The sequence below is a fragment of the Bombina bombina genome, chromosome 7, assembly GCF_027579735.1.
Source record: "Bombina bombina isolate aBomBom1 chromosome 7, aBomBom1.pri, whole genome shotgun sequence".
Classification (NCBI taxonomy): domain Eukaryota; kingdom Metazoa; phylum Chordata; class Amphibia; order Anura; family Bombinatoridae; genus Bombina; species Bombina bombina.
In genome coordinates, this window is record NC_069505.1 from 417,272,994 (window position 1) to 417,417,172 (window position 144,179).

The 144,179-nt window shown below is 43.0% G+C and overlaps 4 protein-coding genes across 6 annotated transcripts in view; 1 reads left to right on the forward strand and 3 right to left on the reverse strand.

Annotated features, from left to right (window-relative positions):
* Window positions 1-15,916, reverse strand: part of TOM1 (target of myb1 membrane trafficking protein) — a 202,007-nt gene extending 186,091 nt beyond the window's left edge. For both annotated transcript variants that reach the window (XM_053721237.1, XM_053721236.1), the window contains exon 1: window positions 15,783-15,916. In XM_053721237.1, the coding sequence (XP_053577212.1) occupies window positions 15,783-15,834 (52 nt within the window). In that variant the 5' untranslated portion in view covers window positions 15,835-15,916. The remainder of the gene's footprint in view (window positions 1-15,782) is intronic.
* A 42,798-nt stretch (window positions 15,917-58,714) lies between these two features.
* On the reverse strand, window positions 58,715-95,936 carry HMGXB4 (HMG-box containing 4). 2 transcript variants are annotated; one of them, XM_053721238.1, is made up of 10 exons: window positions 95,681-95,936; window positions 89,838-89,986; window positions 89,165-89,243; window positions 86,116-86,945; window positions 85,947-86,028; window positions 84,764-84,828; window positions 83,320-83,425; window positions 81,097-81,266; window positions 61,253-61,375; window positions 58,715-60,006 (listed from the first exon to the last, which is right to left on the reverse strand). In XM_053721238.1, exons 1-10 carry the CDS (start codon window positions 95,700-95,702, stop codon window positions 59,962-59,964), a joined length of 1,671 nt encoding a protein of 556 aa, XP_053577213.1. In that variant the 5' UTR covers window positions 95,703-95,936; the 3' UTR covers window positions 58,715-59,961. The 2 variants fall into 2 exon arrangements, with proteins under 2 accessions (XP_053577213.1, XP_053577214.1); XM_053721239.1 differs by lacking the exon at window positions 95,681-95,936 and adding an exon at window positions 94,913-95,630.
* A 6,353-nt stretch (window positions 95,937-102,289) lies between these two features.
* Window positions 102,290-117,957, reverse strand: ANKRD54 (ankyrin repeat domain 54). Its single transcript, XM_053721240.1, has 8 exons — window positions 117,674-117,957; window positions 115,320-115,367; window positions 111,582-111,680; window positions 111,400-111,471; window positions 111,267-111,314; window positions 111,050-111,174; window positions 108,356-108,463; window positions 102,290-105,918 (listed from the first exon to the last, which is right to left on the reverse strand). The coding sequence occupies exons 1-8, from the start codon at window positions 117,867-117,869 to the stop codon at window positions 105,844-105,846; spliced, it is 771 nt and encodes a 256-aa protein (XP_053577215.1). The 5' UTR covers window positions 117,870-117,957; the 3' UTR covers window positions 102,290-105,843.
* A 3,694-nt stretch (window positions 117,958-121,651) lies between these two features.
* The window catches only part of EIF3L (eukaryotic translation initiation factor 3 subunit L), a 35,464-nt gene continuing 12,936 nt past the window's right edge, over window positions 121,652-144,179 (forward strand). Inside the window, exons 1-14 of the mRNA XM_053721241.1 lie at window positions 121,652-121,771; window positions 130,269-130,311; window positions 131,213-131,423; window positions 131,545-131,624; window positions 132,719-132,780; window positions 133,144-133,213; window positions 133,495-133,568; window positions 133,680-133,851; window positions 134,075-134,229; window positions 134,325-134,495; window positions 139,541-139,674; window positions 139,797-139,970; window positions 140,054-140,243; window positions 140,695-140,775. Of these exons, the coding sequence (XP_053577216.1) occupies window positions 121,751-121,771; window positions 130,269-130,311; window positions 131,213-131,423; window positions 131,545-131,624; window positions 132,719-132,780; window positions 133,144-133,213; window positions 133,495-133,568; window positions 133,680-133,851; window positions 134,075-134,229; window positions 134,325-134,495; window positions 139,541-139,674; window positions 139,797-139,970; window positions 140,054-140,243; window positions 140,695-140,775 (1,638 nt within the window). The 5' untranslated portion in view covers window positions 121,652-121,750. The remainder of the gene's footprint in view (window positions 121,772-130,268; window positions 130,312-131,212; window positions 131,424-131,544; window positions 131,625-132,718; window positions 132,781-133,143; window positions 133,214-133,494; window positions 133,569-133,679; window positions 133,852-134,074; window positions 134,230-134,324; window positions 134,496-139,540; window positions 139,675-139,796; window positions 139,971-140,053; window positions 140,244-140,694; window positions 140,776-144,179) is intronic.

Below are 144,179 nucleotides of genomic sequence, written 5' to 3' on the forward strand. Positions count from 1 at the left end.
GTTCTGGCGAGACGCCATGAGATCCAGTTCTGGTTTGCCCCAACGATGGACCAGTTGAGCAAACACCTCCAGATGGAGTTCCCACTCCCCCGGATGAAAAGTCTGAAGACTTAGAAAATCCGCCTCCCAGTTCTCTACGCCTGGGATGTGGATCGCTGACAGGTGGCAAGAGTGAGACTCTGCCCAGCGCATTATCTTTGAGACTTCTAACATCGCTAGGGAACTCCTGGTTCCCCCTTGATGGTTGATGTAAGCCACAGTCGTGATGTTGTCCGACTGAAATCTGATGAACCTCAGTGTTGCTAACTGAGGCCAATCTAGAAGAGCATTGAATATTGCTCTTAACTCCAGAATATTTATTGGGAGGAGTTTCTCCTCCTGAGTCCACGATCCCTGAGCCTTCAGGGAGTTCCAGACTGCGCCCCAACCTAGAAGGCTGGCATCTGTTACAATCGTCCAATCTGGCCTGCGAAAGGTCATACCCTTGGACAGATGGACCCGAGAAAGCCACCAGAGAAGAGAATCTCTGGTCTCTTGATCCAGATTTAGTAGAGGGGACAAATCTGAGTAATCCCCATTCCACTGACTTAGCATGCATAATTGCAGCGGTCTGAGATGCAGGCGCGCAAATGGCACTATGTCCATTGCCGCTACCATTAAGCCGATTACTTCCATGCACTGAGCCACTGACGGGCGTGGAATGGAATGAAGGACACGGCAAGCATTTAGAAGTTTTGATATCCTGGACTCCGTCAGGTAAATTTTCATCTCTACAGAATCTATAAGAGTCCCTAGGAAGGAGACTCTTGTGAGTGGTGATAGAGAACTCTTTTCCACGTTCACTTTCCACCCATGCGACCTCAGAAATGCCAGAACTATCTCTGTATGAGACTTGGCAATTTGAAAGCTTGACGCCTGTATCAGGATGTCGTCTAGATACGGAGCCACCGCTATGCCTCGCGGTCTTAGAACCGCCAGAAGTGAGCCCAGAACCTTTGTAAAAATTCTCGGGGTAGTGGCCAACCCGAAGGGAAGAGCTACAAATTGGTAATGCCTGTCTAGAAAGGCAAACCTTAGGAACCGATGATGATCTTTGTGAATCGGTATGTGAAGGTAGGCATCCTTTAAGTCCACTGTGGTCATGTACTGACCCTCTTGCATCATGGGTAGGATGGTCCGAATAGTTTCCATTTTGAATGACGGAACTCTGAGGAATTTGTTTAAGATCTTTAGATCCAAGATTGGTCTGAAGGTTCCCTCTTTCTTGGGAACTACAAACAGATTTGAATAAAATCCCTGTCCCTGTTCCGTCCGCGGAACTGGATGGATCACTCCCATTACTAGGAGGTCTTGCACACAGCTTAGGAATGCCTGTTTCTTTATCTGGTTTGCTGATAACCTTGAAAGATGAAATCTCCCTTGTGGAGGAGAAGCTTTGAAGTCCAGAAGATATCCCTGAGATATGATCTCCAACGCCCAGGGATCCTGAACATCTCTTGCCCACGCCTGGGTGAAGAGAGAAAGTCTGCCCCCCACTAGATCCGTTTCCGGATAGGGGGCCGTTCCTTCATGCTGTCTTGGGGGCAGCAGCAGGCTTTCTGGCCTGCTTGCCCTTGTTCCAGGACTGGTTAGGTTTCCAGGCCTGTCTGGAATGAGCAACAGTTCCCTCTTGTTTTGAAGCGGAGGAAGTTGATGCTGCTCCTGCCTTGAAATTTCGAAAAGCATGAAAATTAGACTGTTTGGCCTTTGATTTGGCCCTGTCCTGAGGAAGGGTATGACCCTTGCCTCCAGTAATGTCAGCAATAATTTCCTTCAAGCCAGGCCCGAATAAGGTCTGCCCCTTGAAAGGAATGTTGAGTAATTTAGATTTTGAAGTCACGTCAGCTGACCAGGATTTAAGCCATAGCGCCCTACGCCTCAAACCAGAATGCCGCCGCAGCAGTGACAGGCGCAATGCATGCAAGGGGCTGTAAAATAAAACCTTGTTGAATAAACATTTTCTTAAGGTAACCCTCTAATTTTTTATCCATTGGATCTGAAAAAGCACAACTTTCCTCAACCGGGATAGTGGTACGCTTTGCTAAAGTAGAAACTGCTCCCTCCACCTTAGGGACCGTCTGCCATAAGTCCCGTGTAGTGGCGTCTATTGGAAACATTTTTCTAAATATAGGAGGTGGGGAAAAGGGCACACCGGGTCTATCCCACTCCTTGCTAATAATTTCTGTAAGCCTTTTAGGTATAGGAAAAACGTCAGTACACACCGGCACTGCATAGTATCTATCCAGCCTACACAATTTCTCTGGAATTGCAACTGTGTTACAGTCATTCAGAGCAGCTAATACCTCCCCAAGAAATACACAGAGGTTCTCAAGCTTAAATTTAAAATTAGAAATCTCTGAATCAGGTTTCCCTGAGTCAGAGATGTCACCCACAGACTGAAGCTCTCCGTCCTCATGTTCTGCATACTGTGACGCAGTATCAGACATGGCTCTAACAGCATTTGCGCGCTCTGTATCTCTCCTAACCCCAGAGCTATCGCGCTTGCCTCTTAATTCAGGCAATCTAGATAATACCTCTGACAGGGTATTATTCATGATTGCAGCCATGTCCTGCAAGGTAATCGCTATGGGCGTCCCTGATGTAATTGGCGCCATATTAGCGTGCGTCCCCTGAGTGGGAGGCGAAGGGTCTGACACGTGGGGAGAGTTAGTCGGCATAACTTCCCCCTCGACAGAACCCTCTGGTGATCATTCTTTTATAGATAAAGACTGATCTTTACTGTTTAAGGTGAAATCAATACATTTAGTACACATTCTCCTATGGGGCTCCACCATGGCTTTCAAACATAATGAACAAGTAGGTTTCTCTGTGTCAGACATGTTTAAACAGACTAGCAATGAGACTAGCAAGCTTGGAAAACACTTTAAAGCAAGTTAACAAGCAATATAAAAAAACGTTACTGCGCCTTTAAGAAACACAAATTTTCCCAAATTTTGAAATAACAGTGAAAAAATGCAGTTACACTAACTAACTTTTTACAGTGTATGTAATAAGTTAGCAGAGCATTGCACCCACTTGCAAATGGATGATTAACCCCTTAATACCAAAAACGGAATAACAAATGACAAAAACGTTTTTTAAACAGTCACAACAACTGCCACAGCTCTACTGTGGCTTTTTACCTCCCTCAATACGACTTTTGAAGCCGTTTGAGCCCTTCAGAGAAGTCCTGGATCATGCAGGAAGAAGCTGGATGTCTGTGTCTGTAATTTTTGCTGTACAAAAAAAACACTAAAATAGGCCCCTCCCACTCATATTACAACAGTTGGAAGCCTCAGGGAACTGTTTCTAGGCAAAATTCAAGCCAGCCATGTGGAAAAAACTAGACCCCAATAAGTTTTATCACCAAACATATGTAAAAAACGATTAAACATGCCAGCAAATGTTTTAAAATACACTTTTATAAGAGTTCGTATCTCTATCAATAAGCCTGATACCAGTCGCTAAAACTGCATTTAAGGCTTTACTTACATTACTTCGGTATCAGCAGCATTTTCTAGCAAATTCCATCCCTAGAAAAATATTTTAACTGCACATACCTTATTACAGGAAAACCTGCACGCTATTCCCCCTCTGAAGTTACCTCACTCCTCAGAATGTGAGAACAGCAAAGGATCTTAGTTACTTCTGCTAAGATCATAGAAAACGCAGGCAGATTCTTCTTCTAAATACTGCCTGAGATAAACAGTACACTCCGGTACCATTTAAAAATAACAAACTTTTAATTGATGAAATAAACTAAGTATAAAACACCACAGTCGACCTCCATCTTAGTTGAGAGTTGCAAGAGAATGACTGGATATGGCAGTGGGGGGAGGAGTTATATAGCAGCTCTGCTGTGGGTGATCCTCTTGCAACTTCCTGTTGGGAAGGAGAATATCCCACAAGTAATGGATGATCCGTGGACTGGATACACTTCACAAGAGAAAAGTTCTCCAAATATTAAAAAGCAATATGAAAAACTCACATTTTTTTCTTCACGATTCATATAGAGCATGTGATTTTAAAACACCTTTCCAATTTACGTCTTACCTAATTTATTTTGTTCTCTTGGTATCCTTTGTTGAAAAGAATACATAGGTAGGCCCAAGAGCTGCTAATTGGTGGCTGCACATATATGCTTTAAATTATTGGCTCATCCAATTCGTTCAGCTAGCTCCCAGTAGTGCATTGCTGTTTCTTCACCAAAGGATACCAAGAGAATGATGCAAATTAGATAATAGAAGTACATTTAAAAGTTGGTTAAAACTGTATTCTGTATCTGAATAATATAAGGGGGAAAAAAAATGGATTTTATGTCCCTTTAATGATTAACTTATTAAACTGGAGAGTTCAACTCGCAATCATTTTCTAATGATCTATTTCTAATGGCACAAAACCAAATCAGTCATTTTCTCATACAACTGTAAAACTAACCTACTAAAAACAAAACCTTCATCTGATTCTATAAGAACCAGCACAATGAGTCTTTAAATCAAGTCTTACTGACAAGTCATTTACATGTGTGATTTCACCTTTAGTTCAGGCTAAACCCAAACACTTGCGCTGTAAACTGCACAGCAAACACACTATGGGGCCGTATAACCCCGTTTCCGCACAAACCTTCATGTTCGCCGGAAACAGGAGTTAAGAAGCAGCAGTCTTAAGACCACTGCTCCTTAATTCGTCTGCTGTATCTGAGGCTGCGGACATTAATCCCCCCGATCTCATACGATCGGGTTGATTGACACCCCCCCCCCAATTGGCTGCAAATCTGCAGTTCACCAGAGCTGCTTGTGCAATGATAAATGCCGACAGCGTATGCTGTCGGCATTTATCTAGGCCTGGTGGAAATGATCGCTACAGTGGATCATGTCCGCCAGACATTTGATAAATCAACCCATGAATGCAAGTAAGTAAGTAAGTATGTATGTATGTATGTATGTAAGTAAGTAAGTATGGGGTACTTGTAAAGCACGGCTAATCACCCATAAGGGTCTCAAGGCGCTGCTCATTTTATCTACCTCAGAAGGATGAAAGGCTGAGTGGACCTCGCCGGGGATCGAACCTGAAACCCTTGGGTTGCTACAGAGCTTAGCCACAGTGCCTGAGCTATCTGTATAACAGCACAGATATTCACACTCAATCTTTCTCACACACACCCCCTCAAACACATTCTCTCTCTCGCTCACACAGACACTAAAGTGGACAGACACACACACATTCTCTCTCTTACATACAGACACTAAAGGCTGTGACATACTGCAAGTGATGCGGCGCAAGGCGAAGTAGTTGCTTCGCGCCACGTCGCATCACTTCTGAAGTTGAAATATTTCAACTCTGAGCGCTCAGCTACGCAACCTGATGTGGCGGAGCGCACAGAGATGAAAGGGCAGGACGGAGCGCACAGAGATGAAAGGGCAGGACACACTGAGTGCGCACAGCTGCACTATCATGTTGTGCGCCGTGCCGCCCTCAGTTCCTGCAAGTGATGTGAGGCGAAGTAGCTGCTTCGCGCCACATTGCATCGCTTCTGAAGTTCAAATATTTCAACTCTGAGTACTCAGCTACGCAACCTGACGCGGCTGAGAGCGCAGAGATGAAAAGGCAGTACACACGGTGCGCACAAAGCCGCATTATCACACTGCGCGCCGCTCTCAGTGTGTCACAGCCTTAAAGCTCTCACACACACACACACACACACAAAGAGCCACTGACAAACACAAAGACACACACACACAAAGACATTTATACATACAGACTTGAGGGAGCACACACACATTTCCACATAATGACACAAATACGCAAGAGAGAAATAGCTGTAGCCATGTGCAGTATCTTGAAAATGCACAAGGTCGCCTTTTTGGCTGTGGCTGTTTCCTACTAAACACCCGCACATTTACATATCCCGGCTTGACTTGGCTTCAAACCCCAACAAACTATTTGAAACCAGAACTGTGTGGGTCATTCCCGGACAGGTGGCAACCCTAAATCAAACCCACCCTAAAAAAGTTTTCGGTTTGCAGTACACTGCACTAGGTACTGGCCCATCTGGGGATTCACATATTTTATATATATTCCAGGAAAGAAAAGCCAGAACTTAGTCTCTCTTATCAGAAAACAACAATGCCAACTTAAATAATGTCTATGATTGCGTAATCCCTCCTAGGCTTCTGTGTACAAGAGAGGTGTCACATAGCTAATCATGCCCAGCTCGGCTAAAGGTTTTGCTAATATGTCATTCAGCATCACATTAGTACAGTCAGTGCTACCTGCCAAACCAAATACTGTCTGACTACTGACTAGTGGCTACAAGAAAGAAAGCTCAAATTTAACTCAATGTCAATGAAAGCCAGAAGAACATGAATGCAGATTAGATATAGTAGGAAAACTATTTATTCAAACTGTTTGGGACCGGAAAAGGTTTGGGTTTTGGAATATTTGCATCTGTAAAATTGGACAGTTTGGAGAGGGGATGGGACCAAGTGTAAACAACACTATCTTATGTCATTTATGCAATATTTACATGTTACAGTTTATACATGTACCCTAAAGATAGTTTTATATAATGTTTAATACTTTTGTATACATAGTACCGTCAGAAAGATAGTAACATAGCAGATGAGGTTGAAAAACAAACAGAAGTCGATCAAGCTCAACCTATACAGATCTTAATAGACTTACAATAAAAGCTCCAATTTAGCTTAGTCACATTACAAAGGTGACCCATTTAACACCAGCAATCATATCTCTGTATTCTGTTTCTAGCCAGAAATGTATCTAAACTATTTTTAAATGTATCTAAGGTATTGGCATTTACTACCTCCTTAGGTAATAAGTTCCACAATTTTATTGCTTTTACAGTGAAAAAACGTTTCCGTTGATGGAGATTAAAAGTACAGTACTGTAATAAGAAAGGTAATACTTGTTATTTTGAATCAATATAGACTATTTGAATTTCTAATCACAAAAAAAAACAAAAACAAAGACAGAGGCAGAGAAGATTGTGACTTACAGGCAGGGAAAAAAAGTAATTTTTGATCATTTATTATTTTTTAAATATTAATTAAATTTTGGATTTCAGAATGTTTGAATTTTGGAATTCCTGCTTTGGGGAATTGTACCTGCACCACATATATGGCAACTCCCATTTATAAGCACTCAATCAAATTCTTTGCTTATCATAGGCAATTGTGGAATCTTTCCCCCTCACCCCTAATTATGTGATACATTTAATGCAACACCCATGGTACCCAAAAATCCTGGTGCAGATTCCAACTCATAAGGATGAGAAACGAGGGGGGGTGTATACTGTATATAAAATGTATAGTTACAGATTTATTTATATTGTTGTCTTTTTTTCCTACAAAACAAAAAAATGTTAAAACTGTGCCAATATGCATGGCAAAAGCTAGATGGAGGGTTACATGTCCCTGCACAGAGGGTACACGCCGGTGAGTTACATGTCACTGCACAGAGGGTACACGCCGGTGAGTTACATGTCACTGCACAGAGGGTACACGCCGGTGTGTTACATGCCGGTGAGTTACATGCCACTGCACAGAGGCTACACGCCGGTGAGTTACATGCCACTGCACAGAGGCTACACGCCGGTGAGTTACATGCCACTGCACAGAGGCTACACACTGGTGAGTTACATGCCACTGCACAGAGGCTACACACTGGTGAGTTACATGTCACTGCACAGAGGGTACAAGCTGGTGTGTTACATGCCACTGCACAGAGGCTACACACTGGTGAGTTACATGCCACTGCACAGAGGGTACAAACTGGTGAGTTACATGCCACTGCACAGAGGGTACAAACTGGTGAGTTACATGTCAAACTTTCAGTATAAATGGAGATACCACAGTCATAATCATCTATTTTAAATGCTGATATAAAAGGTAAAGAAGCTCTATGTTAACAATTGAATACACTCCAGCAGGTAGATTTGGAACACAAAGGGTAAACTGTTGTTTTAAAATATCACAAATCAAACAGCAGTGCAGGTATTAAAGGGACAGTAAACACCAAAAATGTTTTTGTTTAAAAAGATTATTTACCATTCGTCAGTTTTGCATAACAAACACAGTTATATTAATACACTTTTTAACCTCAGTAATTACCTTGTATCTAAGCTTCTGCTGACTGCCTCCTTATTTCAGTTCTTCTGACAGACTTAAATTTCAGGCAATTAATGCTGACTCTTAAATGACTTCACGTGCATAAGCATAATGTTATCTATATGAAACACATGAACTAACACCCTCTAGCTGTGAAAAACTGTCAAATGTATTCAAATAAGAGGCGGCCTTCAATGGCTTAGAAATTAGCATATGAGCCTACAGGTTTAGCTTTCAACTAAGAATACCAAGAGAACAAAGAAAATTTGATGATAAAAGTAAATTAGAAAGTTGTTTAAAATTACATTCTCTATCTGAATCATGACATTTTAATTTGGACTTTATTATCCCTTTAAGTATCCAAGTACAGGAGTAAACTGCAGCCTGACACAGACTGTTCTCTCCAGGCAGCGTAACTAACACACACACTTCCTCCTCCAGCACACAAAGAACAAATCTGTAACGGATAAAATTACCCAAAAATAACTGACTGTGTGAGGCACCCACAGCAGCCGCTATATATGGCACAAGTTGGTTTTACTTCTTTAGAAGCCTTTAATTAACCCTCCTGGTCAGGATTTTTTAAACCAATCAGAAATGTAAGAAATATCCACAGCCACTTATTTTTGCAGCAACAATCTTTGGTTATTCAGAAACACCAAACAGATAAATTATAGCAACAATTTACTTTTTTAGCTAAAATTTTCCCAAAACCCTATAAATGTGATTAAGGGGGACCATTGTACTCCAAAGCTCGATAACCAAAGTTAGAAAACATCTTGAAAAACTACAAAGGGAAACCTCTCAAGGGACACACGTGGCCATATTCTCTAAAGCTTATTGAAGAAGTGTGGTCAGTACTGGATGGTGCCAAAAATAATTTCAGAAAGGCAAATTTTAGCTTGAGAGTCATGTCATTAAAAAGGACATAAAACTCCAATTTGTTTTCAGTCATCACAACATACAATTTTAAACAACTTTCCAAGTTACTTTAAAGGGACACTAAACCCCAAAAAATTATTTCATGATTCAAGTAGAGAATACAATTTTAAACAACATTCCAATTTACTTCTATTATCTAATTTGCTTCATTCTTTAGATATCCTTTATTGAAGAAATAGCAACGCACATGGGTGAGCCAATCACACAAGGCATCTATGTGCAGCAACCAATCAGCAGCTGAGTTCCTAGTAGTACATTGCTGGCCCTGAGACCACCTATATACCCTGAGGCAGAACTTTTTTCCACTTTCTGCAATGAGATTTTTATTTGTGTTTTTTTTTAGTGAAAACATTTCTGCAGATCATTTTGAAATTAAATTAAAATTAGGCAGCTCCACTGCAATGTGTTAATTAACAGTAGAATAATACAATTTTAAAAGGTTTATACTATATTGCAGCATTTAAAATTACTTTGCAAATTAGCTGCACAGGAAAAAAAAGGAAAATTTTGCTAAAATTTGAAAAATGTCCTGAAAAAAAGGGTTTCCTTTCTAGGGTCTGCATCAAACTGTTCTCTTCAAAAAGAGCTTTGCTCTGGCTGCACTTTGGGAAGGAAACCATACAGTGCAGCCAGAGCACATTGCTGTTTAAAGAGAACCATCTGATGTGGACTCTCACTGCAAAGCAAAATCACTAACAGTTCCTGCATGTGACCTGTTCTTTCAGCGATGACATCTCACATCACAGCAAATTCTTCCTTGGGGCCTATGTATGCTTTTCAAAAGATTCTAAGAGAAGAGAAATGTCCCCACATATTGCCTTATATATTATATATTAAGTCTATAGTCTCTATATATGACGAACACACTTACTACATTACCTATGAGAGTGACCTGGACTACAGCCCCTACAAACTGCTATTATATATCACAAAGGGATTTATATTACAATACTGTTGCTAAACACAGCAGATCAAACCCTCAAAACTGAAATACTGCAGTATGTCAAATACCAGCTCTGAAATGATGCCAGTCTAAATAGCGCACGGGTCCATGAAATGCTAAATAAGGGCTGCAACATTATTGCTTCGCAACCAGCCAAGCCACTATTTAGATTGTCACCATTTTAGTGCTAAAATCTTTTGGCTTTTTTGTAGTCATGCAATAAAATTAGCATAAGTGAAAACAACTATCTGAACACTGCGTTTGTCAAACTGCCCCCGACCACTAGGCTTATTTGAAGGAACCAATTTGGACTTACTGGAGCAGACAAGCCACTACTACTTTTGCATTGTTTTATTGTACCTTATCACTTGCTGAGGGCAATTAGGGGCAGATATGTAGCACGGTTAGGCTTGTGAAGTCTGCAGTTTGGACCAACAGCTATCAAAAATGGAAAACCAACAAATTTACGAGTTAAACTACAGGAAAAGCAGAAAAAAATAAAATCATGACACTACATTACAAAGTTGTTTTACTATGCATAATTAAACATTTTATATTTTAATCTGACTGTATTTCCCATTCATCTAAAGAAAATATAAAACACTGCAAGATACATTCATTATTTGCCTCTGAAATGTGTGCTTGTTTTAATACTTCCAGTAAGGCTTGTGCGCCTCCATATTGACCCTGCAACATTCTACAAGAATAAACCACTTGAGTTGTCTATGTGCACCCCTTCTAGTAAACATTAAAAACTTTCACAATTCAGAAATAGCATACAATTTTAAACAACATTCCAATTTACTTTCACCATCAAATTAGTTTTGTTCTCTTGGTATATGCTAATTTCTAAGCCCTTTAAGGCCTCTTATTTCAGTCTATTTTGACAGTTTTTCAAAGCTAGATAGTGCTAGTTCGTGTGTTTCAAAAAGATAACATAGGATCACTCTGGTGGAGTTAATTATGAGTCAGCACTGATTGACTAAAATGCAAGTCTGTTGCACTTTAAAGGGGTATGGAAGCCACACGTTTTCTTTCACAATTCAGATAGATCAAACAGTTTTAAACAACGTTCCTATTTACTTCTATCATCAAATTTGCTTTCTGCTCTAGGTATCTTTTGTTGAAAAGCATATCCAGCTATTCACTACTGGGAGCTAGCTGCTGATCGTTGGACTGCACATAGCCTCAACCAATGTGTTCCGCTTACAACCAGTAGTGCATTGTTATTCCTTCAATAAAGGATACCAAGAGAAAGAAAGCAATGTTATAATAGAAGTAAAATTGGCAAGTTGCTTAAAATTGTAGGTTATGTCTGAATCAATAAAGAACAAATTTGGGTTTCATGTCCCTTTAAGTATTGTGCTTCTGTAAGACAAGTTTTACAGAAGTAAAAATAGAACAGAAGTTGTCGCAAGACAGAGAAGCCACAGGTGCTAAACACTTGTAAAATAACTGAACGCAAGGCTTCCCTGTTTGTATTTCTGATGGGTCTGGTGTGACTGGCATTATGATTTTATCATGTGACTCATTAAAGGGCAGAAGAACTTGGAGAGAAGATATAGCAGAGATTCTGGGGGTGGAAAAGGATACATTGGAGAGAAAGAGAGAAAATATTGTGATGAGAGGGGGAGAGAAAGGGGGAAGAACGAGAAGAGAGGAGCAAGTCTGACTATACATTCTTCTCGCCTTATTCGCCAGGGCGCACTGGTGCGCTTAAAAAAAGGGTTACATTTCCCAGAGTCTGCCTTAAAGGGACACTGTACCCAAAAATTTTCTTTCGTGATTCAAATTGAGCATGAAATTTTAAGCAACTTTCTAATTTACTCCTATTATCAAATTTTCTTCATTCTCTTATATCTTTATTTGAAATGCAAGAATGTAAGTTTAGATGCCGGCCCATTTTTGGTGAACAACCTGGGTTGTCCTTGCTGATTGGTGGATAAATTCATCCACCAATAAAAAAGTGCTGTCCAGAGTACTGAAACCAAAAAAAAGCTTAGATGCCTTCTTTTTCAAATAATGATAGCAAGAGAACGAAGAAAAATTGTTAATATGAGTAAATTAGAAAGTTGCTTAAAATTGCATGCTCTATCTGAATTACAAAAGAAAAAAATTGGGTTCAGTGTCTCTTTAACATTGTGCCCCGTTACCAATTTATAATTTCTTTGCGCCTTTGGAGAACCCTAGCGATCATTTTGTGCATCATGTTGTGTAGACTGTCAGCACTTAAAGGGACAGTCAAGTCCAAAAAAACCTTTCATTATTCAAATAGGGCGGATGTAATTTTAAACAAGTTTGCTTTGTTCTCTTGGTATTCTTAGTTGAAAGCTAAACCTAGGAGGTTCATATGCCAATTTCTTAGACCTTGAAGGCCGCCTCTAATCTGAATGCATTTTGACAGTTTTTCACAAGTAGAGGGCGTTAGTTCATGTGTGTCATACAGATAACATTGAGCTCAAGCACGTGAAGTTACCCTGGAGTGAGCACTGATTGGCTAAAATGCAAGTATGTCAAAAGAACGGAGATAAGGGCCAGTCTGCAGAGGCTTAGATACAAGGTAATCACAGAGGTAGAAAGTATATTAATATAACTGAGATAAGGGGCAGTCTGCAGAGGCTTAGATACCGGGTAATCACAGAGGTAAAAAGTATATTAATATAAATGAGATAAGGAGCAGTCTGCAGAGGCTTAGATACAGAGTAATCACAGAGGTAAAAAGTATATTGATATAACTGAGATAAGGAGCAGTCTGCAGAGGCTTAGATACAGAGTAGCCTCTGCAGACTGCTCCTTATCTCAGTTATATCAATATACTTTTTACCTCTGTGATTACCCTGTATCTAAGCCTCTGCAGACTGCCCCTTATCTCAGTTCTTTGACATACTTGCAGTCTGCAGAGGCTTACATACAGGGTAATCACAGAGGTAAAAAGTATATTAATATAACTGAGATAAGGAGCAGTCTGCAGAGGCTTAGATACAGAGTAATCACAGAGGTAAAAAATATATTAATATAACTGAGATAAGGAGCAGTCTGCAGAGGCTTAGATACAAGGTAATCACAGAGGTAAAAAGTATATTAATATAACTGAGATAAGGAGCAGTCTGCAGAGGCTTAGATACAAGGTAATCACAGAGGTAAAAAGTATATTAATATAACTGAGATAAGGGGCAGTCTGCAGAGGCTTAGATACAAAGTAATCACAGAGGTAAAAAGTATATTAATATAACTAAGATAAGGGAGCAGTCTGCAGATGGTTAGCTACAGGGTAATCACAGAAGTAAAAGTATATTAATATAACTTAATATAACTGTGTTGGTTATGCAAAACTGGGGAATGGGTAATAAAGGGATTATCTATCTTTTAAAACAACAAAAAATTCTGGTATTGACTGTCCCTTTAAAGGGACACTGAACCCAATTTTTTTATTTTGTGCTTCAGATAGAGCAGCAATTTTAAGTAACTTTCTAATTTACTCCTATTATTAAATTTTCTTTGTGCTCTTGCTTTCTTTATTTGAAAAAGAAGGCATCTAAGCTATTTTTTGGTTCAGAACCATGGAAAGAACTTGTTTATTGGTGGGTGCATTTATCCACCAATCAGCAAGAACAACCCAGTTTGTTCACCAAAAATGGGCCGGCATCTAAACTTACATTCTTGAATTTCAAATAAAGATACCAAGAGAATAAAGACAGTTTGATAATAGGAGTAAATTAGAAAGTTGCTTAAAATTGCATGCTCTATCTGAATCACAAAATAAAAAATGTGGGTTCAGTGTCCCTTTAAGGATTTAGTAAGTATCATGGGAGAATCCTAGACAAACATAAAATTCTGAATTTAAAGCACACAGAGGTTATTTGCACACAAGTACAGTACTGAGAGTCAGACTGTCAGTAAATAAATATAGACAAAGTCCAAAGGGCTTCTCTGGCTCAGGATCAACAGGAATATGAGCTGGGAGACACGGCCTGTCTGGTATGTGACTGTTAAATCAATAAACACCAGGGTATCCGTGCCACCAGTATACCCTGCTCCTGTACAAGACAAAGCTGCCACCAATTTACCCAGCTCCTATGCACGACAGTACCACCACCAGTATATAGAATATGACCAGGATCAGGCAGGAGCTGGGTTCTAGAGATTAGACTATGATCGGGCAGGAGCTGGGTTCAAGAGATTAGACTATGATCGGGCAGGAGCTGGGTTCTAGAGATTAGACTATGATCGGGCAGGAGCTGGGTTCTAGAGATTAGACTATGATCGGGCAGGAGCTGGGTTCTAGAGATTAGACTATGATCGGGCAGGAGCTGGGTTCTAGAGATTAGACTATGATCGGGCAGGAGCTGGGTTCTAGAGATTAGACTATGATCGGGCAGGAGCTGGGTTCTAGAGATTAGACTATGATCGGGCAGGAGCTGGGTTCTAGAGATTAGACTATGATCGGGCAGGAGCTGGGTTCTAGAGATTAGACTATGATCGGGCAGGAGCTGGGTTCTAGAGATTAGACTATGATCGGGCAGGAGCTGGGTTCTAGAGATTAGACTATGATCGGGCAGGAGCTGGGTTCTAGAGATTAGACTATGATCGGGCAGGAGCTGGGTTCTAGAGATTAGACTATGATCGGGCAGGAGCTGGGTTCTAGAGATTAGACTATGATCGGGCAGGAGCTGGGTTCTAGAGATTAGACTATGATCGGGCAGGAGCTGGGTTCAAGAGATTAGACTATGATCGGGCAGGAGCTGGGTTCAAGAGATTAGACTATGATCGGGCAGGAGCTGGGTTCTAGAGATTAGACTATGATCGGGCAGGAGCTGGGTTCTAGAGATTAGACTATGATCGGGCAGGAGCTGGGTTCTAGAGATTAGACTATGATCGGGCAGGAGCTGGGTTCTAGAGATTAGACTATGATCGGGCAGGAGCTGGGTTCTAGAGATTAGACTATGATCGGGCAGGAGCTGGGTTCTAGAGATTAGACTATGATCGGGCAGGATCTGGGTTCTAGAGATTAGACTATGATCGGGCAGGAGCTGGGTTCAAGAGATTAGACTATGATAAGACAGGAGTTGGGTTCTAGAGATTAGACTATGATAAGACAGGAGTTGGGGTCTAGAGTTGGGACATGATCAGGCAGGAGTTGGGTTCTAGAGCTGGGACATGATCAGGCGTTGGGTTCTAGAGCTGGGACATGATCAGGCGTTGGGTTCTAGAGCTGGGACATGATCAGGCGTTGGGTTCTAGAGCTGGGACATGATCAGGCGTTGGGTTCTAGAGCTGGGACATGATCAGGCGTTGGGTTCTAGAGCTGGGACATGATCAGGCAGGAGTTGGGTTCTAGAGCTGGGACATGATCAGGCAGGAGTTGGGTTCTGGAGCTGGTATCATGTAGGATTCAGGAAGATCTAGATCTATAGCAGCAGTCAGGTTGATTTACAAATGCTACTATACTGCTGAAAGGGTTAAATTGGCTCTTATGAAAGGTGCTGCAGCCCTATAAGTAGTTAAAAAATAGCCAATCACAAAATCAGCCACGCCCCTCCCGGGGGTCTGCGCAACACTGATTGGCCAACCTCCTGCTTGTCATTTGATTGGTGTCAACGAGCCGATTGGCTCATTCCCGGAATCAGTCCGCTGCCAATTGGCTAAAATGAAGCCGTACAGGGTGGTCGCTTAGGATGGGGTTTGTAGCCCCTCAATGCCCGTTGCTAACTTGCGGTTGCACAAGTACTCACCGATCCGCTGACCCACCGGAGTACCGAACGGGTTACCCAGTAGGAAATCCATTGCGCCCGCCAGCCGCTCTTCCTCACAACCCAAACCGACAGTGATCACGTGAGCAGGCTACGGTCCCGCCCACGTACGTCAAGATGACTCCGCCTCTCAGTCTGAGCACGCCCACTTTTCCTGTCTAGTAATGTCTTCCGTATACACGCCTCCCTGACCACGCCCTCAACGAGAGACGACGCCCCCACCTTGTGACTGTCCTAGTGTGTCACGTGCCCTTATTTATACTTCTGAGTCGTTTTTCTTTAAGGATTGTGCAAGAATTATCTATAGAACCCCTATTAGAGTGTGATCGTTATTAATCATGACAAGTTTATATTACATTCAGGTGTCCACTATGCCCTAAGAGTAACCATATTTTACAAGTACAGTACTTAATAGCACTATATTTTTTTATGGTGTGTGTATGATCTACTAATGATCAAATTGTCTCTTTAAAGGGACACTCAAGTCAAAAAACTAAACTTTCATGACACTTTCCAATTTATTTCCATTTACAAAATGTGCACAGGTTTTATACATTTACATTTGAGGCACCAGCTCCAACTGAGCATGTGCAACAATTCACAAAATAAGCGATTATGCATTTATGATTGGCTGATGGTTTTCACCTGATACAGGGGGAGTGGAAATAGAATAACTGAAATTTTTCAGAAAAAAAATCTACTATTTTTTTAAATTCAGACTAAGTGCTATTGCATTGTCTTTTTATCATGCACTTATTGAATATGCAAATCTACTGTATTTACTGGTCCTTTAAGTCTGCTCACTTCTATATTAATTGATTGTAACAAGCACCAATAGAAACTGTTTTAGGTATATATTGATCATTTGTAACATACGATATATATTATTTGTATCATATATTCTCATTTATCTCATTGATTCCCTGCATGTGCCCGTGTCACCCTGTGCACTGCTGGCTCCCTGCGTGTGCCTGTGTCACCCTGTGCACTGCTGGCTCCCTGTGTGTGCTCGTGTCACCCTGTGTACCGCTGACTCCCTGCGTGTGCCCCTGTCATCCTGTATACCGCTGACTCCCTGCGTGTGCCTGTGTCACCCTGTGCACTGCTGACTCCCTGCGTGTGCCATTGTCCCCCTGTGTACCGCTGACTTCCTGCGTGTGCCAGTGTCACCCTGTGTACCGCTGACTCCCTGCGTGTGCCAGTGTCACCCTGTGTACCGCTGACTCCCTGCGTGTGCCTGTGTCTCCCTGGGTACCGCTGACTCCCTGCGTGTGCCAGTGTCACCCTGTGTACTGCTGACTCCCTGCGTGTGCCCCTGTCATCCTGTGTACCGCTGACTCCCTGCGTGTGCCAGTGTCACCCTGTGTACCGCTGACTCCCTGCGTGTGCCAGTGTCACCCTGTGTACCGCTGACTCCCTGCGTGTGCCAGTGTCACCCTGTGTACCGCTGACTCCCTGCGTGTGCCAGTGTCACCCTGTGTACCGCTGACTCCCTGCGTGTGCCAGTGTCATCCTGTATACTGCTGACTCCCTGCGTGTGCCTGTGTCACCCTGTGTACCGCTGGCTCCCTGCGTGTGCCCGTGTCACCCTGTGTACCGCTGGCTCCCTGCGTGTGCCCGTGTCACCCTGTGCACTGCTGACTCCCTGTGTGTGCCCGTGTCACCCTGTGTAGCGCGATTTCCCTATGTGTGCCCGTGTCACCCTGTGTAGTTCGATTTCCCTATGTGTGCCCCTGTCACCCTGTGTACCGCTGACCACACAGTGACAGGGCAGACGCAGGGAGTAAGCAGTACACAGGCTGACACGGGCACAGGCAGGGAGTCAGCGGTACGCAGGGTGACACTGGCACACGCAGGGAGTCAGCGGTACGCAGGGTTAGACGGGCACACGCAGGGAGTCAGCGGTACGCAGGGTGAGACGGGCACACGCAGGGAGTCAGAGGTATGCAGGGTGAGACGGGCACACGCAGGGAGTCAGCGGTACGCAGGGTGATACGGGCACACGCAGGGAATCAGCGGTACACAGGGTGACACTGGCACACGCAGGGAGTCAGCGGTACACAGGGTGACACAGGCACACGCAGGGAGTCAGCGGTGCACATGGTGACACAGGCACACGCAGGGAGTCAGCGGTGCACAGGGTGACACGGGCACAGGCTTGGAGTCAGCGGTACACAGGGTGACATGGGCACAGGCTGGGAGTCAGCGGTACACAGGGTGACACGGGCGCATGCAGGGAGTCAGCGGTACACAGGGTGACAGGGGCGCATGCAGGGAGTCAGCGGTAGACAGGGTGACAGGGGCACATGCAGGGAGTCAGAGGTACACGGGCTGACACGGGCACACGCAGGGAGTCAGAGGTACACAGGGTGACACGGTCCTGTCTCACCCTGTGCACTGCTGACTCCCTGCGTGTGTCCGTGTCACCCTGTGTACCGCTGACTCCCTGCATGCGCCCCTGTCACCCTGTGTACCGCTGACTCCCTGCATGCGCCCGTGTCACCCTGTGTACCGCTGACTCCCTGTGTGTGCCCCTCTTACCCTGTGTACCGCTGACTCCCTGTGTACCGCTGACTCCCTGTGTGTGCCCCTCTTACCCTGTGTACCGCTGACTCCCTGTGTGTGCCTGTGTCACCCTGTGTACCGCTGACTCCTTGCGTGTTGCCCATGTCACCCTGTGTACCACTGACTCCCTGCGTGTGCCCATGTCACCATGTGTACCGCTGACTCCCTGCGTGTGCCCATGTCACCCTGTGTACCGATGACTCCCTGCGTGTGCCCATGTCACCCTGTGTACCGATGACTCCCTGCGTGTGTCTGTGTCACCCTGTATACTACTCTCTCCCTACGTGTGCCTGTGTCACCCTGTATACTACTGTCTCCCTGCCTGCGTGTGCCCATGTCAACCTGTGTACCGCTGACTCCCTGCGTGTGCCCGTGTCACCCTGTGTACCGCTGACTCCCTGCGTGTGCCAGTGTCACCCTGTGTACCGCTGACTCCCTGCGTGTGCCTGTGTCACTCTGTATACTGCTGACTCCCTGCATGTGCCCGTGTCACCCTGTATACTACTGTCTCCCTGCCTGTGCCTGTGTCACCCTGTATACCGCTGACTCTCTGCATGTGCTTGTGTCACCCTTTGTACCGCTGACTCCCTGCGTGTGCCCGTCACCCTGTGTACCCATGACTCCCTGCGTGTGTCCGTGTCACCCTGTATACTACTGTCTCCCTGCCTGCGTGTGCCCATGTCACCCTGTGTACTGCTGACTCCCTGCGTGTGCCCGTGTCACCCTGTGTACTGCTGACTCCCTGCGTGTGCCCGTGTCACCCTGTGTACTGCTGACTCCCTGCGTGTGCCAGTGTCACCCTGTGTACCGCTGACTTCCTGCGTGTGCCAGTGTCACCCTGTGTACCGCTGACACCCTGCGTGTGCCAGTGTCACCCTGTGTACCGCTGACACCCTGCGTGTGCCCGTGTCATTCTGTATACTGCTGACTCCCTGCATGTGCCCGTGTCACCCTGTATACTACTGTCTCCCTGCCTGTGCCCGTGTCACCCTGTATACCGCTGACTCTCTGCATGTGCTTGTGTCACCCTTTGTACTGCTGACTCCCTGCGTGTGCTCGTGTCACCCTGTGTACTGCTGACTCCCTGCGTGTGCCCGTGTCACCCTGTGTACCACTGGCTACCTGCGTGTGCCCGTGTCACCCTGTATACAACTGACTCTCTGCATATGCTTGTGTCACCCTTTGTACCGCTGACTCCCTGCGTGTGCTCGTGTCACCCTGTGTACTGCTGACTCCCTGCGTGTGCCCATGTCACCCTGTATACTGCTGACTCCCTGCGTGTGCCCGTGTCACCCTGTATACTGTCTCCCTGTCTGCGTGTGCCCATGTCACCCTGTGTACCGCTGACTCCCTGTGTGTGCCCGTGTCACCCTGTATACTGCTGACTCCCTGCGTGTGCCCGTGTCACCCTGTATACTACTGTCTCCCTGCCTGTGCCCGTGTAACCCTGTATACCGCTGACTCCCTGCGTGTGCTTGTGTCACCCTGTGTACTGCTGACTACCTGACTGTGCTCGTGTCACCCTGTGTACTGCTGACTCTCTGCGTGTGCTTGTGTCACCCTTTGTACTGCTGACTCCCTGCGTGTGCTCGTGTCACCCTGTGTACTGCTGACTCCCTGCGTGTGCCCGTGTCACCCTGTGTACCGCTGACTCCCTGCGTGTGCCCGTGTCACCCTTTGTACTACTGACTCCCTGCGTGTGCCGTGTCACCCTGTATACTGCTGACTCCCTGCTTGTGCCGTGTCACCCTGTATACTACTGTCTCCCTGCGTGTGACCGTGTCACCCTGTATACTGCTGACTCCCTGCGTGTGCCTGTGTCACCCTGTATACTGCTGACTCCCTGCATGTGCCTGTGTCACCCTGTATACTGCTGACTCCCTGCGTGTGCCTGTGTCACCCTGTATACTGCTGACTCCATGCGTGTGCCCGTGTCACCCTGTATACTACTGACTCCCTGCGTGTGCCCATGTCACCCTGTGTACAGCTGACTCCCTGCGTGTGCCCATGTCACCCTGTATACTACTGTCTCATCATGTGTACAGCTTGCTCTGTGCCTAAGTCCCCCTGTGTGTGCCCAACCTATTTTTTTTCTTTCATGACTCGGATAGAGCACGCAATTTTAAACAACGTTCCAATTTCCTTCAATTTGTTCTCTTGGTATCCTTTGTTGAAATGCATGCCTATGTAGGCTCTGTAGCAGAAATGCACTACTGGAAGCTGGTGATTGGTGGCTGCATATATATATATATATACCTCTTGTCATTGATCACTAGATGTGTTTAGCTAGCTCCTTGTAGTGCATTACTGCTCCTTCAACAAATGATACCATGAGAATGAAGCAAATTTGACAATATACATTATTTGGAATGTTGTTTAAAATTGTATGTTCTATCCGAATCATGAAGGAACAATGCTGAGTGCTCTAGTACAGAGTGCGCTATTTATGTATTGGGTGTGATAAACATCTGGTTCTAACAGTCAAGTGGATACATCTAGGACTGAGCAAGCACAGGGTGGCAAACAACATGGAAAGAAGAAGCAGAAAGCCCATCATCTAGACCCTAAGTACAAAAATAAAGAGTGAAGATAACATCCAGGCTCACAAGGGGAAATATTCACTAGTGAGGACTCAGCAATGGGTTGATGTAGATGTGGAGAAAAGGTTTAAAGGGACATAAAACACATTGGGATATGTACTTTAATTACTTTACCTGCAAATTTATACTGCAGTGCCTCGCCATTAACCCTTTCTTTTAAGTTTCTGAATTGTAAAGCTCTAACTCCCCCCTACTCATTTCCTTTTATGGCTGTATCTATGTTTATTGTTCTTTTGGTAGAATGCAAAAGTGCATAAGGATTATCTGCTGGAGCAAACATAGAAGCTGTGATTTCAGTTGAAATACAATGCCTGTGTCTAAACACTGATAAGAGGGGTGGAGTTGGCTGCTCCAGTCAGCTTAACTATGTAATTAATTTTGCTTATTTTTGAAAATTTTAAAATGCCAGCAATTTTCAAACAATTTTTTTATGCAAAATATTTTAAATTAATTAGCCCTTTTAGGATATGCACAGATCTCAACCTATTTTATGGCACTTTAAATGGGTGTTATGCTCTTGATTTAAACTATCTGAGCTCACACACTGAAATGGAAGACAGCTAGAGTCATAAACAATTCATGTTGCGCAGTGGAAAGGACTTAAAGGGACAGTCTACACCAAAATGTATATCGTTTAAAAAGATAGATAACGCCTTTACTATCCATTTCCAACTTTACACAACCAACATTGTTATATTAATTTACTTTATAACATTTAAACCTCTACATTTCTGACTGTATTTCTGACTGTTTTTAAGCCACTACAGACAGCCTCTTATCACATGCTTTTTTATTTGCTGTTCACAACAGGAGACTGCTAGTTCATATAAGATAAAGTTCAGATAACATTGTGTTCACGCCCGGGGAGTTAAGAGTCAGTACAACACAGCCCTAATTGGTTTAAATACAAATCAATAGATAATAAATACAAAGTCATGTGATCAGGGGGCTGTCTGCAGATGCTTAGATACAAGGCAATGGTAATAAGTCTATTAATATAGCTGTGTTGGTTATGCAAACCTGGGGAATGGGTAATTAAGGGATTATCTATCTTAACAATAAAAATGTTGGTTTAGACTGTCCCTTTAAAGGGACACTCAGGTTTTATTAAATTGTCATGATTCAGATACAGCCTGTAATTTTAAACAACTTTACAATTTACTTCCATTAAAAAAATGTGCACAGTCTTTTATATTTACACTTTTTTTTGAGTCACCAGCTCATACTGAGCATGTGCAAGAACTCAGACTATACGTATATGCACTTGTGATTGGCTGATTGCTATCACATGGTACAGGGGGAGTGGAAATATACATAACTTTAAAATGTGTTAGAAAAGAATCTACTACTCATTTAAAATTCAGAGTAAATGCTATTGTATTGTCTTGTTATCTTGCATTTGTTGATTATGCAAATCTGCTGTGTTTACTGGTCCTTTAAAGGTTCAGTCTACCTGAAATTTTTCAGGTAGACTGAAAAGGATAATCCTTTTATTAACCATTCCCCAGCTTTGCATAATCAACAGTTATATTAATACACTTTTTAACTCTGTGATTACCTTTTATCTTAGCCTCTGCAGACTGCCCCTTATCTCAGTGCGATTTACAAACTTGCATTTTAGTGCTGCTTCATAAATAACTACACTGGAGTGAGCACAATGTTATCTATAGGTAAACATGAACTAGCGCTGTAAAAAGCTGATAAAATGCTCTTAGATAAGAGGCGGCCTGCAAAGGCTTAGAAGCAGTCAAAAATGTAGAGGTTTACAGGTTATAAAACATAATTTATGCTTACCTGATAAATTTATTTCTCTTGTAGTGTATTCAGTCCACGGGTCATCCATTACTTATGGGATTATATCTCCTTCCCAACAGGAAGTTGCAAGAGGATCACCCAAGCAGAGCTGCTACATAGCTCCTCCCCTCACATGTCATATCCAGTCATTCGACCGAAACAAGACAAGAAAGGAGAAACCATAGGGTGCAGTGGTGACTGTAGTTTGAATTAAAAATTTAGATCTGCCTTAAAAAACAGGGCGGGCCGTGGACTGAATACACTACAAGAGAAATAAATTTATCAGGTAAGCATAAATTACAGGGAGTGCATAATTATTAGGCAAATGAGTATTTTGACCACATCATCCTCTTTATGCATGTTGTCTTACTCTAAGCTGTATAGGCTCGAAAGCCTACTACCAATTAAGCATATTAGGTGATGTGCATCTCTGTAATGAGAAGGGGTGTGGTCTAATGACATCAACACCCTATATCAGGTGTGCATAATTATTAGGCAACTTCCTTTCCTTTGGCAAAATGGGTCAAAAGAAGGACTTGACAGGCTCAGAAAAGTCAAAAATAGTGAGATATCTTGCAGAGGGATGCAGCACTCTTAAAATTGCAAAGCTTCTGAAGCGTGATCATCGAACAATCAAGCGTTTCATTCAAAATAGTCAACAGGGTTGCAAGAAGCGTGTGGAAAAACCAAGGCGCAAAATAACTGCCCATGAACTGAGAAAAGTCAAGCGTGCAGCTGCCAAGATGCCACTTGCCACCAGTTTGGCCATATTTGAGAGCTGCACCATCACTGGAGTGCCCAAAAGCACAAGGTGTGCAATACTCAGAGACATGGCCAAGGTAAGAAACGATGAAAGACGACCACCACTGAACAAGACACACAAGCTGAAACGTCAAGACTGGGCCAAGAAATATCTCAAGACTGATTTTTCTAAGGTTTTATGTACTGATGAAATGAGAGTGAGTCTTGATGGGCCAGATGGATGGGCCCGTGGCTGGATTGGTAAAGGGCAGAGAGCTCCAGTCCGACTCAGACGCCAGCAAGGTGGAGGTGGAGTACTGGTTTGGGCTGGTATCATCAAAGATGAGCTTGTGGTGCCTTTTGGGGTTGAGGATGGAGTCAAGCTCAACTCCCAGTCCTACTTATACAATTTCTCTGCTATCAAAAAATAGTCCAATCTAGACATTGTCTGATGAGCCTGGGATTCGCATGTATACATTTTTACATCTGGGTTCTGGGACCTCCATATATCTTTGACCCTGAGTGTTTTGTTAAACAGTTTAGCTATTCTAGCTTCCCTTCGTGTGTTTCTATTTATCTTCTGTGACAGTCTATCTAATGCAGGGTATAGAGTCCTGTTGAAGTCCCCAGCTATAATTAAATTTTCCATGCAGAGTGGTAAAAGTTTGACTTGTAACCTATCCCAAAATGCTGTGTCCGGTTTATTTGGCCCATAGATATTACATAATGTTAAGACTATTCCCTCTACCTCTATTTGGAGAATAATAAATCTTTCGCCTGGGTCCATTTCCTTCTGTAGAATTTTATAGTGTAAATTTTTATTCAATAGAAATGCGACTCCTTTCTTCCTCTGTGTGCAGGGGGTTCCCACCACTTCACCTACCCATCCTGTATTTAACTTAGCTAGTTCTACCTCCTTTAGGTGAGTCTCCTGTAAGAAGGCTATGTCAAGTTTGTGTTTTTTAAGTTGTGCTAGTATCTTTTTCCGCTTTTGAGGTGATGTGATGCCTCCCACATTCCAGGAGGCCATAGCTATGTGACCCTTCATCAGCTTATCCTAAAGTTAGATATAGAGCAGCAGCAACAACAAAGAAGAAAAAAAAAAAAAAAAAAAAAAGAAGGGGGAAAGGTGGAGAAAGGCAGGGTGTGCGAGCACGAAACACAGTACACCCTTACCTATATAAAAAATTATAAAATTCCATACAGAATTTTCAACAAACCTAATAGGTATAACCACTATACTCTTGACTGTTACTTTATCCCTCATTTTAATCTTTAATAATGATACCTATACAATAAGTATACTTTGCCTGCCATCAAATTAAAAGGGAATCCCTTGTTGCTTAAAATATTCTTTCACTTCTTTCATTTCCCTCAATACCATCTGACCATTTTCTAGAAAAATTTTAAGTGTTGCAGGGTATATAATTGTAGCCTTCATACCTAGATTAATTAATTTAGTGCAAAAGGGTACCATTTCTTTTCGCTTTATGGAAGTTTCTTGGAATATTAAAATTTTATTGTCACCCATGGAAAACGGGATTCTCTGTTTATAATGCTGTAGGAGGTTGGCCTTGTCCTGGAAATTTAAGAATTTGGCTATCACTGGCCTGTTTTTATTACTGCCATTGGGTAAGGTTTTTGCTGGGCCTATACGATGTACCCTCTCCACTACCAATGGTAGTAGGCTCCCTTCAACCCCTAGGGACTGCGGAAGTAAGACTGAAACATAATTAGCTAATTCTGGCTGTGTAACAGATTCAGGTACGCCTAAAAATCTTAAATTATTCCTCCTTGCTCGGTCTTCAATCTCATTTATTTTCTGTTGCATATCAGTGATATCTTTTGTGTGTTGCGTAATAATTTCCTTCTGGAAAGAGTTTGCATCCTCTATATCAGAGACTCTTTGCTCTACTTCATTCAGTCTATGTGTAAATTGCATTACTTCAGCAGAGAGATTCATTATATCAGTTTTTATCAATTCAAATTGTGGCATCATACACTCTGTAATTTGCTTAACTATTTCATGTTGTTCTGGTATCGTTATCTCTAGTTGTTTACTATTGGAAGAAAGGCCAGTAAGGCTATCTGAACTCAGTCTACTTTTCTTGTCTCTGCTTTTAGGCGGCATAATTGGTGTAGTTTTGTGACAGGTGATGAATTTATCCATAAAGTGAATTATGTGTACCACTGTGAACAGTATATGTTTATGTGTATATATACATATATATATATGTGTAGAAAAAAAATTATTTTTCTTTTTCTTTTCTCTCTCCCTCTCCTCTTCCCTTTAGGGAAAAAAGAAAAAGAAAAAAAAAAAAAAAAAAAAAACCCGTGCAAAAAACAGGGAGTGGGTGCGGGCGGATGGGAGGAATATCACAAAAAAAAAAAAAAAAAACACAGAAAAAGTACAGTGATTCTAAGAAAAAAAAAAAAAAAAAGAGTTTTCAGGCCCACAAAGGGTCTGTGATTGCTTAATTTGTGAAATAAGTGTTGAATAAGTGTTGTATTTCTGACTTACAGTTTGATTAGGTAGCTAAAAGCAGGGGCACATTACATCCCAATAGTAGCATTCTAGAACGGCAAGGCAAAAGAAGAAGTTTTTTCTTTCCTTTTTTCCTTTTTTTTCCCTTCCTTCCCTTTTTTTTTTTTTTTATAACAATAGCATTAACATTCAAACTAAGATTCTACAGAGGGACACTCTTAACCTTCTATTTTATCTTCCTCCTCTTTGACTACGCACTTGTATTTTTTGCAGGAGATATTTGTAATAATTTTGGAAATCACTTATATTTATACACCTATATCTATGCACCCATACTATTAAACAATTCTAAGCCCAGCCAATGGCTAATTGCTTACAGTAAATGATTCAGAAAATAAAAAAACATTAAGTCAAGGGGAAAAACAAGAAGAGTCCTTCCATATTAGGCTAGTAAGCCTGTGTTAAATGAGCTTTAAGCAGCCTGTAAAGACAAACGTTAGCTTAATATTGAGTGTCCCCAGTACGTTGATCCCATGTAGCAGTTATTATACACCTTTAGCCCAGTCTTAATGTTCCTACCCACAGAGGGTTATGGGAACTGTTGTGATTTACTCCAACACTAACAGACTTTCTTTAGTACCACTTTGGTGTTCCTACCCACAGAGGGTTATGGGAACTGTTATGCTTTGCTCCAACGCTAACAGGCTTTCTTTAGTGCCACTTTGGTGTTCCTACCCACAGAGGGTTATGGGAACTGTTATGCTTTGCTCCAACGCTAACAGACTTTCTTTTGTACCACTTCGGTGTTCCTACCCACAGAGGGTTATGGGAACTGTTGTGCTTTGCTCCAAAACAAACAGACTTTCTTTGGTGTCACTTTGATAATAATGGTGTAGTTCAAGCGTAGCCTTTGGAGTATGAGACAGCCCCCCACTTTCTTTCTCTTCCCTTTCTCTTTTTCCTTTTTCTTTCCCTTAATTATCGCATACAGGCAAGATAGGCCAGGGTAGCCCAGAAAGGTCTATGCAAATATGTAACTTTATTTTATATATTTCTTTTTGGACTCCTACCCTTTAGTGTGCACAAATAACAGGGTTATGGGTGTCGCATATAGGGTGAAGCAGGTGTTTTATAGCCTTGTTCCCAATTGACCTATTTAGTGTGGCTCAGCATAGGACAGTATACGGGCTCAGTAAAACTCAAGCCTCATATTTTAGGACTTAGCATGGTATACATCAGGCAGTTTGCTTTCAAGAGTCATATAATACCCCATGGACAAATGCAGTTCACCGGTGAAAGGAAACAACACACCTGGCTCTTTCTGTAGTTCTACAATCTATGGTACGTTACCAGTCTGCTGTCTGCTGTCTCTATGCAGTCCTTATGGTGTTGCGCCCTTTGTTTCCGTTGGTTTGGTTCACCGTTATTCAGGGGGCTGCCTCTAGATCTCAAGGCTTCCGTGTTAGGTTGACACCTTTATTCAATACCGGGCCAGCCACCTGGTATCCCTTATTCCGGACCTGTTTGGTTGTACAGGCCCTTTTGGTCGCCAGGCCGTTCCTCTGTTCCTGACCGCTATGCTAACGGCTCCAGTCTTCGGGTATGCGGTCCGCTCCCGCCACAGAGCAATTGTTGCACCCAGGAGTTTCCTTGATGCCGAGGTCCACTTCTCTGTGCTCCAGCCGGTCTTCTCTTCGCCGAACAAGGAGCTTGGCATCAATAGGAGCTGCTGACAGAGCTCGATAGGAGGACGCGCGAACAGCAAGCAGCCCGCTTGCCCCGCCTCTTCCTGAAAACTCCGAAGCTCAACTCCCAGTCCTACTGCCAGTTTCTGGAAGACACCTTCTTCAAGCAGTGGTACAGGAAGAAGTCTGCATCCTTCAAGAAAAACATGATTTTCATGCAGGACAATGCTCCATCACACGCGTCCAAGTACTCCACAGCGTGGCTGGCAAGAAAGGGTATAAAAGAAGAAAATCTAATGACATGGCCTCCTTGTTCACCTGATCTGAACCCCATTGAGAACCTGTGGTCCATCATCAAATGTGAGATTTACAAGGAGGGAAAACAGTACACCTCTCTGAACAGTATCTGGGAGGCTGTGGTTGCTGCTGCACGCAATGTTGATGGTGAACAGATCAAAACACTGACAGAATCCATGGATGGCAGGCTTTTGAGTGTCCTTGCAAAGAAAGGTGGCTATATTGGTCACTGATTTGTTTTTGTTTTGTTTTTGAATGTCAGAAATTTATATTTGTGAATGTTGAGATGTTATATTGGTTTCACTGGTAAAATAAATAATTGAAATGGGTAGATATTTGTTTTTTGTTAAGTTGCCTAATAATTATGCACAGTAATAGTCACCTGCACACACAGATATCCCCCTAATATAGCTATAACTAAAAACTACTTCCAAAACTATTCAGCTTTGATATTAATGAGTTTTTTGGGTTCATTGAGAACATGGTTGTTGTTCAATAATAAAATTAATCCTCAAAAATACAACTTGCCTAATAATTCTGCACTCCCTGTATGTTTTCTCTTGTTAAGTGTATTCAGTCCACGGGTCATCCATTACTTATGGGATACCAATACCAAAGCTAAAGTACACGGATGATGGGAGGGACAAGGCAGGAACTTTAAACGGAAGGAACCACTGCCTGTAGAACCTTTCTCCCAAAAACAGCCTCCGAAGAAGCAAAAGTGTCAAATTTGTAAAATTTTAAAGAAGTGTGAAGTGAAGACCAAGTTGCAGCCTTGCAAATCTGTTCAACAGAGGCCTCATTCTTAAAGGCCCAGGTGGAAGCCACAGCTCTAGTGGAATGAGCTGTAACTCTTTCAGGAGGCTGCTGTCCAGCAGTCTCATAGGCTAAGCGTATTATGCTACAAAGCCAAAAGGAGAGAGAGGTAGCCGAAGCTTTTTGACCTCTCCTCTGTCCAGAGTAAACGACAAACAGGGAAGAAGTTTGACGAAAATCTTTAGTTGCCTGCAAATAGAACTTCAGGGCACGGACTACGTCCAGATTACGCAAGAGTCGCTCCTTCCTTGAAGAAGGGTTAGGACACAGTGATGGAACAACAATCTCTTGATTGATATTTCTGTTAGAAACTACCTTAGGTAAGAACCCAGGTTTAGTACGTAGAACTACCTTGTCTGAATGGAAAATCAGATAAGGAGAATCACAATGTAAGGCAGATTACTCAGAAACTCTTCGAGCCGAGGAAATAGCCATCAAAAACAGAACTTTCCAAGATAACAGCTTAATATCAATGGAATGAAGGGGTTCAAAAGGAACACCTTGAAGAACTTTAAGAACTAAGTTTAAACTCCACGGCGGAGCAACAGTCTTAAACACAGGCCTAATCCTAGCCAAAGCCTGACAAAAGGCCTGAACGTCTGGAACTTCTGCCAGACGTTTGTGTAGAAGAATAGACAGAGCAGAAATCTGTCCCTTTAACGAACTAGCAGATAAGCCCTTTTCTAAACCCTCTTGTAGAAAAGACAATATCCTAGGAATCCTAACCTTACTCCATGAGTAACTCTTGGATTCGCACCAGTATAAATATTTACGCCATATCTTATGGTAAATTTTTCTGGTAACAGGTTTCCGAGCCTGTATTAAGGTATCAATAACCGACTCCGAGAAGCCACGCTTTGATAGAATCAAGCGTTCAATCTCCATGCAGTCAGTCTCAGAGAAATTAGATTTGGATGATTGAAAGGACCCTGAATTAGAAGGTCCTGCCTCAGAGGCAGAGACCATGGTGGACAGGACGACATGTCCACTAGGTCTGCATACCAGGTCCTGCGTGGCCACGCAGGCGCTATCAGAATCACTGATGCCCTTTCCTGTTTGATCCTGGCAATCAGTCGAGGAAGCATCGGGAATGGTGGAAATACATAAGCCATGTTGAAGACCCAAGGGGCTGTCAGAGCATCTATCAGCACCGCTCCCGGGTCCCTGGACCTGGATCCGTAACAAGGAAGTTTGGCGTTCTGGCGAGACGCCATGAGATCCAGTTCTGGTTTGCCCCAACGATGGACCAGTTGAGTAAACACCTCCGGATGGAGTTCCCACTCCACCGGATGAAAAGTCTGATGACTTAGAAAATCCGCCTCCCAGTTCTGTACGCCTGGGATGTGGATCGCTGACAGGTGGCAAGAGTGAGACTCCGCCCAGCGAATTATCTTTGAGACTTCTAACATCGCTAGGGAACTCCTGGTTCCCCCTTGATGGTTGATGTAAGCCACAGTCGTGATGTTGTCCGACTGGAATCTGATGAACCTCAGTGTTGCTAACTGAGGCCAAGCTAAAAGAGCATTGAATATTGCTCTTAACTCTAGAATATTTATTGGGAGGAGTTTCTCCTCCTGAGTCCACGATCCCTGAGCCTTCAGGGAGTTCCAGACTGCGCCCCAACCTAGAAGGCTGGCATCTGTTGTTACAATCGTCCATTCTGGAGAAAGCCACCAGAGAATAGAAACTCTGGTCTCTTGATCCAGATTTAGTAGGGGGGACAAATCTGAGTAATCCCCATTCCACTGACTTAGCATGCATAATTGCAGCGGTCTGAGATGCAGGCGCGCAAATGGCACTATGTCCATTGCCGCTACCATTAAGCCGATTACTTCCATGCACTGAGCCACTGACGGGCGTGGAATGGAATGAAGGACACTGCAAGCATTTAAAAGTTTTGATAACCTGGACTCCGTCAGGTAAATTTTCATCTCTACAGAATCTATAAGAGTCCCTAGGAAGGAGACTCTTGTGAGTGGTGATAGAGAACTCTTTTCCACGTTCACCTTCCACCCATGCGACCTCAGAAATGCCAGAACTATCTCTGTATGAGACTTGGCCCTTTGAAAGCTTGATGCCTGTATCAGGATGTCATCTAGATACGGAGCCACCGCTATGCCTCGCGGTCTTAGAACCGCCAGAAGTGAGCCCAGAACCTTTGTAAAGATTCTCGGGGCCGTAGCCAACCCGAAGGGAAGAGCTACAAACTGGTAATGCCTGTCTAGAAAGGCAAATCTTAGGTACCGATAATGATCTTTGTGAATCGGTATATGAAGGTAGGCATCCTTTAAGTCTACCGTGGTCATGTATTGACCCTCTTGGATCATGGGTAGGATGGTTCGAATAGTTTCCATTTTGAATGATGGAACTCTTAGGAATTTGTTTAAGATTTTTAGGTCCAAGATTGGTCTGAAGGTTCCCTCTTTCTTGGGAACCACAAACAGATTCAAGTAAAACCCTTGCCCTTGTTCCATCCGCGGAACTGGGTGGATCACCCCCAATACTAAGAGGTCTTGCACACAACGTAGAAATGCCTCTTTCTTTATTTGGTTTGCTGATAACCTTGAAAGATGAAATCTCCCTTGTGGAGGAGATGCTTTGAAGTCCAGAAGATATCCCTGAGATATGATCTCCAACGCCCAGGGATCCTGGACATCTCTTGCCCAAGCCTGGGCGAAGAGAGATAGTCTGCCCCCCACTAGATCCGTTTCCGGATAGGGGGCCCTCTCTTCATGCTATCTTAGGGGCAGAAGAAGGCTTTCTGGCCTGCTTGCCCTTGTTTCAGGACTGGTTAGTTTTCCAGCCCTGTCTGTAACGAGCAACAGGTCCTTCCTGTTTTGGAGCGGAGGAAGTTGATGCTGCTCCTGCCTTGAAATTATGAAAGGCACGAAAATTAGACTGTTTGGCCTTTGACTTGGCCCTGTCCTGAGGAAGAGTATGACCCTTACCCCCAGTAATGTCAGCAATAATTTCTTTCAAGCCGGGCCCGATTAAGGTCTGCCCTTTGAAAGGAATATTAAGCAATTTATTTTTAGAAGTCACGTCAGCTGACCAGGATTTAAGCCATAGCGCTCTACTCGCCTGGATGGCGAATCCGGAGTTCTTAGCCGTTAGTTTGGTTAAATGTACAACGGCATCAGAAACAAATGCATTAGCTAGCTTAAGTGCTTTAAGCTTGGCCATAATCTCATCCAATGGAGCTGTGCGAATGGCCTCTTCCAGAGACTCAAACCAGAATGCCGCAGCCGCAGTGACAGGCGCAATGCATGCAAGGGGCTGTAAGATAAAACCTTGTTGAACAAACATTTTATTAAGGTAGCCTTCTAATTTTTTATCCATTGGATCCGAAAAAGCACAACTATCCTCCACCGGGATAGTGGTACGCTTAGCTAAAGTAGAAACTGCTCCCTTCACCTTAGGGACCGTCTGCCATAAGTCTCGTGTGGTGGCGTCTATCGGGAACATTTTTCTAAACATCGGAGGTGGGGAAAAAGGCACACCGGGTCTATCCCACTCCTTGCTAATAATTTCTGTAAGCCTTTTAGGTATAGGAAAAACGTCAGTACACACCGGTACCGCAAAGTATCTATCCAACCTACATACTTTCTCTGGAATTGCAACCGTGTTACAATCATTCAGAGCCGCTAATACCTCCCCTAGCAATACGCGGAGGTTCTCAAGCTTAAATTTAAAATGAGAAATCTCTGAATCCGGTCTCCCTGGATCAGATCCGTCACCCACAGAATGAAGCTCTCCGTCCTCATGTTCTGCAAATTGTGACGCAGTATCAGACATGGCTCTCACATCATCAGCGCGCTCTGTCCTTAACCCAGAGCTATCGCGATTGCCTCTTAATTCAGGCAATTTAGATAATACCTCTGTCATAACAGCAGCCATGTCTTGCAAAGTGATTTGTATGGGCCTCTCTGATGCACTTGGCGCCACAATATCACGCGCCCCCTGAGCGGGAGGCGAAGGTACTACTGACACGTGAGGAGAGTTAGTCGGCATAACTTCCCCCTCGTTGTCTGGTGATAATTTCTTTACAGATATAGATTGACTTTTATTCAAAGTGACATCAATACAATTAGTACACATATTTCTGTGGGGCTCCACATTGGCCTTCAAACATAGTGAACAAGCAGATTCATCTGTGTCAGACATGTTTAAACAGACTCGCAATGAGACTAGCAAGCTTGGAAAAAACCTTTCAAGTAAATTTACAAGCAATATAAAAACGCTACTGCGCCTTTAAGAAGCACAAAAAAAACGTCACAGTTGAAATAACAAAGAACCAAATCAGTTATAGCAACCAAATCTTCACAGTAAATGTATTAAGTTAGAAGAGTATTGCACCCACTAGCAAATGGATGATTAACCCCTTAATACCCAAAAACGGATAATCAAATTAACAATTAACGTTTTTTATCACAGTCAAACACACTGTCACAGGTCTGCTGTGACTGATTATCTCCCTCAAAATGACTTTTGAAGACCCTTGAGCTCTCTAGAGACGTCCTGGATCAAGGAGGAAGGAGCAGGAAGACTGAAACTGAATTTTTACTGCGCAAAAAAGCGCTAAAATAGGCTCCTCCCACTCCTATTACAACAGTGGGAAACCTCAGTTAATCGTTTCTATATAGAAATAAACAACAGCCATGTGGAAAATTTCATGCCCCAAAAGATTCATCACCAAAGTACCTCACAAAAAACGAATAACATGCCAGTAAACGTTTTAAACATACACTTTAAAAGTTTGATAGTGTTATTAATAAGCCTGCTACCAGTCGCTTCTACTGCAGTTAAGGCTTATACAATACTTCGGTGTTAACAGTATTTTCTTAGTCAATTCCATTCCTTAGAAAATTACTTATTGTACATACATTCATCAGCCTGATACCAGTCGCCGCTGCATTTAAGGCTGTACTTACATTACATCGGTATCAGCAGTATTTTCTTAGTCAATTCCATTCCTTAGAAAAATAATTTACTGCACATACCTCGTTTGCAGGATTCCCCGCATGCTATTCCCTTTCTGAAAGTTACCCCACTCCTCAGAATGTGCGAGAACAGCCAGTGGATCTTAGTTACTTCCGCTAAGATCATAGAAAACGCAGGCAGATTCTTCTTCTAAATACTGCCTGAGAGCAAACAGCACACTCCGGTGCCATTTAAAATAACAAACTTTTGATTGAAGAAATAAACTAAGTATAAAAACACCACAGACCTCGCACAACGACCTATCTAGTTGAGTTGCAAGAGAATGACTGGATATGACATGTGAGGGGAGGAGCTATGTAGCAGCTCTGCTTGGGTGATCCTCTTGCAACTTCCTGTTGGGAAGGAGATATAATCCCATAAGTAATGGATGACCCGTGGACTGAATACACTTAACAAGAGAATTTATATTAATATAACAACGTTGGTTGTGCAAATCTGGATAATGGGTAATAAAGGCGTTGTCTATCTTTTTAAACAATAAAAAAAATCTAGTAGACTTCTTTCAGTGATATCAAGCTGCAGGGGTTAAACCTCTACCCCCTACCACCTTTGTGTTTCTCCCTGGATTTTAGAGATTGGGAGCACTCACAATCTCCCAGGCCTTCCCTTTGTTGTATTTTTTTGTTTGGACCTAATTTTGGAAGAGGTGTTCTCTGACCGCCCCATCCCTCTTCGGCCGGCCGAGCCCATGGAACTACCGGTTGGCAAAAAAAGGTGAGATAATTTAAGCGGAAATACTGGCGCTGAAAGCAGGGTAGTACACAAATACAATATATGGGTAACCTTAAAGGGTCTACCTTAGCAGAAATATAATCGTTATAAAAGTTAATAAATGGTGATAGCCTAATATATATCTTAAAAAATATATTTAATAGTGTAAAATTACAATACAATCAGGATTATAAAATCAGTGTTAATAAAATCAGTACATATATACTAAAAAGTAATTAATGGGGCCCTTTAAATTAGTTTGAAAAACATACAGAAAGGGGAAAGATTAACCACAAATCTATATATATGTATATACTGTGATTGAGGATAAAAGAAAACTATACTCAAATAAATATAAGTATAAGAAGGGCAGAGATATTCAAACAGTATAAATAAAAATAAATAGCAATACAAACAGACTTAATAACTGGACGTCCAGCGTAAAAACCAGGGGTTAAAACAGTATTAACCTGAAAGTGAGGACTCCAAAAAATACTAACTCTTGAACAGACTTTACTCATAATTTAAGTCTATTTCACTTGACACCATGGATGTGACCATATTACACGTATGGTTGTTCCTTTCCGGAGCAATATGTACTTTTAGTATACTAGTTGTTAAACTAAAATTAACAACGGTACATTTCCAATTACTACAAGAGACAATAAGATACCTCCTTAAAAGTTTAAGGGATATAACTCAATTTCCACCTTAACTGGGATCACACACCCCTTGTGAATTAACCAATAAGGATACAGGATAGCCCTATAAAGGAATACCTGCCAGCAATGAGAACACATCTTGAAAAAGCCCCAAGTGAGGGGAGAAACCAGTTGATGACTGTGTCTCATTCCTACAAAAAGAACTACTGCTAAGCTGAACTCCTTTAAGGCTTGTGAACTTGATACAGCCGCCGAAAGGATCGCTATTGTGTTGAAAAAGCACACAGGACAACTACCAACGCCTGGCTCACTACCCCCAAGGTCTGTGAATTTGAATACATCCCTCTGAGGGAGCGCACCAGTCTACAAATTGAATATACTGCCAGATGATCTAGTACCTGCACTAAGCACCACGGAATAAGAGTGCCTTGAAGTTACTATCTACCATCATCTAAAGGATTGCTATTACCCCGGAGATCGTTTACATTCCGTTCCTCCCGAAATCAGCTGGACATTTTCAGAAAGGGTGATGTAAGCGGACTACGCTAGGAGTACACACCCACCTCCAGAAGACCACCCACCTACAGGACAAACAATATTCAATCTGTGCTCCACAGATTAGCGCAAGGTACCTCACTCGCCCATTAGCTTGATCCAATGCTATTAGTATGATCATCTAGTCACGAGTGTTTTCATTCACTATAGTGCACTTTCAGGTTAATACTGTTTTAACCCCTGGTTTTTACGCTGGACGTCCAGTTATTAAGTCTGTTTGTATTGCTATTTGTTTTTATTTATACTGTTTGAATATCTCTGCCCTTTTTATACTTATATTTATTTGAGTATAGTTTTCTTTTATCCTCAATCACAGTATATACATATATATAGATTTATGGTTAATCTTTCCCCTTTCTGTATGTTTTTTCAAACTAATTTAAAGGGCCCCATTAATTACTTTTTAGTATATATGTACTGATTTTATTAACACTGATTTTATAATCCTGATTGTATTATAATTTTCACTATTAAATATATTTTTTAAGATATATATTAGGCTATCACCATTTATTAACTTTTATAACGATTATATTCCTGCTAAGGTAGACCCTTTAAGGTTACCCATATATTGTATTTGTGTACTACCCTGCTTTCAGCGCCAGTATTTCCGCTTAAATTATTCTACTATCCTCCTCAGGGTTCTTAGAGAGAGACCCTTCTATACTTGGCATTAGGGTTGATATAAGCGCCAATTCGCACCTATCCTCCTTAAAAAAAGGTGAGATACCTGGTGTCCTTTAACCCAAGTCGCTCCAGCCAGCGGCTCCTTGCCCTAGAGCTCTGCTCTTTTGGGGATTGATCCCCGTGATGAGGGCAAGGAGCAGGGTGATTGCCAAAGGGAAGCCCCCCTTAAACACTCTCTTCCCAGGGGCCTTCCTGGGGTACGTTTGATCATCTACAGCTCCAGGCCCCAGCCATGGATCATTTTGGTTTTTGGACTATAACAGCTGGGGACCCAGAGCTTTTCAACAACACCCTGGAAGTTCCGCTGCTTCCCCGGGATCATCCTGAACGCACCATTCCTATATTGCTGGACACTGAAAGAACCTGGGGCTCTATGGAGGCGCCAGCCTGTCTGGAGGGGCTGGAATGGCGGGAGAATTGAGGGACTGATAAGGCTCTTATCAAGATGAGTTTGTGTATAAATAGTGTGTTTTTACCAATAAAGTGTACTTCGTGTTTTCACCTGAATACTAGTCTGTCTAGTTATTTGGGTGGGCTTCTGCTAGAATTGCTTTCTCCGCTACATAGCGGCATGTTCCAGGTATCCTTGGCGGAGCTACCCAGTCAGGGTAGCCGGAATCAGTCACAGAGGTGGGATGCTTCCATCTACCTGGAACATCCAAACTACCACCTGAAGACCTTTTCGGATTGAAAAATATAGTGAGCTCCGGAAGGACGAGCTAAGGAACTTACTGCAAGCTAGAGGAAGAGTAGCTGGCAGCAAGACAAAGGCGGTGCTAATAGCCGAGCTGATGGAGGACGATTGGCTAACGAGCCGGCCGGTGGGACGGATAACGGCCAAGGCCGTAGGCGGCCCAGTACCAGCTCAACCCCGGAGACCATGGATTTTAACCTCCAGAGACAGGTACAGTGGCGACCTGCTCTCTATGGACCCAACCTGGCCGAGGAGATTATTACTCGGGTAATTACTGAAGCCACCAAGGTATACTTGATGTAGCTCCAGAAATCCATGGGAGGGGCCATGCCAGATCCCCTGGACTCCTCTACCAGGTTTAGGAAGCTTCCTCATAAGGCTTTGCGAGCCTTCAAAGATGAGGAGGAAGAGGACATTGATTGGTTCCTCCAGCTCTTTGAGGTCCAGTGTCGGTTGCAGGGTGTCGCGGCTAGTGATAGTCACCCTCCTGATCCCGAAACTATCCTGCAGGGCTCTGGAGGCTTTTCATACCATTCCCTCCGAAAGCCAAGCTAACTATGACCGGGTAAAGGAGCGCATCCTTGCCTGCTATTGACTCACGCCAGAGGCACATCAGCTGAAATTCAGAGGACTCCAGAGACAAGAGTGGGAGCCATATACCGAGCGGGCGGGGACTCTTGGATTACTGGTTGCCACATAACCACCCTGGACGAAGCGGTGCAGCTCATTCTTTTGGAGCAATTTTATAACCGCACCCCGGCCGAGATAAGGGACTGGGTTAAAGACAAACGACCAACAACAACTAATCAAGCAGCCGCCCTGGCTGATCAGTATGTGGATGCCCGGCGCCAGACTGCCCCAGAACCCCAGCCAGCACCCCGCCCCACCTCGACACCTGCTAGTCTCCCAGCAGTTCCCCGGCCACCCCAGGCTCAATCAACCCCTGTTTCCCCGGCCGGGGCCAATAGTCCTCAGGGGTGTTATGCCTGCGGGCGACCCGAACACATGCGGCGGGACTGCCCCACCCAGGCCCCAAGAACCCTTCCGACACAGCTACCAAGAAACCCACCTCTGGCATAGTGGGTGAGAGCTCCAACCAGGAGCTATAAAGATGCAGCCCACTGCCTGTATTCGGAGGGCCGGTCCACTATGGTGACTGGGCCGAGGAAGAAGTTGGGGTTTTGCAGGAGGTACACACGGCAACTGGAGATAAACGCCAGCACCATCAACAGAACATATGGGTCAATGGCCAGAAGGCCCAGGGATTGAGGGGCACTGGAGCCACCATCACTTTGATCCAGCCTCACCTAGCCTCTGCCTCTAGTTACACCAGAAGGACCCTTGCTGTTAGAGTGGCTGGAGGTGCTTTATTACAGATCTCCATGGCACAGGTGCACCTGAATTTGGGTGCCGGATCCCATACCGTAGAGGTGGGCATCATGCCCCAGCTACCTGTTGGGGAACGACCTCAGCCACCTTGCCTCGGCCTTTGTGGGGAATAACTCCCCGGATACATGCCCCGTAACCACCCAGCAGGCCAAGCCACCACTCTGGTTCTGGGGAACCAGGTAAAACCCTCTGCCCCGATCTCCTGGGCATCCCCTACTGACTTCGCCCAGGAGACCCTTAGCCACCCGTCCCTAGCTCCTTACCATGACCGAGTAGGGACTGACCCCAAGGGCCCCGGGGAGGAACGGTTTCAGTGGGAGAAAGGGCTCCTATACCGGATCTCCAAGAGGAGAAAAGGACCAGTGCCCAAGCGCCAGCTGGTAGTACCGAAGTTTCTGTCAGACCTGCTGCGGATAGGGCATGACATTCCCCTAGCAGGACACCTGGGAAAAGCCAGAACCCACCACAGACTAACTCAGACTTTCTTTTGGCCAGGAATTACAGTAGACATTAAGAACTACTGTAAGTCCTGCAAAGTGTGCCAGAGAGTAGGAAAGAAAGGGGACTGCTCTAAAGTCTCCCTGCACCCCCTCCCCATTATTGAGAACCCTTTAGCGGAGTTTCTGTCGATATCATTGGTCCTTTGGCCCGACCCAGTCCCACCGGGAAGATATACATCCTTACAGTGGTCGACTATGCCTCTCGATACCCGGAGGCAATCCCTTTGGCTAATATTCAGGCGGAGACAGTGGCAGACACAATGCTTCGGGATATTCACCAGGGTAGGCTTCCCCCGGGAAGTGATCTCCGACCAGGGAACCCAGTTCACTGTGGAGATCACCCGACAGCTATGGGACCTGGGCAGGATCAAACCCTTGTACAGCGCTACATACCACCTGATAAATTATTTCTTTCTTGACACGATGAGTCCACGGATCAAATAATTACTATTGGGAATATCACTCCTGCCCAACAGGAGGCGGAAAAGAGCACCACAGCAAAACTGTTAAATATCACCTCCCTTCCCTCCAACCCTAGTCATTCGACCGAAGCAAAGGAGAGAAGGGAAGAAACAAGGTGCAGAGGTGTCTGAAGTTTATAATATGCCAACAAACCCTGTCCAAAAAGAACAGGGCGGGCCATGGACTCATTGCGTCAAGAAATTTATCAGGTTTTCTTTCTAATGACACGATGAGATCACGGATCATCTAATTACTATTGGGAATCAATACCCACGCTAGAGTACACAGATGATAAGGGAGGGACAAGACAGGGAACCTAAACGGAAGGCACCACTGCTTGAAGAACCTTTCTCCCAAAGGAGGCCTCAGCCGAGGCAAAAGTGTCAAATTTATAGAATTTAGAAAAAGTGTGAACAGAGGACCAAGTTGCAGCCTTGCAAATCTGTTCCACAGAAGCTTCATTTTTGAATGCCCAGGAAGAGGAAACAGCCCTCGTAGAATGAGCCGTAACTCTCTCAGGAGGCTGCTGTACAGCAGTCTCATAGGCAAAGCGAATGATAGCCATAGCTTTCTGCCTCTTACGTTTCCCAGAGAATACCACAAATAGAGCAGAAGACTGACGAAAATCCTTAGTCTCCTGTAAATAGAATTTTAATGCACGCACCACGTCCAGATTGTGCAGAAGTCGTTCCTTCTGAGAGGAAGGATTAGGACACAAGGAAGGAACAACAATCTCCTGATTAATGTTCCGATCTGAAACTACTTTAGGGAGAAACCCTAACTTAGTACGCAAAACTACCTAATCCGAATGAAAAATAAGGTAAGGAGACCCATACTAAAATGCAGAGAGCTCTGACACTCTACGAGCAGATGAAATAGCAACAAGAAACAAAACTTTCTAAGATAACAACTTAATATCTAAGGATTGCATAGGCTCAAACGGAGCCCCTTGAAGAACCTTAAGAACTAAATTAAGACTCCAGGGAGGAGTAACTGGCTTGAACACAGGCCTGATCCTGACCAAGGCCTGACAAAACGATTGCTCGTCTGGGATGTCCACGAGACGTTTATGTAACAAAATAGACAAGGCAGATATTTGAGCCCTTAGGGAACTTGCCGATAAACCCTTCTCCAAACCTTCTTGGAGAAAAGACAAAATTCTAGGAATTCTAACTCTACTCCAAGAGTAGCCCTTGGATTCACACCAATACAGATATTTACGGCATATCTTATGGTAAATTTTCCTAGTCACAGGTTTACGAGCCTGAATCATGGTCTCAATGACCAACTCCGAAAATCCACGCTTGGATAAAATTAAGCATTCAATCTCCAAGCAGTCAGCTTCAGAGAAGCTAGATTTGGATGAAGGAAGGGCCCTTGAAGTAGAAGGTCCTTTCTCAACAGAAGTCTCCAAGGTGGAAGAGATGACATGTCCACCAGGTCTGCATACCAAATCCTGCAAGGCCACGCCGGTGCAATGAGGATCACTGACGACCTCTCCTGTTTTATTCGAGATAAAAGAGCGAACGGAGGAAATGGGTATGCAAGACTGAAATTCCAAGGTACCGCCAGAGCATCTATCAGTACAGCCTGAGGGTCCCTTGACCTCGACCCGTACCTCGGAAGCTTGGCATTCTGCTGAGATGCCATGAGATCCAATTCCGGCTGACCCCATTTGAGAATCAGGCTGGAAAACACTTCCGGATGGAGTTCCCACTCTCCCGGGTGAAAGGTCTGTCTGCTCAGGAAGTCCGCCTCTCAGTTGTCCACTCCTGGGATGTGGATCGCCGACAGACAGCAATTGTGGGTCTCTGCCCACTGAATTTTTCTTGGCTACTTCTGTCATGGCCAAGGAACTCTGAGTTCCTCCATGATGGTTGATGTAAGCCACTGAAGTTATGTTGTCCGACTGGAACCTGATGAATCGAGCCGAGGCTAACTGAGGCCAGGCCAGAAGAGCATTGAAGATTGCTCTCAGCTCCAGAATGTTTATGGGTAGAACAGACTCCAACCGAATCCATGTTCCCTGAGCCTTTAGAGAGCCACAGACTGCTCCCCCATCCCAGAAGGCTGGCGTCCGTTGTCACAATCACCCTGGTGGGTCTTTGGAAGCAAGTTCCCTGGGAGAGATGGTCCTGAGACAACCACCAAAGAAGAGAATCCCTTGTCTCCCGTTCGAGATGTAATCATGGAGACAGGTCTGCATAATCTCCGTTCCACAGGCTGAGCATGCATAACTGCAGAGGTCTGAGGTAGAAACGGGCAAACGGGATGATGTCCATAGCTGCAACCATCAGAGCAATTACCTCCATACATTGAGCCACTGACGGCCGAGGAGAGGACTGAAGCGCTAGACAAGAATCGAAAATCTTGAATTTTCTTACTTCTGTCAGAAATATCTTCATTGATAAAGAATCTATTATGGTTACCAAGAAAACTACCCTTGTAGTTGGAATCAAAGAACTCTTTTCCAAGTTCACCTTCCATACGTGAGAACGCAGGAAGGATAACAACATTTCTGTGTGGGATTTCACCTGTTGAAAGGATGTTGCCTGAACCAGAATGTCGTCCAGATAAGGCGCCACTGCAATGCCCCGCAACCAGAGCACCGCCAACAGTGATTCCAGAACCTTTGAAAAAATTCTGGGAGCTGTGGCGAGGCCGAATGGAAGAGCCACTAACTGGAAGTGTTTGTCTAGAAAAGCAAACCTCAGAAACTTGTGATGGTCCTTGTGGATGGGAACATGCAGATACGCATCTTTTAAATCGACCGTTGTCATAAATTGACCCTCTTGAACCAAGGGAAGAATGGAACGAATAATTTCCATCTTGAAGTACGGTACTCTGAGGAACTTGTTTAGACTTTTGAGATCTAGAATTGGTCTGAAAGTTCCCTCTTTTTTGGAAACCACGAACAGATTGGAGTAAAATCCCAGACCCTGCTCCTGTCTCGGGACAGGAACTATCACTCCTAGGTCGGAAAGGTCTTGAACACAGTGTAAGAACGCCTCTCTTTTTGCCTGGTCTACAGATAATCTTGAGAGAAGAAACCTGCCCCTGGGAGGAAAGGTTTTGAACTCTAGTTTGTATCCCTGGGACACGATGTCCACCACCAAGGGTTCCTGAACATTGCGAACCCAAGCCTGAGCGAAGAAAGAAAGTCTGCCCCCCACAAGATCCAGTCCCGAATCGGGGGCAGACCCTTCATGCTGTCTTTGAGTCAATAGCAGGTTTATTGGATTGTTTTCCCTTGTTCCAAGACTGGTTAGGCCTCAAGGAAGGCTTAGACTGTTCCTGCTTGGAAGAAGGAGAGGAGGGCTTATTTTTGAAGTTTCGAAAGGAACAAAAATTGCTCTGACGTCCCTTCTGCTTATTTCTCTTGTCCTGAGGGAGGAAATGACCCTTTCCTCCCGTAATGTCAGAAATTATTTCCTCCAATCCCGGCCCAAACAAGGTCTTCCCCTTGTAGGGAATTGCCAAAAGCTTAGACTTAGATGACACATCCGCAGACCAAGATTTTTACCATAAGGCTCTGCGGGCCAGCACAGCAAAATCAGAAATCTTTGCTCCCAGTTTAATAACCTGTAGGGAAGCATCGATAATAAAGGAATTGGCCAACTTAAGGGCCTTGATCCTATCATGGATCTCTTCAACGGGAGTGTCTGTCCTGATAGAATCAGACAACGCATCAAACCAGTATGCCGTCCCACTAGTGACGGTAGCAATGCACACTGTAGGTTGCCATTGTAAACCCTGGTGTACATACATCTTGAGTAACCCTTCTAATTTTTTGTCCATAGGATCCTTAAAAGAACAACTATCCTCTATGAGAATAGTGGTCCTCTTAGCCAGAGTGAAAATTGACCCTTCCAGCTTGGGTACTGTCTGCCAAAACTCCTTAATAGAATCTGCTATAGGAAACATTGTTTTAAATATAGGGGATGGAGAAAAAGGGATACACGGTCTCTCCCATTCCTTAGCAATAATCTCTGTAGCTCGATCTGGTACAGGAAAAACCTCCACCATGGAAGGTACATCAAAATATTTGTTTAGCTTACTGGATTTCCTAGGATTGACTACGATCGTGGTGTCGCTGTCGTCTAGTGTAGCTAAAACCTCCTTAAGTAAGAGACGGAGGTGTTCTAGCTTAAACCTGAAGGATACACATTCAGTATCAGCAGAAGGAATTGCACTGTCTGTCTGAGATTTCACCCTCAGATGCTACCGAAGTATCCTCCTCAGGCTTCTGGGAGGGGGGCATTCGAAATAGCAACAACTGCGACAGTAACCTCACAATCTTGCGCTACTTAAAAAATAATAAAATCTTGCTTGAAGAATCTTTTCTAACACTTAACTTTACCACTTCCTTGCTCTAACGTAGGCAAAGAGAATGACTGGGGTTGGAGGGAAGGGAGGTGATATTTAAGAACTTTGCTGTGGTGCTCTTTGCCGCCTCCATTCCATAATAATTAGATGATCCGTGGACTCATCGAGTCATTAGAAAGAAAAAAGATGACCCCTAGACTTGTTGAGAGCCCATTGGGAGGGATCCACAGGGAAGGACGGACACTCCGTTGTGGAGTACGTTCTAAACCTTAGGGACCGATTGAAGGACCTCGCCAAGAGAGTGCGAGAGAGCCTTCAGGTCGCTCAAGGTAGGCAGAAGCGGTGGTACGACTGAAATACACGCAACTGGACCCTGACAGTAGGGCAGAAGGTCCTAGCCCTGAAGCCTGTCAAAACAAATAGGTTACAGGATTCTTGGCAAGGACCCTACCGAGTAATGGAACAGGTGAATGACACCACCTACCTGGTGGCCAAATGTTCAGATGAGCGGGTGCGCCGGACCTTCCATGTAAACATGCTCAAGGCCTACTTGAAAGGGCAAGGGACGTGGCCGCCATCTGTAGAAGACTCTGAGAGTCTCCCTATGCCGGAGCTCGCCGGTCAAATTGACCTTCCCCAAGGAATAGCCAACAAAACCCTGGATGAGAAGGGGCTAGCCAGAGGAGGCAGATCCAGCAAGTACTTGAAGACAGGCAAGAGATGTTCTCCACTGTCCCTGGGTACACCACTGCGGTGATACACTGAGTGGAGATCCGGGACAGGCGCCCCTACGACAGGCAGCATACCGGGTTCCTGAGGTAGTCAGGGAATGTTTGCACTGGGAATTCAGGGAAATGTTGGACCTGGGTGTTGTTGAGCCGTCCAACAGTCCCTGGGCCCCCCGGTGGTGCTAGTGCCCAAGCGAGATGGGTCCACCCGGTTCTGCATAGATTACAGCAGGCTTAATGACAGGACTACGACTGATGCCTACCCCATGCCCCGAGTTGAGGATCTTTTGGACAGAATCGCCTGCAGCCACTTTCTCACCACCCTCGACCTCTGCAAGGGATACTGGCAGATCCCTTTAGACCCAGAGTCCGTCTCTAAGTCAGCTTTTATCACCCCCTTCGGCCTCTACCAGTTCAAGGTTATGCCGTTTGGGATAAAGAATGCTCCGGCCACCTTCCGGAGGATGGTGGATTGCCTCTTAGATGGTCTCCAGGACTATGCCTGTGCATACCTGAATGACATCGCCATCTATAGCGACACCTTGGAGGACCGTTTTGTCCACCTGGGGGTCATCCTAGATCACATCAGAGCTGCCGGGCTGACCTTAAAACCCAACAAGTGCACCATCAGATGCTCGGAGGTCCAGTATCTGGGCCACAGGGTGGGCTGTGGGAAGCAACGACCAAAACTGGCCAAAGTGAAGGCTGTGGCCAACTGGCCCACTCCCAAAACCAGGACCCAAGTTATAGCCTTCCTAGGGACCGCAGGGTACTATAGAAAATTTGTCCCTAACTACCCCTGCCTGACCTGACCCGCAAACGGCTCCCCCGACAATTCCTGTGGTCCCCAGAGTGTGAAACTGCCTTCCAGAGCCTTAAGTCTGCCTTAATCTCTGCCCCTGTCTTGGCTGCTCCTGATCCAACCAAACCTTTTTGTGTCCACACAGATGCCTCCGAGTTCGGGTTGGGAGCAGAGTTAAGCCAGAAAGACGACAAAGGGGTTTGGTGCGGCAGCAGAGAAAGAGTGTCTGGCCCTGGTATGGGCCCTGAAGAAGCTACAGCCCTACCTCCATTGGAGGTCCTTCACCGTCCTCACAGACCACAATCCCCTTGTGTGGCTTAACAGCGTGTCCGGGAACAATGGACGATTGCTACGGTGGAGTTTAGCCCTGCAGCCCTTTAACTTTGACATTCAGTACAGGCCGGAAAAAGCAATGAGAACGCTGATGGACTTTCCCGGCAGACTGACGTGGCATAAACTCCTCGGACAGCCCCAGGCCAACCCGTGTGTTGATCTAGCTGGGTCTGCCGAACTGGAAGGGGGGAGTTGTCACGGATATCAAGCTGCAGGGGTTAAACCTCTACCCCCTACCACCTTTGTGTTTCCCCCCCCCGGATTTGAGCAATATGAAGCATTCACGATCTCCCAGGCTTTCCCTTTGTTGTATTTTTTTATTTCTACCTCATCTTGGAAGAGCTGGTCTCTGTCCGCCCCATCCCTCTACGGCCGGCCGGGCCCATGGAACTACCGGTTGGCCAGAACAGTTGAGATACCCAGTGTCCTTTAACCCAGGTCACTCCAGCCAGCTCTTTGGGGATTGATCCCCCCTGAGGAGGGCAAGAGGCAGGGTGATTAAACACTCTCTTCCCAGGGGCCTTCCTGGGGTACGTTTGATCATCTACAGCTCCGTGCCCCAGCCATGGATCATGTCGTTTTTTGGACAATAGCAGCTGGGGACCCAGAGCTTTCCAACGACACCCTGGAACTGCCGCCGCTCCCCCGGGATGACCCCAAACGCACCATTCCTATATTGCTGGACACTGAAAGGACCTGGGGCTCTATGGAGGTGCCAGTCTGTCAAAAGGGGTGGGAATGGCGGGAGATTTGAGGGACTGATAAGGCTCTTATAAAGATGAGTTTGTGTATGTGAGGATTCCAGTCCAGCTTTTCCTTCCTACCTTGGAGTACTGTGTACTTCTCTATTGAGCCAGGTGCTTTTATATTCCTAGCTACAAATGAAGCAGAGATTTACTTGTCCTATAATTAAATAAATCTGCAAGAAGCTACCTATCCTAACTCTCAGTTGCAACTTCATATACAAGTATAGCAGCTATCTGAATTTCATTTTGATAAACGTCACTAAGTAAACCTGGGCTATAAAAAAAGATAGTTCAGCATTCAAGGTTATACATATTACACATTTTGTCTGCTAGGTCAGCAGTTGAGATCCTAATCTCTTTTGCTATCTACATAGCCTGACATAATAACTAAGCCCATACAATGGATCCAGCTGACCTCCCACAAATTGTATATGGGTTATTTCAAAGGGTGGATCAATTAAGTCAAGGTCTCAAGGACTTACAACTTGAGAATGAGACCCTCAGAAAGGTAATTAAAGGGACACTCAATCAAAATGAAACTTTCATTATTCATATAGAGTATCCCATTTTAAACAACTTTCCAATTTACTTCCATTAACAAAATGTGCACAGTCTTTTTATATTTAAACTTTTTGAGTCACCAGCTCCTACTGAGCATGTGCAAGAATAAGTGTGTATGCATTTGTGAATGGCTGATGGCTGTCACATGGTACGTGTATGCATTTGTTATTAGCTGATGGCTGTCACATGGTACAGGGGGAGTGGAAAAACCATAACAAATTGTCAGAAAAAAAAATCTCATTTGAAGTTCAGACTAAGTGCTATTGCATTGTCTTGTTATCTTGCATTTGTTGATTATGCAAATCTACTGTGTTGACTGGTCCTTTAAGGATTCTATGTCACCAAGGACCCCTACAACCGATCATGCCCCAGAACCTCTGGTTTCACCTCCAGATTTGTTCTATGGGGATAGGAGTCATTACAGACACTTCAAGAATGCTTGTCTGCTTATGTTTCACCTAAAGCCTAGGACCTATCCCACTGATCACGTCAAGGTCTTAACTTTGATTTCTTTTCTGAGAGCCGAACCCAGGGTCTGGACAGATTCTCTGTACGAGACTCATAACCCTGTACTCACATCGCTTAATTCATTCCTCACTACCATGGATGAGCTGTACTCAGATTCCGATATCCAACTCACTGCTGAAGCAAAAATGAGGCGTCTGAAACAAGCAAACAGACCTGTAGAATCCTACATAACCAAATTCAAGCTGTACGCTACTGACTCGCAGTGGAATGAAGTGGCGTTAAAGAATCAGTTCAGGCTTGGCCTATCAGAGGCTATAAAAGATGAACTCGCCAGGACTGACTTGCCTGATTCCTTGGAAGCAGTGATGAAATTAAGCACTCAAATAGACAGAAGGCTTTGTGAGAGGAAAACCGAACGCCTTCATCTCGATGTGGGTTACAAAAAACCAAATGTTCAGCCTGCTCATCCAACTTCATCCACCTCTCCATCTACTTCAACAGAAGCCATGGAGATTGGATTTATTTGTGGACCCCTAACCTCTGAAGAACGCCTTAGACGTAAGAATAAAGGCTTGTGTATGTATTGCGGCAAGGCAACTCACACTGTCAGGGACTGCCCCATCCTTGAAAAGAATAAAACCAGTAAGTCTTCATTTCATTTTACTTCTCTAGTTGTTCATGATAAACCTATTCATTGCACCATGTCTCTCTCATTGCAGTGGGAACGAAAATGCTTGAAGAAAGAAGCCATCGTTGATACGGGGGCTCACTCAAATTATATTGATAAGTCACTAGTTTTCTCCAATAAAATACCACTGATTAAAAAAAGCACCCGTGTCTATACGTGTTGTTGATGGGTCTGAATTATCCTCGGGCCGATCACTCACCACACTGTACCTATACTAGTGACAACTTCCACTTCACATCAAGAATACATTTGTTTTGATGTTATTGTCTCTCCCCTTTTCCCAGTTGTTTTAGGATTGCAGTGGCTCCAACTACATGAACCGTCAGTAGACTGGAAAACATTACAGATCAAATTGGATTCTTCTTACTGCCATCAGACGTGTGACAGGCATACTCCTATGCTACAACTCTCCGAGTGTCACACAGAACAACCTTCTATATCTGAGGTTTAAGCCAAATTCTCAGAAGTCTTCAGCAAAAAGGAAGCTGAGTGTCTTCCTCCCCATCATTCGTATGATTGCCCGATAGACCTTAAACCCGGTACAACTCCACCATGCGGACATCTATATCCCTTGTGCAAACCGGAATTGGAGCACTTAAAAAACTACCTACAAGAAAATCTGAAGAAGGGTTTCATCCGTTTATCAGTCTCCTCGGCAGACCCCGGGATGTTCTTTGTCAAGAATAAAGACCAATCACTTTGACCGATTATAGACTATCGTGAATTGAATAAAATAACTAAGAAGAACAGGTACCCTTTGCCCTTGATCCCTGAATTAATCGAACGACTTCATCAGGCTAAGATCTTTACTAAGCTGGATTTACGGGGAGCCTACAATTTGATTCACATCAGAGAGGGAGATGAGTGGCTCACGACATTCAGGACTAGGTATGGTCTTTATGAATACCTTGTTATGCCTTTTGGCTTGACCAATGCACCTGCCACCTTTCAGTTTTTTATCAATGACATTTTCTGAGATTTACTGGACATCTGTGTTGTTGTTTATCTGGACGACATCCTGATATATTCTACCAATTTAGAAGACCACATAAAACATGTAAGTTGGGTTCTCTCAAGATTACAAGTTCACCGCCTGTATGCAAAACTAGAGAAATGTCTCTTCCATACAGATGAGATCTCATTTCTTGGGTATTCCATCAGCCCTAGAGGCATACAGATGCAGCAAAACAAAGTAGATGCGGTTGCCCAATGGCCAGAACCTACGAGTAGGAAGCAGCTACAGCGCTTCCTAGGATTCAGCAACTACTATAGGAAGTTCATAAAGAATTACTCCACCATTGCTAAACCTCTCACACAACTTACTAGCACTAGCATTCCCTATAAATGGAACACTCAAGCCAACAATGCTTTCCACCATCTTAAGACAGCTTTCACAACTGCCCCTATACTACGCTTCCCTGATTCTACACTCCAATTCATCCTTGAGGTGGACTCCTCTGACTACGCCTTAGGAGCTGTCCTTTCCCAAAGGAGCAGCTTCACTGAACCACTTCACCCTGTTTACTATTTTTCAAAAACCTTGTCTGCCCCTGAAAGGAATTATCCTATCAGGGAGAAAGAACTCCTGGCAATCAAGAGGGCTTTTGAGCACTGGAGGCATTTGTTAGAGGGTACTGAACTACCTGTTATCATCTATACGGATCACCGTAATCTAGAATACCTCCAAAAGAATAAAACTCTTTCAGGAAGACATGGATGGAGCCTATACTTTAGTCGCTTTAACTACCAGATTGTTTATCGACCGGGTTCTCGTAATGGGAAGGCAGATGCGTTATCCCGAATAGAGAGATCGGAAGAGGAAGCATCAAAGGACCTCTCACCTACCTCAATTATACCACCAGAAAGGTTCTTAGGGTTGCTACCACTCTCAACCAAAGCTTTAAAAAGGAGGCTCTAAGCATCGATAAAGATCTTCCACAAAACCTTACCACCTCAGAAAACGATTTGTACTACAACAATTCTAAATTGTACATCCCTCATACACTGAGACAGGATCTAATCAAACAACATCACGACCCTCCTCTTCTTGGACATCCAGGTATCCACAGGACTGTTGAATTGATTAAAAGTGACTATTGGTGGCCCAGGATGGATTCATCTGTAAAAGATTACATCAGGAACTGTACTGTGTGCATAACATCTAAAGCAGAGAAAAAAACACCATATGGTTTACTTATGTCTATACCGATTCCAGACAAACCTTGGACCCATATAGGAATGAACTTTCTTGTTGATTTTCCAGTAAGTTCCGGTAAAAACACCATATTAGTTGTCACTGATTTACTAACGAAGATGGCTCATTTTGTACCATTCCATAAATTACCTACCTCTGCTGAAACTGCCCAGCTCTTCCTTGATTCTATAGTAAGAATACACAGTCTTCCTTCCATTATAACTACAGATAGGAGTAGTCAATTTACCTCCCGGTTTTGGAAACTTCTCAGTAAAGTCCTTCAAATTGACCACCGCTTATCTACCTCATACCACCCTCAAACCAACGGCCAATCGGAAAGATTGAACCAATGGCTGGAGCAGTATTTTCGGTGCTACTATGCTTACAGACAACATGACTGGTCAACATTCTTGTCAATGGCGGAATTCTCCTACAACATGCTGAATACCTCGTCCAAAATGACACCATTCTTCGCCAACTACGCCTACCACCCAAGGTTTTCATTTGATTATTCAGATTCCATCACCAGCCCCACTGTTGATGATTTTACACAGAACCTTGCTGAAAATTTTCAGGTGTTACGAAAAAATATATTGGATGCACAAGCCACACAAAAACGCTTCTACGACTTAAGGAGGAGACCTGCTCCACAATATGCAATTGTAGACAAGGTCTGGCTTTCCACTAAGTATCTACGCCTGCAAATCCCCTGCAAAAAGCTAGCTGGCCTCTTCATTGGCCCCTTTCCTATTGTCCGCATTATTAATGACAACGCTGTTGTGCTTGATCTACTGTCTTCGCTTAAAATTCACCCCTCGTTCCATGTTTCCTTATTGAAACCAGTTTCTACTGATGAACATCAAACTGTTCTGCTTCCACCTTTACCTCCAGTTTTGGATGAAGAGACTTTTGAAGTGCAAGATATCTTGGATTCCAGGCTCTCACAGGGTGAACTCCAATATTTAGTTTGCTGGAAAGGCTTCAGTCCGGAGGATGATTCCTGGGAACCTTACAACAACTTGAACGCCCAGAGACTTGTCTCGAGGTTCCATAGACGTTACCCTTATAGACCTAAGCCTCAAGCCATGGGACGGCTTGCTTGGGGGGGGGGGGGTCTGTGAGGATTCCAGTCCAGCTTTTCCTTCCTACCTTGGATTTCCTGTTCACCTGGTTACTCCCTAATTTAAGTCATCATTGCACCTTAAACAGGTGCTTAGTTATTTTGCTCTCAAGCTGAAACTACGCCTGTCTACTGCATGTCTCTAGACAAATCTCTTTCTTTATTACAACACTGGATTTCTATTATATATAAAACTTTCACAAGTTTCATTACCATAGGATTGAACTCTCCTTGATGCTAAATACCTGTTTCAAGCTTCAGCAATCTAGCAGCTAAATGACTTTACTTGCTGTTAAACAAACTGCTCCTGCAAGCTTGAATAGTACAAGCAATACCTGCTACTATCGTTTTGCTCTGACCATCCAGTCTCAGGTAAAATAATTTACTCTGAATGCAAACTGCTCTGTGTTGACATGCACACATCCTTTCTCCCTGAAGTTCACTTGTAGTCATAACCTGCTTACCGGGGGAAGCCTTTCACTCAGGAGTTCAGACAGCATTTCAAAAGAATTTATTCTGGGGGGGGGCGGAGCCAGCTTCTAAGGCAGTCAGACGTGTTTTCCTCAGCTCTGAGCTCTTAGTTATAATTTGCAGATAAATTCACCTTAAAAGAGCTCATATTCATATTAAGATTTAACAAGGAAACGGACGTGACTAGCCCTACACATCAGGAAACCAAAGATATTTTATTTGTGGACTCTAACATCGACAACACTTTTTAGGCCTTGCCACGCGCAACTACAGCAGTCATTCCCAAAAGCATGGTCAATATGGAGATACTTGATGCATGGGAACAACGCACTCAACATTTGCTAGAGAGGTACCATCGGAGTATGCAGGAAGATATAAAGCTTCTGCTCTCTGCCTTCCTATCACCACCAACTCAAGCCGCTGAAAGATCTGGCCTAAGTCAGAAAGCCGGGAGCTATTTACCATCCATATTCAAAACACCGGAAACCCCAGAGATCCCCTCTCATGGATCAGATCTGAGACAAGCGGGAGAGGGACTAGAGGATACTCCGGTTCACCGCCCTTCAATAATCACACTTACTGAGGGGGAAACTGCTGTGTCGCCGACACTCCTACCCGAGGGCCCGCTTAAGAAGATCTTACCTTCTCATCAGGAGCTCCCAGTTCTGCTCTCACCGAGTAGGTGGGAGTGTAAGATTCCATTCCCGCTGCGGTGGATGACACTGGATCTGACAGGACACTTACCTTCTACTCAGACCGCAAAATCGTTACCGGAGAGATCCCTCATTAAAGGCACCATCTCACCTCAGGATATAGAGAACACTCCGCAAGCTGTAGCGACAGTCCAAGTTCCCTGGCTGCATGACTCGAGTCCGCCGCATTGGAGCAGAGATGAGCCACGGACCATTGCAGTGATACACGAAAGGAGACAAGAGAATCCCATACTTAGGTCTGTAGTGCTGGTAAATGCTAGTGAACAGTTCAGCGCCATGCGGCCTGGTGACATTCACGCAGGATTTGTCCAACATCGTGCTGCTCAATTTGCTGTCAATTCTACTCCCGATACCCGCAGGCCTTACATAACAGCGCACCAACCTGTGCTCTGCTTGCCCTTAAGCAGTTATATAAAGTCTGGAGTGGGGTGAGAAAGTTCCGTTACCACTCTGACAGACAATGGGCTTGCCTTTTTTCCTTGCATACCGGACTCTGGGACTTCTGCTATATGTTCAGGTTGAATTAGATAAAAATGTATACATGTTGTAAAGATTGAGGTTGATAGTTTAATGGCTCCTACATGGTTGCCTTTTTTTTCCTTTTTCAGCTCTGATGGAGTTAATGTATGATATGCACCGCAGCAGCTATGTTTACCCCTGAAGGTTGCCTTTATGCAGTTATGTCCCCTTGATATAGGGATAATAGTTACTCTGTACATATGCATGGGGGACCATCCACATGTTTATTGCTTGTGGAACTTTATAGCTAATATATGTATACCTTACAAGGATCACTTCCTGTTAGAGTAATGATATACACTCTCGAATCTCTTCTGTTTCTGATATTAATATGTACTCTCACATCCTCCTCACAGTTATATAAGGTTTAAAAGTCCAACACTAAGTTATTTTCTTCATCCTAAACAGAAGCTCTAGACAGCTTCATCCCTTTCACTTATTTTTAGTACTTATTTGCCTTATTAAGCAAATTTTGGGAGCTACTTGTTATTATTTTTATTTTATTTTTTTGCTTCTCTTTTGCTCTATCCCATTATACCTGAAGCTGAATGGGATCAGAATTCTGAGGCATACACTATACGTATAAACAGAGAGGATTCTATCTGTATGGCATGTACTATATGCGTTTGCATACCAAGTAGTAGAGCTTTTTCACTTTACACCTACCTCCTTTGTCACCTTCCAAGGTTCAGCCTTATATAACCAGAGTATATATCTCAGACAAAATAACACTGATGTAGGCTGATAATTGCATTACATACTGACTGATGTGCCTTACTAGTGGTCACCTTGATATAGGCCAGCTCCTGCTTATTTTACCCTATAAAAAACTCCTATTTCAGGATCAATGCAATGTTTACATATATCTAACTACTACATAGCGCTCGTGGCAAAATGTTGTATTGCTTGTTAACCTTATGGTGCCCACATACTAGACGTCACCTAATAATTATATAACATTTGATATCTTATTCAAACTAAGCCCTTGCAGAATAGCCTCTTTTATATCCCTCCTATTATCTTAAGATGAGCAACAAACCTGTGCATGAGGGATATATATTTAATCTCATAATTCTAGCTAATACCATTATGTCTCTGGCCATTTCTAACAATAGTCTGTTGCCACTTATTATATTGGCATGCCTTAATATACTCCATTGTCCCTCCTATCTGAGTACTAGGGTGAAGCCGAACCGGCTTACATCTATTTTAATATATGACTACTCTATCTTAACTACCCTAGCCCCTAGCCCCACACTATATACATGAGCTTGATACCCACGATGTACATATCTAGTTTAACACTAACTGTTCCAACTCAGGAACTTAGATTCCATATTGTTCTGTATGGAATTAGATTTCCCTTGCACTGGACCAAGACTATGGTCAAAGGTATTTTGACTCAGCTATAAAATTTTATCTCTTATCCTCACACCAAAATGTATCTATTTACTTAGTTATACAGTTTTCTGGAATACCTTAGGGTAAAGCTACTCACTATCCACCTTATATTCTGACATATTCACCTGTATGGGTATCTCTCTTTGTTGCCTAAAAGCCGGGGTATTTTTACTTTATATGTTATATGTTATCGTTATTTATGATTGTATGAATGTCATCACTAGTTTCCTTATGGACATGCCCACCTTATTAGTACACACTATCTGTCCCGGTCGAGCCTCTCTCCTCCCTTTCCCGCTGGTACTTATTGCCTGCGGGTCATATCCCTCCTCCTTTTTCCTGCATTGCCTATAGGTGGCACTCCCCTAGGAGAGGGGCTCACCCTGAGTTCCTCTAGGCCCCAAATAATCTAATATTCCCCCTCCGCACTATACAATATTGTAGAGTCCAACTTCTGTTCATTACGTAGAAAGTGAATTTATTTGCATTAAGAGTCGGCCCAAGACCCAGCTACTTCCCACTTAGCTACCACCCCTCATTCTTTATAAACAACATGTTTTTCCCTTTCAAGCCCAATATATTGTAATTATACAATTTGACCTTTACTAACCTATCTACTATCCTACCTGGCTCCGCCCTCCTATCCCTTCCCCGTTCCACTTTGAGCGGCTCTTGTCCGCTGCACTCCTTTATCCCCCTCCTTCCTAATCTGGTCCAAAAGTGGCCAAGCAACTGACTCTGAGTAGTTACATTAGATATAATGTTCACGATAATATACGGTCCAAATGTGACCAACGCTGTAGCTACTCCCCTTCTAAACATAAAATATAAAACTGAAGTCTCAATTTATATAGTCCGAATCTTTACTAATGCCCCCGATGAACTGGATTCATCTGCTTCTTCTGCTTACCTGTAGTGCCTAGTCAACCTCCCTGCTTTGACATATCTCCAACCAATTTTCGCTCCCTCACTTCATTACGAGCCATCATTAAATACCATTCTCCAAACTTATAAATGCTCATTAGGTTGACCTACCTTGTATTGTTGGCTGGGCAGTATCTCTGTAATAGCACTATATTTCTTTTCATTTCTCATTGTTTTTGGAAATGTCATCATTATTATATTTGTTTATGACTTCAATAAAAAATTGCTTTAAAAAAAAAAAAAAAAAAAAAAAAAAAAGAATTTATTCTGCACCAGATTGCCTTCAATACAGTCAGTTCAGCACCAGAGCTTAGCCACGCCCCCTTTTTGCATCTGCAAACAGATTGGTTCCACACAAGCCTGTTTTGATCACAGTACACACAGGAGCCAGCTCTAACTACAGCAGCACAAGAGCTCTGCTTAGTTGAATGCAGGCACTGCTGCAGGGACACAGACCAAGTATTTAAAGGGCAAGCGTTACTGTGTACTTCTCTATTGAGCCAGGTGCTTTTATATTCCTAGCTACAAATTAAGCAGAGATTTAATTGTTCTATAATTAAATAAATCTGCAAGAAGCTACCTATCCTAACTCTCAGTTGCAACTTCATTTACAAGTATAGCAGCTATCTGAATTTCATTTCTATAAAAGTCACTAAGTAAACCTGGGCTATAAAAAAGATAGTTCAGCATTCAAGGTGATACATATTACACTTTTTGTCTGCTAGGTCAGCAGTTGAGATCCTAATCTCTATTGCTATCTACATAGCCTGACAGTGTATAAATGTTGTGTGTTTTTACCATTAAATTGTACTTCGCGTTTTCACCTGAATACTAGTCTGTCTAGTTATTTGGGTGGGCTTCTGCTAGAATTGCTTTCTCCGCTACATAGTGGCAGGTTCCAGGTATCGGGAGGATCCTTTAGCAGAGCTACCCAGTTGGGGTAGCGGGAATCCGTCACAGAGGGGGCAGCGGTGGGATGCTTCCATCTACATGGAATGTCCAAACCACCACCTGAAGACCTTTAAATATTTTGTATTGTAAAAATATCTGTAAATAAAATACATTGACAGAATATGAATGTGAGTAGTCATTGTAAAAAATGTATGACAATTCTCAAGAAAACAAAATGATTATTGATTTATCCTTCTTGTGTACTTTGTTTCTTATGTAACTTACTAATTGTTATACTAGTTCAGATCTTTCAAAAAATTAAATTTAGCATAACACAATTTTGACAAATAGGTGCAAAATATGCTAAGACCCTTTTTAGTCCAACCTACAACAAAGGAAAAAGCCTTGCACACTGTAAACAAATGGCAGATTTCCAAGGGCTCATCTTCATGCATGATATCCCAAAAACAACTCATCCCAGGGGCAAACATCCCACTCAACACCTGACAACGGTAGTGCTTGCCCCCAAATGATGCTCCACCTCTGAGGAGCTGCAAGAGCGTGGCTAACCATACACACCATACTTACCTACATTTTCCAGTGGTTTAGTCGGGGAGATTGCAACGCTCGTGGGATATTCCACTATCAGACCAAACTTGGCCAGTAGTCTTCTTATCCCGGCGTCAAGCTGGAATGATAAGGGAATATTCTAGAGCAGAGAAAGTTCACAAAATGAGGTAAGCAGTACTCACACTATGCAGGGTAGTCTTTGGCGGCAGCAGGTAGGAATCAGTGGTTAGGCAGTTCAAGGGTAAACCACTTGAAGGACTGGAAACAGACAGGATAGTCTCTGACAGCAATAGGTAGGGAATCCAGCGGTAAGGCAGTTCAAGTGTAAATCAATAGAATGGTCAGGCAGGTAAAGTTCGGCAACAGAATGGCATACAGATATACAGCACAAAAAGTAACACCTATACTTGGGCACAGTTGAGAGCGACTGAGGCCTTTACATAGGGAAGACAGGGCAGGCGGTTATAATATAATCACCATGCTGCAGTTACACTGCCGAATCCCTAGCAACAGGAGGAGTGCCTGTGTCTGTGGCAACGGCCACAGCAGAGCAGAGGAGCAGTGTGACAGAGATATGGGGGGGGGGGAGTAGCAGCATTCTGGAATTCTCTCCCTGACAAGAGTGGTCGCTTTGCTGGGTAGTGGGACAATCCCGCAAAATGCTGAAAAGTTAGGACCTCTGGTAAACCTTGACACTCTAGATGTTTCTGAACTATATTTCCCATGATGCTCGACTAGACTGCAGAGTGTTTAAGCATCATGGGAGATGTCGTTCTGAAACATCTGGATTGCCAAGGTTCGCCATCACTGGCCTAGATAAACCACATGACTCCACCCACATAACACATAGGTCCACAATGATACAACCAACTGGTCTTCACTCTACTCTAGGTCTCTCAAACTGCATACCCAGCCTCCCTATACCCAAATACTCTACGGGTAAAGGTGTGAGGTGTGTTCATATTTGTCTGTCATTAATCCATTCACAGAATAAGATGCAAATCTCTAAGTATGTTTCATATATTTCACTCTGAGACAAGACTATTGAAAGGGACAGTAAACATCTTGTAATTATAAGATTTATTCCTGCAGACTTGCAATTCATTTACTAGGTAAGTATGGAAAGTGTTTGAATGGATTAACACCTTTTTGCTGCGATTGCTGTCCCATCATGACATATTTGGAGGAGCCAGTTTTAACTTGTTATTGGAGTAGCTACAGCTATTTTGTTAGCCACACTTGTATTGTTTGGCATTATCTATCTTATCACCTCTGCTGAAGTCAGTTAAGGATGGATATGTATCAGGGTTAGGCTTGAGAAGTCTGTAGTGTGCACTTCCGAGTCTAAGAAATGAAAACCCCAAAATTTTAAGACAAAAATTACAGGAAAATATGACAAAATAAATAATGAGAAGCATAATTAGACATTAATTACAATTTCAAGTTAATCAAAAAGGGACCATAAACACCTTGTTATTACAAAACATCTCTGTTGTGTTGCTATAGAATAACACATCAGCCAAGTCTTAAGGTTTTTAAAACAAATTAACATCTTGCAGAAATTATTTATCAAAAGCCAAACTCCACTCACCGGTTGCCTTATTTGGAGAAGCCAATCTGGGCTTTAGTCTACAGACAAGAAGGCTAGTAAGTTAGTAAAAACTAAATTGTTCTGCAGTTGTAGCCAATTATGGACAGATATGTAGCAGGGCCATCCTTGAGAAGTCAGCAGGTGCATTTTAAAGTCGGAGAATTAGAAATTGCTCAATTTTCAAAGCTAAATTACACGAAAAAAGGCAAAATAAATAATAAAAGTATACTGCCACATTATTTTATTACACATAACAAAACATTTTATATACAAATCTCAAGGTGCTTTCTGTCCCTTTAAGGATACTTTCCAATAAAGAGATGCATGATCAGTTTTTGTAACAAGCCAAGAATATATTAAACATAGAGCACCAGCTGAATACAAATTATATTCTCTTTATTTATAAAAACAGTTAAAAACCATATAAATGGCACCCAGGGGACAACAATTCAAAGTCAGTAAAAGCTTTATCTCTGGCTTGTCAGCAAAATACAGAGCAGCGTATTCCCTGGGCACTGACATAGCTCTGCCTGCAATTCATAAGTTGGTTGTAAAATGACACACAAATCATTTATAATGAACACACTGTACAATTATTAATGTGTTAAATAAAAAAGAATGCTAATTTGAAATAATCTTGCACAATTTTCTCCACCCACATCTCTTTGTTAGTGTTTTGTAGCAGTCAGATACAGGTAATGTGCAATATAGTGATTGTGACTACAGAAAGCATAGCTTTGTCTAAGACCATAAATTGTAAACAAAACAACAAACAAAGAACTGCGGGTGGAGAAATCTTAGAGTAGACATCAAATCACAGCCTCATTGGCAGCAACAGAATTTGGTCTAAGAAAACCACAATTCGGCCAGTATTAAAATGTCATTAAGTCGATGGGGGCATTTCAAAAATTATAAAGGGACTTCTGTTCCACGAGAACATACTGAAGTACGTTCAGGGGCGTGCACGTGATTTGTGCGCTATGCGCCAGCAGCAGTATATGAAGCAATGTTTATACATGGGACCTGTAGAGGAAGCTATATAGTGCAGAAGCCCCTCTATGGTAAACTTAGCTGTATAGCTAGGAGTACTGTGTAATAGAGTGTTTGTGCACAAGCCGAGTGTATCACTTTTTTAGATTGTACACTCTATCTGAATCAGTATAATTTTGACTCCCATGCCCCTTTAATATTAATAGAAATGCTTAAATTTCCCCTTTCATTAACAATTCTGTTTACCCTCACCCGCTCTTGTAATATCTGTCACTTTTGTAGCAAGACGGATGGTATTTCCTGATTCAGTAGTGAGTGGATCACCTGGTTGCGCAGTCTGTGCTCAGGTAGGTAGCTGCTGTGATATACCGGAATAAAACAAACACTCTTCTTTCTTCATGATAAAATCACAGATTCTATGTATACATATCATACAGTACTGTACAGAGTCTAAAAACATCCTGCGCCGCAGACGCCGCTGTCACAAGCCCGGCATGATGTAAGCGATATTATCCAGAGTATTTGACTAAGGGGAAAAAAAGAGAAAGGGAAATAATTTGTGTTGAATGGAAATAAAAAACCTTGCACTTGCTTTAAATTAAAATACCAAGTGTGAAAATGTTCTCAATACATTAACATCTTGTTTGATATTTTTTTCATGGCCAAACGCCACCACCGCTTGTCTTATTTGGAGGAGATAATCCATTATTCTTACTTTACGTCCTTGTTTTGCAGCATCTTAAAGGGACACAAAAATGATTCAGATAGAACATACCTTTTTAAACAACTTTCCAATTTACTTTCATTATTTTTTATTTTTTTTTCTCTTGGAATCTTTAGTTGAAGCAGATACCTAGGTATGCTCAGGAGCAGCACTACTGACAGCTAGCTGCTGATTGGTGGCTGCACATATATACCTCTTTTCATTGGCTCACCCAATGTGCTCAGCTAGCTCCCAGTCGTGCATTGCTGCTCTTTCAACAAAGGATACCAAAGAGTGAAGCAAATTTGATAATGCAAAGTAAACTGGAAAGCTGTTTAAAATTGTATGTTCTACCTAAATCATGAAAGGAAAAAAAAAATCAAGGTTTTTATGTCCCTTTAACTTATCAACTCTGCTGTGGCCAATTAGCTGCAGATATAAATGGGCTACTCAGCAATCCAACAATCACTGTACAGAATGTAGCACGGACAGAGTTAAAATGACAGTAAACTTTATTAACAAATTTGCAGCAATACAACAATTACTAACAGGAGTCCACATTTTTAAATTGTTTGCACTTTCTAAATTACAGGAAAAAGGGGACAAAATAAATAACGGTATATTTCAAAGTTATTTCCCTATGAATAATTACACATTTTATAATCTTTCATTTCCATTTACGTTCCATTTCCCTTTAAAAACAGTTGGGGATTCCCTCCCTCGGTCTCAGTAACACAAAACAGTTTCATTGTTCTCTGGAGTAAAATGATCAATTGGCCTATTAAGCTAAACACACTGGAAGTTGAAATCCGGGAAGAAATAAAACAAATACCCCAGATTGCAGCACAAATATGTGAGAAGTGATTAATTTGCTGCTTTTATGAAATATTCTTTATTGGGGCAAATTACCCTTAGCAAAGTTATTTATAGAATGCATACTGTATGAATAGATAAGGGACCTTTTATTTAAATGGATGATTTGTATATGAATTACAACACACATTACACAGTTCTTAACATTCAAACTGAAACTAAAGTGATTTTATGAGCAAAGGAAGTTTCCTCTTACCAAGACTTGCTTCGGGCAGGCATTCAGCTGGGGCACATGGCTTGTGAGACAAACTAATGGGCCCAAAGCACACAGGATGGAATCCAGAAGGACGGACAGGCTGCCTGATACCGCAACCATACCCTGAAAACCAGGAATGACATGTCTTATCATGATGTACACACCAAACACTGCATTCTTACATAGAGACATAAGTGTGTGGCTCTTTGGTGCATTGTGTTTGATATTTGTATGTGATTTTTCCTATTGGGCTTTGCACCCAAGCTTGGTTCACTGCAATTAAACCCAGCTTTCTTGTGAGCGCCCAGAACTGTGCGTTTTGCCAGTGGCACAGGATTTGTGCATATTCTGGTTTGAGAGTGTCGTCCACATCTGTGTTTTATGTGATGCAGAGATATAAAGCTACAGTTAATTTAATAGGAAGATGTGTTTATTAAAGTTATAGTAAATCCTAGCGTTTGTGAAATGCTAGGATTTACCAGTGGAACAAATAAACGAGACTTTCAGTCATGAAGTATAAAATACTTCATGCTGAAAGCTTCTTTATTTGTTGGAAGCGTTCGCTGCTCTGAGCTCCTCAAGCAGCCCACTACAGAACGCTATTTTGCTGTGAGGTGACGTTTCCACCTCTTAGCCAATAGCTGCGTGGGCCAGCTGGCGCCAAGCCGGTAAGCTAGCACGCTATTGGCTAAGATCACCCCACAGCAAAATAGCGTTCTGCCGTGGGCTGCCTGAGGAGCTCAGTGCGGTGAACTCTTCAAACAAATAAAGGAACTTTCAGCATGAAGTATTTTATACTTAATGACTGAAAGTCCCCTTTATTTGTTGCACTGGTAAATCCTAGCGTTTCACAAACGCTAGGATTTGCCATCACTGTAATGAAAGGTGAAATAAAAATCCTAAACACAGTTACATTTTACATGGTTACAAATCTTGAAACTGATTACACAGGTGTAAAGCATTGGTCACTTGTAATATATCTGTCAAATGACACTGTATATAAAATAACTGAAAAAGTCAATGTATTACTCATATTCTGCAATTATATTTTAATATACACATTTTTACTAATATTTAATAGCATTTTCCAGTTTTAATATCATTTTAAACAGATTTACAAATGATTTACAGGGGCTTTAAACCCCCAAAAAGTTATGTTTGAAGATTGTTATTTAAGGGGACAAGATCATAGTGAGCTTGATGAGCAAAACAAAAAAGATGCCAGCCCTGTCTGTAAATATATTTATATCTTTTACCAGCTCGTATAAGTCACTCGCTGACTACAAACTTGAAGTTTAATAAATGCTGTAAAAACAAAATGTATGCTTACCTGATAAATGTCTTTCTTTCCGGATATGTTAAGTCCACGGAATCATCAATTACTAGTGGGAATATCACTCCTGGCCAGCAGGAGGAGGCAAAGAGCACTACAGCAAAGCTGCTATATATGTCACTTCCCTTACCCATAACCTCCAGTCATTCAGCCGAAGGAAAAATGGAAAAAGAAGATAACACAAAAGTGTAGAGGTGCCTGAGGTTTTAGAAAAAATAACTGTCTTAAATAAAGGGTGGGCATAAATTATGTTTTCTTTCCTAAGATATGGTGAGTCCACGGAATCATCAATTAATAGTGGGAATCAATACACAATCTAGAGGACACAGATGATAAAGGAGGGACAAGACAGGAACCTAAACAAAAGGCACCACCGCTTGAAAAACCCTTCTCCCAAAAAAAGCCTCAGCTGAGGCAAAAGTATCAAATGTATAAAACTTTGAAAAAAGTATGCAAAGAGGACCAAATTGCAGCCTTGCAAAACTGTTCCACAGAAACTTCATTTTTAAATGCCCAGGAAGAAGAAACGGCCCTCGTAGAATGAGCAGTGATTCTCTCAGGAGGTTGCTGTTCAGAAGTCTCATAGGCCAAACAAATAATACTCCTTAGCCAAAGAGAAGTAGCCGTAGCTTTCTGACCCTTGCGATTCCCAGAAAAACAAACAAAGAAAGCAGAAGACTGACGAAAGTCCTTAGTCGTCTGAAGATAGAACTTCAATGCACACGCAACATCTAGGTTGTGCAATAAACGCTCCTTAGGAGAAGAAGAATTAGGACACAAAGAAGGAACCACAATCTCCTGATAAATATTCTTGTTTGAAACAACCTTAGGTAGGAAACCTAATTTAGAAAGTAAAACCACCTTATAAGAATGAAAAATAAGAGAAGCAAACTGCAGAGCCGAGAGTTATGAAACTCTCCAAGCAGAAGAAATAGCAACAAGAAACAAAACCTTCCAAGATAACATCTTGATATCTAAGGAATGCATAGGTTCAAACAGAGCCCGCTGTAAAACTCTAAGAACAAGGTTAAGACTCCAGGGAGGAGTAAGGGGCTTAAACACAGGCTTAATCCTAACCAAAGCCTGACAAAAAGATTGCACGTCCGCCAAACGCTTATGCAACAAAAAGGAAATGTATGCTTACCTGATAAATTTATTTCTTTTACGATATGACGAGTCCACGGATTTCATCCTTACTTATGGGATTACGCCTCCTGGTCAGCAGGAAGTGGCAAAGAGCACCACAGCAGAGCTGTATATATAGCTCCTCCCTTCCCTCCCACTCCAGTCATTCGACCGAAGTTAGGAAGAGAAAGGAAAAGCCAAAGGTGCAGAGGTGACTGAAGTTTAACAAAAATAAGTACATACCTGTCCTAGAAATAACAGGGTGGGCCGTGGACTCGTCATATCGTAAAAGAAATAAATTTATCAGGTAAGCATAAATTTCCTTTTCTTTTACAAGATATGACAAGTCCACGGATTTCATCCTTACTTATGGGATACAATACCAAAGCTATAGGACACGGATGAAAGGGAGGGACAAGACAGGAACCTAAACGGAAGGCACCACTGCTTGAAGAACCTTTCTCCCAAAAACAGCCTCAGATGAAGCAAAAGTATAAAATTTGTAAAATTTGGAAAAAGTGTGAAGAGACGACCAAGTTGCAGCCTTGCAAATCTGTTCAACAGAAGCATCGTTTTTAAATGCCCATGAAGAAGCCACAGACCTAGTGGAATGAGCCGTAATTCTTTCAGGAGGCTGCTGGCCAGCAGTCTCATATGCCAGACGGATGATACTCTTCAGCCAAAAAGAAAGAGAGGTAGCCGTAGCTTTCTGGCCCCTACGCTTTCCAGAAAAAACAATAAAATAAATAAAGAGGATGATTGACGAAATTCTTTAGTCGCCTGTAAGTAAAACTTCAGGGCACGGACCACGTCCAAGTTATGCAACAAACGCTCCTTCTTATGAATGAATGAAGGAACAACAATTTCCTGATTAATATTCTTATTAGAAACAACCTTAGGAAGAAAACCAGGTTTAGTACATAAAACCACCTTATCAGAATGGAAAATAAGATAAGGAGATTCACATTGTAACGCTGAAAGCTCAGAAACTCTACGAGCAGAAGAAATAGCAACCAAAAATAAAACCTTCCAAGATAACAACTTAATATCTATGGAATGCATAGGTTCAAACGGAACCCCTTGAAGAACATTAAGAACTAAATTCAAACTCCAGGGTGGAGCAATTGGTCTAAACACAGGCTTGATTCTAGTCAGAACCTGACAAAAAGACTGAACGTCTGGAACATCTGCCAAATGCTTGTGTAGTAAAATCGACAAAGCAGAAATTTGTCCCTTTAAGGAACTTGCTGACAACCCTTTCTCCAATCCTTCTTGGAGAAAAGATAAAATCCTGGGAATCCTAACTCTACTCCATGAGTAGCCCTTGGATTCGCACCAATAAAGATATTTACGCCATATCTTATGGTAGATCTTTCTAGTGACAGGCTTACGTGCCTGAATCAAAGTATCAATGACCGAATCAGAGAACCCCCGATTAGATAAAATCAAGCGTTCAATCTCCAAGCAGTCAGCTGCAGAGAAATTAAATTCGGATGATGGAAGGGTCCCTGAATGAGAAGGTCCTGCCTCAATGGAAGCTTCCACGACGGCAGAGGGGACATGTCCACCAGATCGGCATACCAAGTCCTGTGGGGCCACACAGGCGCGATTAGAATTACCGAAGCCCTCTCCTGTTTGACCCGTGCAATCACCCGGGGAAGGAAGCAAACGGTGGAAACACATAAGCTAGGTTGAACAACCAAGGCACTGCCAAGGCATCTATCAGTTCGGCCTGAGGATCCCTTGACCTGGATCCGTATCTTGGGAGCTTGGCATTGTGACGAGACGCCATCAGATCCAATTCCGGTCTGCCCCATCTGAGAATCAGGGTGGCAAAGACCTCCGGATGGAGTTCCCACTCCCCCGGATGAAACGTCTGTCTGCTTAAAAAGTCCGCTTCCCAGTTGTCCACTCCTGGGATGTAGATTGCTGACAGATAACAAGAGTGAGCTTCCGCCCGCCAAATTATCTTGGATACTTCTGTCATCGCTAAGGAACTCCTCGTTCCTCCCTGATGATTGATGTAAGCTACAGTCGTGATGTTGTCCGACTGAAATCGGATGAATTTGGTCGAAGCCAACTGAGGCCAAGCCTGAAGCGCATTGAATATTGCTCTCAATTCCAGAATATTGATTGGAAGTAGAGACTCCGACCAAGTCCACACCCCCTGAGCCTTCAGGAAATTCCAGATCGCACCCCAGCCTAGTAGACTGGCGTCCGTTGTCACTATCACCCAAGAGGGTCTGCGGAAGCATGTCCCTTGGGACAGATGATCCGGCGACAACCACCAAAGAAGAGAGTCTTGTCTCCTGATCCAGATCTATCTGAGGAGACAAATTTGCATAATCTCCATTCCACTGCCCGAGCATGCACAGCTGTAGCTGTCTGAGATGAAATCGAGTAAACGGAATGATGTCCATTGCCGCCACCATCAATCCAATCACCTCCATGCACTGAGCCACTGATGGTCGAGGATTAGACTGAAGGGCTCGGCATGTATTCAGAATCTTTGACTTTCTGACCTCTGTCAAGAAAATTTTCATGGATATAGAATCTATTAAAGTTCCCAAGAAGGGAGCCCTTGTCTGTGGAATTAGTGAACTCTTTTCTAGATTCACCTTCCACCCGTGAGTCCTCAGAAAGGACAGAATCATGTCTGTATGAGATTTTGTCAGATGGTAAGACGACGCCTGGATCAGAATATCGTCCAGATAAGGCGCCACTGCAATGCCCCGCGGCCTGAGAACCGCCAGAAGGGACCCTAGAACCTTTGTGAAGATCCTGGGTGCTGTGGCCAACCCGAGGGGAAGAGCCACGAACTGAAAATGTTTGTCCAGGAATGCAAACCTTAGGAACTGATGATGATCCTTGTGGATAGGAATATGAAGATATGCATCCTTCAAGTCCACGGTAGTCATATATTGACCCTCCTGGATCAATGGCAGAATTGTTCGAATAGTCTCCATCTTGAAGGATGGGACTCTGAGAAACTTGTTTAGATCCTTTAGATCTAAAATAGGTCGAAACGTGCCCTCTTTTTTGGGGACCACGAAAAGATTTGAGTAAAACCCCTGCCCCTGTTCCAGAAATGGAACGGGACAAATTACTCCCATAGTAGAGAGGTCTTTTACACAACATAAGAACGCCTCTCTTTTTATGCTGGTCTATAGACAATCGTGAAAGAAGAAACCTCCCCCTTGGGAGAGAATTTCTGAATTCCAGTTGATACCCTTGGGACACGATTTCCAGTGTCCAGAGGTCCTGAACATCTCTTACCCAAGCCTGGGTAAAAAGAGAAAGTCTGCCCCCTACTAGATCCAGTCCCGGATCGGGGGCCGCCCCTTCATGCTGTCTTGGTAGCAGCAGCGGGCTTCTTGGGTTGGGGGGAGAGGAGGGAGGAGGGAGGAGGAGGAGAAGAAGAAACTCATTTGAAGTTCCGAAAGGAACAAAAATTATTTTGTTTACCCCTCAGTTTAGCTCCTGAGGTAGGAGATGACCCTTACCTCCCGTAATGTCAGAAATTATTTCTTTCAAGTCAGGCCCGAATAGGGTTTTTCCTTTGAAAGGAATAGCCAAAAGCTTTGACTTAGATGACACATCAGCAGACCAAGATTTTAACCATAACGCTCTACGCGCTAAAATGGCAAATCCGGCATTCTTAGCCGCCAATTTGGCAATCTGAAAGGCGGCATCCATAATAAAGGAATTAGCCAGCTTAAGAGCCTTAATTCTATCTAAAATTTCCTCTAAAGGAGTCTCAGTCTTAAGAGACTCTTCTAAGGCATCAAACCAGAAGGCCGCCGCAGTTGTAACTGGTACAATGCAGGCCGTCGGTTGTAAAAGGAAACCCGGATGAATAAATAACTTTTTTAGAAGACCCTCCAATTTCTTATCCATAGGGTCTTTGAAAGCACAAATGTCTTCAATAGGAATAGTTGTACGCTTAGCCAGGATAGATATAGCTCCCTCCACCTTAGGGACTGTTTGCCAAGAGTCCCGGACAGTGTCAGATATGGGATACATTTTCTTAAAATTAGGAGAAGGTGAGAACGGTGTACCCGGTCTTTCCCATTCCTGCGTAATAATTTCCGAGATTCTCTTAGGAACCGGAAAAACATCAGAGTAAGTAGGCACCTCTAAGTATTTGTCCATCTTACACAATTTCTCTGGTGGTACCACAATAGAGTCACAGTCATCCAGAGTCGCTAAAACCTCCCGAAGTAACAGGCGGAGGTGTTCAAGCTTAAATCTAAAGGACATGACGTCCGAGTCCGTCTGAGGGAACACACTACCCGAGTCGGAACGTTCCCCCTCAGACAGAAGTTCCCTGACCCCCAATTCAGATCCCTGTGAGGGTACATCGGAAATAGCCAACAAAACATCAGAAGTCGCAGGATTTGAATTGGCTTCTGTCCTGCTGCGTTTGCCCTGTAACACTGGCAACTTAGATAAAACCTCTGTAAGGGTAGATGACATAACTGCAGCCATATCCTGCAGAGTAAATGACGTGGACGCGGTAGAAGAACCAGGCGTCGCTTGGGTGGGCGTTAAAGGTTGTGACGCTTGGGGAGAAAGTAGTAGCATACCCTGATTCTCATCAGACTGAGAAGCATCCTTAGACACACTTTCCTTAAAGAAAATATGTTCTTTACATTGTAAGGCCCTTTCAGTACATGAGGGACAAAAAGTAAGAGGGGGTTCCACAATGGCATCTAAACACATAGAACAAGTACTTTCCTCAAGTTCAGACATGTTAAACAGACTAGCAATAGCAATAATAGTCGTTCTTTACTTGATATATTGAGCTCTGAAGTCAAATCATATAGTCAAAAATTTTTAACTAAAAAGTGTACTGCGCCTTTAAATAATAAAAGCGCAACAATTTTTCTGCTATCAGTCAAAACAACGTTTGCAGCAATAAAAAGTGCCCTTATGTTCCAAAGTAACTTAACAATATTTCTCCGTTTGTGTGGTTATGCTATATATAATTTTTATCACACTCCAGGCCCCTGCACCTCGCCACAGCTCTGCTGCAGCGCCTACCTGCCCCCAGATCACACTGATCCTCTTTGAGTAGCACTCCTAAGTCTCTCTGTACCCTTTGTGTACAAACTGTGTACAAACTGACTTAGGCCCCCCTTGCTGCCGATCCGGACGAATACTGCGCCGCTGAGCGCGCAAAATTAGGTCCCGCCAACCGTGGGCGTAACTCGAGCCGTACTGAGACCCACATGGGAAGAAAAACAACATGTCGGTTTCCCAACTTAAATCACTATAAAACGCCATGTGCCCCTCTGATACACACACTTTAAATAATAAAAGCGCAACAAACATGGAATATTGCTCTCTGCCAAGCCAGTTATAATGACATAATAACGACAGCCCTTAAGCAGCAAACCGCATCTCCCAGCGTCAGCCCACCAGTATAAGTGAAAACACCAAACACACTGATAAGTAATCAAAATAAAAGGGAATTCCAGGTACACCATTTCCTTTCATATAGTGCATACTGATTACCCCTCCCCAGTTAGGGAATAATGTCAGCCTGTTCTGATGCATCTAGTCTCCCCAGAAACAAATGACTGAACATACCTCAATGCTGCTTGTAGCATAACACGGTTCTCCACACTGAAGATGTTTCTTTACACTACCTTCAACCACTCTGTGGGAACCAGCAAGATCTTAGATAATGTTTGCTAAGATCATCAACCTCAGGGCAGAAAATAAGAGGTCTCCACTCCTCTTGGGATGTTATTGACTGACGATTTCTCCCTGAGAAAAATAGTACTCACTGGCACCATTTTAAAATAAAAAACTTCTTGATTGAAGAATCTAAACTAACTTTACCTCTTCCTATCACTAACATAGGCAAAGAGAATGACTGAAGTGGGAGGGAAGGGAGGAGCTATATATACAGCTCTGCTGTGGTGCTCTTTGCCACTTCCTGCTGACCAGGAGGCTTAATCCCATAAGTAAGGATGAAATCCGTGGACTCGTCATATCTTGTAAAAGAAATAGACAATGCAGAAATCTGACCTTTCAGAGTACTAGCTGACAAACCCTTCTCCAAACCCTCCTGCAGAAAAGACAAAATACTAGGACTCCTGACTCTACTTCAAGAGAAGCCTCTGGATTAACAGCAATACAGATATTTACACCATATCTTATAGTAAATCTTTCTTGCCACAGGCTTAAGAGTCTGAATCATGGTCTCAATGACTGACTCTGAAAACCCACGCTTAGACAAAATCAATCGTTCAATCTCCAGGCAGTCAGCTTCAGAGAAACAAGATTTGGATGAAGAAAAGGACCCTGAAGTAGAAGGTCCTTCATCAGAGGGAGTCTCCATGGAGGTAGAGACAACATTTCCACTAGATCTGCATACCAGATCCTGCAAGGCCACGCCGGCGCTATGAGAATCACCAACACCCTCTCTTGCTTAATCCGAGCAATGACTCTTGGCAGAAGAGAGAAAGAAGGAAATATGTATGCTAGACTGAAATTCCAAGGAACCACCAGAGCATGTATCAAGAAAGCCTGTGATCCCTTGACCTCGAGCCGTACCTCAGAAGCTTAGCATTATGCCGAGAAGCCATGAGACAAGTTTTGAGACTCCCCCCACTGGATTAACTGGGCCACCTCTGACATGGCCAAGGAACTCCGAGTTCCCCCCTGGTGGTTGATGTACACCACCGAAGTGAAGTTGTCCGACTGGAACCTGATAAACCGGGCTAAGGCTAGCTGAGGCCAGGCCAGTAGAGCATTGAAAATTGCTCTCAGTTCTAGAATGTTTATAGAGAGAACTGGTTTCTCCGGAGTCCAAAGACCCTGAGTTTTCAATGACCCCCAAATTGCTCCCCAACCTAGAAGGCTGGCATCCGTGGTCACGATCACCCAGGAAGGTCTACGAAAGCAAGTTCCCTGGGAGAGGTGATCCTGAGACAAACACCACAGAAGAGAGTCCCTTGTCGTCTGATCCAGAACTATTTGCGAACAGATCCGCATAGTCCCCGTTCCATTGCATTAACATGCAAAATTGCAGAGGTCTGAGATGGAACTGAGCAAACGGAATGATGTTCATGGAAGCTACCATCAGACCAATTACCTCCATACATAAAGCCACTGACGGCCGAGGAGTGGACTGAAGGACAAGACAAGAATTGAAGATCTTTGTTTTTCTGACATCTGTCAGAAATATCTTCATTAGTAGGGAGTCTATTATGGTCCCTAAAAACACTACTCTTGTGGCTGGAATCAGAGAACTCTTTCCCAGATTTACCTTCCAACCGTGGGAGTGAAGAAAAGACAACAAGATCTTCGTATGAGAGTTTGCTTGTTGAAAAGACGGCGCCTGAACCAAAATGTCCCCCAGATAAGGCATAACAGCAATGCCCCGAGACCGGATCACTGCCAAAAGAGGACCAGGACCTTTGAAAAAATTCTGGGAGCTGTGACAAGGCCAAAAGGAAGAAAACACAAACTGGAAATGATTGTCTAAGAAAGCAAACCTTAGAAACTTGTGATGATCCCGATGAATGGGAACATGAAGGTATGCATCCTTTAAGTGTATGGTTGTCATAAACTGACCCTCTTGAATCAAATGAAGAATGGAATGTATAGTCTCCATCTTGAAGGACGGTACACTGAGGAACTTGTTTAAACACTTAAGGTCTAAAATAGGTCTGAAAGTCCCCTCTTTCTTGGAAACCACAAACAGATTTTAATAAAATCCCAGACCCTGTTCCTGTGGAGGAACTGGAACTATAACTCCCAGGGCAAAAAGATCCTTGATACAATTTAAGAACGCCTCTCTCTTTATCTGGTCTACAGATAATCTTGAGAGAAAAAACCTACCTCTGGGAGGAAAAGTCTTGAATTCTATCTTGTACCCTGAGATACAATTTCCACTGCCCACAGGTCTGGGACATCTCGTATCCAAGCCTGAGCAAATTGAGAAAGCATGCCCCCTACTAGACCCGTTCCTGGATCAGGGACCAACCCTTCATGCTGATTTGGAGTCAGCTGCAGGTTTCTTAGATTGTTTCCCCTTGTTCCAAGACTGACCAGACTTCCAGTAAGACTTGGATAGTTTCCTACTTAAAGCGGAGGGTTTACCTCTAAAGTTACGAAAGGAACGAAAAGTTACTCTGACGCCCTTTCTGCTTATTCTTCTTATCTTAAGGAAGAAAAGATCTCTTTCCTCCTGTGATTTCAGCCAAACCAGGCTCAAACAAGGTCTTACCCTTAGAAAGGCGAAAAGAGAAAACAATGGCACTACAGGTGGTGTGTCCCTGTAACCCTAGTAATACCCCTAGACGTACCAGGGGATGTAAATTATTAATAGATAGAGGGGGACCAAGGTGCTGTGCAAAAAAGAGAACAACTGGTGGAATATTTAAATGTTGGCATTTGAAAAGTATGCACATAAATAGCACTCAACACCACTAAGGAATAGGAGCCTTAAGGTTCAAGGAGGACCCAAACAGGGATCGTCCAATAGAAGTGGTGAAGGGATAAAACATAACTTTTAATAAGGTAAAAATAAAACATAATATGAATTAAAACCACAGTGTGATAAAATGAGTGAATCACCAATCAGGGTAAAGTACCAGAGGATAATACCTCTTAAAAATAAAATTGTATACCCTCAGAATTGATTATTCAATGACCAAAACCACAAATGGGGTAATTAAATAAACCAAATTAGGCTGAATGCATTGAAGGGGGCCACAAAATGGCAAGGAACTTCAATAGAGTTAATAAGCCGGCCAGGTACCCCCTGTAATTCTCAGCGAAAGATGCTATAACTTTAAATGGTAGTCAAATCCTATGTGGGGTTCGAGCTTGCTCGTTATATGAGAAATCTGCAATTATTGCTGTGATGCTAACCAAAATATTGTATAAATGATATCAATTCCAATGATTGGAAATAGGTACAAAGATGAACTAAGTATGTCTGGATATTCCCTAGTTACCCTTTATGTTTGTTTAGGGTAATGTTGAGGTATAGTTCATTGACTGCCTATGTAAACGGTTAATAGGGTTGTATCAAATATTCACACTAGGTTGGATATACATTTAGGGATATTGTGCCCTTACCATGTAGGATGAAACAATACACTTGTCACTTCTGAGGGGAGTAAATCATAAACTCTATATTTGTGTTGCTGTTTATTACATACACTTGGGTAGCGAGCTGAGATTTATCACTGCCAATAAAAAGCAGCGTTGACCCCTAAATTATACTCCACATTATGTACCAATAGCTTCCGTTCTAATAAGCTATAACAACAGGTTAATAAGAGAGAGTGAGATCGGGTTGTGTCTCACATATACATGCTAGCATGGATTTAAACACATAGCAACAAATAACAACGTACTCCACTGCTGTATAATCTTATTCAGGATTTAACCATGGGGCGGTAAATAATAGAGATGTTAGAACGTGCTACTGAATTATAAAGAAACGCCCGGTTGTCAGCTGTAGTTGGCTGTGGTAGGTACTACAGAATAATATACTAATAATATACCCACTTCCTTTCGTGCTGTATTAAATGTAAAAGCAACAGCACACTGGGATACAAATACTGGTATTTGCTTAACAGCAGCGTAGTGGTCTAAATTGTACTCTACATTTAAGTACCAACAGCTTCCGTGTTAATAAATTATAACAAATGGTTAATGAGAGAAAGTGAAATCGAGTTGTGTCTCACATCTACATACTAGCATAAATTTTTTAACAAATAACAACGTCCTCCACTGCTGTATATTCTTCTCTAGGATCTAACCATGGGGCAGTCAATAATGAGGCTGTTGGAACGTCTTATTGGATTATAAAGAAACAGCAGGTTTCCAACAGAAGTTAGGATGTGCGGATAATATACTCGGTCCCTAATGTGCTAAATCTAATGTGAAGCATTGTTTCTAGCGGTTTGGTCAGAATACAAAGTTATTTAAATCAAAATGGTAAACCACACTCATTTACACAACTGCTTTTTAAAAAGAGACAGAGCGTCCCTGCTAGCCCTGACATTTTTCAACTTTCGGCTTTGTCAAAGGTCCTCCTTGAACCTTAAGGCTCCTATTCCTTAGAAGGTCTTACCCTTGTAGGGAATAGCTAATAACTTAGATTTAGAAGAAACATCCGCAGACCAGGATTTTAACCAAAGGGCTCTGCGAGCTAGAACCACAAAAACAGAATTTATGTTTACCTGATAAATTTCTTTCTCCTACGGTGTGTCCGGTCCACGGCTTCATCCTTACTTGTGGGATATTCTAATTCCCTACAGGAAATGGCAAAAAGAGCACACAGCAAAGCTGTCCATATAGCCCCCCCTCTGGCTCCGCCCCCCAGTCATTCGACCGACGGTTAGGAGAAAAAGGAGAAACCATAAGGTGCCGTGGTGACTGTAGTGTACAAAAAACAAAAAATGTTAAACCTGACTAAAAGCCAGGGCGGGCCGTGGACCGGACACACAGTAGGAGAAAGAAATTTATCAGGTAAACATAAATTCTGTTTTCTCCTACATTGGTGTGTCCGGTCCACGGCTTCATCCTTACTTGTGGGAACCAATACCAAAGCTTTAGGACACACATGAAGGGAGGGAACAAGTCAGGTAACCTAAACGGAAGGCACCACTGCTTGCAAAACCTTTCTCCCAAAAATAGCCTCCGAAGAAGCATAAGTATCGAATTTGTAAAATTTGGCAAATGTATGCAGAGAAGACCAAGTCGCTGCCTTACAGATCTGTTCAACAGAAGCCTCATTCTTGAAGGCCCATGTGGAAGCCACAGCTCTAGTAGAGTGAGCTGTAATTCGTTCAGGAGGCTGCCGTCCGGCAGTCTCATAAGCTAATCGGATGATGCTTTTTAGCCAAAAGGAAAGAGAGGTAGCAGTAGCTTTCTGACCTCTCCTCTTACCAGAATAGACGACAAACAAGGATGATGTCTGTCTGAAATCCTTTGTTGCTTCTAAATAGAATTTTAAAGCACGAACCACATCTAGGTTATGTAACAAGCGTTCCTTCTTCGAAACTGGATTCGGACACAGAGAAGGAACAACTATTTCCTGGTTAATATTCCTGTTGGAAACCACCTTTGGAAGAAAACCAGGCTTGGTACGTAAAACTACCTTATCTGTATGAAAAACCAGAAAGGGTGAAGTACACTGCAAAGCAGACAATTCAGAAACTCTTCTAGCAGAAGAAATAGCAACCAAAAACAGAACTTTCCAAGATAGTAACTTAATATCTATGGAATGTAAAGGTTCAAACGGAACCCCTTGAAGAACTGAAAGAACTAAGTTTAGACTCCATGGAGGAGTCATAGGTCTGTAGACAGGCTTGATTCTGACTAACGCCTGTACAAACGCTTGTACATCTGGCACAGCTGCCAGACGTTTGTGCAACAAGACAGACAGAGCAGATATCTGTCCTTTTAGAGAACTAGCTGACAGACCTTTCTCCAAACCCTCTTGGAGAAAAGAAAGTATCCTTGGAATCCTAATTTTACTCCATGAGTAACTCTTGGATTCGCACCAACAGATATATTTTTGCCATATCTTATGGTAAATTTTCCTGGTCACAGGTTTTCTGGCCTGAACCAGAGTATCTATAACAGATTCCGAAAACCCACGCTTAGATAGAATCAAGCGTTCAATTTCCAAGCAGTCAGTTGCAGAGAAACTAGGTTTGGATGTTCGAATGGACCTTGTACTAGAAGGTCCTGTCTCAAAGGTAGCTTCCATGGTGGAGTCGATGACATATTCACCAGGTCTGCATACCAAGTCCTGCGTGGCCATGCAGGAGCTATTAGAATCACCGAAGCCTTCTCCTGTTTGATCCTGGCTACTAGCCTGGGAAGGAGAGGAAACGGTGGAAACACATAAGCTAGATTGAACGACCAAGGCGCCACTAATGCATCTACTAGTGTCGCCTTGGGATCCCTGGATCTGGACCCGTAGCGTGGAACCTTGGAGTTCTGGCGAGACGCCATCAGATCCATATCTGGAATAACCCATAGTTGAGTTAACTGGGCAAAGACCTCCGGGTGAAGTTCCCACTCCCCCGGATGGAAAGTCTGACGACTCAAATAATCCGCCTCCCAGTTGTCTACTCCTGGGATGTGAATTGCAGATAGATGGCAGGAGTGATCCTCCGCCCATTTGATGATCTTGGATACCTCTCTCATCGCCAGGGAACTCTTTGTCCCTCCCTGATGATTGATGTACGCTAGTCGTCATGTTGTCCGATTGAAATCTTATGAATTTGGCCTACGCTAGTTGAGGCCAAGCCAGGAGCGCATTGAATATCGCTCTCAGTTCCAAAATGTTTATCGGGAGGAGAGACTCTTCCCGAGACCATAGACCCTGAGCTTTCAGGGAGTCCCAGATCGCGCCCCAGCCTAAGAGACTGGCGTCGGTCGTGACAATGATCCACTCTGGTCTGCGGAAACTCATTCCCTGAGACAACCACCAGAGGAGTGAGTCTCTGGTTTTCTGGTCCATTTGAATCTGGGGAGACAAGTCTGCATAATCCCCATTCCACTGTTTGAGCATGCACAGTTGCAATGGTCTTAAATGAATTCAAGCAAAAGGAACCACGTCCATTGCCGCAACCATTAGTCCTATTACCTCCATGCACTGAGCTATGGAGGGCTGAGGAATAGATTGAAGAACTCGACAAGCGTTCAGAAGCTTTAACTTCCTGACCTCTGTCAGAAAGATCTTCATTTCTACGGAGTCTATTATTGTTCCCAGAAAGGGAACCCTTGTGGACGGGGACAAGGAACTTTTTTCTATGTTCACCTTCCATCCGTGAGATCTGAGAAAGGCTAAAACAATGTCTGTATGAGCCCTTGCTTTGGGAAGGGACGACGCTTGTATTAGAATGTCGTCTAGGTAAGGTGCTACTGCAATGCCCCTCGGTCTTAGCACCGCTAGAAGGGACCCTAGCACCTTTGTGAAAATTCTGGGAGCAGTGGCAAAACCGAACGGAAGAGCCACGAACTGGTAATGTTTGTCCAGAAAGGCGAACCTCAGGAACTGATGGTGATCTTTGTGGATAGGAATATGCAGGTACGCATCCTTTAAGTCCACGGTAGTCATGTATTGACCCTCCTGGATCGTTGGTAAAATTGTCCGAATGGTTTCCATTTTGAATGATGGAACTCTGAGGAATTTGTTTAGAATTTTTAAGTCCAGAATTGGCCTGAAAGTTCCTTCTTTTTTGGGAACTACAAACAGGTTTGAGTAAAAACCCAGTCCTTGTTCCGCTGTTGGAACTGGGTGTATCACTCCCATCTTTAATAGGTCTTCTACACAACGTAAGAATGCCTGTCTCTTTATCTGGTCTAAAGATAAGCGAGACATGTGGAACCTTCCCCTTGGAGGAAGTTCCTTGAACTCTAGAAGATACCCCTGAGAAACAATTTCTAGTGCCCAGGGGTCCGGAACATCTCTTGCCCAAGCCTGAGCAAAGAGAGAAAGTCTGCCCCCTACTAGATCCGGTCCCGGATCGGGGGCTACCCCTTCATGCTGTCTTGGTAGCAGCAGCAGGCTTTTTGGCCTGTTTCCCTTGTTCCAGCCTTGCAATGGTTTCCATGCTGGTTTGGGCTGGGAAGTGTTACCCTCTTGTCTAGAGGCTGCAGCGTTAGAAGCCGGTCCGTTCCTGAAATTGCGAAAGGAACGAAAATTAGACTTATTTTTTGCTTTGAAAGGCCTATCCTGTGGAAGGGCATGGCCCTTTCCTCCAGTGATGTCTGAAATAATCTCCTTCAATTCTGGCCCGAAAAGGGTCTTACCTTTGAAAGGAATATTAAGCAATTTTGTTTTGGACGACACATCCGCCGACCAAGATTTTAGCCAAAGCGCCCTGCGCGCCACTATTGCAAACCCTGAATTTTTCGCCGCTAATTTAGCCAATTGAAAAGCGGCATCCAAAATAAAGGAATTAGCCAACTTTAGTGCGTGAATTCTGTCCATGACCTCATCATGCGAATTCTGTCCATGACCTCATCATCGAACCAAAAAAAGACGCCGCCGTGGTGACAGGAATAATGTACGAAATTGGTTGAAGAAGGAAACCTTGCTGAACAAAAATCTTCTTAAGCAATCCTTCCAATTTTTTATCCATAGGGTCTTTGAAAGCGCAATTGTCCTCTATAGGAATAGTAGTGCGCTTAGCTAACGTTGAAACTGCCCCCTCTACCTTAGGGACCGTTTGCCATGCATCCCTTCTGGGGTCGACAATGGGGAACATTTTCTTAAATATAGGAGGGGGAACAAAAGGTATACCTGGCTTCTCCCACTCCTTAGTCACTATGTCCGCCACCCTCTTGGGTATCGGAAACGCATCAGCGTGCACTGGGACCTCTAAGAATTTGTCCATTTTGCATAACTTCTCTGGAATCACCAAAATATCACAATCATCAAGTGTAGCTAGCACCTCCTTAAGCAGAGCGCGGAGATGTTCTAGCTTAAATTTAAAAGCCACAATATCAGGTTCTGCCTGCTGAGAAATTTTTCCTGAGTCAGAAATTTCTCCCTCGGACAGACCCTCCCTCACTGCCAACTCAGATTGATGTGAGGGCATAACAGACAAATTATCTTCTGCGCCTACTTGCTCATCCTCTGTATTTAAAACTGAGCAATCACGCTTTCTAGGAAATGCTGGCAGTTTGGATAAAAGAGCTGCTAGAGAATTATCCATTACTGCTGTTTATTGCTGCATAGTAACAAGCATTGGTGCGCTAGATGTACTAGGTATCGCCTGCGCGGGCAAAGCTGGTATTGACACAGAAGGAGAGGATGATGAACTATCCCCACTACCTTCATTTAAAGAATCATCTTGGGCAACATTATTAAATGTGACAGTACTGTCCTTAATCTGTTTGGACGCCATGGCACAATTCGCACATACATTTAATGGGGGAACCACCTTGGCCTCCATACACACAGAACATATGCTATCTGAAGGTACAGACATGTTAAACAGACTTAGGCAGACTTTTAATGCAATAAAAACTATTTTAAACCAAACCGTTACTGTCTCTTTAAATAATAAAAAGGGCACACTTTATTTCTGAATGATAGAAAAACCATCAAGAAATATCCGATCTTTATGAAATTTATACCCCAGTGTCTTAATGCTTTGAAAGTATTGCACACCAATTTTCAAGCCACTTAACCCCTAAATGTCCAAACCGGAGCTAAAATAACAATTAACCGGTTTAAACACACTACAGTCCCTGCCACAGTCTTTGCTGCGGCGTTTACCTTCCTTAGGGGTTATTCACAACAGTAATAAGCCTCTCTGAAGTCCTTTTCTAAGCCTCTGGACCTTTCACGTGAAGCTGCATGACCTGCTTAGTGAAAAGTAACTGCGCAACTTAGGCGCGAAAATGAGGCCTCCTCCCTCTGCATTCCAGAGTGAAGGGGCCTTTCTGACAAGATTAGGTGTCTAAACGGCTGCCAGGCGCAAATAAAGTTCCCCAAAAGTGTTTCAAAGTTTGCAAAACACTCCAAATGTCACCTAAACATGATAAAAACCAAACGACTTAATAGTGTCAACCAGCATAGAGCCCAAGTTATAAGCCTTAATTCTGTTACTGAGTCTAAGAAAATGGCTTACCTATCCCTTTTAGAAGGGAAAACTGACAGTCTTCTAGCATTACTAGGTCTTGTTAGAAAAGTGACTGATCATACCTGAAGCAGATAAGCCTGCAAACTGTTCCCCACAACTGAAGTTCTCTGGTTTCAACAGTCCTGCGTGGGAATAGCAATGGATTTTAGTTACTGGTGCTAAAATCATACTCCTCTTTTAACAGAAATCTTCATCACTTTCTGTTGTAGAGTAAATAGTACAAACCGGCACTATTTTGAAATAACAAACTCTTGATAGAAGAAATAAAACTACACTAACACCACATACTCTTTACCATCCCGTGGAGATGCTACTTGTACAGAGCGGCAAAGAGAATGACTGGGGGACGGAGCCAGAGGGGGGCTATATGGACAGCTTTGCTGTGTGCTCTCTTTGCCATTTCCTGTAGGGAATGAGAATATCCCACAAGTAAGGATGAAGCCGTGGACCGGACACACCAATGTAGGAGAAACCAGACATTTTTGCTCCCAGTTTAATGACCTGTAAGGAAGCATATGAAATAAAGGAATTGGCTAACCTTAAGAGCCTTAATCCTGTCCTGGATCTCCTCAAGAGGAGTATCTGTCTGAATAGAATCAGACAAAGCATAAAAACCAGTAAGCTGCAGCGCTGGTAACAGTAGCAATACACACCGCAGGCTGCCATTGAAGACCTTTAATAACATACATTTTCTTTAATAATAGGAGATGGAGAAAAAGGAATACCAGGTCTCTCCCACTACCGTGCAATAATCTCAGAAGCACGGTCTGGAACCGGAAAAACCTCCACCGCAGAGGGAACATCAAAATACTTGTTCAGCTTACTAGACTTCTTAGGGTTAACAACAATAGTAGTATCGGAGTCATCCAAGGTAGCCAAAACCTCCTTAAGTAACATATATCTTATATCTGAAGGACACAACTTCAGCATCAGTAGAAGGAATTATACTGCCTGAATCCGAAAGTTCACCCTCAGATGCACAAAAATCAGACTTCTTAGAGGAAAGACTTTGATTAGCCACCTCAGGATCAGAAACCTTCCTTACTGTTTCTTTAAAATTCCTTTTGCGTTTTCCCTGCAACATGGGAAAAGCAGACAGCGCCTCAGATACCGCAGAAGATACATGGGCAGTAATATCTTGCAAAGTAACTCCAGACGGAGCATGAGAGGAAACGCAGGGCACTGCATGTGCAGATGAATAGGATTGGGACGCTTGAGGAGAAAGCTGCGGCACATCTGAAACAGGAGGCTCCTGAACAGCATCCGCCTTAGCTAATGATGGCTCAGGGTCAAAAGTCTATTTCTATAAGCTAAAGTTCCTTCAATACATGAAGAACAAAAAGGTACTGGGGTTCCACCTGGGCATCAAAACATAAGCTACAGGTAACATCCTGCACAGGCTCTTGATCCATGATACCAAAAAAGAAAAAAAAAATCTAACTTTTTTATATATATATATATTTAACAAAGGATATAATACAGAACCAAAAAAAAACTCTTAAATAAATGTTCCCCTTAAATTTACCAAATCAAGAAAACATACCCCAGGTAACACTCTACACCTCAGCAGAATTATTGAGGTAATCTACCTGTCCTGCAACCCGCAGCAAACTGAGGGAAAAAACGATCCCGTTTAAAATCCGGATTTCCAGAGAAGCAAAAACAGCAAGAAGCCTTCTAAACAGCAGAGCATCAGAAATATGTGCACCTCACTCTTACAAGGGCCTAGTGACTTATATGCTCACCTCAGTTTCCTGCAGCCGGTGCCCAATCAGGCTCAAGGACTCTCCAAGTAGCTGTAGATGGGCAGCCACATCAATGGGCTCAGTTTCAGGAACCTTTGCTGGGGAGGAGGAGAAGGATGGGACACTGCTTGGGGATTTCTTGTGAGGTGAGGAGACACCTGAGGAGGAGCCTGAAAAGAGAGAGGAGCTTGTAATCAGAGAGAAAGACAACAAAGGGTGGCACAGACAGGAGCCAGGCAGGGGTCTGACAGGAGAGGTGGCACTGGCAGGTGCTGGATAGGGGACGCTGCATGGGCAGAATCTGGATGGGAGAGGTGGCAGTGGCAGGTGCTGGATAGGGGACGATGCGTGGGCAGAAGTTGTATGGGAGAGGTGGCACTGGCAGGTGCTGGATAGGGGACGCTGCATGGGCAGAATCTGGATGGGAGAGGTGGCAGTGGCAGGTGCTGGATAGGGGACGATGCGTGGGCAGAAGTTGTATGGGAGAGGTGGCACTGGCAGGTGCTGGATAGGAGAGGATGCATGAGCAGAAGCTGGACAGAAGATGCGGCTCTGGCAGGTGTTGAGCAGGAGAGGATGCATGAGCAGAAGCTGGACAGAAGATGCGGTTGTGGCAGGTGCTGGGCAGGAGAGGATGCATGAACAGAAGCTGGACAGAAGATTGCGGCTCTGGCAGGTGCTGGGCAGGAAAGGATGCATGAGCAGAAGCTGGACAGAAGATTGCGGCTCTGGCAGGTGCGGGGCAGGAGAGGATGCATGAGCAGAAGCTGAACAGAAGATGCGGTTCTGGCAGGTGCTGGGCAGGAGAGGATGCATGAGCAGAAGCTGAACAGAAGATGCGGCTCTGGCAGGTGCTGGTCAGGAGAGGATGCATGAGCAGAAGCTGGACAGAAGATTGCGGCTCTGGCAGGTGCTGGGCAGGAGAGGATGCATGAGCAGAAGCTGGACAGAAGATGCGGCTCTGGCAGGTGCTGGTCAGGAGAGGATGCATGAGCAGAAGCTGGACAGAAGATGCGGTTCTGGCAGGTGCTGGGCAGGAGAGAATGCATGAGCAGAAGCTGGACAGAAGATGCGGCTCTGGCAGGTGCTGGATAGGGTGCGATGCATGGACAGAAGTTGTAAGGGAGAGGTGGCACTGGCAGGTGCTGGGCAGGATAGGATGCATGGGCAGAAGTTGTAAGGGAGAGGTGGCACTGGCAGGTGCTGGGCAGGAGAGGATGCATGGGCATTAGTTGTAAGGGACAGGTGGCGCTGGCAGGTGCTGGGCAGGATAGGATGCATGGGCAGAAGATGCGGCTCTAGCAGGTGTTGGGCAGGAGAGGATGCATGGGCAGAAGTTGGACAGAAGATGCGACCTCTAGCAGGTGCTGGGCAGGAGAGGATGCATGGACAGAAGATGCGGCTCTAGCAGGTGTTGGGCAGGAGAGGATGCATGGGCAGAAGTTGGACAGAAGATGCGCCTCTAGCAGGTGCTGGGCAGGAGAGGATGCATGAGCAGAAGTTGGACAGAAGATGCGGCTCTGACAGGTGCTGGGCAGGAGAGGATGCATGGGCAGAAGTTGGATAGAAGATGCGCCTCTAGCAGGTACTGGACAGGAGAGGATGCATGGACAGAAGATGCGGCTCAAGCAGGTGCTGGGCAGGAGAGGATGCATGAGCAGAAGTTGGACAGAAGATGCGGCTCTAGCAGGTGCTGGGCAGGAGAGGATGCATGGGCAGAAGTTGGACAGAAGATGCGGCTCTGACAGGTGCTGGGCAGGAGAGGATGCATGGGCAGAAGTTGGATAGAAGATGCGCCTCTAGCAGGTGCTGGGCAGGAGAGGATGCATGGGCAGAAGTTGGATAGAAGATGCGCCTCTAGCAGGTGCTGGGCAGGAGAGGATGCATGGGCAGAAGTTGGATAGAAGATGCGCCTCTAGCAGGTGTTGGGCAGGAGAGGATGCATGGGCAGAAGTTGGATAGAAGATGCGCCTCTAGCAGGTGCTGGGCAGGAGAGGATGCATGGGCAGAAGTTGGATAGAAGATGCGCCTCTAGCAGGTGCTGGGCAGGAGAGGATGCATGGGCAGAAGTTGGATAGAAGATGCGCCTCTAGCAGGTGCTGGGCAGGAGAGGATGCATGGGCAGAAGTTGGATAGAAGATGCGCCTCTAGCAGGTACTGGACAGGAGAGGGCGACTGATCACACAGCACAACTCTGGGGAGTACATAACCATGTGACAGTACCTTTACTCCGTGGAGCTGACTCAGAACTGCCAGATTTACGTTTTACAGTTGTGGCCTCCGCTTTGTTTTGCTTGTGCTGGAGATACTGCGCCTTCTGTTTCCAAACCTGCAATGAGCAAACGAGAAACCAGATGGTCAGCAGTCATATTAAGTATTCAGTGCAGCAAGACATAATCTGCTCTATAACAAGAGAACAGCAATACCACAGCAGTGCAGGTTTAATGTTTCTGGTGAGCAGCAAGGGCGGCACAACTTTCTGCTAAGAGCATCACGTCAAATTTAACGAGGAAAAAATATCCCAAACTGCTCATGACCTAATTCTTTAGGTATATCCTTTCTTAAAGGCGCATTTAACTTAACAATGACTTTGCAACATCTTTCCGTTATTTATGATTTACTTACCTTTTCCATAATTTGAAAATAAAAATTGTCATATTTCCATTCCCCAAAGAGTCTGCAGTGCATAACATGGGATTAAGAACTCTGACCCTGCAACATACTGCATATTAAAGGGACATTCCGGTCAAAATTTAAATGCACATAGATGAATTACATCTTTGAACAGAAACATATTTGCAATATACATGTAATTGCAAAAATTCTTCTAGTAAAAGTCATCAATGTTGTAATGTTAACATTTTCACTGCACGTGCATGTGAAGCATAGCTAGATATTCTCAAGCAGTGGCATGTTAAATACTGCAGTTGTTCAGAGCACAAGTGGGGCTTGTATCATGTCAGCAATTAACAAATTGAGTCATTACCAGAAAGTACAAGCATCTTAGACTCTCTGAGCAAGTGCTGTGTTTAAAATGCTGGTGCAGGGTGCATACTTAAATATGCTTTTTAAACATCTATAGCTTTTATTAGAAGCACTTTTGCTAATATATGTATATTACAAAAATGCTTCTATTCAAAACTCATATGCATCCATGTGGATCCCAATATTGGCTGGATTGTCCCTTTAATTGCAAGAGCTCATATATATCTGTCCCTAACTGGCCACAAAAGAGATAAAATAAACATATTCAAAAGGGTTTTCAAGAGGTGTGTCCCTAGATTACAAAACAATGCAAACTTTGCTGACACAATAACATTAAGCACATACTGTATATGCAAAAATCCATATCTGACATACATGTAAAAATTACTTTAATTGCCGTTTAATTCACAATCTTTAATTATCATATTATATGATTATATTCAATTAAATAAGTCCCTTGGTTGTCAAAGCAAATAGAAAATAAGTGAGAAATGTCACACAATTACTAGTATTAAAATGTGCCCCATTAAGACCCACAGCACTAGATCATGTGCTCTACTGATATGTTTGTGCCGCAGTGAATACAATTACTAAGCCCGAACAATTATGCACCAACTGAACAGGCAACCGGCTACTATCAGCTGATCTACGATTGTTCTACGGATAGCGGTGGAAGACTTACAAGCTTGTCTTTTTCTTGGAGTTGCTTCCACACCTCGGCCAGTTTCTTACTCAGCTCTCCAAAGTCTGTAAAGCAAAAAAAAGTCACAAGAGGAAGTGGTTTGCTGGCACTTATAGTAAATCCGATCCGGCACAGCCACAGTGGGCAAATACCGCACAACCAGAACGGATTATTATTATTTTTATTTATTTAAACAGACACCCAGTGCCAGTCTTGGAGAGTACATAGCTCCTGACTAGTGAGTACACTGCCAGGCAAACACATACACAGTGATCGCCACCAGTGTTCCCTCTAAGGCCAGTTTTGTGAGCAGCTCGGTAGTGAAACAGTTAATAAAGTAAACACACCTTGAAGTCTGCATTGTGTAGTGTTTGCGAATTGCACTAATTAACTATTTCACTACTGGGCCGCTCACAAAACTGGTCTTAGAGGGAACACTGATCGCCACATATTGCACACATTCAAGGGATATGAAACTCAAACATTTTCTTTTGTAATTCAGACAGAACATTTTAAAAAAAAGTTTCCAATTTACTTCTATTATCAAATGTGCTTAGTTCCCATAATATTCTGTGTTGAAGAGATACCTAGGTAGCATCTGGAGCACAACATGGCAGGAAATGGTGCTGCCCTCTAGTGCTGTAGCAAATGGTTAACATTCTTGTTATCTTGCAAATGGGTAACGTTCTTAAGACTGCTGCTACTTAAATAGCGTTTTCTGCCCCAAATCTGCATGCGCAGCTTAATAAATTGCGCCCAATGTGCATTTGACCAGCCACTTACTTTGTTGTTATGTTTCTGAGGTCAGAAATATTGCACAGCAACCGGAAAGTTTCTTATTATAATAATAAAATTAAAGGAACATGAAAGTCAAAATTACACTTTTATAGATCAGATACAACATAACATTTTCAGAGACTTTACTTGTATTATCAAAAATCTACTTTGTGCTCTTGGTTTCGTTTGTTAAAAGGCATACTTAGGTAGACTGAGGAGCAAGCTGCTGATTGGTGGATACACATCATGTTATTGGCTCACCAGCTAGTTCCCAGTAATGCATTGCTGCACTGGTGTGACTTTATTTATGTGTTTAACCTCTTAGCCGGAGTAACACATGACACCATTTTCTTTTATGCATGTCTATGTCCCCTTAAAGATATCACATTGTGAGTTCTGCCCTCACCTATCCCTGGATGTTCTGCGATAATGCTGCTTCGATATTCCTTGGAGAAGACCTGATAGGCCGACATGTTCTTCTTCTTGGGCTGCTCCCGGATGCACAATGAAAAGAGACGGAATTGTTACATTAGTTAATAAAACCTAACTAACGAAGGTTAGTGGAAACCTCTTACCTTCTCAGTGTCATCTCGCTTCTTCTTCTTCTCTATTGACGGCTCCGGTTGTAAAGGGTGGGTGGCATCTGGAAGAGGTAAAGGAGGTGGTGAGGACTGCACGAGCATAGCGGTGGGAGTTGACGGTTGCGGCGGAGACAACACTAGGGGAGGAGACTGCACGATGCTTCCATCTGACTCCCTCTTGCTCTTGCTGTGCTTTTTGTGTTTATCCTCTTTGTGTTTGTCCTTTTTCTTTTTGCTTTTCTTAGACTTTTTTTTCTTTTTCATCTCCCGGAATGAGTCATCAATAACCAGATGTCCAACCTCGAGTTCCCCCGCAGAAGAAGAAGCCGATTCGGGTGTTGATCCAGGCCGTGGGGCGTGGCTTTCCTTCTTGTGTTTTTTATGGCTGCCCCTAGCATCTGTCTCCTCTCTTGAGGCTTTCTTGACGCTCTTTTTGGAAGATGAGCTGTCGCTGAGCACTGGACTTCCCTGGGGCGAGACTGAATGGTCGCTGGTCTTCTCCTTGGGAGACAGGATTAGCTTCATCCTTAAACCATCTGGTTCCCGCAAAGTGAGAGGTTTGGGTTTCTTTGATTTGTGGGCGTGCTCCTCCCCTGATGTCTCCCCACTTTTCTTGTGGTGATCTTTGCGGGGGGGTTGGCTGGGGGACTGCAATCCGACGGAAGAAGCTAGCACTTTGTCTACTTTCTTAGAGGGTGGTTTGGTGGAGGTGACTATAGGAGAGGTAATAGCTGTGAGGATGTCCATGGCATTGTCTGAGGAAGGTGAAGAGGGGCCATGATGAGGAAGCTTCTTTTTCTTTTTGGAGCTATCCAGGGAAACCTCTAAAACACCCAGAAAAGAAGGGAAAACTATGAGAGACAGCTAAGATCTACATAAACAGCCGACATACTGACATATAACAGCAGAAGAGGGTGAGATAGTGCTCTAGGCGTTAGGAGACAAGGTGCCAACAGCAGAAAAGAACAATACATATATGATACTAGAATCATTACTACTAGCGTTCCACAAGAAATAATGGGACACTCAAGTCAAAATTAAACTTTTATGATTCAGATAGAGCAGCAATTTTAAATAACTTTACAATTTACTTCCACTAAAAAATTTGTACAGTCTTTTTATATGTACACATTTTGAGTCATCATCTCCCACTGAGCATGTGCAAGAATTCACAGAATATAGGTATAGGCATTTGTGATTGGCTGATGGCTGTCACATGATACACAAGTGGAAATAAACAAAACTTTAAAATTTTACAGAAAAAGAATCTACTACTCATTTAAAGTTCAGACTAAGTGCTATTGCATTGTCTTTTTATTGTGCAGTTGATTATGCAAATCTACTGTATTTAATGGTTGTTAAATTAAATACAAATTGGAAGCTACATGAATCCGCAGCTTCATAGCTGAGAAGCATTTTGCAAAGAATAATACAGCTTTGTTTTGTAAAGTTAGTAATTACTAAAAGAACAGATCCAAAAACAGGACTAGTAGGTGCTCAAAATATACAATCACAGATTATACGATAGAAATATCTATTTCGCCAAAGATAATTTTAATTAAAATCTAAAAAAAAAAAAAAAAAAAAAAAAAAAAGGAAGAGTATTAAAATTATTGCATATATATATATATATATATATATAAAGGTCTATTTAATAAAGTAATTTTGATCCCAAACATCACACACTGAAACTGCTCTCTAGTGATTCAACTGGGGAAAAAGGGGAATCCATTCGAAACATCGCACCTTAAATAAATGCAGGCGCCATGTAGTGTATACTGTTTATACGTAAAATCAGTATATATTATTTTTTCAAATCTATACTCACAAGTGAGTTGGACCACAAACTCTGGGTGCACAATACATACCGACAAGTCGGGCCACACTGCTTATCCAGGATCAAGGGCTGATAAAAATGTTTTGAAAGGTGTCTTGGAGATATTTTACAAGTGTCCATTATAAAAATGATGATAGAAACTGAAGCTTCAATAAGTCTAGACCAGCTTTAGATCAGAAAGGCTTTGCATAGGCAAATAAACACCATAACAAAGATATATACAACGCGTTTCGCAGCAACAAGTGCTATTTCTCCTGTAACTGCCTTTTTTTTAATCTTAAGAGGGGCTTGTGAATTGGAAAGTTGAATAAAATGGCATGCTCTATCAGAATCATGAAAGTTTAAAAGGGGCATGAAACCCAAATATTTTCTTTCATGATTTAGATAGAGAAATGTACTTCTAATATCTAATTGGCTGTATTCTCTTGGTATTCTTTGTTGAAAAGCATACCTAGGTAGGCTCAGGAGCTTGGAGCTAGCTGCTGATTGGTGACTGCACATATGTACCGGTTATCATTGGCTTACAGTTGTGTTCAGCTAGCTCACAGTAGTGCATTGCTGATCCTTCAATAAAGGATACCAAGAGAATGAAGCAAAATAGAGAATAGAAATAAATTAGAAATGTGTTTAAAAAGTGTGTGCTCTATCTGAATCATGAAAGAACAAATTTGGATTTCATGTCCCTTTAGTTTAGATTTTACTGTCCCATAAGACAACACAAGCTTAGTGTAGTGGCAAGTGCAATGTTAGCATAAAATGCAGGTTTTAAAAGGGCTTCTCCCGTTAACGTTCTATTGGAGTGTGAGGATCATATGTTGACAAGTTTAGAATTTAAAGCTGGACAGCGGTAAATGACAAAGGTGCCATATTATGAAACTGCTCTCTTTAAACTGACCTAACCAGCTCTAAAATGAATGTCTGAGAATGACGCAAAATTATTTACGTAAACGTTATTGAAGGCATAAGAATCCTCTGTATATTTACTCACAAGCGTTATTTAAGATTCTTAAAGCTACAGTACAATGTGCCTTTAATGAGCTGCAAGTACTTGGTCTGAGTGAAACAGCAGCTGAATGGTAGAGACAATACAGAGGTACAAAAGATAACGTGCAAGCCGGGCTAAACGACAGAGAAGCAGCCACTGATACAGAGGTACAAAAGATAACGTGCAAGCCGGGCCAAGCAAGAGGCTACTGGATGTCCAACCTGGAATATAGGCTTCATCAGAGCTGTGCTTCTTTTTCTTCTTGTGCGATTCGGGCAGCATAGAGAGCAAATCTGAGTCCTGCAAACAAACATGAAACCTGCATTACTCTGAGATGATAGCACACTATACTCTTCTCATTGACGGATGGCTTAAAGCAGGCATCCTCAAACTTGGCCCTCCAGAGGTTTTGGAACTACATTTCCCATGATGCTCAGCCTGATACTCAGCCAGCCGATATGCTTGCTAAGCATCATGGTAAATGTAGTTCCAAAACCTCTGGAGGGCCAAGTTGGAGGATGCCTGGCTTAAAGGGACATAAAAGCCTAAATGTTTCAAATTGTATCATCAAATTGTCTTTGTTTTCTTTGTATCCGTTGTTGAAAAGCAGGTTTGTAAGCTCAGGAGCATGCACACACTTTGAACACTATATGGCAGCAGTTTTACAAGAATGTTATCCATATGCAAGAGCACTAGAGGCAGCACTATTTCCTGCCATCTTGTGCTCCAGATGCTACCTAGGTATCTCTTCAACAAAGAATACCACAGGAACAAAGCAAATTGGAACCTTTTTTTAAATGGTATGTTCTGTCTGAATCAGGTTTCATATCCCTTTAACTGGCCTCAGCAGAGGTGATAAGATATGATAATGTAAAGCAATGCCTATAGTAGTACCTTCGGCCTCTTTTTAGAGGATTTGCGAACTTGCTCTGCTATCTCCTCTTCCTCGCGTAGCAGGTCCTTGTACGATCGCTTTTTCTCCCGCTGGGTCCTGCCCGCTGCCAGACCCACATCCTCAACCCCACGGTCTGCATCCAGGATCTCTGATGTCACAGGAGGTTAAATAAAACGAGACAAATTCAGTTAGTATCCTTAAAGGGACAGTATAAGCCTTGAAATTTGTATATAAAATGTTTAGTTTAGCAAATAAACAATGCACTTTATACTAACATAATGACTGTGGTCAGGCTTATTGTCTGCAGACTCCTCTAAAAAAAAGGGCAAATAGTGGGTGGAGTTTGGCTATTGAAAAACAAGTGCAGTAAAAAAGTCTTAATATTTAGATTTGGCAACAAAACTGAAATGTTTTCTAATTACTAATTGTTTTATTGTCCCTTTAATCCCTTAGCTGCCAAAGTGAGCTGCAACTCATAGCAATGGGATACAAATCAGGAGGGTAAATATTTTTATGCAGCCTCATAGACTAACAGAAGTGCTCGTTCTTATCTGTAATTAAAGGGAGGTTAAATTTAATATTTCATTCCCCATGCTTATTTAAAGGTACATGAAAGTCAGAAATAAACATGATTCAGGTAGTGTGCAATGTACAGCACTTTTAAATTCACTTCTTTTATCAAATGTGCTTTGTTCTTTTTGTATCCTTCTTTGAAAAGCAGACCTGGTTATGCTCTGGAGCAGCAATGCACTAATGGGAGCTAGATGACTGGTGGTTACACACGTTTCGTGTCATTAGCTTGTGCTCAATTAGCTCCCAGTAAGTGCAGGGTTAAACACATAGTTATGACCAAGCAACAGTGTAATAATAAAATGCTCTAACACATTGAGGATTTTCATTTTGCACTTTTATATTCCCTATAAAAAAAAAAACTTTTGCAATACTTTTTTTTTTATTTTACTGTAATTTAACTCTGAAACTTTAGCACTACCACTCCCCCAAATAGGCTGAGATGCATTTCATGGTATGCAGAACCATAACGTTATTACTAGGGTTGCACCGATACCATTTTTTTATGACCGAGTAAAAGTACCGATACTTGTTTTCAAATACTCGCCGATACCAATTACCGATACTTTTTTTTTTAATGTCATGTGACAGTTTACCAAGCGCAATACAGACTAATTATTTAAGATTCCTTCTTTATAATTATAAAGGACTGTAATTCAAAAGACATTATGAAATAATAAAAAAGTTCACTGAACATGTTTATAAATAAAAAATATTACACTAAAATATTAAATTTAAAGGGGTAATGCAATTGGGTTGTAGGGCTGTTATATTACATAAATCTGACATTTGTATGGAGGTTCGACTCTAAGTTGAACAGTCTTTCACTTTCCACATTACTGCATGGGGCAGAAAGATATTTTTGGCCCATTTTAGCCAGAGCTGGAAATCTGTTTATTAACTGCCCAGTACTTCGGGGGTTTGTCTGAATGCAGTACAGTGATCTCTCCTACAATAATACAAATAACAGCAATTTGTATTGGCAGAACAGTAGTAAACCATTTTTAGTTTAGTCTCCACTCCAGTTTAAAATGAAATGGGAGCATGCAGTTTGAAAAAACGCCACAAGATAGCAATATGGGTAGGAAGTGGAGGTATTGGTTTAAGTATCGGTGCATTTGCATGAGTACAAGTAATGTGAAAAAGTGAAGTTAAGCGCTCAAAGCACGGGTGTATCTAGGAGATGTGTATTTAAATAAAGGGACCAGTGCCCAGTATGTAATCAGCGAAAAAATATATTCATCAAAGTATTTATATGTAATAATATATAGGAAGGAATATATATATATGTACCAGAACAGAGACAGAGGCGTAAATATAGTTCAAATGGAAAATTTCCAAGGCAATTTATTATACTAATAAAACAGAGGTGTCAAGATGTCTAAAATGATACAAAATGATACAATGTAAAACAAAGGGACGTCTCCCTTAATAAATGTATAGATACATAAAATAAGCATAAAAGAACAATAAGAAAAAGTACTTGCGCTTTAGCGAAAAATGTACTGATGTCCCAAGATATTGACTTGCCAAGTGACAAGAAAGTAACTGTCCAGTTGTAGGCTTAAATTGCCTGTATATGGTGGTTGGTGTTACTGGATGAGAGAAAAGGGCGCCTTTTTGTGTAAAGGTGACGTGACGTCACGTTTTAAAATGGTAGGTGATGTTGCCGTGGCAACCCCTATTCCTAAATCTGTAAGGAAATCCTGGGGGATCTAAAGATAATCTTTGCGCTCACGAAAGATGATAGCTTTGTTATCGTGAGGAAAGACTAGCAGGATCTTGAAATTTAGAAATGGGTCTTTGCGGTCGCTAGTAGCGACTAGTTTATCCTTTGTTGAGGGACTTGGCGGTCGCAAACAGCGACTAGGAGAAATATACAGATCCTTCCAGTTGAAGATAAGGTGGTCGTTAGTAACGACTTGAGGATCTTTTAAGAAGTGTAGGTTGGTCTTTGCGGTCGCCGGTAGCGACTGGTGTATCCTTTGTTGAAGAACTTGGCGGTCGCAAACAGCGACTAGGAGAAATATACAGATCCTTCCAGTTGAAGATAAGGTGGTCGTTAGTAACGACTTGAGGATCTTTTAAGAAGTGTAGGTTGGTCTTTGCAGTCGCCGGTAGCAACTGGTGTATCCTTTGTTGAAGAACTTGGCGGTCGCAAGTAGCGACTAAGGAATTCTTTGGTTTAGGATGAGGTGGTCGTTAGTAACGACTCGCGGATCTTTTAGGATAAGTAAGATGGTCTTTGCGGTCGCTGGTAGCAACTGGGTTATCCTTTGTTGAGGAACTTGGCGGTCGCAGGGAGCGACTAGGAAATTCTTAGGAGACAGTCGGTTTTGTGGTCGCTAGTAGCGACTAGGAGTTTCTTTGTAGCAAGGTTGGTGCCAAACAGCACAGCAGTTGGTGGAGTTAGTTGTCAGTTGGTGCCAGCATGCACATAGAAATTCAAATGGAAAGTCCTTATACTGAAGAGCATTAAATATAGGGCTGCAGCAAACAAAGAACCTGACAGATGCTGTATTCTTTGGCTCTGGACTGCAGGGAGTCAGGTTCTTTGTTTGCTGCAGCCCTATATTTAATGCTCTTCAGTATAAGGACTTTCCATTTGAATTTCTATGTGCATGCTGGCACCAACTGACAACTAACTCCACCAACTGCTGTGCCGTTTGGCACCAACCTTGCTACAAAGAAACTCCTAGTCGCTACTAGCGACCACAAAACCGACTGTCTCCTAAGAATTTCCTAGTCGCTCCCTGCGACCGCCAAGTTCCTCAACAAAGGATAACCCAGTTGCTACCAGCGACCGCAAAGACCATCTTACTTATCCTAAAAGATCCGCGAGTCGTTACTAACGACCACCTCATCCTAAACCAAAGAATTCCTTAGTCGCTACTTGCGACCGCCAAGTTCTTCAACAAAGGATACACCAGTTGCTACCGGCGACTGCAAAGACCAACCTACACTTCTTAAAAGATCCTCAAGTCGTTACTAACGACCACCTTATCTTCAACTGGAAGGATCTGTATATTTCTCCTAGTCGCTGTTTGCGACCGCCAAGTTCTTCAACAAAGGATACACCAGTCGCTACCGGCGACCGCAAAGACCAACCTACACTTCTTAAAAGATCCTCAAGTCGTTACTAACGACCACCTTATCTTCAACTGGAAGGATCTGTATATTTCTCCTAGTCGCTGTTTGCGACCGCCAAGTCCCTCAACAAAGGATAAACTAGTCGCTACTAGCGACCGCAAAGACCCATTTCTAAATTTCAAGATCCTGCTAGTCTTTCCTCACGATAACAAAGCTATCATCTTTCGTGAGCGCAAAGATTATCTTTAGATCCCCCAGGATTTCCTTACAGATTTAGGAATAGGGGTTGCCACGGCAACATCACCTACCATTTTAAAACGTGACGTCACGTCACCTTTACACAAAAAGGCGCCCTTTTCTCTCATCCAGTAACGCCAACCACCATATACAGGCAATTTAAGCCTACAACTGGACAGTTACTTTCTTGTCACTTGGCAAGTCAATATCTTGGGACATCAGTACATTTTTCGCTAAAGCGCAAGTACTTTTTCTTATTGTTCTTTTATGCATCTATACATTTATTAAGGGAGACGTCCCTTTGTTTTACATTGTATCATTTTGTATCATTTTAGACATCTTGACACCTCTGTTTTATTAGTATAATAAATTGCCTTGGAAATTTTCCATTTGAACTATATTTACGCCTCTGTCTCTGTTCTGGTACATATATATATATTCCTTCCTATATATTATTACATATAAATACTTTGATGAATATATTTTTTCGCTGATTACATACTGGACACTGGTCCCTTTATTTAAATACACATCTCCTAGATACACCCGTGCTTTGAGCGCTTAACTTCACTTTTTCACATTGCTTTTGCCACTTTGTATTCTTGGAGGGGAATTCACTAGTTAAGCTGGGTACTGTCCTTTAGCGCCTATAATTTCCTTTTTTCTACATGAGTACAAGTACTCATGCAAATACTTGGTATCGGTATCGGTGCATCCCTAGTTATTACATACTGTACAGTGATGATCTTATATGTGCAGGAACTCATATATATTTGGCCCTTATTAGCCACAGAAAAACGTAAGTAAGAAAAACAAGAGAGGCTTTTCAAGCGGTGTGTCCTAGGTCTGCAAAACAATGCAGGTTTTTCTAACAAACTGACAGTTTAAAATGATTTTAAATGAGTTCGTTTGGAGATATTTGTCAATAATGATTCATTTCTAATGCATAATTAAAAAAAAAAAAAAAAAAAACATGTAATTTTGACACCTAATAACCCCAGTGATCTCCACGTGATGCCAGGTGTCCTCCCATTTGTATAGGTCACAGTTGTTCCGTATTGATTGCGTCTAGGCAAACCCTAGGTGCTCCCTAGGATTACCCGTCTACCCTTCCAGTGATTCTAAGTGCTCCCAATAATAATAGAATGTAGCTTACATTGATGCATCACAATAATACCTGCGTATCCTAAATTATGCCGATGTGCACCATGTGATAGTGCTTAGGATGCCGGGTAATGACGCTCAGATGCACCTGCCAGTATGGTATGCTGCTCCTTAGTTATGTATCTAGTAATAAACCTAGTTTTGTGCCCTCACAATGATGCCCCCTCAAAGAAGCCGGGTGATTACTGATACCCCAGTGATAGGTGCCTTCACACTGATGTCCCTCAGAAAAGGCCGGTGACCACTGATACCCCAGTGATAGGTGCCCTCACACTAATGCCCTCAAATGATGGCCAGTATTCCCTAATACCCCTATGATAGGCGTCTTCACACTGATGCCCACAGTGATGGCCAGTATTCCCTAATACCCCAGTGATAGGTGTCTTCACACTGATGCCCTCCAGTGATGGCCAGTATTCCCTAATGCCCCAGTGATAGGTTCCCTCACACTGATGCCCTCCAGTGATGGCCAGTATTCCCTAATGCCCCAGTGATAGGTTCCCTCACACTGATGCCCTCCAGTGATGGCCAGTATTTCCTAATGCCCCAGTGATAGGTGCCCTCATACTGATGCCCCCTAGTTATGACCAGTGCCCACTGTTGCCCCAATAATGGTGCCCAGGTGCTTTCACACTGATGTCCCCTGATACCCCATTGGCAGGTGCCTTCACACTGATGCCCCACTAATGACCAGTGTTCCCTCCCATTGATATCCCCTAATGATGGCCAGTGCCCTCAGTGATTAGGTCAGGTGCACTCTGATGCTCCAGGCCACACCTACCTCTGTAGTCTGCGTGGGACATGTCACGTGACGATCAGGGCAAATTAAAAGGGCGCGCTCACAGCCTCAGGCACTGTACGGGGAAGGTAACATAATATAATGCAGTTTTAGCTCCTCGCTACTAACGGACAAAGTACTCGGGGCACGAACGATCCGGTTAAATACTTGCATCTGTACGGCTTCAGACCGGACTCGCCCTATTATAGTCCGAATTTACAAATTTCCCCGGTACCTAACCATACGCACGCGCAGCAAAATACAGTGCGACACTACGCATGCGTAAAAGCAATAATTTCGCTAACGCTCCATGAAAGGCTTCGGGATTAGTCTGCGCATGCGCGAACATGAACTTAGTTTACGCATGGTCACACAAACTAGTCATGGAGAACTGCTACTGCGCATGCTCTATTGAAGATAGAACTATAATTATTATTAGCATTATTATTAATTAAATGATCTGTTTTGGGTGATTCACTGCTTGTTGAAGTTTTCTATAGAATTTGAGATTCTTTGACATCCTCACGACAAATCATATATGCAAATATTTCTAAACCTGAGGATACAATGACATAATGCACTTGTATTCTTAGCCAAAGATGTGTCTATTTTTTCTTTTAGTTCTGTAGTGTGAGCCAATAGTGCTGTAGGAGTTGTCCTAATTAGCCAATGAGTAATCTATTCATTACAGATTAAACAATTTAATAAAAGTTTCTAGTTTACTTCTGCTGTTTGTTTAAGAGATACCTAGGTAGGCGGCTGCAGCACTACATGACAGGAAATAGTGCTGCCATCTAGTGCTTTTGCAATTGGATAACATTCTTGCAAAACTGCTGCCATATAATGCTTCAGACACGTGCACGCTCCTGAAATTACCTCCCTGATTTTCAACAAAATATACCAAGAGAATAAAGAAAATTTGATAATAGAAGTAAATTAGAACGTTGTTTAAAATTATATGCTCTATCTGAGCCATAAAAGAAAATGTTTGAGTTGTATGTCTTTTTAAATGGACATAAAACTCCAATTAAATACACTGTATTATGTTTAATTATGGCTAAACATGTCCCGGGCTGGGCAGTCCCTAAAACCAGAATATAGAAAAACTGTGTGTGGGAAGCTGGAGCAACCTCCCAAAACATGACAATCCTGCAGAGTTAGCGGTGGCTTATATGAGGCAAATTAAGTTGTCAGTAATACAGTACACACCAGCAACCTTATCAAGTGGGTACACAAGATAAGACTCCTGGTCCTGCAGCCCCTCTGTCAGTCACAGGCACATTAGATCTAAGATCAGACTCCTGGTCCTGCAGCCCCTCTGTCAGTCACGGGCACATTAGATCTAAGATCAGACTCCTGGTCCTGCAGCCCCTCTGTCAGTCACGGGCACATTAGATCTAAGATCAGACTCCTGGTCCTGCAGCCCCTCTGTCAGTCACGGGCACATTAGATCTCAGATCAGACTCCTGGTCCTGCGGCCCCTCTGTCAGTCACGGGCACATTAGATCTCAGATCAGACTCCTGGTCCTGCGGCCCCTCTGTCAGTCACGGGCACATTAGATCTCAGATCAGACTCCTGGTCCTGCGGCCCCTCTGTCAGTCACGGGCACATTAGATCTCAGATCAGACTCCTGGTCCTGCGGCCCCTCTGTCAGTCACGGGCACATTAGATCTCAGATCAGACTCCTGGTCCTGCGGCCCCTCTGTCAGTCACGGGCACATTAGATCTCAGATCAGACTCCTGGTCCTGCGGCCCCTCTGTCAGTCACGGGCACATTAGATCTCAGATCAGACTCCTGGTCCTGCGGCCCCTCTGTCAGTCACGGGCACATTAGATCTCAGATCAGACTCCTGGTCCTGCGGCCCCTCTGTCAGTCACGGGCACATTAGATCTCAGATCAGACTCCTGGTCCTGCGGCCCCTCTGTCAGTCACGGGCACATTAGATCTCAGATCAGACTCCTGGTCCTGCGGCCCCTCTGTCAGTCACGGGCACATTAGATCTCAGATCAGACTCCTGGTCCTGCGGCCCCTCTGTCAGTCACGGGCACATTAGATCTCAGATCAGACTCCTGGTCCTGCAGCCCCTCTGTCAGTCACGGGCACATTAGATCTCAGATCAGACTCCTGGTCCTGCAGCCCCTCTGTCAGTCACGGGCACATTAGATCTCAGATCAGACTCCTGGTCCTGCAGCCCCTCTGTCAGTCACGGGCACATTAGATCTCAGATCAGACTCCTGGTCCTGCAGCCCCTCTGTCAGTCACGGGCACATTAGATCTCAGATCAGACTCCTGGTCCTGCAGCCCCTCTGTCAGTCACGGGCACATTAGATCTCAGATCAGACTCCTGGTCCTGCAGCCCCTCTGTCAGTCACGGGCACATTAGATCTCAGATCAGACTCCTGGTCCTGCAGCCCCTCTGTCAGTCACGGGCACATTAGATCTCAGATCAGACTCCTGGTCCTGCAGCCCCTCTGTCAGTCATGGGCACATTAGATCTCAGATCAGACTCCTGGTCCTGCAGCCCCTCTGTCAGTCACGGGCACATTAGATCTCAGATCAGACTCCTGGTCCTGCAGCCCCTCTGTCAGTCACGGGCACATTAGATCTCAGATCAGACTCCTGGTCCTGCAGCCCCTCTGTCAGTCACGGGCACATTAGATCTCAGATCAGACTCCTGGTCCTGCAGCCCCTCTGTCAGTCACGGGCACATTAGATCTCAGATCAGACTCCTGGTTCTGCAGCCCCTCTGTCAGTCACGGGCACATTAGATCTCAGATCAGACTCCTGGTCCTGCAGCCCTCTGTCAGTCACGGACACATTCGATCTCAGATCAGACTCCTGGTCCTGCAGCCCCTCTGTCAGTCACACACATTAGATCTCAGATCAGACCCCTGGTCCTGCAGCCCCTCTATCAGTCACACACATTAGATCTCAGATCAGACTTCTGGTCCTGCAGCCCCTCTGTCAGTCACCACACATTAGATCTCAGATCAGACTCCTGGGTTTGCAGCCCCTCTCCCTGTCACACACATTAGATCTCAGATCAGACTTCTGGTCCTGCAGCCCCTCTGTCAGTCACCACACATTAGATCTCAGATCAGACTCCTGGGTCTGCAGCCCCTCTGTTTGTCACACATATTAGATCTCAGATCAGATTAATGGTCTTGCAGCCCCTCGGTCAGTCACACACATTAGATCTCAGATCATACTCCTGGCCCTGCAGCCCCTCTGTCAGTCACGGACACATTAGATCTCAGATCAGACTCCTGGTCTTGCAGCCCCTCTTGTCAGTCACACACATTAAATCTCAGATCATATTCCTGGTCTTGCAGCCCCTCTATCAGTCACAGGCACATAAGATCTCAGATCAGATTCCTGGTCCTGCAGCCCCTCTGTCAGTCACACACATTAGATCTCAGATCAGACCATTGCTCCTGCAGCCCCTCTGTCAGTCGGACACATTAAATCTCAGATCAGACTCCTGGCCCTACAGCCCCTGTCAGTGACAGACACATTAGATCTCAGATCAGACCCTGGCCCTACAGCCCCTCTGTCAGTCACGGGCACATTAGATCTCAGATCAGACTCCTGGTCCAGCAGCCCCTCTGTCAGTCACGGGCACATTAGATCTCAGATCAGACTCCTGGTCCTGCAGCCCCTCTGTCAGTCACACACATTAGATCTCAGATCAGACTCCTGGTCCTGCAGCCCCTCTGTCAGTCACGGGCACATTAGATCTCAGATCAGACTCCTGGTCCTGCAGCCCTCTGTCAGTCACAGGCACATTAGATCTCAGATCAGACTCCTGGTCCTGCAGCCCCTCTGTCAGTCACGGACACATTAGATCTCAGATCGGACTCCTGGTCCTGCAGCGCCTCTGTCAGTCACGGGCACATTAGATCTCAGATCGGACTCCTGGTCCTGCAGCGCCTCTGTCAGTCACGGGCACATTAGATCTCAGATCAGACTCCTGGTCCTGCAGCCCCTCTGTCAGTCACAGGCACATTAGATCTCAGATCAGACTCCTGGTCCTGCAGCCCCTCTGTCAGTCACGGGCACATTAGATCTCAGATCAGACTCCTGGTCCTGCAGCCCCTCTGTCAGTCACGGGCACATTAGATCTAAGATCAGACTCCTGGTCCTGCAGCCCCTCTGTCAGTCACGGGCACATTAGATCTCAGATCAGACTCCTGGTCCTGCAGCCCCTCTGTCAGTCACGGGCACATTAGATCTCAGATCAGACTCCTGGTCCTGCAGCCCCTCTGTCAGTCACGGGCACATTAGATCTCAGATCAGACTCCTGGTCCTGCAGCCCCTCTGTCAGTCACGGGCACATTAGATCTCAGATCAGACTCCTGGTCCTGCAGCCCCTCTGTCAGTCACGGGCACATTAGATCTCAGATCAGACTCCTGGTCCTGCGGCCCCTCTGTCAGTCACGGGCACATTAGATCTCAGATCAGACTCCTGGTCCTGCGGCCCCTCTGTCAGTCACGGGCACATTAGATCTCAGATCAGACTCCTGGTCCTGCGGCCCCTCTGTCAGTCACGGGCACATTAGATCTCAGATCAGACTCCTGGTCCTGCGGCCCCTCTGTCAGTCACGGGCACATTAGATCTCAGATCAGACTCCTGGTCCTGCGGCTCCTCTGTCAGTCACGGGCACATTAGATCTCAGATCAGACTCCTGGTCCTGCAGCCCCTCTGTCAGTCACGGGCACATTAGATTTCAGATCAGACTCCTGGTCCTGCAGCCCCTCTGTCAGTCACACACATTAGATCTCAGATCAGACTTCTGGTCCTGCAGCCCCTCTATCAGTCACGGCACATTAGATCTCAGATCAGACTCCTGGGTTTGCAGCTCCTCTCCCTGTCACACACATTAGATCTCAGATCAGACTCCTGGGTCTGCTGCCCCTCTGTTTGTCACACATATTAGATCTCAGATCAGATTAATGGTCTTGCAGCCCCTCGGTCAGTCACACACATTAGATCTCAGATCATACTCCTGGCCCTGCAGCCCCTCTGTCAGTCACGGACACATTAGATCTCAGATCAGACTCCTGGTCTTGCAGCCCCTCTTGTCAGTCACACACATTAAATCTCAGATCATATTCCTGGTCTTGCAGCCCCTCTATCAGTCACAGGCACATAAGATCTCAGATCAGATTCCTGGTCCTGTAGCCCCTCTGTCAGTCACACACATTAGATCTCAGATCAGACCATTGCTCCTGCAGCCCCTCTGTCAGTCGGACACATTAAATCTCAGATCAGACTCCTGGCCCTACAGCCCCTGTCAGTGACAGACACATTAGATCTCAGATCAGACTCCTGGTCCTGCAGCCCCTCTGTCAGTCAACACATTAGATCTCAGATCAGACTCCTCGTCCTGCAGCCCCTATGTTAGCCACACACATTAGATCTCAGATCAGACTCCTCGTCCTGCAGCCCCTTTGTAAGCCACACAAATTAGATCTCAGATCATACTCCTCGTCCTGCAGCACCTCTGTTAGTCACACACATTAGATCTCAGATCAGACTCCTCGTCCTGCAGCCCCTATGTTAGCCACACAAATTAGATCTCAGATCAGACTCCTGGTCCTGCAGCCCCTCTGTCAGGCACATTAGATCTCAGATCAGATTCCTGGTCTTGCAGCGCCTCTGTCAGTCACACACATTAGATCTCAGATCAGACCATTGCTCCTGCAGCCCCTCTGTCAGACACAGATCTTAGATCAGATTCCTTGCCCTGCAGCCCCTATGCCAGTCACACACACATTAGAACTCAGATCAGACTCCTGGTCCTGCAGCCCCTCTGTCAGTCACGGGCACATTAGATTTCAGATCAGACTCCTGGTCCTGCAGCCCCTGTCACATTAGATCTCAGATCAGACTCCTGGTCTTGCAGCCCCTCTGTCAGTCACACACATATATCAGATCCCTGCTCCTGCAGCCCTCTGTCAGCACACACATTAGATCTCAGATGAGACCCCTGCTCCTGCAGCCCTCTGTCAATCACATACATTAGATTTTAGATCAGACCCCTGCTCCTGCAGCCCTTCTGTCAGCCACACAGATCTCAGATTAGATTCCTGATCCTGCAGCCCCTATGCCAGCCACACATTAAATCTCAGATCAGACCCCTGGTCTTGCATACCCTCTGTCATTTACATACTTCAGACCCCTACCAACTCCATGCCCACATCAGATCAAATCCCTGATACTGTAGCCCCTATATCTCACCTCAGATTAAACCCCTGTCCCTGCAATCTGACACACAAAAAAATTAGAGATCTTTATATTGCATTCACTTGTCTGGTATTTCTGAGTCCGACTCTCCCCATTGTCACCCATATAAATATATAAGATCTCAGATCAGACGTCTGCATCCCCTATATCAATAACATACCCATATCAGTCACATACTTATATCAGACCTCAGATCAGACTTTTGGCCCTACAACCGCCACATACCCATAACTGACCTGCTGTTACAAATCACTCTTAGTGCCACGTGCCATAGTTGCCAACCTGTGCTGTAGAAGTTACTTTCAAAACACTTGGCTTCACTATGAAGTCTTATAGTAGCTATGACCACAGATGACCTGGTCATTCGGATGTGATATATTTTTATTAAAAAGACAATAAACAGCACACTTTTTTATGCAAAACAAGATATATATTAAAACGTTTGTACATTTAAAATGTACATAAATGAACAAGGAAGAATTCACAACACACTAACATAAACCAAAACATAATACAAAGAAGTTACAATGCAACATGGACTGTAATCCTGATTTCAACTGAACAATATATATATATATATATATGATATGGTGAACACAAAGCAACTTTCCTCTACAGAGGAAAGAGAAAGACCCAGTTTGAGATTTGATAACCGTAAACAGTGACTTTTTCTCAGTGTTTTTTGAGAATGGATGTTGATACAATATTAAAGTGATGATAGTTTAAAAAGCTGTTGTTCGGCAGGGGCAGGGGGGCTGCGTATCTAGAGAGCAGCAATACGCTGCATTTACCATCACACACTATGGCTAGTGTGCAATGCCACCTGCTCTCATGCAGCCACTTGCACAAGCAAGGGCTGTCAATCTTCCCGGTTGGAAAAGTCCAGGGGGATTAACATATGGTTTAAGAAGCAGCGGCCTGATGACCACTGCTTCTTAAATCTTGGGTACACTTCGCATATGCGAACCTGCAGCCAACGGTGCTCCAACTCCTTAACCCTTTGAGTGCTAAGCTGAATTTGTTTTGATTTTTGTGTTGTTTTTTTTACATAAAACATTTAACTTTTTTTTTTTTTTTACAGATCCCCTTACCGTTGGAAAGATTAGGCGATAACCTTTTCAACGGTGGGTCTTGGGGGTCTGTAGCTGCTTAGATGCCTGAGATACAGGCTTCTAAGCAGCATGCCCCATTTCCCTATACTTTACATTGTCCATTTTAAATAAAGTTGCACGGTGACGTCACTGTGCAAAACGTGAAGCCCTGGTGATGCCTGTCACTACATAGGCCCGATCGCCGGGGTAGGAGCGGGTGGAAGCCTCCAGATCTCCCTCAAGGTGGGAGAGAGCTAACGACGGCTCTGAGCCATCGTTAGCACCTGAGTGAGCTGGATTCTTCTGAAAACAGTATAAAGATTGCCTGAAGTTTGTATTGGCTCAATTTGCCCCTAAAAAGAATAATTAAGCATCTGAGTAGTAGACAAATTGGCATTTAAACTACAAAAAACAGGGGCTAATATTTTATTTTTTCAGGATTAACAGTGCAGGCAATAAATTACTGCTTGAATACATGGCTGGTTATTAATCCAATCATGACCAGCATACTCTAGTTCCCACATCCCGCTCGGGGATAAGCACAGGCAGTGTGCAGCTTTAACTGTGGGCTTAACCCCTTCACAGTTAGAAACAAGCATTGTTTTAATAATAAAATGCTCTATTGAATTATATCATGGTATTTTTACACTAAAACATCCTTTGAATAAATTAAGGATGATTTTACTTTAAATGAAACGTCTCATTGCCGCTTCATAAAAATGTTTGGTTTCAGTTTTATATGAGAATCACGTCAGTGCACCGCTGTATTTTACCATGTGCAACTTCACCATCAATATTAAAATGACATTAAACACCATGAGCATAACGAAGCACTATTCAAACAAGGACCAGTAAATACAGTATCTTTGCATAAACAAATGCATAATAAATAGACAATGCAATAGCACTTAGTCTGAACTTCAAATGAGAAGTAGATTTTTTTTCTGACACGTTTCAAAGTTATGTCTATTTCCATCCCTCCTGTATTATGTGACAGCCATCAGCCAATCACAAATGCATATACTCTGTTAATTCTTGCACATGCTCAGTAGGAACCGGTGACTCAAAATGTGTAAATATAAAAAGACTGTGCACATTTTGTTAATGGAAGTAAATTGGAAAGTTGTTTAAAATTGCTGCTCTATCTGAATCATAAGAGTTTAATTTTAACTTGAGTGTCCCTTTTATTTAAATTTTTTCATGAAAGTTAAAGCGGTTTTATTTTGAACCTTATAGATCACCCAATAACATCTCACAAACATAAATATTATCTTTTTAAATATAAAAAGAAATCAATGATCAAGTGCAGAAAAAAAAATAATCTATCAATTTAAACTACCCTGTTAAAAGTCTAGAAGTGCTTTGATCGGAACAAAAATAAAATCACGATATAAAAGATACAATCACGTGATTTCATGGCCGGGTTTAGATCAAGGGGGGGGGGGATTGCCTATGCTGCTAGGGATGCCCCCAGTCCATATCTTGCTTGCGTTAAAGGGGGCGGTCTGCTGGATGCCACATAAGGAAAGGCGTTCTATGCCTTCCTAATAGCGTTAAAGCCCAGAACTGTTAGTTAATGAATATAAAATAAAGTCAATATTTTCAAAGAATATTAAGGTCTTAAAACGTTTGTAAGATGCGGATGCTAAAATGAATGGCATGATAAGACTAGAGCTAGTGTCACAGGAATACTTTGTGTGCCATCCAAACATTACAGAGAATAACATAGCACAAATCCCACGCAACCATCACTGGCTTTTCATTTGGATTAAGAATCAGGGGAAGCCCCAAAAAATGTCAATGACTGTTCAGTGTCTACAGAAAAATTTAAATGGCCATTATAGTGGGGGGGGGGTGTCATGTTCAGGTTTAACCCTGGAAAAAGAAAACTGCTGGTTTTGAGTGGAAACCGCCACTGAGCTAGTTAAGCAGCTGGTTTGTGTGACTAGCGCTGCTGATTGGGTCAGTGGCAGCTTCTGCTCAGAAATGCAGTTCTCTATAGTTCCCAAGCAGCACTTTAACTATGTTTTTAACCTCTGCAGGGGATTAACACATAGATTTGCTGGTTCGATAGTGATAAAATGATGCGATTTGTCCCGTTAATGCATAGTGACGTCAGCTGTAATTGCATGCCCTCTGTCCTAAAAGCAAGTTGTCACCTTATATACAAGTCCCTAAAGAATAAAAGCAGATAATACGTTTCTGACAGCAACTGTTACAAATTCTATCCAAATGATTGTTCCGGCACCAAAGAATGGCATTTTCTCTATATATGTATTTCTAAGTATAGCACCTGGTAACAAAACCTACTGCGGAAACCCATAAGAGAACAATCTGTAAGTGTCAGTACAATCCTGCATTACCTGGGTCGTAATAAACATTTTCTATGACATAAAATCCAATGCGGCCACCTATTTTACCTGCAGCAGGAGGTACACAATGTTCAACATAGAGCTGACCAAGAAGCAGCCCAAAACATTAATAGTAACAAAAACACAAATGAGAATATTTAGCCTGAGATGGCAGATTGTCACAGTAACAAAACACACAGCTTATAGCAAACATAAAGAGCTTTTTGTCCTCTTCTACAACGGCCTTCGTGCAGATTAGAAACATCCCCAAATGGTGTTACCAACCCTGTTTTAGAGCAATGTTTATTATGGACAGATGAAGAGTTGAAGGATGGAGACAGGAATCAAAACTTCAGCGCCAGAGAGTTTGGGGTGCAATGTTCTGCAGTGTCTTGATTGGCAGTGGAGTCATTTCCAAGACTGGAAATTCCAGCAGCCCTGGGGGAGCTGGAACTGCACACCAGTGAATCTCTGGCTACCTGTTCTCCATATTCTGCATCTGGAGGCTGAGAGATGTGAAGCTGGCCAGGAGTTCTGTCACCTCATCCACCTGCAGGGAGAGAAGGTCCTTAATAAGTCACATTAGTACCCACACAAAGCCTTTAGCAGGTTAATGAATACAGCAAGAACCTCAGGAACAGTAACTATAAACTGCTCTATCTATAATGCAGTACAGGGGATGTTTAATACCTTAAGACAAAGTTATATATACATATATATATATATACACATATATATATATATACATACATACATATATATATATATATATATACATACATACATACATATATATATATATACATATATACACATATATATATATATATACATACACACACACACACACATATACATATACACACACACATAATGCAGTACATTGCCTCATCGTACCGCATAATGTATATATAAGTCACTGCTTCAATATCCAACAGCAGCCTCGGCTGTATAGACACCCAAGAGCTGCTGTTCCTGAGCTGCAGTCAATCTGTCCTCATATGGTAACAGAATGCAACCGGTGCTCCGTTACCATCTGAGTTCAGATTGCCATATCGTTACACTGTCTGTAACGATCTCCTTAAGTGCCGGGGGGTGCAGAGGGAGGGACCTAACGCTGGAAAAAAATAAAGTTTAGAAGGGAGAACAACACTTCTTTGGTGATCACAAGGAGGGGGAGACCGCTACACTACAGGAAAAAAAAAATATCCTAAGGGGAGTAGCTGCACATGTGCAAACAGGTCCGCATTAAAAAATAATGAAAGATAGATTTCAACATGGCGGCACCCATGACTAGAGGGAGGGGGGAATAACCTCAATAGACTATCTGCCAGTACCTAAGAGGAGTATGGGTGGGAGGTTAATCCTTACACTAGACTGCTATAACCCTTGCCAGCTAATTAACCCCTTTGCTGCCAGGAATTTCAGAAGTATGGTGCGCAGCTGAAATTAGCAGCCTTCATATTACCAAAAAACATTGGCAAAGCCATGCATGGCTGTTACTTCTGAACAAAGGGAACAACAGAGAAGCTTTTACATCCATTTGTGTTATAGCCGCACAAGCTGTATGTAAATAATTTCAGTGAGAAACACAAAGTTTGTGAAAAAAATTTTTTTTTTTTTATATGATCGAATTTGGCGGCGAAACAGCAGCATAAAATATACCAAAATGGGCCTAGCTCAATTAAAAAAAATGGATATAGTTATGCTAAAAATTCACTGGTATTTTGGGCAAGTTTTCTCTGACATTCCTGGTAGCAAAGGGGTTAAAACACATTGAGGCCCAGTTATCTTATTTAGGATATTGTAGTAAATTTGTATCTTTATATTAGATGCAAATCTGTGTAACAGCCGTACACCATGAAATTATTTTCCACTTTGCACATTTTATATCTCACAAATAATTCTATGTATACACAATCTTTTTTTCATTTTACTTCTATTATCTAATTTCCTTAGTTCTCTCAGTATCCTTTGTTAAAAAACATACGTAGGCTAAAGAGCAGCAATGCACTACTGAAAGCTGCACTTATATGCCTCTTGTCATTGGCACATCAGATGTGTTCAGCTAGCTCCCATTAGTGCATTGTTGGTCTTACACCAAAATTGATAATAAAAGTAAATTGTAAAGCTGATTAAAAACGTTATGCTCTCTCTTAATCATGAAAGAAAAATATGAGTTTCATGTCCCTTTAAAGGGACAGTCAACACAAGAATTTTTGTTGTTTTTAAAGATAGATAATCCCTTTAGTACCCATTCCCCAGTTTTGCATAACCAACACTGTTTTATTAATACACTTTTTACCTCTGTGATTACCCTGTATCTAAGCCTCTGCAGACTGCTCCTTATCTCAGTTATATTAATATACTTTTTACCTCTGTGATTACCTTGTATTTAAGCCTCTGCAGACTGCTCCTTATCTCCGTTATATTAATATACTTTTTACCTCTGTGATTACCTTGTATCTAAGCCTCTGCAGACTGCTCCTTATCTCAGTTACATTAATATACTTTTTACCTCTGTGATTACCTTGTATCTAAGCCTCTGCAGACTGCTCCTTATCTCAGTTCTTTTGAGAAACTTGCATTTTAGCCAATCAGTGCTCACTCCTCTGTAAATTCACGTGCGTGAGCTCAATGTTATCTATATGAAACACATTAACTAATGCCCTCTAGTGGTGAAAAACTGTCAAATTGAATGCAGATTAGAGGCGGCCTTCAAGGTCTAAGAAATAGCATATGAACCTCCTAAGTTTAGCTTTCAACTAAGAGTACCAAAAGAACAAAGCAAAATTGGTGACAAAAGTAAATTGGAAAATTGTTTAAATTGACATGCCCTATCTGAGTCATGTAAGTTTTTTTGGACTTGACTGTCCCTTAAGTACAGACCTGGATCTACACATTGGCTCTATACAAGAGCTCACTGTACAATACATCTATTCTGGCTACCTAGCAGCTCACATGAATATGCAAGAAATGTGCATTACCTGCTCCTTGGTGCTGGTGCGCTGTAGCCTGGAGCAGAGATGGTCGAGCTGTTCTGTTTTCTCCTGCTCTCCCAGCTTCTCTAGGTACTCCCGCAACATCTGAATGATCTTGTTAAAGGGACAAAGAGCAGGTTGTAGCGCTATCACAGGGATATGCAGAGCGCGTACAGGCTTATCCGCTAATCACAACAAAACTATTCACATACACCAGGAGTGTTACATGAGAGTAAATGGCCAATGAAGTTTGTTTTTTTTTATTTAGAGATCAGAAATTATTCTCTGTAGTGCAAAAAGGTCTGCAAGCAAAATAATATTAAAAAAAAAAAAAAAAATTGTGTGAAGTAGGCATGGGACACACCCTTAAAAACCCCTAAGGAACATTGTTTCCCCCCCAAAAAAAAATATTTCATGATTCCGATAGAACATACAACTTTAAACAACATTCCAATTTAATTCTATTATCAAATTTGCTTAATTCTCTTGGTATCTTTTGTTGAAGGAGCAGCAATGCACTACTGGGAGCTAGCTGAACACATCTGGTGAGCTAATGACGAGAGGCATATATGTGCATCCACCAATAAGCAGGTAGTTCCCAGTAGTGCTTTGCTGCTCCTGGGTCTACCTGGGTATTCTTTTCAATAAAGGACAGCAAAAGAACAAAGCAAATTAGATAATAGGAGTAAACTGGAAAGTGTTTTAAAGTGAATGTAAACTTTCATGAATTAGTGCCTGGTTTTTAAAAATACGATTAAATACAGGGGCAGTTTTATTCATGAAAGTTTACGTTGCAGCGTATTTTTACACTTACCTTCTTCAGTGTCGCAGGATCGGCGATGCCCCCGCCTGCTTCTCATGCTGTACTTACACAGCTTCCTCCAATCACAGCGTGGCCTCACGAGATGGACACTCTGGGGTGCACGCCATGATTGGAGGAGGCCGGTTTCGACATTGGTGACGCAAGTACAGAGGAACGCCAATCCTGCGTCGCTGAAGAGAAAGGTATTTGATGCTGCAATGTAAACTTTCATGAATGAAAATACCACTGTATTTAATAGTATGTTTAAAAAACGGCGCTAAATCATGAAAGTTTACATTCACTTTAAGTATAAAATGACATGCTGAATCATGAGAGAATCATTTTCATATCCCTTTAACTCACTGTCTTTTCAAGGATTGTTTAGTATAATATATATATATATATATATATATATATATTTATTTATTAGTGCCGGTGAAATGTGCCATTACCCGTTTCATTGTGCTCAGTAACTTCAAGAAAAGCGAAAAGGGACAACGTTATTTACAATGCGCAAATGTGTGGGGGCTTGATATATCCTGCAGCGCCCTCTTGTGAAAACTAGAGCATATTACATGACTATTATAACTATAGAAACATCAAATAACTATGTAGCAGGGTTCTTAGTATAACCATGAAAAAGAAAAGCAACAAATAAACTTGCCCATCTTCTGACATAGTCTATGATATACGTGGACTCGCAGTGTATGTGATCAGGTAGCAAATATATAACAGACAGTTCATCTTCCCAGGAGTATCAGAAAGGTCTTGCAATACTGTACATAATTCTCTATTCTTGTGTTCGAGAAAGGGGCCTGATTCTAACAACTTTACTGGGTCAGACTAAAAAAAAAACACACACAACACGATACTCGCAGGGGCTGTACTCAGGGAATTCTCTTAAAAAAAAAGGCTCTCCATGCGAGTTGCAAGAGGTTTCCCATAAAAAGTAAGAGCTCGCTGGAAGGAGAAACTTCAATGACAAAGCAGGTGGCGCACTTTTAAAATAAAATACTGCAGATAACAGAAATCAGTTTACCCTGCTATCGGCATATAGTATCTTACAATCACCTCTATGAGAGTAATACGTTTTTTGTGAAATTTGACACAATCTCGCACATTTTAATTTGCAAGAGAAAACAGTAAGATCTGCAGGGGAAAATAATTACAGAATATATCAGACCTGGCTGAGAAATGTCAGCTACACTAATGGAACACCCCTGTCAACCACTAGCAGAGGATGAAAACTCATTTTACAATAAAGACAATAATAGGTTTTGAATTTTATATTATAAATATGAATTTCACCGCATTTTCTTGCATGTGCGGTGTAGTTTTAATAGGTTTGCTACTGTGCACCCTTTGCGAGACGCACTGTTCTCAAGGTAAATAAATGCCTTTATAGAATTAAGACACGGGCTTCTTAGTACTGGGGAGATTCCTTATAGAATCTTACAAGCCCAGAGAGCTTTATAGAATTGGGTACAAACCAGTAGAGACATGCAATAACTGTCTGGTTTATTTTATAACACTGAATAAATCATTAAATAAATAACTAAAGTAAAAAAACACTAAATGTGACAGAACCATCAGATTATACAATAACAATATAAAACAAAGGTTAAGGTGATAGGACTGTAATTGATGTGATTTTTTTATGCTTCAGTGGTGGCAATTTATTTGTTAATCTTGTTGCTTCATATGAATATTGGTGTCCTTTATAAATAGAGTCAATGTGAGATGAAGTATGGATTTGGTCACTGTATGAGCTTTAGAAATTGGGTAAAACCTCTGAAACAGAATCCCCAAGCACTGCGCAGCAAGTTATTCACCATACTCTGTGTGTGATATAACTGCCCTGGATCTGCACTTACATTGTGTTCTCATCCTTTCCTCACCTGTTTCACCTCTAGCCTTAATGATTCCAGGGACTGTGATTTGCCATCCTGTAAGATATTTAGCTTTGATTTAGCCAGATGCAGTGGGGTTCGCCCTGCACGGTCGAGGGCATCCACCCTGGCACCTAGAGAGAGGGAGAAAGAATTCAGCAGCCTTAATATTACTTGTTATCATTATAACGTTAATGATGTGCACAAAAGAAAGAGGCTGCATTACCTCCTCTCAATAGAGTTGTGATAACCGGAACATGACTGGTGCAGGCCGCTATGAAAAGAACAATATATTAAGAGCGCTTTTCTTATAGAAGAGTGACCTTTGACACAAATGACAATGACAACTGGTACCCTACCTAAGTGTAACGGTGTGTTTCCCAGCCCGTCTCTCTGATTTGGATCAGCACCATGATCAAGGAGCAAGCTTACTAAAAAATAAAAGAGAAATTTCCTTCCAACTGTCTTTTTTTCTAAAGATGCGAAATATTTCTTTTAAGCGAACGCTATTGACAGTAACAGGAACTTCATGAAATCTTACCGATGCGGTCATTTCCATTACAGGATGCAAAGTGAAGCGCAGTGCGTCCCTTGTCATCTGCGGCACAAGGATCGGCCCCCTCATCCAGGAGTTGTTGTACTGAAAAAAGAAGAAATAGTATTAAAAAGGGACATAAAAGTCAAAGCGCCGAGCATAAAATCTTCAGCTAAATTTTTTATTGCACATTGTAATATATGCACATTCATTTAAAAGGACAGACTACTACAGAATTGGTATTGTTTAAAAAGATAGATAATCCCTTTATTACCCATTCCCCTATTTTCAATAACCAACACTATTATATTAATATACTTTATATCTCTGTGATTACCTTGTATCTAAGCCTCTGTAGACTGCTCCTTATCTCAGTTATATTAATATACTTTCTACCTCTGTGATTACCCTGTATCTAATCTCTGCAGACTGCTCCTTATCTCAGTTATATTAATATACTTTTTACCTCTGTGATTACCTTGTATCTAAGCCTCTGCAGACTGCTCCTTATCTCAGTTATATTAATATACTTTTACCTCTGTGATTACCCTGTATCTAATCTCTGCAGACTGCTCCTTATTTCAGTTATATTAATATACTTTTTACCTCTGTAATTACCTTGTGTCTAAGCCTCTGCAGACTGCCCCTTATCTCAGTTCTTTTGACAGACTTGCATTTAGCCGAACTGTCAAATGCATTGAAATAAGGGGTGGCCTTCAAGGGTTCAAAAATTAGCATATGAAACTACCTAGTTTTAGCTTTCAACAAAGAATACCAATAGAGCAAAGCAAATTTGATGATAAAAGTGAATTGGAAAGTTGTTTAAAATTGCATTCCTTATCTGAGTGATGAAAGTTTTTTTTTTAGTGAATTATTTTCTGCAGGTCATTTTGAAATGAAATGTTAAATTATGCAGTTATACTAGCAATAATGACCATAGCTAGCCTTGTTGTCTGCAGACTTAATCCTGGACTGGCTCCTTCAAAGAAGGAAACAGTGGGTGGAGTTTGGCTATCAAAAAAAACAATTTCATGAAACGAAGATTTTGTTTTAAAAATGTTTACACTTGGCTGATATGTTATTCTGTAGAAACACAACAGAAATGTCTTGTAATTACAAGGTATTTACTGTCCCTTTAACCCCTTCGCGACCAAGGACGTCCTACAAAAAAATACCCTTAACAACCAAGGATGTTCTTGGTACATCCTCTGGAGTTTCAAGCGGTGGAAGCGATCGTGATCGCTTCCAGACGCTTTCAAGGTATTGCGGTGATGCCTCGATATTGAGGCATCACTGCAATACCTTTTTTTGCACACCGATGCAGAGAGGGCCACTCTGTGGCCCTCTCTGCATCGGCCAACGATGGTGACGATCGTTGGTGGGTGGGAGCAGATGCAGGAATGCGGCCCATCGCTGGACTAGTTCCGGACGTTGTTCCGGGAAGGGGGGCGGGAGCGCGCGCAAGGAGGGTGCGTACACGCGCACACAACCGACCGATCTACCTGATAGAGAGGGAGGGGGAAATAATTGTTTGGAATGGGATCTGGGAGGGGGTAGGATATTGAGGGGGGCAGCTACACTACAGAAAAATGGGGTAAAATAATTAACAAAAATGGGATCAGGGGGTGGGATGTGTCAGGTGGGAAACTGATCTCTACACTAAAGCTAAAATTAACCCTACCTGCTTCCTAATTAACCCCTTCACTGCTGGGCACAATACACGTGTGATGCACAGCGGCATTTAGCTGCCTTCTAATTACCAAAAAGCAACACCAAAGCCATATATGTCTCCTATTTCTGAACAAAGGGGATCCCAGAGAAGCATTTACAACCATTTGTGCAATAATTGCACAAGCTGTTTGTAAATAATTTCAGTGAGAAACCTAAAGTTTGTGAAAATGTTTGTGAAAAAGTTAACAATTTATTTTATTTGATCGCATTTGGCGGTGAAATGGTGGCATGAAATAAAAATGGGCCTAGATCAATACTTTGGGATACTTCTAAAAATATATATACATACACATGTCAAGGAATATTCAGGGATTCCTGAAAGATATCAGTGTTACAATGTAACTAGCGCTAATTTTGAAAAAAAATTATTTGGAAATAGCAAAGTGCTACTTGTACTTATTGCCCTATAACTTGCAAAAAAAGCAAAGAACATGTAAACATTGGGTATTTCTAAACTCAGGACAAAATTTAGAAACTATTTAGCATGGGTGTTATTTGGTGGTTGTAGATTTGTAACAGATTTTGGGGGTCAAAGTTAGAAAAAGTGTGTTTTTCGCCCATCATATTTTATGATGCAAATAATGGTATGTTTAGAAAGTCCATTTAATGGCGAAAAAAAAACTGTATATAATATGTGTGGGTACAATAAATGAGTAAGAGGAAAATTACAGCTAAACACAAACACCGCAGAAATGTAAAAAATAGCCTTGGTCCCAAACGGACAGAAAGTGGAAAAGCTCTGGTCACGAAGGGGTTAAAGGGATACTAAGCCCAATTTTTTTCTTTCATGATTCAGATAGAAATTTGCTTGAAATTGCATGTTCTAATTTACTCCTAGTATCAATTTTTCTTCAGTCTATCTTTATTTAAAAAGCAGGAATGTAAAGCTTAGGAGTCTGCCCATTTTTGGTTCAGAACCCTGAATAGTGTTTGCTTATTGGTGGCTACATTTAGCCACCAATCAGCAAGCGTAACCCAGGTTCTGAACCAAAAATGGTCCGGCTCCTAAGCTTTACATTCCTGCTTTTTAAATAAAAAGATAGCAAGAGAAAGAAGAAAAATTGATACTAGGAGTAAATTAGAAAGTTGCTTAAAATGTCTGCTCTATCTGAATAATGAACAGAAATATTTAGGTTTAGTATCCCTTTAAAGGGACACTGAATCCAAATTTTTTCTTTCCTGATTCAGACAGAGCAAAAATTTTAAGCAACTTTCTAATTTACTCCTATTGTCAATTTTTATTCGGTATCTTGCTATCTTTATTTGAAAAAGAAGGCATATAAGCTTTTTTGGTTCAGACCTCTGGACAGCAATTTTTTATTGGTGGATGAATTTATCCACCAATCAGCAAGGACAACCCGGTTTGTTCACCAAAAATGGGCCGGCATCTAAACTTACATTCTTGCATTTCAAATAAAGATACCAAGAGAATGAAGAAAATTTGATAATAGGAGTAAATTAGAAAGTTGCTTAAAATGTCATGCTCTATCTGAATCACGAAAGAATAAAATTGGGTTCAGTGTCCCTTGAAGTACAGCAACAAAGGGAAAAAAACTATTTATGTATCACCATATTGTCCTATTTAAACGTTAAAATTTCAGTTTTTGCCAACTCAAATTTATGGTACCAAAACTGGAAAAATGCCAAGCAGTTTGGGTTAACCCCTTGGTTGTCAGAACGTTGCTACATTTCAATAGACCTAATCCGACAACATTTTCAATCACTACATTTTCACCAGTAGGTAATGATAAAAATGGCCACCACCAGCAGTATTCAGCTCTTTTCGGGGGACGTTTTTGCTCTAGTGAAAGAGAAACACACAAAGATCAGGATTTGCACAGATCTGTGTGTTGCGCTTTCACAACTAGAAATAGGGCTTCAAAAAGAGCCAAATGCTGCTCGCGGCGGCCATTTTCTACATTTGTATGCTAACAAGGTACACAAATGCACATTTTTATTCACCAGTGTCTTTGCAGCTGTAACGTTTGATAGTAAATCACAAACAATACAAACCTGTGTCTATGTCATTTCCATTAGCCGCTTCCCTTAGCTTTCTCAGAGCTGCGAGTAAAAATAAATAAATATAAGAAAGATTTAGAATCAGATAATAGTAGCATAAAATAACATTTTAATTACAGAAAAGTTGACCTAAAACTAGTCTCAATTGTGCCTCTTAAATGTCATTAAAGCAACAAACTAGGGTAAAATTAAAATGCTCTATTTTATTAAAGCATTTAATTAGTAAATGTTTAATAACTATGAGTGTAATTCAAGCAAAGGTGTTAAATACAAAGCATTAGTTGTGTTCATATGCCACTCCAAAGTAGGATACGGGTGGTAAACCAATCAGGATTATGGATACATGTATATGCCATAATCACTGGCTGCAGTCTCATTTGGAACACAATTGGGCCTTTAGGGTTGCCACCCGTATCCGTTTCCGGGACACTTATGCGTTACACATGCTGCAGGGTGGAACATGTATTGTGTTTCTGGACAGCACTGTTTATATGCACTATTCATATTCCTCCCTGCAGCATGTGTAACTTATAAGTGTTCTGTATTGTAAGGGACGGGTGGCAACCCTAGGTGTTCTAGGAGTGCAATTTTGACGAGGTAGGTTGCATTTTTGAAGGAAAGACCTAGTAAAATAAGGAACTTTTTTTTTTTTTTTTTTAAATGCTGTACTGAGATTCTCTTTTGACCACACCAAAAAGGTCATATTCGGGAAAAAGTTTTGCATTTTTTCATCCAGACTAGATGTCTTTTAGAGGTGGAACATGAAGGGACACTGAACCCAATTTTTTTCTTTCATGATTCAGATAGATCAGCAATTTTAAGCAACTTTCTAACTTACTCCTATTATCGATTTTTCTTTGTTCTCTTGCTATCTTTATTTGAAAAAGAAGGTTCTCTGGACAGCAACTCTTTAATTGGTGGATGAATTTATCCACCAATCAGCAAGAACAACCCAGGTTGTTTGCCAAAAATGGGCCAGCATCTAAACTTACATTCTTGCATTTCAAATAAAGATACCAAGAAAATGAAGAAAATTTGATAATAGGAAAGTTGCTTAAAATGTTATGCTCTATCTGAATCCCGAAAGAAAAAAATTGGGTTCAGTGTCGCTTTAAATATAATCTTCCATGTTAAGAGCAAAATAAGACATTAAATCTTGTTCTACATCAGAGCATCTACTTTTTTGTTATTTAACTTGAAATTGCTGTTTAGTTACGTTGCTATGGGGGGGAAATTAACCCATGCAGTTAATTTTTTTTAAATGTATTTATTTAATTTTTTTTGGAGGGGGCACAGATCAATATTTTTTAGTTCCTTGCTACCCAGTTCAACTTTTACTTTCAAAATAATATTGTCTGCAGCATGGTGTTCTCAGACATCCCAACTCTCCCTGAAGTTCAGGGAGTCTCCCTGATTGTAATAGCGGCTCCCTGATGCCAGCAAATGGAGTGCAATCTCCCTGAAACTCCAAGTATTATGATCCAATGTGGCCCAAATCCGGAAAAGTGTTTCTTTAAGGAATGCCTCTAGTTGCTGGGACGTTATAGAACCCTCAAAGCATGCATCAGTAACCAGAAAGCCCCCAATGACTTTATTAAACTAAAACACAAATATTACCTTATTTACTGCACGTAATTAAAGTTTGTATTCTAAAACATCTGAGCACTCAACAAGCGTTCCATCACTGGAAAATAGGTTTGTTGTTTGTGGTTGTGCAATAAAGCTACTTTTTTTTTTTTAAATGTGACTTTAGTGGGAAGATACTTTAATGAAAAGTCTATTTTATTTAGGGTTTCAAGGTGTCCAATATATAACTGGGGGGAGGGGGGGGGGAAGCCACCTCCCTGAAATTAGTTTTTGCAGGTTGGGATGTCTGTGTTCTGGCTATGTGTAGGGCAAAACATTTATATTGGGTGTGAATATTTTGAATATTTTTCAGCCTAGCATTGCAACTCTATATGGTATCCATGGGGTTAAAGGAAATGATACCCATTCTGGTACTTTTACCAAACTGTGTCCTCTGCAACATCACAGGCTGCAGTATTATAGCAATGCAATAATAAAGCTGGGGTGACATTCTCCAAAAGACCCATAACGTGCCCAGGTGCCCTAAAAAATAAGGGTCTCTGCAGCTATATATACTTGTCCATTTAGGACTATGGGAAACAGCTGTCATATTTATTTATTTATTTATATGTATTTACTCCTAAAATTAAGCCTGTTCATGTTTTAATAGTTACCCCTAACAAGCACTGTGCCCCCAATAATCACAGATATAGCTGCCAATCAACATCATGCACCACGTAACTATATAAATATATATAGCAACATCCCCCTCAGACCCTGACCGTAGCTTTCCCTTCCCAGCGGCCCAGCTCGGTGACGGTGAAGCCGGTGAGTCTTTACTCGGCCTCCCGGACTCTTCCGCGGTCTCTCAGGTTCCTCCCATAAAGCCCTCAAAAGCTCAGGCACAGCGGCCACGCACAACTCTCCAGCCGAAGGGCCCGGGGACACAGGCGGCTTGCCCTGCTCCTCCAGCTCCATGCTTCACAGAGCGCACTAGGCCAAAATCACTATGGCAACGTAGAGTATCAGCCAATCAAACAAGACATAGCGAGAATTCAACCCAATCAACGTAAAAACTGTCAAAAGTAAAGTAGATCAATAGCCAATCAAAAAAAACCTAAATGAGAACTAGAGCCAATAAACGTGGAGGCTGTCAGCATAAAATACTAATAAAATGACCAATCATAACAATAATTAAATGAGTGGCATTGCCTCTCACCAATCAAAAGAGTTTAAGTTTGACATCAATTTATTGAATTTGTTTATATTAGTTGACCTCATCTCTAGCCAATCAGAGCGTAAACAACACGCATAGAGGTGGAGTTTATCATATTATCCAATCAAATTATAATGAACGGCTTTCTAGTTTCTAATTGACAGTTGACACCCTGTACAAAAGCAAAACTGATCTTGTGCTCCCTCACTTATGATTGTGATCAGTATCAGTGAAGGAAATTATTCTGCATTAGTATACCACCTGCAATTAGTCATTAGCAATTAGCACCAGAGCTTAGTGTGGCCACTCCACTACAGTAAACTTTACACACACTGAAATAAATATTTAAGATAAAAGATTGAAAAAGCACATATCTAGTACAAAGGGGAAGTTTTAAAATGAAATAATTTTCCTATGTCTACTGTCTCTTTAAGCTAGTCAAGATATCTATATATGCTGAGTCTTTGTGTGATTAGTTTCACACCAAAGATAGTTTATCTAAGTGTTGCCATCTTTCCTATTGCTATCTGTAGCCTGACCTCTCTTGACATGCAACATACCCAGATAACAGAAGCTTTAGGCCTTGCTGTGACAAACTTCAGCACTTTCTCTGACATTAATTTGAATATGTGGCATAGGATTAGGGTCTCTAATGATTATTGCATATAATGAATACTATTAAAGGGGCATGGAAATAGTACATCAACATTAATGCCAGTACTCTTTTGTGAGTATAATACAGTATCTCATAAAAAATATGTTAGTAATTGTTGTAAAATGAAATAATAAAGCACTCCAGCATAGCAGTATATTTATTTTTCTCATAAAGCCAGGACAGTACAGCTAATTAGTTACTGCACTAAAGACAATAAATGAGACTCTGAGGATGCTTGTTGCCAACGGTAACAGTCACTGAATCACTACTGTGTATGTGTGGTTGTGCTATAATGTGTACATGCTCAATAATGCTTAAAGGGCCATAATACCCAAATGTTTAAACACTTGAAAGTGATGCAGCATAGCTGTAAAAAGCTGACTAGAAAATATCACCTGAACATCTCTATGTAAAAAAGAAAGATATTTTACCTCAAAAGTTCCTCAGTAGCCACCTCCCATTGTAAAGGATTTCTAAGCAGCATTTTAGTGTGTCTGTCCTGGGACAGCTGAAAGGATGAGCCTCGTGAACTCTCATATTATTTCACCAATCAGGTAAAGGAAGCTTACTATGAAATCGCATGAGAGTTAAGTCAAATCTCATGATATCACAGTAAGAGTTCATGACCTCAGCACTGCTGATGCTGATTGGCTGCTGTTCATTTCTTCATTTTTTTTTTATTTTTACCTGCAGCTGGGAGCAGCTGAGTATAACTTTTTACACAGAACTTACTCTGGTGAGCTGAGGAAATTGTGAGGTAAAATATCTTCCTTTTTTACATAGAGATGCTCAGGTGATATTTTCCTGTCAGCTTTTTACAGTTATACTGCATCAGTTTCAAGTGATTTAGCATATGAGTATTATGTCCCTTTAAGTAATTCTCCATGGCAACAAGCATACCTGGTAGTGAAGGGACACTAAACCCAAATTTGTTCTTTCATGATTCAGATAGAGCAGCAATTTTAAGCAACTTTTTAATTTAGTCCTATTATCAAATGTTCTTCATTCTCTTGCTATCTTTATTTAAAAAGCAGGAATTTAAAGCTTAGGAGCCGGCCCATTTTAGGCTCAACACCCTGGATAGCGCTTGCTTATTGGTGGCTACATTTAGCAAACCAATAAGCAAGCATAACCCAGGTTCTGAACCAAAGATGGACCGTCTCTTAAGCTTTACATTCCTGCTTTTTAAATAAAGATAGCAAGAGAATGAAGAAAATGTGATAATAGGAGTAAATTAGAAAGTTGCATAAAATTGCGGCTCTATCTGAATCATGAAAGAAAATGTTTGGGTTTAGAGTCCCTTAAAGGACTTAAGCAAGGGGAATGTCATATTTTCATTGTGAGCTTAATTAGACCTGAGGTCTGATGTTGGTACATATGTGAGTGGGACTTCTGGACATGTGGCTACCGGTGGCTTCAGGGCCATTGGTTTGATCTGAAGTGTGATGTGGGCATATAACTTTTTATTGGAACAATAGAGTCCTGGTCAAAACAGGTGACATTTCGGGTTTTAATTAACCTTAAATTTTGTGAATTTGCATGGTGCTGTGAATTCTTATGATTTATGGACAATTATTTGGGTTTATGCAGTGCCACTCTTCCTACTTTGCATATGCAGTAAAGAGGTGACGGTGAGTGCTGACATTTCTTCATATTAATTGTGGAAACATAACTGACAGAGGTTCATGTGTTTAAGCTGCAATCTGAAAGAGTCTTTCATGGATGGCGAAGTAAGGGCACTTGTGTGCAGTCGCCCACTGGCATTTTGTGATCGAAGGCTACGGGTCATGGGTATGGTGGGTGGGCATGCTTCCTGTATGCAGTTTTTGTCCTCCTGTCCCACGGTATAAGTGTTGAAAGAAATTATCCTGCATTGTAAAACATCTGCTATGAAATGGTAGCTTCATATAGGGGCCTGACTGTTTTGGCTTTATGTATATATGTGATTGCATTTCATGGTACCCGAGTCTCATGCACTTTACATTAGATATAACAGAATAACATAATAATCTAATGTGGTGAACTGGTATCTGTGAGTGCATTGCTGTTTACAGATTAGATTGGAATGAATAATGCAAAATGCAATATTTTTTGCAATTTTTGTCAGGTTTTTTTTGGGGGGGGGGGCTGAAGCTATGGTAACTGTGTGTGGCAGCTATCAATACTCCTATAACCTATACTTGATCACTCTACTATAAATTTGCATAAAGGGACAGTAAAGTAATTCAGATAGAGCAGCAGCTTTCCAAATTAGTTGCAAGCTCTACACCTGAATTATGAAGGGAATAAAATGGTTAATGCCCCTTTAACTCAGAAACTAAAACTAATAGATTTTTCTCAGATGGGTCAGTTCATTCTGAGAGTTGCCAGGCAGCAAGGTAATGGGTCGATTGTGTACAATGAATGTTATATTTTATATATTTAGCAAAAACATTTACATTGTTTAGTGTCATGCACACACAACAAGAGTATTATTAGATTGGAAGGCATTACATTGTGATAAGTATGAAACCCTAAACACTCAAATATGAAATAGTTAAATAAATTTAAAAACATGTAAAATCCATTTTCCACATACAAAATGATTTTCCTATCTCCTTATGAGACAGTTGGAGCAGCTGGGAGTACAGTTTTAGGCAGAGGTTGATGAAATAGGGCCTAACTGGTAGTAACAAACTCCTGGTCTCTGCAAGTGAGAGTATCAAGATGGCGGTGGAACATCGGCGCACAGTCTAAGGAAGAGGTTTATGTAGGATAAAACGCCAAGTGTCTGCAAGTAAGAGTACCAAGATGGCGGCGCTAGTTACGACAACTAGCCAATCATCTTCATTTTTACATCGGTGTGTTTTGTTACAGCACTTGTGATTGGATGACCTTTTGAGCTGGAAGTGATGCTATAGATAGCCGCCGGATGTGGTTCTTTTCCCCTGCCTGTGTGCGCTAAGTGTGCGGGTTCTTTTGCTACCGGTGTGTGGCTGCTGGAATATAATGTCTTACGAGGAATTCGATGTGAGTGTCATTTTCTGGTGATGTCTGAACATATATATACGGAGTGACAGGGTTCCTTAACCTTTTGGCTGCCGGATTGGGCTGTGGTCTGTGTAGTAGCAGATGGATGTAGTGTTAAACTACTTTGGCTTCATAGGGAAGCGGGGCTATTTTGTGGAGACCCATTGGTTGCTACAGAGGGCTGTAGTGCATGACAGCTGATGTGTATGTATTATATTTGTACCATGCTAGCTTTAACCCAATGGCTGCTGTTCTCTTTTATTATGAAATGTGATGCAGCCCTCTCAGCAGCTCAGGTAAAATTATGTCAGGCTGATATACTCCAGTATTCAGAATTTCGATGTTCTCTGTCACTCAAATTCTGTTTTTATCGAATTGATTCAGTGTTGTATAGTAATTATAGTTCAGGGGGGATATTGGTAAATTTTGCATGAATAAGTCATACAATGGAAATGGAAGTATTAAACTTTAAATTGAACAAATAAACAGATGGGACAGATAGAGTAGCAGTTTTAAGAGACCTTCCAATTGACTCCTATTATTAAAGGGACAGTATACACTCATTTTCATATAACTGCATGTAATACGAATAATATGAACAGATACTGATATAAAAATCCAGTATAAAACTGTTCAAAAACTTACTTAGAAGCTAATAGTTTAGCTCTGTTGAAAAGGTAGCTGGAAAGCCCACTGCAAGTGGCAAATAAGACACCCCTCCCCCTTCTTTTGTATATGAAAAGACCCTTAATTAATTAAATGCCCTATCCTCCTGGCTTGCTGGAAAACTTTAATAACTGGAGCCATAAAACTGGCTCAACACATAACTATATACAAATAATAACTGGAGCCATAGAACTGACTCAACAACTTAACTATGTACAACTATAACTCTTAAATAACTTTGTATAAAACTGTAATACTTGAATAACCACGCAGACACAGATATATGGGAAAAGACCCGAAGGTCGCATTTATTGTAGAACGTGAGAACCGGCTGGACTCAACGGGGCCAGCTAAAACATGTGGCGGCAATCTAGCTAGGAGTAGGGACCCCCTGCTAGGAGAATGGACCGCGCCCGTGAATGCCCACACAAGCGGAGCTCAGCTGCCGCAGAAGCTTAGGGAGTTCTCGGCATCTTAGAATGGGAGGGACCCCAGGCGCGCGCCTGCAGAGATCACCCTCCCCTGGGCAGCCGTCACTCTACCTCTGATGGCAAACCGGGGCGCGGACCAACCGCCTAACCAGGGTGTAAAGTAACGATCTCCGAACCAGTAGGACCAGGTGTGACTAGACGCGTCTCCATGCCACTACCTGGGGAGTCAAAAACTACCGTCCTCGGACTTAAGGAAACAAGCCGCGTAGCTCTCATCCGGCCTCGGACACCTAGCTGAAACACCCTGGTGATGTAGCAGCCTAAAGATTGCCGTATGAACAAGTGCAGGGAGGGAGGGAGGGACGCTGTGAAGACGAGCTGGAAAAGAGGGTTTGGGCCTTGGGAGCTGACTACTTAAAGGTAAGCTAAACCCCACCCTCACTAATGCAACATTGTTGCAACCTTCACAGCAGCACACTCCTAAGTGCCTTAATTATTATGGTCGTTCTGGGCTATGCTGCCCTCCACTGTCTTAATTAATTAAATGCCCTATCCTCCTGGCTTGCTGGAAAACTTTAATAACTGGAGCCATAAAACTGGCTCAACACATAACTATATACAAATAATAACTGGAGCCATAGAACTGACTCAACAACTTAACTATGTACAACTATAACTCTTAAATAACTTTGTATAAAACTGTAATACTTGAATAACCACGCAGACACAGATATATGGGAAAAGACCCGAAGGTCGCATTTATTGTAGAACGTGAGAACCGGCTGGACTCAACGGGGCCAGCTAAAACATGTGGCGGCAATCTAGCTAGGAGTAGGGACCCCCTGCTAGGAGAATGGACCGCGCCCGTGAATGCCCACACAAGCGGAGCTCAGCTGCCGCAGAAGCTTAGGGAGTTCTCGGCATCTTAGAATGGGAGGGACCCCAGGCGCGCGCCTGCAGAGATCACCCTCCCCTGGGCAGCCGTCACTCTACCTCTGATGGCAAACCGGGGCGCGGACCAACCGCCACAAGAGATAGCCCAACAGGCTCACCTCTTGCCGCCACACCTATAGATGATTAAGTATAGCACGCCTCAAATTACAGAGGAACAGGTCAATGCCCCTCTCAGAGAGGTGCACCCCGTCCCTTCTGTAGAGGCACCTCTCAGCCGTTGATATGTTCCCATGTTCCACAACAAACCCACCTGACTGCCCTAAGAAAATCCTCACTTCTCTGTTAATTTTCTTGCGGACCTGGAAAGCCGCGCGATGAGACTGCATATGGCGCCATTCTATTCTGGGGATGATGTTAGACCACCCTATCCTGACTTGGGGAATCCATGCCTGAATCGTGCGCAGATCCGACTGAATAACCGCACTGAGCTGTTTGCACGGTAGGAGCCCCATATCATTTCCACCTGCGTGAATGATAAGTACATGGGGTTTCTCCCACCTGCGCAAAGCCCCCTGCAGCAACTCAGGCAGAGCCTGCCACGTAAGCCCCCTGCGCCCTAACCACCTAACAGTGACTCGGGAAGAGGGGAACCCCAGCTGACGCCCATCAGGTCTCGCAATCGCTCGAAGCTCCGCCCAGTGGATGTACGAATGCCCCGTAATCCATACTCTCAGTGGACCGCTCCTTGGTCCTAAGAAAAGAAACAGAGGTTATCCCATGCATCTGCAAAACATAATCATTTCTAAACAGTCAAAGGCCTAACGTATAAAAGATACCTTTGCGACCTCCATCTCCCCAGAGCTCTAATATGGTCAGCCGACCATCCTAAACTAGCGGCAGTGGTGGCCGCGCCCACCCTAAAGGAATGGGGAGCAATCACCCTGGGATCAAGACCTGCCTTTGATGCTGCCCAGGCCAACACCTTCCTAAACTGGAATCTAGTCAACGGGGAACCGTCCTCGTGAACTAGAAATTGCGAGAAACCCTCAGGACGCACGTCCATATAGGCTTTGACCAGTCTGACCGGGCAGCAAACAGATTCAACATGGGATGGCAAAGCCAACCAGGCACCTCTCCCTTCCTGGTCAGTTTTGGATCTGGGAAGAAAGACCAAGATAGACGACCCGTCGTCTCTAACATGAGGCAGCAAAAGGCCGCCCGTCTTGTTCTTAGAGGGCGGGACAATTTCCCCTACCCTAAGAGCCCCGTGAAAAGCCAGCCCAAAGGCGGCTGAGAATAGGGCAGTTTCATAGGCGGATGAACAGACCGCCGGCAAAACTCGGCACAACGTTACCAGACGCTCCATGGTAACTGGTTCCCTGAAATCCCTGACCCTGGGGGCCATACGCCCCCAGCCCCGAAGTACCTGCCTAACCAGGAAGGTCTTCGAGGCGTCAACAAGCCCATACAACTTGCAGAAAAAGGACACTGCCGCCAGGCGTGAACCCATCGCAGTCTTCAAAACACCATTACCTTTAAGTTCGGTAATCCATTCAAGCAAGCCCCACTGGTCCCCGTCACAGGAGGGACGACACCTGAAGTCACAAAAGGCGATCCACTCCGTCCAGTATTTCACATACGTAGCCCAGGTAGACGGAGCGAGGGAAGCCCGCACCATCGCAATCAAGGGGCCCCATCCAGCGCCACCTGCCATAAGTAAGTGGGACAGGACAATCCGTTAGTGTCCGCATCGGGCACCAGAGCATAAAATGCTTCCCATTGAAAACGGGAGAGCGCATCAGCAATTCTATTTTGGACGCCCGGGACATGCTTAGCACGGAACACAATATTCAGGTGCAGACACCTCAGCACCAACAGTCTCAAATACCGCACAACCGGAGGGGAACTAGATGATAATCTGTTAACAGCATAAACAACGCTCATGTTATCTGTCCAGAAAACCACCTCACGGTCGCGAAGCTGATTGCCCCAAATGTCAAGAGCAACCAGTATGGGAAACAGTTCGAGAAGGCATAGGTTCCTGACCAAGCCTCTCTCTATCCACGCGGCGGGCCATGGGCCAGCGCTCCATTGCCCGGCCAAGAAAGCCCCGTACCCGTGGGACCCAGCCGCATCAGTGAACAACTGGATCGCTGCGTTAGAAGGAACAACCTCCCGCCACAGACAGATCCCGTTAAAGTGGAGAAGAAAATCTTCCCAGACCTTAAGATCTTCCACCATCTCCGCAGACACCCGGAACCTCCGTGTCTGCGATCTTGTGCCGCACAGCTGCCTCTCGAGCCTGCAAAGGAATATTCTTCCCATGGGAATGATCCTGCCGGCAAAATTCAGCAAACCCAATAGGATTTGAAGATCCTTCACGGAGCTATACAGCTCTGCTCTCATAGCGCGTACCGACTCCAACATGCGCTGAACTTTTTCATGTGGCAGACGGCACTGCTCTGCCACCGAATCAACCTCAATGCCCAAAAAAGTAAGGCACGTGCAAGGACCCTGGGACTTGTCCTCCGCCAGAGGAACTCCCATTCTATCCATTAGAAACCTAGTGACTTTCATCAGGAAAGCACACTCAGATGATCCTGTCCGCCCAACCAGCAGAAAATCATCCAAATAGTGTGCCAGGCCGTCGAATCCGGCCACCTCCGCAATGGCCCAGTGCAAGAAGCAGCTGAAAGCCTCGAAGTAGGCACACGAAATTGAGCACCCCATGGGTAAGCATTTGTCCACGTAGTACTGCCCCTCAAAATAGCACCCCATAAGCCTAAAAGAGGAGGGGTGAATGGGCAGGAGCCGGAAGGCGGACTCTATATCCAGTTTAGCCATCAGAGCCCCGGCCCCTGCCCTGCGAACTAGCCCCAATGCCTCATCAAATGATTGGTAAGAAACTGAGCTCAGTTCAGGGGGGATGGCGTCATTCACCGAACGACCCTTCGGGAAGGACAGATGTTGGATGAGCCGAAATTTACCCGGCTCCTTTTTTGGAACCACCCCCAAGGGTGATACCACCAGCCCTGGAAGGGGAATATCCTCAAATGGGCCTGCCATACGACCCAACCCAATCTCTTTATTCAGTTTATCCCGCAAAACCCCGGGAAACTGATACGCGGATTTCAGGTTCCTGTGTGACAAGGAACCCTCCACGTGCGATCCGACTGGGATAACAAATCCCAACCGCAGACCGCCACTAAGCAGCAAGGCGGCCTCCTTGAATGGGTATAGCAGCAGCCACTTCTCAATTACGGCCACCTTCAGAGGTGTGGCCGCCCTTTCCAACAGTGAAAGGTTTGGACCCGGCTGCTGGTCTCTCCTGGGGACGACCCGCGTCCTGGGTTCTGGTACACTCGGACCCCGAGTGGCCGCCACCACAGGTTCTGCACGCGTGCCGAAATGCGCATGCCGCTCCCCTGGTACATGATTTGTCCTGGAAGCGCCAGCACACCCCTGTGGCCCGCCGTCGAGAGCGCTGCGAGGCCTTAACGCCCCCCGATGCTCCGACTACTGCAGCAGGCGCCGCCTGTTTTTCAGGACCCAATTGCGCCCACAGACGCGAATCAACGTCACCGAAAGTAAGAAGAGGGTTCCCAACCATCTTCCTACGGAAAGCAGCGTCGTAATCCCGCCAAGCTCCATCCCTGTACTTCTCGTACACTGTTTCAATGGAATCCTGATATTTCAGGATGTTTAAGGCTTGATCGGGAAATTTAGAGATATAACAGGACGCATAAACCCTAAAGCACTTGCGCCATTCCTCATAGGAATCAGGACGTTTAAATTTTTTCGGGCCTGTGCCATCATCCGCCATTTCTTTCTGGCGATAAGCTTCCGCAGAAAGCTCAAACATGTGCACGTACCTCCCACCCTGAATGCGCCGCACCATCTTAGATTTGAGATGCTCATGAAGGCTAAACGCAGGCCATGTGTCAGTGTCCCCATGTATAGCTGCCCTGCGCCTGTTCCCCATAAGTGGGCTAACTAAGTCTGTTGACGCAGGAGGTGTCAACATAGGAACAGTGGGCTCCATGCGGGATGAACCAGGGGGGAGGGGAAGACCCATAGCCTTCCTTTCTTCCACTAACCATTTCACCATCCTATACATTCTTTTTTGCCCTTTCGCTTCCAACCCCAGGGATCTATCACTCTCTGAACCTGAATCATCCGAGGATGAACTTAAAACACTACGTTCAAAAGTAATAGCGCGCTTACCAGCTCCCAAGAGGCGTTGCACCGGGACAGGACCAGAAGAGGTGGATGGCTGTTCCTGAGACTGTGGCTCCCTTTCCACGGCACTGGGGGTGGACTGGAGTGGCTGCAATGCAGTTCTGGGTTCCATAATGATCTGTGGAGAAAAATGTGAAAGAGGAGTACCCAGGGAAGGGGACGAAGGCCCACCAACCACATTACCCCGGGACCCTAGGGGACTAGGGCTCCTGTGATCACTGCCACACTCTTCAATACCATCATCAACCATATCAGCCATACGCACATTCATCACTGCATTACCAAACTGTACTTGTCTATTCTGTTCAGTCGCAGCCTGCGTGCCCTGACATAGACTGGGCGTAATAACTGGGCCTTTCTTTGCTGAAGCCCTAGTGACAACACCTGGCGGAGCCCCGCTGAGGGCCACACCCGCGGGCGCCGCCCGCGCACCCTGTCGGGCGTTACGTTTGCTGCGTGACGCAGTACTACGTCGTCTGCTAGGCCGCGATGTAGTCGCGGGCCTACGCTTGCCCCCAGGCTCCGTGATTGCGGCCTGAGGCCCTGCGACTTGTTGCGCAGTAGGCATATTCCCCGTCAGGCCTGCGGCCTGCTCATTAATGCCTGTTTCCCTAATCTGGGCCCTACCGGGCGAACGTGCCCTCGTTCCTTGCCCCTCAGAAACCACTTGTCCCTCAGACACACTAGTTGCCCCGATCGGAGCACCGTCAAGTGCTAACATACCCCCGGTCAGGCTTGCGGCCTGCTCATGAGATCCCTCATGCAACCTTCTACCCCTTTCAATGGCCGCCAAATCAGTGTCCCTTCGCGGGCGCTGAGTATTTGAGCCTCGCTGCGCACCCCCCGCGGGCATCGCCCCCCCCCGGGGTACCCCTCTCTTACCTGCGTACCCCGGCGGAGAAGACGATGCTGCCCGCTTGCCTCTTGTGTCCGGAATGGCGCTTCCGGACGTGACGTCACCGGAAGTGCCGTCACCGGAAGCGGCCAAACCGGAAGAGACGGGCTCTGAAGGGGCCATGGAGGACCGCGTGGACGCCGGCGCGCAAACTGAAGCCGGGGGGCCTCCCTGGGATGCCGGCCCCCCGCCGGAAAGCACCGCTGCCAAAGATTGGAGCAGCGCTACCGCCGTGGAGACCGCCTCCCCGGTAAGAACGACCGGAGCGGATACGGCCTCCCCCCCGCCCAGAACAGGGCCCTGTTCCCCTACCACAACCTCCTCTGCTATTTGGGGACCCACCTCTACTGAAAGGGGGATTAAAGGAGGGGAGGGAGAGACCACCCTAACTTCGGGATACAGGCTAGGCCCCGGGGTACGACTCACCGGGCGAGGGGGGGGAAGGCTGCACCACATCTTCTCCAGAGTCAAACTCATCGATCACCAGCTCATCTAATTCCGACATCTTCTTCCACAGGACTCCTGACAGATGATCCTGACGCTGTGAAGACGAGCTGGAAAAGAGGGTTTGGGCCTTGGGAGCTGACTACTTAAAGGTAAGCTAAACCCCACCCTCACTAATGCAACATTGTTGCAACCTTCACAGCAGCACACTCCTAAGGGCCTTAATTATTATGGTCGTTCTGGGCTATGCTGCCCTCCACTGTCTTTACACAAACAGGAGCAAGCTGGAGAAGGTAGCTGACAGTATTCACATAAAACTTTGGGGCTTGGTTAGGAGTCTGAAAATCAGAGCAATGTTATTTAAAAATAAGCAAAACTATACATTTAAAAAAAAATAAAAAAAAACTTTATGGGCTATATAAATCATCTACAAAACATTTATGCAAAGAAAAAAATGAGTGTATAATGTCTCTTTAAATTTACTTTTGTTGATAAGCCTTCCTAGGTAGGCTCAGGACCAGCAATGTAGTACTGGGAGCTAGCTGCTGGTTGGTGGCTGCACATGTATGCCTCTTGTCAGTAGTCATTACTGCACCTCCAACAAAGATATTGAGAGAATGAAGCAAATTTGATAATAGAACTAAACTGTTGTTTAAAACTCTATGTTCTTTCTGAATCGTGAAAGAAAAAAAATGGATTTCATCTCCCTTTTAAATGAGCAGTTTCTGCACAGTAGCACATATTATGAAATTGGATTATATACAGTGCCAACATTAAAAGATAAAGCTCCCAAAATGAGATCCCTAGAAACTCAAAAATTCATTCACAGTAGCAAATATTGTCAACACATGAAGGTTTTGTGTACATGGTGTAGACTACTGATATGGACGCAGATATTAATCCCGCTTGCTAATTTTGTTCCCTATAGGCAGATCCGTATACGTACCAGCCAGAATTTGATTCACACACAGGTAAGTACAGTACATAACTATATTAAACACAAGCAATGTATTCTCTTATTTAGCAGTGATTTTTTTTTTTTATTATTTTACTGGTACCCCTGAGAATGTTGTTGCAGAATGTTACACTGATGTTTGGATTTAGTCTCTTCACACATTATCTGTTATCCAACTGACCACTTTTGTAGTTTAATTGATGAGGCTAATGTCAATAGTTGTATTATTATTTTTTGGCACCATGGAGGATTTTGCCAGAATTGCTTTTTTTTTTTTTTTTTTTATATGTGGCTTCTAATATATGTTGTAAAATTAGTTAAACCACATTGGTAGCCCCACCCACCCACACACACACACACACCCCCCCCCACACACACACACACACACACACACACACACTTTGATACAGTTAGCATTTGTTTGATCCATTATTTTAGCTATAAAATAATCCAGTGCTTAGAAACCCTGAGTTGTTGAGTCATCACTTTTGTTCTGTGTTTTTTTTTTTTTTTTTTTTTAGTTTTTGTCAGGTTTGTTTTTAGTGAAGTAAAAAAGATCCTAAAAAGTATACAATAGGAGAAAAATTACTTTGCAAGAGAAATAAGTGATAATAAATTGCACTGTTAGGACAGTGTGGTATAAAATACAGAGACTAGAGACTCGGCAAGGACCAGGGACTGTGTTCTGCAAATAAAAGGAAGATGGCGTAACTAAATTATTACCTTTGGGTAATATAAAACACAGCATTATGCAGTTTCTGTGTGTTTGGTAGTGTCGGGTAGTATTGGGGCACAGTTGATAAACTTGAGAATATGAGGGATGATCAATTAAAGAGAGAGACAGATCATTGAGACTGGAAAACATAATAAAGAACTATTTTACCAAGATTAACTATTTTTTGCCTTCTCCGTTTCAGGGGACCCTAAGCAAGATCTGGCTTATGAACGCCAGTACGAGCAGCAGACCTACCAGGTCATCCCAGAGGTAATCAAGAACTTCATTCAGTACTTTCACAAAACTGTTTCGGACCTGATTGATCAGAAGGTGTATGAGCTCCAAGCAAACCGCGTGTCTAGTGATGTTATTGATCAGAAGATCTATGAGATTCAGGACATCTATGAAAATAGGTGAGTGGTGTGTCAACATTTTTTTTTTTTTTTCCTTTGTGTAATAGCTATGTGTGAAACCCCATTGCTTGTGTGCTGCTTGGTTTATTTGCTCTAATCCAGTCCTCTTCTTCCCCTGCAGTTGGGCTAAACTGACAGAGCGTTTTTTCAAGACCTCTCCGTGGCCGGAAGCAGAAGCCATAGCCCCACAGGTTGGGAATGGTGAGTTAAATATCACAAAAGATCATACAGTTTGCATGCTGGTCTGACTACATGTGGCTGAAGAGACCACTGCTAAAGATTTGTGATAATCATATTCAGGATGAAACTGGTCCTCAGATTAGTTTTTTAGCAATCTCCATGCAGATAGGGCTAATTAGGCTAAATTGTCATGTAAAGTAAAACCTTTATTTTGTAAAATGAAATTAATAAAACCTCAAGAGGTTTAGGCTAAATTGTCATGTAAAGTAAAACCTTTATTTTGTAAAATGAAATTAATAAAACCTCAAGAGGTGTTCTGCCATTAATATCTTATAAAGGTAGGACAGTACCCGCTAGTTAAGCAGTTGCCAGCTCCAATATACAAACAAAGCAGTGGATTCCAGCTTCTGTTTGATTGAAGCAAACCTTTATTACTATATTAGGGTCAATAGCTGGCCTGGAATAGTCTTTATTGACCCTAATGTAGTAACAATAAAGGTTTGCTTAAATCCAACAGAGGCTGGAACCCACTGCTTTGTTTGTATTTTGTAGCTGGCGTTCTAACTTTAGCCTTGTGGGTGGGTAGTAAGGATCATTATTACCATAATAAAATTATTTAAAAATATTTCCTGATTCATTGGTTGGTCGAGGGTGTGTTTGTTTTGTTTTGTTTTTTTGTTTTTGTTTTTTTTTTTTTGTTTTTTTGTTTTTAAAACCCAGTGTCCCTTAAAGGGACATGAAATCCAAACATTTTTTTCATGATTCAGATAGAGCATATCATTTGGAACAACTTTTCAATTTACTTCTATTATCTAATTCCCTTGTTCTTTTGATATACTTTGTTGAAAATAATACGTAGGTAGGATCAGGAGGTGGGAACTAGCCAGGTATTGGTGGCTGCACATATATTCCTCCTTATTATAGGCTTATTGATATGTTCAGCCGGCTTGCAGTGATGCATTACTATTTAAATCATCAAAGAAAAATTTGGAGTTTTAGATCCATTTAAACAGCTAAAATCATCCCTTCTAGTTGATTATAAGACAGGTTGTGTTTTTTTATTAAATTATTTCTGGCCTTTGCATGCAGTCATCTGTTTGTTTTTTCCTTGGCAGATGCTGTATTCCTGATTCTGTACAAAGAGCTGTATTACAGACACATATACGCTAAAGTCACTGTAAGTATCTGGCTAATCTGCTGATTATTATTATCAGTCTGCGTATTGTAGGTTTTGTTTAACTCTGCTCACGTTTACTTCTCTTGTCTGTTAATGTCTGTATATGTTTTCTGTGATACTGTAAAATATGTGTGTATATACACTGATTCTTTTTTTGTTTTCTGTCATTTTTCCATAGTTCATATATCTGAGCCAAACAATACTGAACTAGTTTTGGCTCATTCATTCCTTTTTTTTATTAAATAAAAAAAATATATATTTTGGGCCGCACCATAATGTATATATTTATACTTAGAATGTTTATCCATATAAAGTCTGTGATATGACTTGCTTTATCTATATAATCATGTTCTCTTTTTATAGGGTGGACCAACATTAGAACAACGTTTTGAATCATATTACAACTATTGCAACCTCTTCAATTACATCCTCAGTAAGTGTGTAGGTTGGGTTGTAGGTTTTCAAATTACTTCTATTAACTAATTTGCTTTGTTCTCTTGGTCTCCTTTGTGTATAAGGATACTTAGGTAGGCTCAGAATGTATATGCATTAAACACAACTAGACCATAATATGCCTAAAAGGATTGTAATACAGGGTGCTTATGTCCCTTTGCAATTACCTGTCTTGTCTGTAATATAGAAGTGCCCTGAGCCCCACTGTTATCCTGAGTGTTCTCTCTTGAGATGTATTTAATGGCTTCTGTATTCTCTCAGATGCAGATGGACCGGCCCCTCTTGAGCTTCCCAACCAGTGGCTGTGGGACATTATTGATGAGTTTATCTATCAGGTAATATCTGCACCCTCCTGTGATCGCTAAACTTGAAATATTTATGTGACTCTCTCTTCTCCATTTCACAATTCTTTTTCTCAGATTTAGTTTGTGACTTTCTTTCTACAGTTCCAGTCATTCAGTCAGTACAGGTGTAAGACTGCAAAGAAGTCTGAGGAGGAGATTGAGTTCTTGAGGTCCAACCCAAAGATCTGGAATGTACACAGTGTTCTAAACGTCTTACACTCTCTTGTGGACAAATCCAATATCAACCGCCAACTTGAAGTTTACACCAGTGGAGGTTAGTGGAGATGGCTTCAGCCACATATTAAGATTTTTTTTGGAATCCATTTAAATTATGTGTTTTTGGGCCCAAAGCTAAGATGGGGTAGGTTGGTTGTTTTATAGCCCAGTTGGGTATAAAGTGTAGAAAGCCAGCCTGTGTCTCCTGTAATCTTAGTGTATTATCCTATGGAGGGTCTATTTGATCAGAGAGTTGGGAATATAACTGTTTGCTTTCTCAGGTGACCCAGAGAGTGTGGCTGGTGAGTACGGACGTCATTCCCTCTACAAGATGTTGGGATACTTTAGTCTTGTTGGACTCCTGCGTCTACATTCACTTTTGGGGGATTATTACCAGGCTATCAAGGTGCTGGAGAACATAGAGCTGAACAAAAAGGTACAAGCCCTCTCTTTTTAAATTCTCTTCTTATAGCTGGATTTGACACTGGCCATTAAATACGTCACTAAATATAACCCTCTCTTTGACCACAGAGCATGTACTCAAGAGTTCCAGAGTGCCAGGTTACCACTTATTACTATGTGGGCTTTGCCTACCTAATGATGCGACGCTATCAAGATGCCATACGTGTGTTTGCCAACATCTTGTTGTACATCCAGAGAACCAAAAGCATGTTCCAGAGGACAACTTATAAGTATGAGATGGTGAGTGCCTTGTGTCTGACTCCATTTTCCTCTTCTGCTTTATTTCTTTTTTAAGACACGATGAGTCCACGGATCATCTTGATTACTAATGGGATATTCACCTCCTGGTCAGCAGGAGAAGGCAAAGAGCACCACAGCAGAGCTGTTAAATAACTCCTCCCTTCCTTCCCACCCCAGTCATTCTCTTTGCCTATGTTAGTGATAGGAAGAGGTAAAGTGAGGTGTTAGAAAAGATTCTTCAATCAAGAGTTTATTATTTTTAAAGTAGTGCCAGAGTGTGCTGATTTGTTCTAGGGTGTAGCCATAGTCTAAATCAGTCTCTTCAGTAGAGCAATGGTGGCTTTAAAGCAATGGGAACTTGTGGGACACAATTCTCACTGCGCCCCCTATACACTGATGCTGCCCTTATCCTGATAGCCTAAGTATGATGACTCAGGCTTTATCTTTATCCACAGGGCTATGAGAGGGAGAGGACCTCTTAAACCTGCTGAGCTGCCCTGCTGTCGGGCAGATTTCAAAGGTAAGTGCTGACTTTTTTTATTCTGGGTCTGAAGCAAAAAGAATTCAGAACAGGAAGTATAGCACTTTACTGGGACATATAACTTATATATATATATATATATATATATATATATATAATATGGAGGATTCTGTGACAGCATGTTAGTAGCAGGCACTGGGGCTGAGGAGAGTGGCTTTTCTGGGGGCACTTGAACCGAGCTGGTTACATAGGGAGATATGCCCAATAGCAGAGGGGGCTAATCCACTTAATATACGGTTGTAATATTATATGGTCACTGGTTCAATCCCCTGTATAATTTTATATGTATTGTATAGGAAGGGGATGTGTTTTATACCTTAATTCGGTATTACAATTTGCCCCCAGGTTCACAAAGAAGGGTTCGTTATCTCCCTGTAGCCTATCTCTAAGATAATAATGGCGACCGGGAGAGCGCGTATTGTTACGCCCACGAAGGGCGGGGTTGAGTTTGGCACCGTTTTTGAGCGGAGCAATTTCCAATCTCTGGGGAAACTCTGAGATGAGCGTTATCACGCCCACGAAGGGCGGAGCTATGTTTGGGGCCGACTTAGGCTGCACTCACTTATCTTCCGTTAATTGGAAGGTAGTGGGGTTATTTCTTTCGAACACAGTACTCGGTGCTCTCTCTTATGTGGGCCCGGATAGCGCTACAGTGCGTTCCAGATCTGTTTATTAAAAAAGACAGTAACTTTTTTTTTTTATGTTCTAAGTCATAAAGTTTTATTGCATTTAAATATTGGGTACTGATGGATACTCATTGGGTACTGATGGATGGTATATTTCTCTGAGGTGTTAGTAGGTGCTACGATATTTGCGTGCTAATTTAACACATTTCTGCACAGAAAAATAAAAAGTTACAGTTTTAAAATTTACTGTGACAGTAACGTGTTTTTTTTATCTAATTTATATTAAAAGAATTTCAGCTGTTTATTTAATTCATTCTTTGTGACTTAGGATGGAATAAGAACACACATAAAATTTTACTTTTTTAAATTTAAAGAGACCGTCATGTTTGTGTCAATTTTTATTAAAAAAAAAAAAAAATTCACCCTTTTCTGAACCTACTCCTTCTAAGGCATTTGCTGTTTAGGAGTCTGTTGACAATGGTCAATCTATGCCACATATTTCTCCTATAGTGTCCCACAAACTTTTATGGCCCACATGCAGTGCCCTGCGCTTCCTTTTACGCTCCACCCGGAGTTACTTTGCATTTCATGCATTATATATTTTTCCCACGTGGTAAAAACACTAGAGGAATTATTTTCAATCATTTAAGGTGTTTGATTTGTAGTTGCTATTCCGAATGGTTCTTCCCTTGTTACCTGAAAGAGGAAGATACTTCGGGATTATCTGAGAGAGAATTCTCAGACTTGGATGAATAATATCTTTATTTGATCCTGAAGTTGTTTTTCCTTCAGTTTTTTTTAGCTTGTACACCTCCATTTGTTACTTTAGGAGGTTTTAGCTAGCCTGGGCGACGACACTACCGGTGTAATCTATCCTAGTGCGTCCAGTGATTTATAAGGAATGGAAGAGACCGCATTCCCTATATTTAAAAATGTTTCCCATAGCCGACTCGGCTAAGGAGGCTGGGCAAACATTCCCTAGGGTGGAAGGAGTAGTTTCCAGCTTAGCTAAGAGAACTATTATACCCTTAGAGGATAGTAGGGAAAGGGATGTACACCAGGACTTACAATGGCAGCCAGCTGGGTACTTTGCTACCGTCCCTAGCGCAACGGCATATTGGTTTGATGCGTTGTCTGATGTTACTAAGTCAGAAACTCTCCTGGATAAAATCCAGGATAGGATAAAAGCTTTCAAATTGGCTAATTCCTTTATTTCAAATTCTTGCCTTCAAGTTATCAGAGTTTTCACAAAGACTCTGGGATCGCTGTTGGCGTTGTTTCAGGGTTTTGCAGTGGCGTCCTATCTAGAGGACATCCTAGTCCAGGCGCCATCCTTACAGCAAGCAAGATATCACATGGGCATGGCGTTATCCTTCCCGCAATTTCACGGGTGGAAGTTAAATTTGGAAAAAAGTTCCTTAGTCCTATGCACAAGAGTAACTTTCTGGGAAACATAATAGATTACATATCAATGATGATTTTTCTGACAGGATGTCAGGAAATCGGAGATTATCAAAACTTGTCTTGTCATTCAGTGGCTCAGTGCATGGAGGTAATCGGGCTGATAGTGGCAGCAATGGTCCTCATCCTGTTTGCTCGGTCCCATCTCAGACCTCTGCAGTTAAGCATGCTCCGGCAATGGATCAGAGATTATACAGATTTGTCTTCTCAAATACTACTGGAGCAGGAGACGAAGGATTCTCTTCAATGGTGGTTGTCTCTGGATTATCTCTCCCAGGGAACCTGCTTTCACAGACCATCTCGGGTGATTAGGCCACAGACGCCAGCCTTCTAAGGTGGGGCGCAGTCTGGGGCTCCCTAAGGGCTCAGGAGGTTTGGGCTCAGCCAGAGTCTGTTATTCCTATAAACATTCTGGAGCTGAGAGCGATCTGAAATGTTCGTCTGGCCTGGCCTCAGTTATCCTTGGTCCAGTTTATCAGGTTTCAGTCGATCAAAATGACGTCAGGGGCTTACACCAATCATTGGGGAGGAACGAGGAGTTCCTTAGCAATGACAGAGGTATCCAAAATAATTCAGTGGGCGGAGGCCCATTCTCGCTGCCTTGTCGGCGATCCACATCCCAGGGGTGGAACAACTGGCAGGCGGATTTCCTGAGCAGGCAGACCTTTTATCCAGGGGAAAACTCAATCTGGAAGTGTTCTCCAGCTTTTTCCTCCGTTTGCTTTTCTTCCTCAGGTCATTGCTCGAATAAAGCAGGAAAGGGCTTCGGTGATCCTCATAGCACCGACTTAGCCTCGTAGGATTTGGTATGCAGATCTGGTGGACATGTGATCACCTTGGAGACTTCCGTTGAGGAAGGACCTTCTAATTCAAGGGTCCCTCCTTCACCTAAATCTGGTTTATCTAAGAACTGACTGCTTGGAGATTGAACACTTAATATTATCCAAGCAGGGTTTTACTGATTCGGTCATTGTGACCATGATTCAGGCTCGTAAGCCTGTCACTAGACAAATTTATCATAAGATATGGCGTAAATATCTCTATCGGTGTGAATCCATGGGCTGCTCATGGAGTAGATAGGATTCCTAGAATTTTGTTTTTTTCTACAAGAAAGGTTTATCGTCAAGTTCCCTAAAGGGTAAAAACTCTGTCTTTCTCTATTTTGTTACACAAACGTCTGGTAGATGTCCCAGATGTACAATCCTTTTGTCAGGCCTTGGTCAGGATCAGGCCTGTGTTCAAACCAGTTACTCATCCATGGAGTCTGAATTTAGTTCTCATAGTTCTTCAGGGGGCTCCGTTTGAGCCTATTCTTTCCTTTTAGATATTAAGTTATCTTGGAAAGTTTTATTTCTTGTTGCTATTTCTTCTACTCAGAGAGTGTTGGAGCTCTCGGCATTACAGTATGAGTCTCCTTATCTTATTTCCATTCAAATAAGTTAGTTTTACATACTAAATTAGGATTTCTTCCTAATGTTTTTTTCTGATCGGAACATTAATCAGGAGATTGTTGTTCTTTTCTTTTGTTGTTCTTTTCTTGTGTCCTAATCCTTTTTTCTCAGAAGGAGACTTCTGCTCAATTTGGACGTGGTCCGTGCTTTAAAGTTTTACCTGCAGGCAAGTAAGGACTGTCGCCAGTCTTCTTTGTGGTTTTCTCAGGAAAACACAAGGGACAGAAAGCTATGGCTACTTCTTTCTTTTTGGCTGAAGAGTATCTTACGTTTTGCATATGAGACTGCTGGACAGCAGCCTCCAGAGAGAGTTATGGCTCATTCCATGAGGGCTGTTGCTTCTTCATGGGCGTTCAAAAGTGACGCTTCTGTGGAACAGATTTGCAAGGCTGCAACTTGGTCTTCTCTTCACTCTTTTTCAAGGTTTTACAAATTTGACACTTTTGCCTAGGCTGAGCCCACTTTTGGGAGAAAGGTTCTTCAAGCAGTGGTGCCTTACGTTTAGTTTCCCTGTCTTGTCTCTCCCGTATCATCTGTGTTTTCTAGCTTGGGTATTGAATCCCATTAGTAATTAAGATGATTCGTGAACTCATTATGTCTTAAAAAAGAAAAGAAAAAGTTGCTTACCTGATAAATTTATTTCTTTTTTTACACAATGAGACCACGGCCCGCCCTGTTCTTTTAGACAGGTTGTGGGTTATTGTAAACTTCAGACACCTCTGCACCTTGGCTTTTCCTTTCTCTTCCTAACTTTGGTCGAATGACTGGAGTGGGAGGGAAGGGAGGAGCTATTTAACAGCTCTGCTGTGGTGCTCTTTGCCTCCTCCTGCTGACCAGGAGGTGAATATCCCATTAGTAATTAAGATGATCCGTGGACTCATTGTGTCAAAAAAGAAATAAATTTATCAGGTAAGCATACATTTTTTCTTTTTTTGCTATTTACATGGTTTATTTTCCTGTTTTCAGATTAACAAGCAGAATGAGCAGATGCACGCCCTCCTGGCTATCGCACTCACTATGTACCCTATGCGCATAGATGAAAGCATCCACACACAGCTCCGAGAGAAATATGGTGACAAGATGCTACGGATGCAGAAAGGGTGAGGCTTTTACTTTTTTTCACAATGTGGGCTGATATTGGGGCTGTAGCTCGGCCTCATAGCAGAGTGTTCAGCTTGAGCAAAACTTGATAAATTATTCTCCACCGTTCTCTCTTGTGCAGTGATGCTCAGATCTATGAGGAACTTTTCAATTATGCCTGTCCAAAATTTCTGTCCCCTGTGGTCCCCAATTATGACAATGTACACCCCAATTTCCACAAGGAACCCTACTTGCAGCAGCTTAAGGTATTTCTGGATGAGGTGCAACAGCAGGCACAGCTCTCCACAATCCGCAGGTTAGTCGCTGTTAGTTATTCTTATTTTAAATATGGCTAAATGTGGACCTCTGACACTAATCTTCTTTCCTGTTATGATGCAGTTTCCTGAAGCTCTATACCACCATGCCAGTGGCCAAGCTAGCTGGCTTCTTGGACCTGCCAGAACAGGAGTTCCGTATCCAGCTGCTAGTCTTCAAACACAAGATGAAGAACCTAGTGTGGACCAGCGGAATTTCTGCATTGGAAGGAGAGTTTCAGTCAGCCTCTGAAGTAGACTTTTACATAGACAAGGTGAGTTATGACCACCAGGGGGCAGACATGATACAAATTATATATATAATTCAGTAGATGTGTGCATTCAGATCCTTTTGTGTGACTCAGAATGAAAAAGTAAGGAGCTGCTCCTTCCCTTCTCATATTTTCACAGCCAGACTGATTCCTGTAAAATATCTGGATATGTGTGGATCTTTTACAGGAATCAGTCCGGCTACGGAAATATCCGAAGGGATTGAGCGGCTTCTTCCACACATCTATAATTCAGGACGCAGAAAATTTGTACCTACTTGTAGAAACCATGTGTATTTTGGGGAGCTGTTTTTATATTTTTATTTTTTTTGTTCTCTTAAAATTTTTGCATATCCAAATTGAACTACAACATAATGACAATCACAGAGTTTATCCTGTTGCTCATTACCACCAGTAAATACTATAACATACTGTATCTCCCTCGCTCTCTCCCCAGGACATGATCCACATTGCAGACACCAAAGTTGCCCGACGTTACGGAGACTTCTTCATCCGACAGATTCACAAGTTTGAGGAGGTGAGGAACAGGCTAGAATATTTCACGAAGCTTATGACCGTAAAAATCAGTTCAATGTGTCAGTTATTATTAATCACAAACAAACGTGTGAAATCAACAAGAAATTTGATTAAGCACATCTAATAAAAACATATATTTTTAAATGCTCATATTGTGGGAGTGCTGCCAAAATGACCAAAATAAGTATAATTAAGAAACAAACATTGGCGCACCTCCAAACACATAAGACCACATATTATTTCACATATTTTAAACTTGTATCTTAATGCAGCAAAAAATTGCCTTCTTAATATTAAATTATTAAATAAAGATGGGATCTTAGTCACACAATATGGCCATATTCTGCTCAGCCAGTCACCACTTACAAGGTATCCCACAATAGACTGGTCCTAACACTATGAAATTAGCCTAACTGGGCTGAATAATACAAGTGACTGAATGTGTCCTGAAACTCCAATTTCTCTTGTTAAGTGTATCCAGTCCACGGATCATCCATTACTTGTGGGATATTCTCCTTCCCAACAGGAAGTTGCAAGAGGATCACCCACAGCAGAGCTGCTATATAGCTCCTCCCCTCACTGCCATATCCAGTCATTCTCTTGCAACTCTCAACTAAGATGGAGGTCGTAAGAGGACTGGTGTTTTATACTTAGTTTATTTCTTCAATCAAAAGTTTGTTATTTTTAAATGGTACTGGAGTGTACTGTTTATCTCAGGCAGTATTTAGAAGAAGAATCTGCCTGCGTTTTCTATGATCTTAGCAGAAGTAACTAAGATCCTTTGCTGTTCTCAAATATTCTGAGGAGTGAGGTAACTTCAGAGGGGGAATAGCGTGCAGGTTTTCCTGTAATAAGGTATGTGCAGTTAAAATATTTTTCTAGGGATGGAATTTGCTAGAAAATGCTGCTGATACCGAAGTAATGTAAGTAAAGCCTTAAATGCAGTGATAGCGACTGGTATCAGGCTTATTAATAGAGATACATACTCTTATAAAAGTGTATTTTAAAACGTTTGCTGGCATGTTTAATCGTTTTTTACATATGTTTGGTGATAAAACTTATTGGGGCCTAGTTTTTTCCACATGGTTGGCTTGAATTTTGCCTAGAAACAGTTCCCTGAGGCTTCCCACTGTTGTAATATGAGTGGGAGGGGCCTATTTTAGCGTTTTTTTTTTGCACAGCAAAAATTAGACACAGACATCCAGCTTCTTCCTGCATGATCCAGGACTTCTCTGAAGGGCTCAAAAGGCTACAAAAGTCGTATTGAGGGAGGTAAAAAGCCACAGTAGAGCTGTGGCAGTTGTTGTGACAGTTTAAAAAACGTTTTTGTCATTTGTTATTCCGTTTTTGGTATTAAGGGGTTAATCATCCATTTGCAAGTGGGTGCAATGCTCTACTAACTTATTACATACACTTTACAAATTTTGTTAGTGTAACTGCATTTTTTCACTGTTATTTCAAAATTTGGGAAAATTTGTGTTTCTTAAAGGCGCAGTAACGTTTTTTATATTGCTTGTAAACTTGTTTTAAAGTGTTTTCCAAGCTTGCTAGTCTCATTGCTAGTCTGTTTAAAGATGTCTGACACAGAGGAACCTACTTGTTCATTATGTTTGAAAGCCATGGTGGAGCCCCATAGGAGAATGTGTACTAAATGTATTGATTTCACCTTAAACAGTAAAGATCAGTCTTTATCTATAAAAGAATGATCACCAGAGGGTTCTGTCGAGGGGGAAGTTATGCCGACTAACTCTCCCCACGTGTCAGACCCTTCGCCTCCCGCTCAGGGGACGCACGCTAATATGGCGCCAATTACATTAGGGACGCCCATAGCGATTACCTTGCAGGACATGGCTGCAATCATGAATAATACCCTGTCAGAAGTATTATCTAGATTGCCTGAATTAAGAGGCAAGCGCGATAGCTCTGGGGTTAGGAGAGATACAGAGCGCGCAAATGCTGTTAGAGCCATGTCTGATACTGCGTCACAGTATGCAGAACATGAGGACGGAGAGCTTCAGTCTGTGGGTGACATCTCTGACTCAGGGAAACCTGATTCAGAGATTTCTAATTTTAAATTTAAGCTTGAGAACCTCCGTGTATTGCTTGGGGAGGTATTAGCTGCTCTGAATGACTGTAACACAGTTGCAATTCCAGAGAAATTGTGTAGGCTGGATAGATACTATGCGGTGCCGGTGTGTACTGACTTTTTTCCGATACCTAAAAGGCTTACAGAAATTATTAGCAAGGAGTGGGATAGACCCGGTGTGCCCTTTTCCCCACCTCCTATATTTAGAAAAATGTTTCCAATAGACGCCACTACACAGGACTTATGGCAGACGGTCCCTAAGGTGGAGGGAGCAGTTTCTACTTTAGCAAAGCGTACCACTATCCCGGTTGAGGACAGTTGTGCTTTTTCAGATCCAATGGATAAAAAATGGGAGGGTTACCTTAAGAAAATGTTTATTCAACAAGGTTTTATTTTACAGCCCCTTGCATGCATTGCGCCTGTCACTGCTGCGGCGGCATTCTGGTTTGAGGCCCTGGAAGAGGCCATCCAGACAGCTCCATTGAATGAAATTACAGGGAGTGCAGAATTATTAGGCAAGTTGTATTTTTGAGGATTAATTTTATTATTGAACAACAACCATGTTCTCAATGAACCCAAAAAACTCATTAATATCAAAACTGAATAGTTTTGGAAGTAGTTTTTAGTTTGTTTTTAGTTATAGCTATTTTAGGGGGATATCTGTGTGTGCAGGTGACTATTACTGTGCATAATTATTAGGCAACTTAACAAAAAAACAAATATATACCCATTTCAATTATTTATTTTTACCAGTGAAACCAATATAACATCTCAACATTCACAAATATACATTTCTGACATTCAAAAACAAAACAAAAACAAATCAGTGACCAATATAGCCACCTTTCTTTGCAAGGACACTCAAAAGCCTGCCATCCATTGATTCTGTCAGTGTTTTGATCTGTTCACCATCAACATTGCGTGCAGCAGCAACCACAGCCTCCCAGACACTGTTCAGAGAGGTGTACTGTTTTCCCTCCTTGTAAATCTCACATTTGATGATGGACCACAGGTTCTCAATGGGGTTCAGATCAGGTGAACAAGGAGGCCATGTCATTAGATTTTCTTCTTTTATACCCTTTCTTGCCAGCCACGCTGTGGAGTACTTGGACGCGTGTGATGGAGCATTGTCCTGCATGAAAATCATGTTTTTCTTGAAGGATGCAGACTTCTTCCTGTACCACTGCTTGAAGAAGGTGTCTTCCAGAAACTGGCAGTAGGACTGGGAGTTGAGCTTGACTCCATCCTCAACCCGAAAAGGCCCCACAAGCTCATCTTTGATGATACCAGCCCAAACCAGTACTCCACCTCCACCTTGC

Coding starts and splice junctions, on each gene's coding strand:
- HMGXB4 (XM_053721238.1), bottom strand. CDS start 95,702: ATGTCCCACGCAGACTACAGAG. Junction 84,829..85,946: donor CGCAGAACATCCAGGGATAG/GTGAGGGCAGAA, acceptor TTTGCTTTACAG/ACTTTGGAGAGCTGAGTAAG. Junction 60,007..61,252: donor CCTGCCCGAAGCAAGTCTTG/GTAAGAGGAAAC, acceptor TTTTCCCCTTAG/TCAAATACTCTGGATAATAT.
- ANKRD54 (XM_053721240.1), bottom strand. CDS start 117,869: ATGGAGCTGGAGGAGCAGGGCAAGCCGCCTGTGTCCCCGGGCCCTTCG. Junction 111,472..111,581: donor TAATGGAAATGACCGCATCG/GTAAGATTTCAT, acceptor TTTATTTTTTAG/TAAGCTTGCTCCTTGATCAT. Junction 108,464..111,049: donor TAAGGCTAGAGGTGAAACAG/GTGAGGAAAGGA, acceptor CCCTTTAACAAG/ATCATTCAGATGTTGCGGGA.